The 144,179-nt window shown below is 45.3% G+C and overlaps 3 protein-coding genes and 1 long non-coding RNA gene across 6 annotated transcripts; 2 read left to right on the top strand and 2 right to left on the bottom strand.

Annotated features, from left to right (window-relative positions):
* Window positions 1-14,852: 14,852 nt before the first annotated feature.
* Setd4 (SET domain containing 4) lies at window positions 14,853-94,060 on the bottom strand. Its single transcript, XM_076549230.1, is given in 22 exon segments — window positions 14,853-15,574; window positions 21,043-21,114; window positions 22,079-22,197; window positions 25,428-25,586; window positions 27,226-27,308; window positions 27,310-27,365; window positions 27,752-27,874; window positions 28,836-28,914; window positions 32,441-32,639; window positions 33,118-33,256; window positions 35,217-35,371; window positions 35,966-36,103; window positions 37,037-37,229; window positions 38,812-38,938; window positions 56,207-56,287; window positions 57,435-57,516; window positions 58,872-59,046; window positions 59,833-60,262; window positions 70,598-70,686; window positions 77,000-77,037; window positions 80,193-80,288; window positions 93,989-94,060. Coding segments are annotated over 20 exon segments (2,655 nt in total). The 5' UTR covers window positions 77,021-77,037; window positions 80,193-80,288; window positions 93,989-94,060; the 3' UTR covers window positions 14,853-15,439.
* A 3,460-nt stretch (window positions 94,061-97,520) lies between these two features.
* Window positions 97,521-100,133, top strand: LOC102903804 (carbonyl reductase [NADPH] 1). Its single transcript, XM_006998201.4, has 3 exons — window positions 97,521-97,943; window positions 98,422-98,529; window positions 99,468-100,133. Exons 1-3 carry the CDS (start codon window positions 97,655-97,657, stop codon window positions 99,902-99,904), a joined length of 834 nt encoding a protein of 277 aa, XP_006998263.3. The 5' UTR covers window positions 97,521-97,654; the 3' UTR covers window positions 99,905-100,133.
* An 855-nt stretch (window positions 100,134-100,988) lies between these two features.
* On the bottom strand, window positions 100,989-109,419 carry LOC143268170 (uncharacterized). Its single transcript, XR_013043882.1, has 2 exons — window positions 103,525-109,419; window positions 100,989-103,046 (listed from the first exon to the last, which is right to left on the bottom strand). It is a non-coding gene; the product is annotated as an uncharacterized LOC143268170 (long non-coding RNA).
* Window positions 109,420-126,763: 17,344 nt separating this feature from the next.
* Window positions 126,764-131,145, top strand: LOC102908655 (carbonyl reductase [NADPH] 1-like). Of its 3 annotated transcripts, none has more exons than XM_076549231.1 (3): window positions 126,764-127,213; window positions 129,164-129,271; window positions 130,480-131,145. In XM_076549231.1, the coding sequence occupies exons 1-3, from the start codon at window positions 126,874-126,876 to the stop codon at window positions 130,914-130,916; spliced, it is 885 nt and encodes a 294-aa protein (XP_076405346.1). In that variant the 5' UTR covers window positions 126,764-126,873; the 3' UTR covers window positions 130,917-131,145. The 3 variants fall into 3 exon arrangements, with proteins under 3 accessions (XP_076405346.1, XP_076405347.1, XP_076405348.1); XM_076549232.1 differs by having other exon boundaries at window positions 129,197-129,271; XM_076549233.1 differs by lacking the exon at window positions 129,164-129,271 and having other exon boundaries at window positions 126,765-127,213.
* The last annotated feature ends 13,034 nt before the right edge of the window (window positions 131,146-144,179 follow it).

The raw sequence follows: 144,179 nt of genomic DNA on the forward strand, positions 1-144,179 counted from the left end.
ATAGCAGAGAATCTTGCGGAGATAAACAGATAGAAAATAAAGGATAGCCTCGAGAGGGCCTGGAACCTATTCCAACAGGCCCGGACTGTCTCTGGTCCAGGGTTTTTATAGAGATGCCAAGGGGTGGAGCAAAAGACCTCCTCCCCCAGCACAGCCAAGTGCAGGCCATCTCAGACACCTGCACTCAGGCCCGTGGTCCTAATCATCCTCTATTCGGACCTGCTGGGTAAAGCCACGAGGAACCCCAGAACGGGCTCCCACAGGTCCCCCCTTCTTAATATATAAAAAAATAACTATTAATGGCTTACAGCAATCTCCATAGCTGTTACACCTCCCAGTATGGGAGTAGAGGATGATATAAATGGCATTTCTCTTTTGAATTAGGTCCAAGGTAACTACAGCAGTCTTAGCTGCCTCAAGCCCTTTCTAAACCAAAAACTCTTAAGGTGACTACAAACTTAAAGAATCCCTTAGCTTCATCATTACCATTAACAGGTTAACATAAATATTACTATACATAGTCACAATTCTCTCAATCTTACAACTCAAAGCAAACTCTTAACAGAACCATTTGAATTAGCATATATGGTGCTATATATAGTTAACAATTTTCTCTGTCTTACAACTTTAACTCAGTCATTTGAATTTTCTTGTTAACAGAACATAGGAAAATTCACATCAAACTTAAACATTCCCTTAACTCCATAAAACCAGGGTGCATTAATATCAATAGGTTTCTGCGAACATAATTCAATCTCATAACTCCTCCTTTTCTTTATAATTTTTAAACAAAAACTCAAACCTAGTTAGAGGAACCCAAACTTATACAATTCCTACAAACCCATATTGAAAAGCAATATTTTCAATCTAACCATTAACACTTTGAAAACTTTTAGCAAAACATCCAAAAGCAGTTTCTTAAAAAAACTCTTTACACACTTTAAAAGTAGTCTCTTAGTATACCCCATTTGCATTTCTTACTAACAAAACATGACATTAATCCATTCAAACAACAATTTAAATTAAATAGACTAAGGAATATTAACTCTCCCTTTTCTTTATAATTTTAAGCAAAATCTCAAGCCTAGTTAGAAAACCCAAACTTTTCTGTTTAAACAGTTCCATTTGTAACACAAAACCAGTTCCATAAGTAATTCCATTCTTACATAAACAGTTCCACAAAACAATTCATGAATCACCAGTAAATAAAGCATATACTCATACACAAAATTGCATCTTGATTCTAAGTAGAAATACATTTCTTCGTTTAAACAGTTCCATTTTTAACCCAATTCCAGAAAACCGTTCCTAGGTCATTACTCAAAACTGTCCCATTGCAATGAAATCTCTATGGTTTGTTTCATTTAAGTCTTAAAATTCAAATGATAAATTCTGGTACTAGCCTTCCAAATATGAGAAATCCATAACCAAAATCTTTTTGTAATTTTATCTCATTTTAAGTTCAAAAAGTTCAAACAAGAAATAAATTCTGGTATCAGGCTTTCACTTCCAAATATGAAGAGACGTTTTTCAACCAAAACTTTTTGCAGTTAATTTTTGTTCAAACAAGCGTCTCTGCAACTCTTGTTCTCACAGACAGACCTTTTTAGTTATAGTAATATTTTAAACCGCACCGTTTTTGCTGTTAGCTCAGGTTTTTCTGTGCTGCATTGATATTCCACGGATCTCAGCTGCGGATGCCTTGTGCTGGTTCTGGCGTCCGCCATTCTTAGCTTCTTAGCGGCTTCTGGAGCTTTTGAAACCATTCAGACTGCCTGCTTTGCAGTCTACTAGGACACTATCTCCTGTGTCTCAGGTGTTTTCACCATATACATTAATAGACTCACACTTAACATTTACACTTTCACAAACTCACATATAACATTTTTTGCCTTGCAAAGCATTTAGACTCATATTCAACATTTACACGTTTTTACAAACTCACATACATTAACATCTACTTATTTATACTTTATAGAACTACTTTAGCAAATATATTTCCTATTAATTCTTTTATACTTATATTCATTCCATCTTATTTCTTATTTAAACTTACATTTACAACTAGCATCTTACAAGCTTATTACTACATGTCTTAAGACGACCTTAGATACTTCTTACAAGCTTATATTCTTAAAGGAACTCTATTGATCTATTTTACAAACTTATATAGGCTACCATTAGCATATATCTAACTTAGCAAACACCTAAAGATTTCTTAACACAGATCTAACAAGACAGAATTTTTACAAACTCACATATCTTATATTCGTCTTTCTACTTCTTACTCTTAATTATCACCATCTCTATCAGAAAGATTCTCTTAACTAGACAGGAAGTACGTACATCATTTCTAAAGTTTACAGTTTATAGTTAGTTTTGTTATAAAGCACTGGGATTTAGTGAGTGTTGTCATTATAGAGTTGTGATACTTGTTGCTAGGGGATTGTAACATTCTCAGGACGAAGCCACACTCCAAAATTGCCAGTTCTCTCTGCCGTTCCGGACCAGCAGAGATGCACTGTCAGCGGTAGACAGTTTTTAACTAGAGGCTGTCCCTTCACCCAAATTCATAATAGCTCCCCTAAGAACTTCAACTCAGACAAACGTTTCTATCACAACAGTACTTTTGGTTTGTTCTACTGAAAAACTTTACGCTGAGGGTGAAATTATCTTATTTAGCTGCTGCAAAGCTCTTCGCCAATACTGCACAGCTATTAGGTGATATAAGGTATTTTTCTAAAGAAGCTAGTAAAGCCAAAAGTGGCACAGCTCTGAACTCTTATTCCTCACTGTTTGCATTAAACCAGTGACAAAACCTCAGAAACACTAATCGAGCCACTTTCATTTCGCTTCCTTTATAGGAACATCATGGGAGCTGACTTTTCTTAGTTCCACGCTCCTTACCAGATGCTCCGGTAACCACCGAGCTTCATTCTCCTCTTGTGAAAAAACACAAACATGTCCTTGACCCCATATTAAAACAGGATCGGGACCCTTCCATAATCCCGAGCAGGGATCTTTCCATTTCACTTGAGCGAAAGTCGCTTGGGTGCCACTGTGCCAAAATCTATCTGCGGCAGACTGCTCGCGGACATCCATATTCAAAAAGTTCAGAACAAAAAGAGCATGATTTAATGTATTATGTGGTGATTGAGGGTAAATTTCTTCCTTTTTTATATTTATTTTTTGAAGTTGTATTTTAAGACTGCTATGAGCCCTTTCCACAATACCTTGTCCCTGAGGGTTATAAGGAACACCTGTTTTATGTACGCTTTCCCATTGGGTACTAAATTGTTGAAATGCCTTACTACTATATCCAGAACCATTATCAGTTTTAATAATTTTTGGTAAACCCATATACGAAAAACACTTCAAGCAGTGCATAATGACATGTTTTGTAGCTTCCCCAGGTTGTGCACTAGCCATTAAAAATCCTGAGTAAGTGTCAATGGTCACATGTACATATCTTAATTTGCCAAATTCTGCAATATGCGTAACATCCATTTGCCATAGATGATTGGGAAGAAGACCTCGAGGGTTTACCCCTAAGTGAGGGACAGAAAAATATTTTGGACATACCCCACATCGTTTAACTATTTGATGAGCCGCTTCTTTGGTAAGATTGTAACGCTTTGGCTGGTGAAACAGGAAGATGTAGCCATAAGAGAGGCTTGTTTTGCCAAAATACTGCTGTAGGTGTATGTCTAGTGGGCAAAATATGTGCATACCAAGGTAGGGCGTAATTAATGTAATGTACTTGCTGGTTTTGAATAGCCTTTTCAACTTGCAGAAGAACTTGTCTACCTTTTTCAGTTAACTTTCTGGGTGAATTAGGGTCATTTTCTCCTTTTAAAATATCACTTAAAGGTTTCAAATCACCAGTAAATACTTTTAAATAAGGGCTCAACCATTGAATCTCCCCCAATAATTTTTGAACGTCATTTAAAGTTTTTAGCTCATCCTTTCTTATTTCCAATTTTTGAGGCTTTATTACCTTAGGGTATAATACATGTTCTAGATACTGAAAAGGCGAGTGTCTTTGCACTTTTTCTGGAGCGATAATTAACCCAGCACAGGTAAGGCAGTGCTGAAGCCGTCCAAAAGTGTCAAGCAAAATTTCTTTGTCTTTATGTGCAAGCAAAATATCATCCATGTAATGAATAATATAAGCCTGTTGAACTTGCTCTCTAACTCTCTGGATAGCTTGAGCTACGAATTTCTGACACAGAGTTAGGCTATTGACCCATTCCTTGGGGCAAAACTTTCCAGTGGAATCTTTTCATGGGTTCTTTAAAGTTAACTGAGGGAACACTAAATGCAAATCTTTGACAGTCTTGAGGAGCTAAAGGAATGGTATAAAAACAATCCTTCAAATCCAAAATAATTTTATACGTATTTTCTGGTATAGCAGTAGGGATAGGCAATCCAGGCTGCAAAGCTCCCATAGGTTGTATGGTTTCATTAATCTTTCTCAAATCCTGTAATAATCTCCATTTCCCTGACTTCTTTTTGATGAGGAAAATAGGAGAATTCCAGGGAGAATTGGAAGGTTCAATGTGACCACTATCCAGCTGCTCCTGTACTAACTGCTGGACAGCCTGTATTTTTTCTTCAGTCAGGGGCCATTGATCTATCCACACAGGCTGATCAGATTTCCAGGTTATAGGATCTGCATGGAGTACAGGCTGCTCAATGACCCTTCCTAAAAATGCTCCATAACGTTATTAGTTTTTTCTTTAGGAGATCAAGATGACATTTCCATTAACTTTTGGTCAGGAACTTTTTGTTCATAGCTAGTTGTATCGGGACTATATAAGTATACTCCCATACGGCTCATAACATCTCGACCCCACAAATTTACCGGCAAGTGAGGGACAATGTATGGCCGAAAAGTCCCTTCATGACCCTCCTCATCTCTCCAGGAGAGCTCATCGCTGCTCTGCTCGGGACACCGAGTTTGACCAATCCCTTGCAGCTGTGTAATAGTCTCCATTTTGGGCCACATAGCAGGCCATTGACTAGCAGATGTAACAGATAAATCTGCGCCTGTATCTAAAAGACCCGAGAAATTTCTCCCAATTATGACTAATGTAAGTTCTGGACGTTGTGGTCCTATGGCTTGTAGCCAATAGGCATCTGACGAACCGAATCCAGCCTCTCCTCTCTTATCTCTTTTAATTGGATTTTTTGTTTGTATTTGAGGAAGTAAGATTAACTGTGCAAGTCTCTGACCGATCTTTATTACTGAAATTCTTGTAGGTGAATGAGTCATCACCTTTATTTCTCCCATATAGTCAGCATCAATCACTCCAGGGGCAACTAGAATTCCTTGCATGGTAGTACTACTTCTGCCCAACAATAACCCCACAGAGCCCTGTGGCAAAGGTCCATAAACACCTGTAGGGAGGGCTTGCATTCCCATTTCAGGGGTCAAAACTGTATAGATGGAAGAACTGAGGTCTAATCCAGCACTACCTGGTGTTGCTCTACAGAGGTCTTGAATATATTTCTTTGCCGGAGGATTGACTGAATTACCCCAAAGGTCTATTTTGTCGGGGCCTGGGGCGGGCCCCTCCGTCCGTTTCCCTGAAACGGACTCTTCTGGGTATTTGGCCTTGACGTGCATTCGCTAGCCTGGTGTTTCCCTCTCCTACATCTTGGACATAACCCAGGCTCTCGATTTGATCCGAAGCCCCTTCTCTTGCTAGGGCAACTTCTAATATAATGCCCCATCTGTCCACACCCAAAACAACTTCCAGGAGGTCCAATATCTTTCCCTTGTCTGGAGTTAGGGCGTCTTTGCTGGTATAGAACACCCCTAACCGTTTTTCCTTGTAATGCTGCAGCCATGACTATCCCTTGATTATATGATGGTCCTATATCAGAACAAAGTCGGATATAGTCAGAAATGTTTCCCTTTTTTCTAAAAGGGCGTATCGCGGCCTGACATGCTGCATTGGCGTTTTCGTATGCAAGTTGTTTTACAAGTAAAAGTCCAGCTTCGGAGTCACTAATTAATCTGCTAGCCATTTGCATTAATCTGGAAACAAAATCTTGAAATAACTCATCAGGCCCTTGCCTTATTTTGGACAAATCCTCAGTTTGTCTTCCTGATGATGGACGCATATCCCAAGCCCCTTTGGCAGCAGCCTGAACCTGAGCATACACCGCTATATCCAAGTTTAACTGTTGACCTGTCTCTCGATAAGGGCCTTCCCCAGCGAGCATATCAAAGGTGATAGGAATCTGTTGTGCCCGATTTATTTCAGCTGTGGCCTGACACTGTTCCACGAACTCACTTTTCCACAGCAGATAGTCACCTCCAGATAGACATGCTCAGGCCATTTGTTTCCAATCACCCGGGGGCAAAACTTCTAAAGCCAGGCTTTCTAGCAATGCTGTTGTAAAAGGAGCAGTTGGGCCATATTGACTACATGCTGTTTTGAACTCCTTAAGCTGTTTGAAAGGAATGGGAGCATGCACTCTTATAATATTACCCTGACGGTCCTGCTCTTCCAGGACCGGAAACATTTGAAAGCCTTGAATTTCTTCCCCTTTACTAGCAGCTTCCCGGAGGCTAGCTTGAAGAGGAGATGTAGCTTTGACAGAGAGGGTTCGCATTGCCTCAGAGGATCTCTGTGCTATGGCAATTACAGGTGGCTTTTCCATTCTAAAAGACGCCTCCCCAGGTGAGTCTAGTTCCACCCCTACAGAGGGAAGAGGAGAGACTTGGAGAGTTTCTATTTTTTGAGTAAGAGAAGTCACTAGGCTTTTCAAGTTTTTCAGTTCCTCCCTTGTCTTATTCCAAGATTTTTGTTCCTTAAACTTATCGTCATGGCCAAGAGAAACCGGACCCTGTTTAATCGGTGCTGTACAAGGGTTTTCAGGTTCTGCTGGCGGAGCAGAGGCTTTTGTCTCTACCTCCTCTGCCTTAGGGAAGGACCCCTCCTGCTTTTCAGGGTTAGGATCTAAATTATCCCGGATTAATGCCCACAGCCCAAGGGCTTCCACGGGAACATTTTCTGGCCCCTGTTTTTCATAGTATTTTTTGTATTTCAACCCCAACTCTCTCCCAGGAATCCTCATTCAGCTTCCCATACTCAGGAAACCAGGGACACAGTTCTTCTACAAACTGTAAGAACCTCTGCACTTGTTGTAGTTCCACCTTAACGCCTTTGTTTTTTAGTCTCTCTGCAAGTGACTCTTCAAAGGTCTGCTTACTATTTTCCTGCCCCATATTGATCAAGAGGTCTTTATTTTCTCTTAAAGCTACTCGCAGGTAATTCTCACACTAATATCCCCAGGTGATTCTAATTTTTGTCCTTCTGAGAAAGTCAAAGGCTTTAGTTTTTAAGTTTAAGAGAGCTTTTGAGAAACATTAAGGTTTTTTAGAGAGATTTTTCCCCAAAATTTTCCAAGAAGAGCTTTTAGTTTAAGAGAAAGATTTTTTCCCCCCAGGAGAAAGACCAACTTTTCCCAAAACTTCCCAACTTTAAACTTTGACTTCTTACAACCCCATTTTTGCCTCAGGGAGAAATTACTTTCTCCTGCCGCTTGGATTTGGCATTTCAGCTGTCCCCAGGTCAAAAGCTTCCATAGGAAACTTTTTCTTCCCCATAAGCTCAAAGAAGAGCTTTTTTACTACCCGAAAAGCCCAAAGAAAGATTTTTCTTCCCCAGTTTGCTTTCAAAGCCCCCAAAGTTAGAAAATTGAAGAGTTTTTCTGTCTAGTTGCCTTACTTATTTTTTCCTACACAATCTTACACTTCTAAGTTTTTCCTAAACTATATTACTACCCTATTCCTTACTTATTTTTCACAGATAGAATTTGAGAAAGGGATAGAAGATAGAAAATTTTGACAGAAGAGAATTTCGCTGCAGCATCGGACATCCTTCCAGTCTGCTTTCCTTTTCTCTCGAGGATAAAACCCCTGCCTCACCAAAAAATATATATATAAAATATTTTTTTTTCATAACACCGGCATGCCTTTCCACTGGCAGGGCTGACTCAGCACTTTCACCAAAAACTCTGTAATAAAACTATTATTTTCCTTTATCTTTAGTCCCTATTACTTTGTCTTTAGTCCCTGTTCATTTGTCTTTAGTCCCCCCTTTTTTTGTCCCTTTTTTTCTTTAGTCCCTTTTTTTCTTTAGTCCCTTTTTTTCTTTAGTCCCTTTTTTTCTTTAGTCCCTTTTTTTCTTTAGTCCCTGTTCAGGGCGCCATTCTGTGGGGCGTTTACCCACCACCCCCACAGCTTCCCAGAGTTTTCTTGAGTGCGAGCAGCAGGAAATATTAGATAGAAGGATTTATAGCGGAGAATCTTGCGGAGATAAACAGATAGAAAATAAAGGATAGCCTCGAGAGGGCCTGGAACCTATTCCAACAGGCCCGGACTGTCTCTGGTCCAGGGTTTTTGCAGAGACGCCAAGGGGTGGAGCAAAAGACCTCCTCCCCCAGCACAGCCAAGTGCAGGCCATCTCAGACACCTGCACTCAAGCCCGTGGTCCTGATCATCCTCTATTCGGACCTGCTGGGTAAAGCCACGAGGAACCCCAGAACGGGCTCCCACATACAACAAAGAAAGAGAACTACAGAATGATCTCCCTCATGAATATTGATGCAAAAAATACCCAATAAAATACTGGCAATCAGGCTCCAAGAATACATCAAAACAATTATCCACCATGATCAAGTGGGCTTCACCTCAAAGATGCAAGGGTGGCTCAACATACGAAAGTCCGTCAATGTAATACACCATATAAAAAAACTCAAAGGAAAAAAAACCACATATCATTTCACTAGATGCAGAAAAAGCATTTGACAAAATCCAACACCCCTTCATGATAAAAGTCTTGGAGCGATCAGGAATACAGGGAACATACCTAAACATAATAAAGGCAATTTACAGCAAGCCAACAGCAAACATCAAATTAAATGGAGAGAAACTCAAAGCAATACCACTAAAATCAGGAACGAGGCAAGGCTGTCCACTCTCCCCATACATATTCAATATAGTATTAAAGTTCTAGACAGAGCAATAAGACAACATAAGGAGATTAACGGGATACATTGAAAAGGAAGAAGTCAAGCTTGCCCTATTTGCAGATGACATGATAGTATACTTGAGTGACCCCAAAGATTCCACCAAGGAACTGATACAGTTTATAAACACCTCCAGCAACATAGCAGGATACAAGATCAACTCAAAAAAATAAGTAGCCCTCCTATATAAAATGGACAAATAGCTGAGAAGGAAATCCGAGATACACCACCCTTTACATTAGCCACAAATAACTCGGGTAACACTAACCAAGCAAGTGAAGGAAATATATGACAAGAACTTTAAGTCCGGACCAACATAGTAAACGTGGCAATTTTACCAAAAGCAATCTACAGATTCAATGCAATCCCCATCAAAATACCAACACAACTCTGCAAAAACCTGGAAAGAATAATACTCACGTTCATATGGAAAAACAAAAAACCCAGAATATGCAAAAGAGTCCTATAGCATGAATCTTAAGTTCTTGTTAATAAAATCTGAGAGAAACAGAAGAAGCCACAGCTATCTCTCCTCAGCAGTTCCTCACTGGAAGCTTCTGAGTCCTCATCCAGAATGAAATGAATCTCAGCTGAACTGTGACATTCAGATTCAGGTGAGCTGTGTTGCTCTAGTTTGTGGTCCTCAAGCCTTAAAACGCTCAGCTCAGCTCAGCTCAGCTCATTTTCTCCATGGAAAATTAGCCGGTGTGGAACCGTGTCCCCAGAGTGAACTGCTAGAGAGGTTAAGGACCGAGGAAGACGACTTAACCTACCAACATCTCCTGCCTGAATCTCCTGAGCCTTCTGCCTCTCACGCACTGTCAGAAGAGGAAATGTCCGATAAGTCCTCCCTGTCCTGAGACCAGAAGCCAGACAGCGAGACTGAGAAGTGCCCAGTGATGGCGAGCTCTTTTCCTCAAGACTGTATGGAACACATACAGGAAATTCAAACTCTGAGAAAGCGTTTGGAAGAATCTATTAAAACGAATGAGAAGCTCCGGAAACAGCTGGAACGGCAGGGGTCTGAGGCTGACCAAGGTTCCATAAATGTTGCTGCTTACGGCTCAGAGCTGCACAGCTCTCTGACGTCAGAGATACATTTCCTGAGGAAGCAGAACCAGGCCCTCAGTATGATGCTCGAGAAAGGGTTCAGAGATAAACAGAAAGAGAATGAAAATTTTCTTGAATCCCTGTCCAGGAAGGCGGCAAGTCTTGAGCACCTTCAGCTAGAGTACACCAGTGTAAAGGAAGAAAATGAAAGGTTGCAGAGAGACATCAGTGAGAAGGAGAGACACAACCGGCAGCTGACCCAGGAGGTCTGCAGCAGCCGCCAGGAGCTGAGCAGGGTACAGGAAGAAGTGAAGTTGAAGCAGCAGCTGCTCTCCCAGAATGAAAAGCTGCTGCAGTCCCTCTGAGTGGAGCTGAAGGTGTATGAGAAGCTGGACGAGGAGCATAGGAAGCTACAGCGAGAGGCCCAAGGTGAGGCATCTGCAGAAGGCTGGAAGGGGCCTGATTCTTTCAGCAACCTGCATGGCCTCCTGACAGACATGCAGGCTCTTCGTGACCAGCTAGAAAGGACCATCCAGAATATCATCACCCTGAGGAGCAAGCTGGAAGAGCAGCTGTCACAGGGATCGAAGAAGGTTCAGGAAGGGGCCCTCACTCTGGCTGTCAACGCCCTGTCTGTCACCGAGTGGTCCCCTCAGCTGGACAAACACGACGGCAACAAATGTCCTGAGGCCAGTGATTATTCATTTGATCTCTTTGAATCCCCTCAGGCAATGGCACCTGAATCAGCTTCTGAGGCTCCTCTGCTCTCTAGAACTGACGTTGACTTATTCTCCTGTGACAGCAGCACTTTTGTCACCAGCACCCCTTGCATGCCCTGCCTGGTTGCTGACCACCATGTGTGGGCCAACAAGAGTGGCCACCATATGCTGGGGCTGACTGAGGACTATGATGCCCTCCAGAAGCAGATCAGCCGGGGCCAGAGACTGCTTGCCGAGATGGACATTCAAACTCAAGAGGCTATGAGCCCCACAAGTCTGAGCCAGTTTCTCGCCATTATGAACACTCTCAAGCTGATCCTGGAAGAAGCCTCAAGATCGCTGAAGCTCTTCTGGAGGGTCTCAGTCCCCACAGATGGCCAGTGTTCTCTTCACTGTGAGCAGATGGGAGAAATGAAGGCAGAGATCACCAAACTACACCAAGAGTTGTTTGAAAAAGAAAAGAAGCTGCAGAACACAGCAAAACTTCTGCAGCAGGTAAAACACCAGGAGAAAGTCATCTGTGATCAGTTGGTCATCACCCACCAAGTCCTTCAGAAGGCCAGGCAAAACCTGGAGCGAAGACCTAGGGCTGCCCATCCAGGAACATCCAGTCCCAGCAGACCGGGCTCGTGAGGAGAGCTTTCAACTAATAAAGCTTGTGGTTCTGAGAAAAAAAAAGAGAAGCTCAGCTCAGCTCAGCTCCAAAAAAGAAACTGGCTGACACAGGGAAACAAAACAAAAGCATTCTGAGGGAGCAAAGGGAATGGGCCTCCCCAGGGGTGAGTGTGCGTATACCTGGGTGGGGGGGTGGGGGGTGGGGGTGGGGTCTGGGTCTTCTCCAGGTCATGTGACAGCCTGGGCGAAACCAATTGCATGGAGTGGTTGGCCCTGGTGGTCAGCAACCCATGGGACCCATCTTGTAACATGGAGTCTCAAGCTCAGTCACTCCCTCTCTCCCTTTGCCCATGCAAAAAGGGTTTGCTGCAGGCCATTCTCGAGCTCCCACTCCAGTGTCCCATTCCCAGTTCTTGTTCACAAGCAATCAGTTTCGTTACCACAGTGCCTTTTTCTGAGATGTTTAGATCCAAGAACAGGAGTGAAAGAAACAGTTTGTCCTCATTAAATGTATATGTGGATGCTATTAAAACATTAACAATATATGTCAAAACAGCCGTCTCAATCCTTCATGAACCCTACTCAAGCCATGCAGAAACCTCACCTTTACAGTTATTTGCTGTGACTTGCATTGTGCTCAGTGGGCATTGTTTTCAGTTAGAAAGCTGCTCGGCTGGGCTTGGGCTGGGCTTGGGCTGGGCTTGGGCTGGGCTTGGGCTGGGCTTGGGCTGGGCTTGGGCTGGGCTTGGGCTGGGCTTGGGCCCAGTCACTCTGAGGTTTAGTCCAAAGGGCTTTTTATACAAAAGACCTTGCCCTTTCAAGATCAAAGCACAATGTACAGCCAGTACGTTTGCTGCAGTAGACCCTTCAAAATGCCTGGTAACCACGCCTGTGGCCAAATCATCCTATTATGCAGCCCTGTTGGGTAAAGCAAGCTCAGATTCTCTGATCTTGAGTAAGGTCTCACTAGGGAGCCTCTGTGGGTCCCCACACTCCTCCTCCCTGACATCAATGTTCTTGTCTTCCTTCTTCTTCCTCCTCCTTCTTGTCTTCCTTCTTCTTCCTCCTCCTCCTTCTCTTCTTCCTCTTCTTATTCCTCCTCCTCCTCCTCTTGTAGATGAAGGGTGACCATGTATTCTTCAATTGTGGAAGTCTCCCTTGACACAGGATTAACTCTCCCAGGCTGCCATTGTGTAGATAATCTCGAGACACCTCTAGGCCTAGGTTCCTCTTCAGCTTTGACCTCCTGGGCCCTTTAGCATTTTTTAATGGGATCTACCCTCCATGCTGATTTGAAAGCATAATTTTCTTACTGAAAATAAGCAAAGAAAGAAAGAGCCTCTTCATCTGTTACAGAGATCAAGGGGCTAATGGGACTCTTGGATGTCTTTTTATTCTCTAGGCACTTTAGTAATGGGTTACTAACTGTCCAGGATGTTTTGGTAAAATAGACAACAGGTTCACCCTCTTGTCACAGAAGAAGAGGAAACAGGACATGATGTCAGTCAACAGGACTGATACAAGGAACTTTGGGTGTGGACAGCTGCCATTCTCTTCTCTTCATGTATTTAAGAACTTTTCATTGGATATCCGCTTCTGCAGGGTCTGTACTTGCCACTCGGGTACAGGCATAAGAAGATGTAAACTCTGCCTTCAAATCATTGCTGTCGGAGGGGATGCTGCTGTTAACAGTCTGGACACCACTGTGGGAGCACTGTGTGCACAGGAAGTAGAGGGGACCCTCCCTTTGACTTCTTGGAGGTAGCTAAGGAGTCACAACCATCTGGGTTTTCACCAGCTGGGGAGCCAGGGACTTCTTAGTTTTCATGCAAGTGGAGGATGAAATGGTCACAGTAGGTACAGGAGGTGACAGAGGTCTGTCACCATCTGTACCATCGTTTCAGATACTTGTCATGCACTACCTGATGTCACGCTCTGTGTGCGGGGCATAAGGCCCTGCTGGTGTCCAAGATCTCTGAGAACCACCGCTCCATCCAACTGCCCATTTCCATCATCCTCTAAAACAGACTTCTGGCTCTTCACTCATTCTTCCTAGGCCTTATATTTGTTAACAATGACTAAGTAACTAGCTGAGTATCCACTGTTGTGCTTTGACTAATTAACTAGCTGAGTACCCACTGTGCTTTGACTAAGTAACTAGTTGAGTACCTTTGACTAGGTAACTTGGAGTGCTTTGACTTGGTAACTTGAGCATCTACTGGGCTTTCCTAAGCACTTTTCACGTATTTCCCCTCCTCTCTATTAGTAAAGTCTTAAATCCCCAAGTTACCTAACCTTCCTTCCATGGAAGATGGCTAGGAAAAAAATACCTAAGGAAGGTCTGAGGCCACCCTGCGGGCCCCCACCCTAAAGCACCAGTTCAGTTTCCGCTCCTCTGTCCATTTGAATGGCGGTTAATACTGGAAAGAATTCGGCCCCAGTGCCGCTTGCCCCCAGGCGGGCTCAGATAAGAGATTGTTGTGGAGCCACTTGGGTCCCAAGATGGAAACACAGATAATCTTTGCTATTTAACATGGAGCTGGAGTCCTTGGGAGACAAATTAGAAAAAGAGGAGGGAGGCGGCAGGGGAGAAAGGAGGCCTGCTTAAATCTCTTTATTTCCAGGAAACAGTCATTTTAATGATTCAACCTTTAATTAAGGAAACAAACACAGCTGCCACTTGCAGCCCTCATCTGATTTCAAAGGCCCTAGCCCTCCAGCGGGGTTCTGAGGGGATGGCCCCCAGGACTAGTGGGTGTAGCACAGGTTCCGACCTGCTGCACAAATTGGGGAGCAGGGGCTGGGAAGTCCAGTGGGTACCAGCGCTGAGTTCTCTATAATGGAGAGAGACCCAGCGTGCACCAGATATGGGACATTCTGCTTGCAAATGTTCAGACACAGAGACAGACTCTTTCCAACAGCCTTGGAGCTCAGAGTGGACACGTCACTCTCCTCCCCCCCCCCCCCCCCCGCCCCCAGGGCGCACCTCCATAACTCCCAAGTTACAGGGTAAGGAGAGGTGAGAAGGTCCCAGAACTCTTGGGCAGTTCTGGGCCATTTCTGTAAATCTCCCAAATAAAAAGTTTGCCATGAGGAAAGGTTTGAGGTTAGAAGAAAAAAACAAAAAACAAACAAACAAACAAAAAAAAAAAAACAACCTACCTACACATAGTGACTTACACCTGTACTTCTAGAACTTGGGAGGCTGAGGCAGGAGGATTACTGCAAGTTGGAGGTTACATAATGGATTACAGGGTCAGACTGGGTTACTCACTATACCATTCCAATAAAAAGAAAAAAGAAATAGAAGTTATAGAGACATAGGAAGAAAGGAAAGTTGACGTAAAGGATGACACTGTTTCCATGAAGCTTTGTTAAAATCTGTATTTACTTATAAGAGAACCACAGTTTCTAAACTACTCCAAAATGGCTAGAATAAAAAATTCAACCCAAGTATAATAGCATTTGCTCTCTAAAATACATAATAAGATAGTACATATCTTCAGTCTTTTAAATGTTCATTTTTCATAAGTAACGATTCTGCCCCTACAATTTTACGTAAACGTATGTTGGGAAAGTTTCCACGATTGTTTGAGGTGTTAGGTAATACTCTGGTTAACGTTTGTGTACCATGGACGTATGTACATCACTTGTGGCAATACTGAGTGTTGTCCATGCTCTGTGTTCCTAAAAAACTAGCAGCATTAAGAAGTCCTCACTCTCAGGGGAGGGCCAGACGGCTTGGCAGGAAAAGGTGTCTGCGGCCAAGCCTACACCTGATTTTGGCGTCTGGGACCTACGTGGCAGAAGAGAACCAACCCCACAAATCTGTCCACTGACCTTCACAGTTGCTGTGTAGCTCCTTTGCACACGCATACACACACACTCATGGGAGGAAAACATGCAGTTTTATTCACGACAGATTTTACAGTGCTTTGTGTGGTTTTACATACCAGTACTTTTTCTGTAAAAGCAGGAGGAAGGTCAGGAGTTCAAGGACAGCTTGTCCTTTAAGACCCCTCTCTCTCTCTCTTTTTCCCTTCTTTCTGTTCCTCTTCCTCCTCCTCCTTTTTGGTTTCTTGAGACAGGGTTTTTCCTTGTGTAGACCAGGCTGGCTTCAAACTCACAAAGATCCATTGCCTCTGCTGAGATAAAAGGCATGTGCCACCACCCGGCTAAGACTCTGTCTTAAAAAAAAAATAAAAAATCCAGGCATGGTGGTGTGTGTGTGTGTGTGTGTGTGTGTGTGTGTGTGTGTGAGAGAGAGAGAGAGAGAGAGAGAGAGAGAGAGAGAGAGAGAGAGAGAGAGAGAGAGACTTCAGCACTTGGCAGGCGGAGGCAGATGGGCCATGGTGAGTTCAAGGCCAGTCTGGTCTACCGAGTAAGCAAATTCCAGACCAGGCAGGACTGGCGAGTTGAAGATGTTGCTTTCCGGCAGGTGTAACAGTGGTCCCTCTCCAGAGAGGGCCTGCTGGCTGCTCATAAGGAAAGCAGAGGTGACAATGACTGTCCCAGGCTTTATAATCTGCTGTTTTCTCAAACGACAAGATGGCATATTTGGGGGGGAGCATGTCCTAAACTGGCTAGAAGGGACAGAAAAGAAGACGGAGCCAAGGTTGCAGGAGTAGGGGGTGGAGCAATGGCTTGGGTGGGTGGAAGCACCCGGCAGGTCCCCTCAAATTTGTCCTCTTACCCCCACATGAGTTCATTCTCTCTGCCTCTCTGTCTCTCTCTGTCTCTCTCTCTCACACGCACACACACTCACGAGAGAAAGAGAGAGAGAGAGAGGCAGACTAAACTAAATAAATGAGAAGGCTTAGGCTTGATGGTGTGTTTTTAAAAATATTTTATTTATTTTTATTTTATGTGCACACTTGTCTGTGTGAGGGTGTCAGATCCCCTGGAACTGGAGTTACAGACAGTTGTAAACTGCCATGTGGGTGCTGGGAATTGAACCCAGGTCATCTGGGAGAGCAGCCAGTGCTCTTAACCACTGCACCATCTCACCAGCTCTTGGTGGTATATTCTTTTTTTTTTTTTTTCCCAAGACAGGGTTTCTCTGTGTAGCTTTGTGCCTTTCCTGGAGCTCACTTGGTAGCCCAGGCTGGCCTCGAACTCACAGAGATCCGCCTGGCTCTGCCTCCTGAGTGCTGGGATTTAAGGCGTGTGCTAATACTGTCCGGCCCAACTCTTAAAAAATAAAAGAAAGAATACTCACACCTTTAATCTCAGCACTCGGGAGGCAGAGCCAGGCGGATCTCTGTGAGTTCCAGGCCAGCCTGTTCTACAGAGTGAGTTCCAGGACAGATACCAAAACAACACAGAGAAATCCTGTCTTGGAAAACCAAAAAAATAAATAAAAATAAAATAAAACAAAGAGTACAAGAGGCTTATGGGCAGGTGGATGGGGTCTATTGTCCATGAAAGAAAAAAATAGCAAAGAGACAGAGTTGGTTAGGAAGAGCCTCGGAACACAGTGGCAGTCCCAGATAACAGCATGGCTGCTCTCGAGTCAAGATTTCCCCGAGAGGGGCTTCTCACTGGCAGACCAACCAAATCCTAGAACTCTACCACACTCTGGCCTTGCTGGAGTTCTCCAGGAGGACTTGGTCTTGGAACTGGGGTTGATTTTAAGGGTGCTGCAGGCTGGGGGCTGTGCCCTTTCAGCCGATTGGCACACTGTTTCTTTTTCTTTTTTTTTTTTAACTTATAATATTTTTTTAAATTTTATATATATATATATATATATATTTTACAATACCATTCAGTTCTACATATCAGCCATGGGTTCCCCTATTCTCCCCTCTCCCACCCCCTCCCCTTACCCCCAGCCTACCCTCCATTCCCACCTCCTCCAGGACAAGTCCTCCCCCGAGGACTGTGATCAACCTGGTAGACTCAGTCCAGGCAGGTTCAGTCCCTTCCTCCCAGACTGAGCCAAGCGTCCCTGCATAAGCTCCAGGTTTCAAACAGCCAACTCATGCAATGAGCACAGGACTTGGTCCCACTGCCTAGTTGCCTCCCAAACTGATCAAGCCAATCAACTGTCTCATCTATTCAGAGGCCCTGATCCAGCTGGGGGCCCCTCAACCTCTGGTTCATAGTTCATGTGTTTCCATTCATTTGGCTATTTTTTTTTCAATAATTGAGTAAAACTGAAATTTATTATAAGCCACAGTCGTCCTAGGGACCTCCATGCTATATATATAGCCTCTATGGTTCTATGGGTTGTGGTCTGATTGTTCTTTATTTTATATCTAGAATCCACCTATGAGTGAGTACATACCATGACTGTCTTTCTGGGTTTGGGTTACCTCACTCAGGATGATTTTTTCTAGTTCCATCCATTTGCCTGCAAATTTCATGCTTTCATTGTTTTTCTCTGCTGAGTAGTACTCCATCGTGTATATGTACCACATTTTTTTCATCCATTCTTCCATTGATGGGCATCTAGGTTGTTTCCAGGTTCTGGCTATTACAAATAGGGCACACTGTTTCTTGTAGGTTAACCAAGCACCATGCTTCCCTGGCTGTCCCACAGGAGGGCAGAAGCAGCCCGATTGGCAGTTCCCACCAGACATGGAGATGGCATCAGCCCTTTCTGTCAGAACCCTTAACCCCACTATTCCCAAGGTTCACATGATTCTGGATGCAGTATTTCAGGTATCTTTCTGATATCTGGAGGTGACTGAGGGGGCCCTGCCAGGCACCAGGCTAGTGATGGGAACACAGAGGAAAGAGAAGTTTCCGTATAGTCTGTGAGTCAGAAAGTGCATGCAGCCCAGGCCAGTCCTGCTATTATCTCCTCCTTAGAAACGTGCCTCTGAGACTGAGCCTGTGGCCTGTTTCGAAATACTTCCTTCAGTCACTAAGGCCAGCCTGGTCCGTTTTGTTCTAAACCCAGGACCTCCACCTGCCAGCTGCCTCGGGCTACAGCAGCAGCACAGACCACTTGTCTCCAACTTTCCTGTGCTGGAAATCCCTGAATCTTTGAGGCGACTATCCCCCTAACAAACAAAGGAGAGCCTGAGAGTCCCCTCACCACTCACCCTCCCCTCATCCTTCCTTTCTCTCCCCCAGATCCAGACTGGTGAGAAACAACATCCACAATGGAGTCGGAGGTCACATTTAGTTCAGCACCATTGGCTGCTTAATTGGCTGGTTCTATTGCTCCTCTCCTCATCTGCCAGGGCAGCGGCTAACAAGCTGCTTGCAGGGCAATTAAGCCTCAGTTTCTGAGCATGGCTGAGGCAAGCATCCGCTCCCCTCCTTCGTCTGGGAGCCTGTTGGACTGCAGGGAGTGGATTCTTCTCCAGAATCCCACGTGAATCTCTGGGGCTCAGTGAACACACCTTCTGAAGGAGGTGGCTCCAGAATCCAGGGAAGAGCCTGTTGCCTCTGGACCTAGAGAAGATAGCCTAGCCTGGGAATGTAGCTCTCATGTCTTCTGGGGTGCAGAGGCAGTGATGTTCAGTGGTTAGAGAGCACAGAGTCAGGTATGTTCCGCTTTGGAACATGACCCTGTCCCTTTACTAGTGTTGTGACCCGGGAAAGTTACAGTCACCAGTCTTTTCTGGGCTTCAGTTTCTTCCTATGTAAATGTGACTAGAACAGTGACTTTGCCTCCAAGAAAAGCACTGTTGTTTCTAAGCAAAGAGGCAACATCTCTTTCACCTGTGTTTATGAATGTGAATGCAGCAGTGAGTTCCCTTAAAGGAAACACACTGTGTTTTGAATAAAGAGGTGACTTCTCTTTGAATTGCATTTACCAATGTGACCAGAACAGGGAGTTTGCTATTAATAATAAGAGCAGCCAAAACTTACCCTACCAATCAGGATGACTTCATGGTACAGAGATACATAGCATTTTGCATGGGCCTGGGTGCCTGTATTAGGTCAACAGTGACGTTGGAGAAGCAAATAAAACCACACAACCCAGAACAGATATTTCCAATCCCAAGTTGTCAGAAGGACCTACAAATGCTGATGGCCCTTGCATCAGCCAGACACTTGAGAGTTTTCTGGATCAAGCTGCCGTCATGAGGGATCTTACCTGTGGATACAACTGTGGTCCGCTCCTTCCGCCACTCAGTTTACTCATTGACTATTTGTGGCCATCAGAAGGGAGGTGCATGCTGTGGCATGGATCTGGAATGTCCCTCAGAGGCCACAGTGGTAAGCTTGGGCCTCAGCATGAAGCTATGGAGAGGTGGTGGAGACCATAAGGGCCAGGCTTCTGTTAGAGACTTTTAGATCAGGGGGCGTGTGTCCTCAGAAAATGCTGGAATCCCAGTCCCTCTTCTCTTTCTCACCATGAGGTGAGTAGTTTTGTCCCACCGTGGATTTGCCACCGAAAACCACAGTGACAACCAATCATGCACTAAAACCTCAAAAACTAGGAGCCAAACAAGACAAGGTGACAAGGGCCAAGCCACATTGCTGGTAAAAGGAAGAAGCATCATGTCCCAACCAAGACTGGCAGGTAGGATGTGGGGCTAGGGCCTGGATCTAAAAACAGTTCCATCCACTTCATAACTGAACCTGGAGCCTCTGGCTAATTCAGAGAATGGTGTGAAGGGGCTGGCCCAGACAGCTACTCTTCACTGCTCCTGAGAGTAAGGTGTGCTCTTCTGCTCCAGCATGTGCTTGGGGGTAAATAAAACATCCAAGAAAATGGCTTCTTTGTCCCTAGATATTGGGGAAAATTTTGTTCTTAAAACCAACTAACTAGCTAACTAACTAACTAACAAGACTGGAGAGACGGCTCAATAAGTAAAAGAGTGTTTGATCTGAAAGCATACGGGCCCGAGTTCAAATCCCCAGCACCCATTTCCCCCCCCAGCCAGGCTTGACTGCAGTGCCCATAACCCCAACACTGTGGGGTGGGGGACAGGTGTGTCCTAAGAGCTTGCTGGCCAGCCAGTGTAGCCAAATGGAGAGCTTTCAGTTTGGTCAATAAGGTGGAGAGCTACAGAAGATGCCTGAAGACCTGCTCAGGCATCTGCATGCATGCTTCTAAGTCTGCATGTGTGCTTACACACACCCTCCACATATAATTTAACACACACACACACACACACACACACACACACACACACACACACACACTCAAATGCATGTACCACACATATGACTTACCATACACACAACATAAAAATGTAAAAGTTAACCTTGGGTTTTTTTTTTTTTGTCTGAATTCTATGAAGGAGTCCAATACCCCAGAAATCATGACCAATTTTATAGAGTTAGGGTGGGTCCAGGTGGGTGGTGAGGAGAGGTGGGGGGCAAATGCTGAAGAGTGACAGGGGCCAGTGACAGGAACAGTCCTGCTTGTGGCCCTCATCTCACCCCTTTCCTGGCTTTGTCTACTATTTAGCGATGACGGTGTCTACTTTCCCTTCGTGAGGAAACTGCAATTCTCCTTTCTGTAGATTTCAGAACGGTTGTCCTAGTTTTCTAAAAAGTTTACTTTAAGAAGTAACTTGGGCATGGTGGCTCATGCCTATAATCACTCCACACTGAGGAGGCTGAGGCAGGAGGATCATGAGTTTGAGGCCAACCCTGGGACCAGTCAAAGCAACTAACAACGGTTCTCTCCTCTGGAAACACGAACCTCGGCAGACATCACGGAGCTCTTCTGGGGATGGAAAACACGGACCCACATGATTGCGTCTGTCAGCATCACCTGGATTTTGAAGAGTAACACAGAGGATGATGAGGGTGATTCCTGAGCCTTGTTAGTTATTTGAGATAGATGGTAAGTGAAGAGCACAAAGGAATGAAGCCTCTGGAAACATCTGGTTGCCTAAGGAAACTTCCTGGACTCCTCAGCCTATGCTTTTCTGGGTTCAGCTGTCTGAGGATCTCGAAGGAAGACAGGGGAGGGATAGAGTTAGCACAGACTGTGGACATTCAAGATACCCCCAAGTCATAACTCCCTTTCACCTTCCTCCTTGAAATTTCCCAGGATTGGTTAAGAGCTAAGCTGGCTGATTCGGGCCTTCCTGCTTTCCTTCTCCCACCCCCTTTCTCCCCCTCCACGCCTCTCTCCCCTTCTTCTCTCCTCCTTCCATCCCTCCTTCCTGCTCCTTCTGGGCAAGAAGACTATTAACAGGCTACAAGAGGATGGCTATGGGGGGGGGGCAGTAGTGACAAGAAAAAGGAGGAGTGATGATCCACAGCCTAGACAATCGGCCTGTGATTCATCAAGGGCAAGGCCGTGGCTCTGCTTCTTTCCAGGAATTACAGACAAGAAACACGGGCAAGAGCTGGCGTCTCAAACCCCTGGAGGCTTAATGAAGAGTCCCGTGCGCAGGAGTGCTAAGGAGTGGGAGCTATCATACGTATTCAATTAAGAAAGTAGCCCCTTGTAGGCTGTTCACTCCAGGAAATGTTAAGGAGGATAGAGAATTTGCTCAGTTCAGCTCAAAAAGCATCATCAAAGCATCACCAGTTTTGCAAACCTTCATTTGTTGGCTCCCTGTATCCAGCCCATGTCCATAATCCATATCCATTCTCCCCTCTTCTTCCCAATATCCCCAATTTCCTGTGAGGAATCACTCTCCCTCCCATTTTCTGTCACATTCTAGGACCTAGAAGAATCTAGGTGATTCTGATTTCATCGCTAGGTGGGGACACACATGATTTACCTTAAACCAATCGACACTTGAATTTCTCCTGCCCTTCTCTGTTGGTTCTGGGTTGGGAGCATCGTCTACTCCAGTAGGCATCTTGGGGTCATTAGAAGAGGGCCTGATATGGGTGGAGCCTGATGAGATAAAAAATGGAGAGAAAAGGAAACATGGGTTGCATTGCTTAGGTCATGAGAACAATCCTCCCCCAGAAGACAGAAGGCGCCCCCTCAAACCCTAGTTAAGCAAAGCTGATACCTGCCCCATTTAAGTTTACGTGGGTCATGGGACATGCATAGAGGTCGGAAGACAACTTTCAGGAGTTCTCTCGTTCTACCATGTGGGTCCAGGGAATGGAACTCTGGCTTAGCAGCAATTACCTTCAGAAGCTGAGTCTTGGTTTTTATAAAATACCTTGATAAAATATCCCGAGCCCATTTGCATGGAATTTTCCATTATTTGTAACTAAAAGCACCTGGTCAGAAATGACTGGCAGCTGGGAATGTCACTCAGTTGGTGGAATAGTTGCCAACTGTGCCCACATCCTGAGTTCAAGCCCCAGGACAGGAGGGAGGGAGATAGGGGGGGGGAGACAGACAGAGAGAGAGAGAGAGAGAGAGAGAGAGAGAGAGAGAGAGAGAGAGAGAGAGAGAAGAGAGAGCTCATATCTGCCATACAAGGTCACAGTAAGGGCTAAATTGGAATACTTGAAGTGGGAAACACAAAATTGTTCCATAAAGTCGCTCTCCGTCACCCATCCCAGCCCTAGGCGCTGTCAGGGCTGGCCAGTGAAGTATAGTCTGTGGGAGTATCTGCCCAGAGGAGAAGGATGCTCTTCTTGTCTTCTAGGTTTGCCTCTGCCACAAAGGGAGGCTGGCAATTGAAGCATCTCTTGTCCTTGGACACTGTATGAGTTTTCCTAACAAATGACTGCACCTTGGTGTTGGTGAGTTCTTGGTCAACATGACCCAAGGTAGGATCATCTGGGAAGAGGAACCGCTATTGAGAAAATGCCTCCCTCTGGTTGATGTAGGTAGGTCTATGGGGGTATTATCTTGATTAATGATTGATGTGAGAGGGTCCAGCCCATTGGAGGCAGGTGGTCCTGGGTGACATAAGAAATCGTGGGGAGCAAGCCAGTAAGCAGCACTCCTCCATGGCTTCTGCATCAGTCCCTGCCTGTGGGTTCCTTCCCTGAGTTCCTGCCCTCATGTCCCTTCATGATGGAGTGTGAGCTATGAGCTGAAATAAACCCTTTCCTCCTCAAGTTGCTATTGATCAGTGTTTTTTATCAACAACAGAACACAGACCGCGAGGAGCAGCAATCTGTGCATTAATGAAGAGGGAGGTACACCCAGGCTTCTAGAGAACTATCTTTATTATAAATAGCGGTATAGGCTAAGGGTGGTCAGCACTTTACATGAAGGACTCTGAGTGTGCTCCTTACATGATTGTGATAAGGACCAGAAAGGTTAGGTGACTCTGGCCTCTCTGTGCCCACAGGGTGAGAATGGACTGAATTCTTGAACACGACACTGGCATCTAAAGCACAGAATGCCTACCTAGAACCAGCCCTAGAGGACAGCTCTGGGGTCAGCATTGCCTTTGTCCCCTGTCCAGAAATAAAATGGCTGAGAGCAGCAGAAGCATTTCTTAGTGACACTGTACAGCACTCACCTGTGACCCTGTACAGCACTCACCAGTGACCCTGTACAGCACTCACTCACCTGTGACCCTGTACAGCACTCACCTGTGACCCTGTACAGCACTCACCTGTGACCCTGTACAACACTCACTCACCTGTGACCCTGTACAGCACTCACCTGTGACCCTGTGACCCTGTACAGCACTCACCTGTGACCCTGTACAGTACTCACTCACCTGTGACCCTGTACAGCACTCACCAGTGACCCTGTACAGCACTCACTCACCTGTGACCCTGTACAGCACTCACTCACCTGTGACCCTGTACAGTACTCACTCACCTGTGACCCTGTACAGCACTCACCTGTGACCCTGTACAGCACTCACCTGTGACCCTGTACAGCACTCACTCACCTGTGACCCTGTACAGCACTCACCTGTGACCCTGTGACCCTGTACAGCACTCACCTGTGACCCTGTACAGCACTCACTCACCTGTGACCCTGTACAGCACTCACTCACCTGTGACCCTGTGCAGCACTCACTCACCTGTGACCCTGTGCAGCACTCACTCACCTGTGACCCTGTACAGCACTCACTCACCTGTGACCCTGTACAGCACTCACCAGTGACCCTGTACAGCACTCACTCACCTGTGACCCTGTACAGCACTCACCTGTGACCCTGTACAGCACTCACCTGTGACCCTGTGACCCTGTACAGCACTCACCTGTGACCCTGTACAGCACTCACTCACCTGTGACCCTGTACAGCACTCACTCACCTGTGACCCTGTGCAGCACTCACTCACCTGTGACCCTGTACAGCACTCACTCACCTGTGACCCTGTGCAGCACTCACTCACCTGTGACCCTGTACAGCACTCACCTGTGACCCTGTACAGCACTCACCTGTGACCCTGTGACCCTGTACAGCACTCACTCACCTGTGACCCTGTACAGCACTCACCTGTGACCCTGTACAGCACTCACTCACCTGTGACCCTGTACAGCACTCACTCACCTGTGACCCTGTACAGCACTCACTCACCTGTGACCCTGTACAGCACTCACTCACCTGTGACCCTGTACAGCACTCACTCACCTGTGACCCTGTGCAGCACTCACCTGTGACCCTGTACAGCACTCACTCAACTGTGACCCTGTACAGCACTCACTCACCTGTGACCCTGTACAGCACTCACCTGTGACCCTGTATAGCACTCACCTGTGACCCTGTACAGCACTCACTCACCTGTGACCCTGTACAGCACTCACCTGTGACCCTGTACAGCACTCACTCACCTGTGACCCTGTACAGCACTCACCTGTGACCCTGTGCAGACCTCACCTGTGACACTGTACAGCACTCACTCACCTGTGACCCTGTACAGCACTCACCTGTGACCCTGTACAGCACTCACCTGTGACCCTGTACAGCACTCACTCACCTGTGACCCTGTACAGCACTCACCTGTGACCCTATGCAGCACTCACCTGTGACCCTGTACAGCACTCACTCACCTGTGACCCTGTACAGCACTCACTCACCTGTGACCCTGTACAGCACTCACTCACCTGTGACCCTGTACAGCACTCACTCACCTGTGACCCTGTACAGCACTCACCTGTGACCCTGTACAGCACTCACCTGTGACCCTGTACAGCACTCACTCACCTGTGACCCTGTACAGCACTCACCTGTGACCCTATGCAGCACTCACCTGTGACCCTGTGCAGCATGTCTACAGCTGGCTCTTCCAGGACTTTGATTTGGTTTCTTATGATGGTCTCAAAGGTTTTGTAGTTCACAAACCCTGGCAGCTCTCGGCCTCGATATTGCTTTTCAAATTTCCAGACTTCTTTATATAATGAATCATAACCTAAAATAGGAGGTGACTATTAGATATTTTTTAAAAACCATCTTGCACATTTTCCTAAGCAAATCCATTCTGATCTTACTGAATTTACTGAGATAAAACAAGGCAAATAAATATCTGCAAATTGGAAAATATTTGGGGTTACAGAGAAGAATGAAATCTCAAGGCCACTTCCCTCAGTTGAGGCAAAAGGCAAGCTCAGACCAGAGACCACGGCAGAATCCAACAGGTGGAAACCAGGGGAAGACATGGCCTCAAAAAGACCTTGAGTGTGTGGGTTTTTGAATCCAGCTGGATTTGACCAAAGAGGAAGAGACAGAGCACATGACTCACAGGCCCTTTGGCCTCTAGATGGCATCAGGAGCTGAGTGGGAGGAGGGTGTCCCTCAGCAGGAAAGGACAGGGCTAGTGAGCACCTGGATGGCCCCAGTGTGACCTGACCTCCCTGTTCATGACACAAAACACTTAGTCCCTCTCCCCACTACTGGAAGTGGGCAGCAGACTCAGATGGCCCCAGCTTCCTTTGTGATGAACTAGCTGTTTTTATTTTTTTATTTTATCATTTTATATGGATGGGTGTTTGGCCTGCATGAATGTCTGTGCACAATGTGCATACTGTACCACCAGATGTCAGAGAAACCTCAGATCCCATGGATTACAGATGGTTATGAGTCACCTTATGGGTGCTGTGGATCAAAGCTAGGTCCTCTGAAAGAATAGCCAGTGTCCCTAACCACTGAGCCATCAATCCAGTTCATCAGAATATTTTTAATTAAAAGAAAACTTAGCTCATTAAAGAAGACTTTTAATATATTCAGAGTTTTGGGCCAAGCTCCACAGTTTAACCCTTGATTCAGTGAAGTTTCTGTCACCTCCAGGATCTGCTGCTCTCACCAGCAGTCAGTGCCTCCCTTTCTGCCCTCTCTCCAACCCTGCAGCCCCTGCTCTGCTCTGTCCACACCATGTATGTACTCTGGGTGTTTCTGAAATGGAATCACATACCACAGGCCACTGTGACTGTCCTGCTGGCTTTCACTCAGTATCCTGTCATCAAGGCTCACCAGCCTTGTACCTTGTATCTGCACTCCTTCTGTTCCTTTCTTGGGTTAAAATACTGCACTGAGAGATGCTAAGAGCTGAATTGCTTCCCTGATAATGCTTGTGCTGTGGTCCTAACCACCCAGAACCTCAGGAGGGGACTATTTACAGATGAGGTTTTTATAAGATTACTAAGTAGAAAGGAGTCTCTTAGGGTGGTCTCTAATCCACTGTATCTTGTGTCCTTACAGGGGCTGACAAGGACACATAAATATCCAGAGTAAAGGACTTGTGAAGACATGGGGAGGTGATGCCAGGTTCATTGTAAGAGGACTTGTATAGTAGTGGAAATAGACATCTTTCAACTCCCCCAGGAGTGGAAGTGGGCATCCTGTGTTTGTCTCTCATCCTTAGCACATGAGGAACAGGATAGATGGTGTCATCTTGGGAGCAGAGATGGAGACCTCACTAGTCACCTCATTTTCTGGTGCCTTGTCCTCAGACATCTTAGCACCATGAAGTGTAAGTGATGGTCTCCTATTGTCTATAACAATGGAGTGTATGATTGTTAAGGATGGCAACCCACATTGGACAAGATGCTTACCATTTTGGAAATTTTTTTCAATCTCCTTACTCCACAATAAGAACTCGTTTCGGATCCTGGTGAACAGGCGACATTCTCCCTTCCACATTTTCCTCCCCTTGTACTATGGCAGTGATGTCCTGGTTAAAAGTGTTGATTTTCTGTCAAGAAGGAAAACATCAGTATCAGCAGAGATCTTTCAAGTATGGGGTCAAGGTGGTAAAAAGGAAAGTGGATGAGACACCTTCTCATCCTGGGCTCAGCAGAACAGTATTAAGGGAGGGATTTTTGGAACAGGAAATACCTCCCTTCTTCCTTTGGGATTCTTAGGGAGAACTCTTCTGTCAGTGTGGGTGAAATGAAAATGCCCCCCACAATCTCCACCCTGCACTCAACCATAATCTCTGTCCTGACTCCTTTTTAACACTAATTGCACAGGATGCATCTCTATCAGCCTTGGAAGCATGAGATCTGAAGAGCACCAGAAAGAGATTCCTGTGTAGACAGTGATGCAGTCATCATGCCCAGAACTATGGACAATGCTCACTTCAATCAGGAAGAAAGTTTTCTCATTGTCATCCTCTGGTATGTCTGCACCATACTTCTGCAGCTCCTCACTTGCAGTCTGGTGACACTTCTTTATTTGATTTTCTAACAAAGGCAGAGATTTCTGAAATGGAAAGAGGTAAATGGGACATAGAAATATAGACTGGAAATGCAAATGAGGCCTCAAGCCTACTCTACAGAGTCACCATGACACGTGGGAAGCATTCTGAAGTCCTGATATTATTTCCCTGGTGCAGAGCAGCACTTGAGAAACATCCCTTTATACACGGTTGCCCATGCCTGCATCTAAAATGCAACCCTGTCCACTGATCATGGTTGCCTCCTTAAAGAGCCAGCCAGAGATATGTCCTTCTGTATCAGGGACATGAACTCTCTTCAGGGAAATGTCACAAAGCACCTTCTAATAGCTTCTGAAACAGGGGTTGTTATAACAATACAAGACTCCTAAACATTTGTTTTGTTCTCAACAGGTCAAATGCTGCCAGGTACTGTTGTTTCAAAGGAAGGTTCCTATAACTTTGCTGTCCCCAGTCATCTCAAGACACTGAACTCAGCAAGAATAGGCCTGATCTGTCAGCATCAAGATGGCCCATTGAGGGTCACACAAGATCATGGTGCCCTGCCGATGCCCTGATCTGCACCTATATCCTGGAGCTGCAGGAATACCTTGAACACAGGAGCAGTCCAGGGGAAGAACACTGCTGAGTCTTTGCACAGCCAGTCCTCAAGCAAGTCTACACACTAAATCCACATTGCTGAGTATAGTCAACACCCCAGATCACTAAGGTGATTTGAGACACCAGGTCAGAGAAAAGTGAACATGGCTTCTATCTGAAGAACCTGTTTGAACTCTAGCTTTTGAGATCAGCTCCAGAATGAGGAGCTCACAGCCATGCCTCAAAATCAAAGGTGACAGCAGCAAGAACCAGCAAAATCCTTCTGATGCTAGAGTTACAATTTCCCAAATACCACATGTCTGAGCAAAGAGATCTTGACCAGTTCATGTGCCCAGGATTGTCCCAGTCCAGGTTCAGCTTTATGAAGACACAGCCACCCAGGCTTACACAGATGTGTGAGATGAGCTCTGTGGTCAGTCTCTCTGCCAGAAGGGGCACTGTGGCCTTCCCATCCTCCAGAAGAACGCTGGGGGAACAAGAGAGAGGATCCCATTAGACTGAGCCAGAACACAAGTCTGCAGCCTGCTGTGGGGAGGCCAGGCCAGTATGGGTACTTTCAATGAATGGGTATCTTGAGATTGGTATTCATGCAGTACTTAGAGAAGGTTTTGTATAATGGTACAGGGGAACCAGCTAGAATAGTTCTACAGTGGGCTGCAGTGATCCTCCTCAGCATTTTAGTAATCAGAGTAAAATCTGGTCTTCACAAAACATATATCCATAAGCACAGATATGTTATCATAGCGCAATACCTCATTCTATGTGTGATACACATGAATACACATGCATGTGTGATATGAGTAAACATACTCCTACATGTATAATACATACAAATAAACATACCTGTCCATATAGGCTATACATATGAGTACATACATACACATATATAATACACAAGAAAAAAAAATACATATAGATCCAGGTCTTTATACAAAGGCACTGACATATATTTGCATATGTATGAAGAACAAGTGAAGTGAGGAGACACTTTCTGGTCCAAGAAATGATTTAAGCCATGGACTCTTAAAGGTGTAAAGTTATACTATTCATATACTGCCAAAATCTGTGTTCAGAAGTACACTGTTATGCCCTAGGATACAAGTCATTGGAGAGTTAGAATTCTTCCTGTCTGTGAGTGACAGCTTACTCTTATTGGGGCTTCAATTTCTACACTGGTCAGTTTATTTAAACAAACTGTGGTAGAATAGAAACAATGGAAATTTTATTTTGTTTTGAGCCAGAGTCTCTTTACATAGCCCTGACCATCCTGGAACTCACTATGTAGACGAGGCTGGCTTTCAGCTCATAGAGAACCACACAACTCTGCCTCCCAAGTGCTTTGATTAAAAGCATGCACACAAGGAAACTTTTAAAGCCAGAAGGGCCTGGAAAGATGCATTCCAAGTTCTGAAAGATCATAACTGTTGACCCAGACTATTATATCCAGCAAAGCTACCTATTACAATTGATATAGAAATAAAAACTTCCATGATAAAATCAGATCTAGAGAATTTGTGACTGCTAATTCAGCTTTACAGTGGACCCTGGAAGAAATACAGGGCTCTGAGGAGAAGGACAAACATAGCTAAGAAGTCACAGGGAATAAATAGGCAGCACTACAACAGTCTATCAGAAGAGGTCAAAGAATACCACAGAGTAAATGACAAAGCCAGGAGTGGTGGTGCAGGATCCCTGTGAGTTGGGGGCCAGCCTGGTCTACACAGTGGATTCTAGGACAGCCAGAACTACATGGTGAAACCTTGTCTCAAAATACAAAATCAAAAACAAGCAAAACAAAACAAAAAGCAATGACAGGAATTAGCATATATCTGTCAATAATAACTCTGAACATTAAGTCCCCAATAAAGATAGACTAGCAGATTGGATCCGAAAATAGAATCCATCTTTTTGCTGCCTCCAGGAAACACAGCATATTATCAATGATAGATGTGACCTCAGGGTAAGGGTGCAAAAGCAAATGAATCTAGGACACAAGCAGGTTAGATATTCTAATCTCTAATAAAGTAGACTTTAACATAAAACTGTCAAGAGAGATAAGGAGTGATACTGTATACTTACCAGGAGGATACTGCAATCTTACACATATAGACGCTAATCACAGAACCACCCATTTTAAAAAATGCTATTAAATGTGAATTCATAGATTGACTAACACTGATAAGGTGTGACTTCAATACCCAACTCACACCAATAGGTAGGCATTGTGGACCAGATCTGAGCAGAGAAACATGGCAGTTAAATGATGTCAGAAATCAAATGGATTTAGGCCTAGTGATGCATGCCTTTAATCCCACACAGAGGAAGGCAGATCTCTGTGATTTTGAAGAAAGCTTGTGATATACATAGTGAGTTCCAGGATAGCTAGAGATTAATAGAGAGACCTTTTTTCTTTTTTCTTTTTGGTTTTTTTCGAGACAGGGTTTCTCTGTGTAGCTTTGCGCCTTTCCTGGAGCTCACTTGGTAGCCCAGGCTGGCCTCGAACTCACAGAGATCCACCTGGCTCTGCCTCCCGAGTGCGGGATTAAAGGCGTGTGCCACCACGCCTGGCTGAGAGACCTTTTTTCAAACAAACAGACAGACAGAGTCAGGCAGGCAGACAAAAAGGAGAAGAAAAAAGAAATCAAGTGGACCTAACAGACATCTATAGAACATTCTACCCACACACTAAAGAATACACATATGCTTATTCTTCTCAGCAGACCACGGAGCTTTCTCAAAAATGTATCACCCATTAGAACACAAATCAAGTCTCAACAGACACAGGACAATTTAAATACCATCCTGCATTCTATCTGACTATCTAAGAAATTAAGCAATATATCAGTAGCAAAAAAACAAACAAACCAAAAAAAAACCAAAAAACCTATAGACAGTACACAGACTTAAGGACACTAAAGAGCACAGTACTGAATGGTGATTATCATTAAGAAGAAATATGGAAATTAAAACGTTTCAAGAATTTTATGGGTTTCTGTAGCACATGCCTTCAATCCCAGCATTTGGGATGAGAAGGCAGATGTACAGATGGAACTCTGACTTTAAGGCCAGTCTGGTCTACAAAGTTTGATAAAGCCTGGGCTACAGAGAGAAAACCTGGAGAGAGAGAGAGAGAGAGAGAGAGAGAGAGAGAGAGAGAGAGAGAGAGAGAGAGAGAGAGAGAGAGAGAGAGAGAGCTGGGGGAGAAATTGCAATAGAGCCATGTGGAGTGATTATAGACACTCAGAAGAACAGACTTTAAGGATCTGTATTCCATGAAACTGAAAAGCCTAAAAGACATGGATGAAATCTTAGATGCATACAGCATAACAAAATTAAATCAAGATGAAATAAACAGTTTAGACAGACCCATAACAAGGAAAGAGATCAAAACAGTGTACAGCAATACACAAAAAAAACTATAGCCAACAGCATACTAAATGGAAAGAAATCAAATAGTTCCCACTAAGAGTAGGACAACATTTTCAAAGAGAAAGCTCTTGTAGTAGGGAGTCCTAAAGGTCTTGGTGGGATGTAAGCCATCATCAGCAAGTGTGTTTGGAAGCTCAGATCTTATCACTTATGTCTATTGTTCTCTGACCTTTGTTTTGTGTCAAGCAAAGAGACAGGCATAGATTACAGAGCAGTTGTTTATATCATGGACTGCTAAAGTGACACCTAGCATGGCTGAGTGTTGTTTTTATGCCATAGCAAAGTCATTGTGAGCTTCTGGGTCTCCTGCTTTTCCTCTGCTCTGTTCTACTTGTGACTCTAGTTCCTGTGCTACTTGATTGTGGTACTTTGGGAAGTCCCCTCCTCTTTTTTTTTACTATTTATTGCTCTTTAAGGACTATGTAGTGCATTTGCTTTCCTTCAGGAAAGTTTTACAATCATTTCAAAGGTGCAATCATCCTCAGGCTGTTGCACACACACCACTCATGTCAGGTGTGTTCTTGACAAGCAATTCACTGCATGGCATAGTATGGCAGAGGTACCTGAAGTGAGGGTGCTCCTTGAAGAAGGCTTGCTCCTTCTCAAGGGCCTCAGTCAGGCTCAGCTTTTCCTGGATGTCCTGCTGACCCCTGCACTTGACTATCATGTAGCCCTTCTTCAGGTGGTACACCAGGTTCCGCACCACATCAATGACCTTGTCTTCAGTTCCTCTGTCCACAAGATCAGGCTTGGTCATGATCCCTGCAGGACAGACACTGAAATCAGAGGAAACACACCAAGAGAGCAGGAAGTGTAGCTCTCACTGGGCACCAGGATCCCATCCTTAGATGAAGCCCACAGAAACCATGCAGGGTGGAAGCCCTCCCACAGAGACATGTGTAGGTGGCTTTGTGAAAACAACAAAGTCCTTCGATCAGCCACAGGCTCCTTCCTAGCACCTCTCCATGGCCATTACCCAGAGAGACAACAACTCTTCATTCTTACACTCTGTGGACCTTCCCATGGCTCCTATGACAGTGAGTCTCAGAAAATATGATTTCCTCCCCATGCTTGCCCACCTCTGACTCCTCATGCCTTTCCTACCAGGGAGATGAGATGAAGGGGTCACTTCCTCCCAATTCAGTGGGATCCTGGGTGTGAACTGAGCTTGGTCCATCTGGATCCAGGGCTTGTGTCCCCACTAGCAAACCAACACCACTGTTACCTCCCACTCTCCTACCTATGGTCCTGTCCCCTTCAGGGTCCACCTCCTGAGCCATGCTCAGTGCCTCCGTGGTGGCGATGTCCACATTACTGGGGACCACCACCAGGTTAATGGTCTCCTGTTTTTGGATGTACGTCTTGATGAGTCTCTTGATCTGTAAGAAATGAGATGGTGACTTGCTGTGGGATGGTCTGTATGTCAAATTGCTCTGATTGGTCAATAAATAAAACACTGATTGGCCAGTGGCCAGGCAGGAAGTAGGTGGAACAAGGAGAGAGGAGAATTCTGGGAAGTGGAAGGCTGTGAGAGATACTTCCAGCTGCCGCCATGACAAGAAGCATGTGCAGACACCAGTAAGCCACCAGCCATGTGGCAAGGTATAGATTTATGGAAATGGATTAATTTAAGATATAAGAAGAGTTAGCAAGAAGCCTGCCACGGCCATACAGTTTGTAAGCAATATAAGTCTCTGTGTTTACTTGGTTGGGTCTGAGCAGCTGTGGGACTGGTGGGTGACAAAGATTTGTCCAGACTGTGGGCAAGGCAGGAAAACTCTAGCAACAAATGGTGCCCAATGAGAGGGCAAGAGTTTCCACATAAAACCTGAGAAAAGATTCTAAAACGGAGCTAAAAACAGCTTCCTAATTGTCTCTCTCAAATGAGCAGCAGCTGCTGGTTTGAGTTACTGGCAGGTTCCTGGCGTGTGTGCTTGACCTGCAGTATGGCAGGAATGAGGCCTCTGCACGTGGCACATTAAGCTGCATGGTGGATTTAGCCTTTGCTACTACAAAACAAAAAGAGGTTTCTGGGCTACACGCTGCTTTGATAAGAAGCATAGACCCACTATTTCTGAGAATTGATGGCTCCCAAAGCTGGAAGAAAACGTACCACCTACATGATGGGAAGCTGAAGTGGGCTGAGCCAGCAGCCACAGCGCCTTTTCAGTCTTAGAAGGCTGCAGTTTAAAGCAATAGGCTCAAGGTAATATAAAACATAAGCCATGTAAAGATGGCTACCACACAGAGAATCTGGATTATGTTCTCTTTGATATTCGTAACTGAAGAAAAACATTTGATTGCAAAAGCTGTTGAGTTATACCAAAATGTGTATTTTAAAGGTACCTTGACTTTAAAATTTGGCTATAAGGATATGTAGCTTTGGAAAAGAGGCTCTGCTTTTATTTCTACAGAAAGCCAGAGGCTATGGATTTGTTCCAGATTAAGATACATCAGGTTTGACCAGCCAAGACCACCTGAAAGGTCTCCGATGACACCATGGCCCAGATGATCCAACATCCAGAATCATTTCAAGGCAAATGGCTCAGACGATACAGTCTCATGGACTATTCCATGATCCTAAAATTTTCTTTGTGTCCCCATAAGATACAGCGCCCCCTTCCAGCAGGAAGTAGTAAGAGAAGCTACGCCCAAATTCCCAAATATACTAAGCTGGCTTTGGAGATGGGTAAAAGTTAAAACCTTCCTTTTAAAAAAAAAAAAAAAACAAAAAGAAAAGGAGAAGTGCTGTGGGATGGTCTGTATGTCAAATTGCTCTGATTGGTCAATAAATAAAACACTGATTGGCCAGTGGCCAGGCAGGAAGTAGGTGGAACAAGGAGAGAGGAGAATTCTGGGAAGTGGAAGGCTGAGGCAGAGAGACACTGCCAGCCACCGCCATGACAGGAAGCATGTGAAGACACTGGTAAGCCAGCAGCCACGTGGCAAGGTATAGATTTATGGAAATGGATTAATTTAATATATAAGAAGAGTTAGCAAGAAGCCTGCCACGGCCATACAGTTTGTAAACAATGTAAGTCTCTGTGTTTACTTGGTTGGGTCTGAGCAGCTGTGAGACTGGCGGGTTACAAAGAGTTGTGGGCAAGGCAGGAAAACTCTAGCAACAGTGATTCCTAGTTATGGAAACAGGATCCAGAGTGAGATGCTATGACCATCCACTTGCTTAAGGTCCTGGCTTCCATGGACTGTATCCCTCCGTAGTAAATCCTGGCCGTCCAGTCTCACTTCCACATCCTCAAGGTCCCTGTAAGACATGGCCCTGGTCATACTTCAGTGTCCTTTGCATCCCAGTACACAGAGTGGAGTCTGGAGTCTCACCTGGTGTCCGATGTCTACAGGCTGGTTGCCTACAGCCACCCTGGTGATTCCAGGCAGATCAATCAAGGTCAGGTCTGGGACATTCGGGGAGCTGACATCCAGGCTAATGAGCTTATCACTGATCTGCAGCCCTTTCCCAGCAACCCAGTTCTGACCTGGAGAGGAGGAAAAAGGAAGTATGGTCAAGCTTGTTGGGGTGCAATGGGGAGACTAGAAGGCAAATGGAAGGGATCTTATTCCAGGGAACTCTGGGAAAGTATGCCTTGGTTATGTAGTTACCCCAGGGGTTCCTGTATAGAAAGTTGGGTTGGTCCTCAATTGATCATATTTTGAGCTTATTGACATGCTGGTAGGTGGAACCATGCTAGAGGAAGTAGGTCACTCGGGAGCAGATCCATATGTCTTATTTCTGGTCCTTTCCTGTGGCACTCTGCTTCCTCTCTGTCACCACTTGCTCCTGTGACAATAATGTTCCTCCCAGGATAATAGGAAAAGGTGACCCTGGACAAAAATCCTCTGAATCCAGGAGAGAAAGTATGTCCTCCTATAAGGCATTCTGCCAGGTACTGTGCCACAGCCACCCAAAGGAATGCAAAGCCTCTTCTGTCCTGGTCTCCTGGGTGGCAGCAGGTTTGAAGGGGTTTCATTTTCGGTGCTGGAACAAGGTCCTGACAAAATAACTCAACACTTCTCTGACTCTAGGTGGTGTTGACAGGCAGTCAGAGGATAAGGGACAACAGGACACCAACCATTATTGATGGCATCTTCCACCTCTGAGGGATCAGAGAGCTCCATTTCGAAGTCATCATAGGTGACCTTGCCTCTCCACTCCTCTCCCTGCTCCAGCTTCTTCAATTTCAGCACCAGAGGGCATCTGGTAACAATACCTAGGAGATGAGGTCCATGTTAGCCCAGTGCTCTGGTGAGCACAGTGTCTTATAGGGCCTTAGACTAACACACTTACACACACTCATCTGCATGAGACTATGGGAATGGAAACATCTGGCCTCACTCTCATGCTGTCTCTCCAGTATGATCCCAGGTCTATATTCTTGGAATAGGAACTCAGGTCATGTTTATCCATTTGAGGTAAAAAGCCACCAACCACTTCAGGCTGCTTCCTTCTAGTGTGGCACCCTCAGCTCTGTGGGGACCCTGGTGGAACCTTTAATGTACCAGACATCTCCCACCAGGCCCCATGCATCCTGGTCACCATCCTCAGGCCACTTCCTCATGCCCCCTGATATGATCTCCTTCCAACTCCTGCCTTATCCAAGGGATTTCACTGGGTCCCTGGAACACTTGGGCTCTGACCTCTTCCTGAGCACTCATGACCATGCCAGCCATGGAGCTTAAGCAGCAGCACTAACCTGGACACCAGTCTCTTCTCCTAAGGGAATGGTCACCTCAAAGGAAAGAGGTGGTACCTGACTACTTAGTGACAGTTTCTGCAATCTGCAGGTTTCAAGTGGCTCTTGAAATGCACAGTGGGACAGTGCAATGGACTAAAGCTGCCCCACCCCAGCACTTGTGCTCAGCCCCAACACCTACAGTGACTGTTGGATACAGAGCCTGAAAGGAGGTAACCTAGGCTGAAGGAAGGCTTGAGAAGCTGCATAGGTGGAGCCCTAACCACTGAGACTGGTGCCCTTGTGAGAGGCAGAAGAACCTGCAGGCTGCTCAGGGGAAAGGCTGCCCACAGTCAAGGAGAAAGACCACCTTGACCTTCATTCTGCTGTGGGCCCAAACTGACAGAGATCTGTTTCTATCTTTGAGCCCCAGATCCACAGCCTAGCAAGGCAATAAGCATGAGCTCTCACCACTGCCTCTGGGGAGGGCCACTCCTGACAGTGCTTCCAGCACAGAGCTCTTCCCTGAGCTCTGGTCCCCAATGACTGCAATGGCAGGCAGGGCCAGGTCCTGCTCCACACCCAAGGCCCGCAGGGAGTCGATGAGGTCGATGCAGGGCCGCACCTTCTCCTCATACTGCCTGCAGAGGTTGTTCAGGGACTCCTAGATGAGGGCAAAGCAAGAGTGAGTTTATGCTCCATGGAAGTGCTCCTGCAAAGACTGATGATTCAAGGACAATGTGCATGGTTTTAGAATCTCCAAAAGTGAGAAATGGGTAAATTAGAGGAAATAAAAAATATTGATTTTTGTATTGATGATCAAAATGACAGGATCCAATGTTGTTGTGCATGGCCCATGAACCTAAGATTGCACATATTCCTGGATGCCACATACTCCTGATTATCAGAGCTGGACCTGCAAAGGTGACCTCAGGGTCACTGTTGCCAGAGAAGAAAAGTGACATGGGTTTTCAAGGAGGAAGTAAAGCCATTCAAATTTCCTTGTTCACCGTTTTTATAGGGCCATGGCAAAAACTGGACAAAGGCTGAAGTAATCTCTGTGGAGAGTGAACAGTAATTCTCTGGACTGTTATGGGCTGAGCCAATGGCAGGGCAAACACTCTATGCACGTCCTCTGGCCCAACCAGGGAGATGATCGTGCATTGTTTATGCGCTGCCTGCCTAGTCAGAAGTAGTTGAAGTCCCGTTCTATCCATTTCTGACTCCAGCTTTGATCCTCACAACCTCCTAGCTACTGGTTGCTCTAAAAATTATTACTAGCCTCTGAGACACACCCACATAACTTGCAGGTGTCTACAGTTGTGTTTATTATACTAATCTATTTATTCTCACATTGGCCAGCTTTTAGCTTTACTCTAGCAGAAAACTCTATCACTGCTATCAAGATGTCACTGCAGTCTTTCTTGGTCACCTCGTATTTGACTTCTCTGTGGGGTGCTCAGAGATGGGCTCCCAAGCACAAACTTCTTGTTAGAAGCCATGCTGATATAAAATTTACTCTGCCACAGTTGACTGCATTAGAAGCCAGAATACAAGAAAGTTAATCATGCTCTCTATATATTTGTCCTCAAGGGCTTCCTGTGAGTCAGCTTGCCTGTGTCACTAGGTAAAAGACTCTTGTCCTGAGATAGTGAATAAAATTGTAGCTGAGAGGGTATATACCTCACAGAATGGGACAGGGCATTAAAGAAATACAACATCTAACACAGTTCTATGTACCAGAAAGAGCTGCTCTGACTTCTCTCAACAGCGACGCTGAAGATCCCACTGTTGAGATGGAAAACCCACTGCTAAAGGGAGGATGACCCTCCAAGGTCAGACAGCTGACTGGGTCAGGCTGAGACCAGGCTGACAGGCTTCCTTCCAGAGAGCATATTTGTTTGCCAGCAAAACTGGATTACAGCTCTATGAAAAGAGACCCCAAGGATCTTCTCCCAGGAGATAGTGTCTCAGTGAGTCCTGACAGTGTAGCTGAAGACTAAGCCATGGTATGGGCAGCGGACAGCATAGCACTGACCAGGGCCTTGACAGACACTAATGATACCATCTCTCCCAGAACAAGATGGCATCCCATGAAGGACCAAGGAGGTTCACTGGTCTCACCTTGGCCCAAGAAAAGTGAACAGTAGACCCATATCAACATCCTGTCCCAGGAAGGTTCAGGAAGCCATCATCTGCAGGGGATGTGACATAAAGCAGCAGCCCTCAGATGGACATGGTCATACCTGGTTTTTCTCTCCTAGGTCAGTCTCTCCACTGGGCAATGGGTCACTGGGTGAGGCTAAGGAAGTAGAGCTTCCGATTTCTTCTGTACTGAGAACCATCTTTGATTTCTGCTTCCTGTTGGGTATTCTGTTGGAAATGGGGATTATAAATTAGAAACTAATTATCCAGACCTTGATTAAGATTCACATACATCAGAGACAACAGTATTACAGCCTCCATTCCTTCTCTACATGCCCCAGGAGACTATGATTCCCATCAACGTTACCCATTCATGTCACCTCATAGAGGCAGGTGTTTATTTCTGATGTGGGAGGAGGATCATGAAAGGGGAGTAATTCTAAATGCATTCATGGATGCCGTTAATCTAGAATGCTCTTCAGACACAGCTCTCCTTCCTCTGCTTTGGAAAGACCTCATATTAGAAGGGGTCCCAGGCTCCAGAATGAATACCCTTTACTCTCAGATTGACCCTCATCTATTGGTCCATTGCTGTCTTGCTAGTCTCACTGCACAATCAAGGGATATCATTGGTCTCCAGGCTAGTGTCCCATGAACAAAGACTTCTAGTGAGCAGTCAAAACAGGATACAGGGAGTCTGTTCCCTTTCTGGCATCTAAGCCCTATGTTCTGTCTGCAAATCACAAGCATGTACAATTCTCCTGAATCACCTTTGCGACTTGGTGGATTTCAGGAGCAGAGCAACCTCAAGGATCACACCCTCCTCTGTTCATTCAGTGCCCTGGGCACCCAGCTGCACTGTCAACCTGAGGTGAGTGCATCTGCCTATCTAGATCTTGGTCCAGTCAAGCACAAGCTGCTCCCAACACTAGATCAGTCCTAATTTGCAAAGGAACTACATGATACCCTGCTTCTTGTCTCCCTACATTCTAACTCTTTCACACTACAGATCCCTTTGTACAGAGACCATCAGGGCAGCTCCATCACATTACATATACAGACTCCTGCCTCACTTGAAGTTCAGAGTCAGGTCCACACAAGTAACCAGGTGTGGTGGGCTCTAAGCATTTTTTATCTGGACATACCTGTGCCCATTTGTGCTGCCCTTGGTATGGTTGGCTACACTTCCACTCTACAGTAACAGTGGGCATTTGCCAATGGCCCTCATGTGTTATATACCATTTATTATGGACAAGATCCAATGGCAGGGTTCCCCTGGGTTTCTGCCTGTTAGAAAAGCATGCTGAGCCCAGTTGGAAACAGGAGCAGCGTGGGAATCGGGTTCATCCCCTTTCACTATTAGAACCCCTAACCACCCGCTATCCTGGCTGTCCAGGAGTGGAAGCCTTCCCAGGCCTGTCTGGGTGCAAAGTGTCCACAGAGATCCCTTTCTCCTCCTAGGTTCCTGCCCTCCTTGTCCCCCTGCAATTGAGCCTTTGAAATGGAAGGTCTCTGGGACACCCTGCACTCTGAGCAGAGGTAGGTCTTCAGATCACCCAGGACATCTCCTCTCTGGGGACTGGGAAGACCCTGGGAATGTGCTTCTCTACACAGATCCTCTGCCAGCCCTTCCAGCAGGATCCCCAAATGAGTCTTCTGTCTGCATTTCAAAGCCTGTCCCTGGGTCACATGGTTTCCTCCCACCCTTATCAAGAGACTTTGATCTCCTTTCCCATGGGCTCCTGGCCCATGTAGCAGGGGATTTGAAACCTCTCATCTAGGCCTTAGCCCAAGACCTCTGGGATCCTAAGGACCACACCCTCTCCTGTTCCCTCCTGGCAGAGAGGTATTGGAAATGTGGGGCTGTTTCAGACTGTCCCCTGAAATCAGAAGCTGCGTGGGACCCACTGTGTCTATTCCAGTAGCCCTGCCTGGGCTGTCACTGATGCTCCTATTTTAACAGCACTGACAAATGTCCCACAGTGCCCACCAGGATCTATAAGGAACCCAGAGTCACCCCAGCCCTGCACAGAATCCTGTGCTGTACTCACCACTCCTATGCTCTGCTCAGTGATAGACTGTGCACTTGCCATGGCTCTGACTTGTTTAAACAGTGCTGGCTCCTCCCTTTCCAGGGGAGAATTGAAACTTAAGGAAATAGTCTCCCACTACCCCTCCTCCCACCCAGAAACTGAGCTCAGAAACGAAACTCACTTTCAGGGGCCTTTGGCCATGTCCTAAGTTCTAGAAATTGCTTATTTTGGACTCAACCCACCAGGACCTGCCATATGGACACCAGTTCAGATGGCTGCCTGCTTTCCCTCAGGACCAGCCCAGCTCTCCACTGCACCTTCTACTCCAACAGTATCACCTCCTGTGATCTGAATATAGACTACACTAGCTTTCACTTTTCACTAGGCCATTCCAGCTGTACCAGGGAGGGGGCAGAGATAAACCATCCCAGCAATCACTGAGGAACACTGCCAGCCTCTCTTATAACAGCAGGTTCTAGGGCTGGACACACTGCTCCTGCAGGACTGGTGAGGGTGACAGGTGCTGTCTTCATGGAGAAAGGGGGCAGACCATGATCCCTGCTGCATCTTTCCCTTGTATTCAAAGCAGAGCCCTGCTCTGCAGAGAACCTCCCCCAGCTCAGGGAAGTAAGTGCCTTTCCTCCTCAGAACCCAGGGACTTGATGCTGCAGCCCTTTCCCTGAGCTGCCTGTCCTGGGAACTGGCAGGACAGACACCAGGCTCCCTTTATGTTCCCTAAGGAGCAGAGCCCTGTCACAGACCTCTGTTTCCAGGCTGAGTGCAGGGTCTGTGACCAGCATCTACTCCATGCTGGTGGCTTTTATAGGTGGGATTAAGCATGGTTCATGGTGTACAATGTTTCTGTGGCTCTAGAATACATGGTGGTTGTTCTGGTGGGAGGTCCACCTCAACTCCCCTCCTCCATCTCTTTCCCTAAACCCTCCGGAGAAAGGCTCAAGACCACTCCCACAGGGTATGTAAGCTGCATCCCAGAAAACAGACAAGTGGTTCTTCTATTCTCTCATCCCAGTCTCCTCTCTGCAGGGCCGGGGAAATTACCCATTAAACTCTGCCTTTTCTAATTTGGTGTGATTTGGATTGCTCCATTGGTGGAGAGGCTTTCAGGGTGCAAAATGAGTTATCATCTGGAGGTCCCACTGAAGGGGGGGCTGACTCCCCCCCCCCCTCTCCTACACCTGCTTTCTGCCAGACTAAGATTGGCTCTTGGCTGGGTAAGTTTCCTTTCCAAGTCATTGGCTAGGAGGCCCAGGACCTCTTCGTTTTTCGGGGTGTCCTGCTAAAGACATGGCTGCACCAGGCCTCTGACCCTTTCCAGAGCATAGGGCTACCTTTGCTCCACCTGACCCATTTCTGTGCAGAGGACTGCCTTTGTCCCGTGGGACCCTTCTCCAGAAGACATTCTGTTGAGGGGAATTTCCCACACCCCCCATTTTTTGACCCAAGACTTACCACAGTGGACACACTGTACTAGGCTTTGGTTCCCCAGAATAGACTTGAGAAACGGCATTTGCCATCCAAAGCCTGATCCCCAAATGCCCCTGTGGCATCTTTTACAAAATCTGTTCAAATTGGGGCTGTCTGATACAATTGGACAGAACTGCCCTACGTCCACGGTTTTTGGCTTTTGCATTCCCACCCTCCCTACAGGGGCCATTGTCTCACAGCACCAGTCTTGTTGCTAGGGTCATGGCTCCTCGAGATTCCCACCTATCTGGGAACTGGGATCCTAAAAATTCCACTCTGACCATGCTGCGAAGGACACTGGCCCCTCCCCAACTTCCCCCCCACCCAGCTCTACCTGCCCAACCCCTTCCTCTAGGGCCATAAATCTAAGACCAAATTCCTCCTCCCTACCCTCCTTCCTGTCCTCCCCTTCCTCCACTGCTCCCCCCATCCCCAATGCCTCAACCTATATCCTGGTTCCCTTTTACACGCTGGCCTAATACCCCCAAATCTCCAGTTTCTTCTCATACTCAGTCTCCCCAGACTCTTGCCTTCCCACCCATTTCATTTCTCAATCAGTGTCAGATATTACAACAATTAAAAAAGGGTGAGGAGGGGTCCCCAAACTCCCCGACAAGAATTGGTGAAAGTGACTTTTAATATTTTTAATGCTCCAAAAGAGACAACTGAGTCATCCCGACAGACAAGGCTACAACAGAATATGCTCCAAGCCCAAGCCTTAGAGGTTGCCCTGAGGCTACCAGGGCTCCCACAAGGGGGACAAGGGAAGTCAGCCACAATGCTCCATTCCGCCTGAGCTCAGTCCAAGTCAACTCCACCAGAAATGCAGCCAGCAGTCGCCCAGGAGGCCATGCCCTATCTGGCGACAGCGACACTGAAGATCTAAATGCCCCATGGAGGCTCATCCCCTATGCCATGCCATGGAGGTCCAGCCTTACCAGCATTGGCAACTGAGACTCTTCTGGCCTAAGCCTGGCAGAGGACTGACACAGCCTAGACCTGCTGGCTCCCATTGCCCTCTCTGAGCCTAGGGTGACGCTGCAGGTAACGGGTGAGTCCATTAACTTTCTTCTGGACACCGGAGCTACTATTCTGTTTTGACATCTCACTCAGGTCCTACAGTTCCCTCACCAATTTCTGTCATGGGGCTGGATGGGATCCCTTCCTTCCCACTTAAGACCCTGACACCCCCTGCATTCTTGCAGGGTGATTCTTTTCACACTCTTTCTGGTCATACCTTTTTCCGGCATGGACAGGAATTACCTAGGAGCTTCTTTGAACTCTGCATTCCTGAACCAAAACCTGACTCGGGTGCCAGGGTCTGATGAGGACATGACCCCACAGACTCCAGCAGCCTTGGGGGGGGGGAGGCTCCCACACCAGCCCTGCTGCTCTTCCCTTACATGCATAGCCCCTGGACATATGTCCTCACTCTGAGCCTGTGTCCTCCTCTGTAAAATGCAGCTGACTGGGGACAGCAGATGGCCATGGGTGCGGTGAGGAGGCTGTGAGGGATAAAGATTGGCATACTGTGTAGTCTGCTGTCCTGATAGGTGAGAACACTGCAGTGCTGTGTGTGTGAGGAGGTTGGGGGTTACTGCAGTAAAGAGCATCCAGCATCCATGTGTGTGGTGCATGCCTGTGGTGCATGCACTCCAGAGGGTAACACAAATCTTAAAATGTCTTTATAATAAAAAAAAATCCAGAGCCAGATATTGGGGTGAAAGCTGAAGGATCAGAACAGCCAGCTACTAGCTTACCTCTACGAAATCCTCAGCCTCAAGAGGGCAAGTTCCTGTTTCCTTGTGCCTTATGCACCCTTCTGTGTCCTGCCATATTGCTTCCGGGGATTAAAGGTGTGTGCCACCACCGCCTGGCTCTGTTTCTCTCCTAGACTGGATCAATCTCATGTAGTCCAACATGGCCTTGAACTCACAGAGATCCAGACAGATCTCTGCCTCCCTAGTGATAGGATTAAAGGCGTGTGCCACCACTGCCTGACCTCTATGTTTAATTTAGTGGCTGGCTCTGTCCTCTGATCCCCAGGTAAGCTTTATTAGGGTGCACACTATATCACCACACCAGAGGTTGGGGCAGAGGATCACCAATTCAAGACCCACCTGAACTATATAGCCAGGCCTTGTCGCAAAAGAAAAGGGCAGCTAAGTGGTTGCAACAAGCTGCAAAAATATACAAAGTAGGATTTCAGCTGATGATGACAAAGCTAACACCTGGAAGAAGCCAAGGGCCTTCCAGAGGTCAAGCTGAGGCCCAAGGAGCCATGGTGGTATTTGGCTTTTGATTATCAGCCGTTTCCTGCTATGTGCTGTTGTAGCTTTTCCATCATTTATTGGGCACCTTATCCCCTCTACTAAAGGAATATTTAGATAACCTTGTGCACTGACAGCTATGCACAGCCAGAACCCCAGTTCAAGCCTCCCTGTAATTATCGTCATTGGCAGCATCCGGCCAGGTCCATCCCCAGATGGAGGAAGTACCTTATCAGAGATACCTCTGTACTCTCTAAGAACAGACTTAAGCATCCAGACTACCTGTTTGAGAAGGCCTTAATTGGCGGATGTGCCAATTAAGCTTAACTTCCTCCTTTCCCAAACCTTACCTCTAGTTCCAGATCTCCCTTTAACTATCACCAGAGGCATCTGGCTGTGCACAGGTTGCCTAGCGACTGAACACACTTTCCCCCACCCTGCAGAAAAACAGCAGATAGCTTGGACAGATAGGTGCCACAGGAAAAAAGAAGGCAGTTTTATTTTCTCCCATTGACCTAGCAACTTATAGATTCTTAACATTTACTACTAATCACCTTTAAGACTATAGTTGAGCACATAAGAGCCCTTTTCTTAGATATTACCTGAATTTAGCCTTTAGTTAATTCATTTCCCCATTGGTCACTTCCCTTTGGGGTTGCAAATGATTAACAGTTATTGCCTCTCTGTGATTCTTATCACCCCTCCATTTGACCCTGGAAGCCTGGCTTTGCACTGTGAAGGGAATACTGATTATAAGTGTATATATACCAGGACTTCCAGGGCTTGAGGGATGGAGAAGAGAAAAGAGAATGGAAGAACTAGATGGGTAAGAACTTGAGAGGAACAAACTGAGATGGGGAAGAACAAGATTGAAGGGCTAGAAGAGAGTACTAGAGGAATGAGATGGAAGATGAGGAAGAGCCAGATGGGGAAGAACAAGATGAGAGAGAAGGAGATGGGAGAGGAGATGATATGGGAAAGAACAAGATGGATGAGAACCTAGAAGGGGCAGAACTAAGATGAAGGAATTAAGATAGAACCTGGAGGGAACAGCAAATAAGTGTAGAGAGAAATCAAGCAAGAAAGGAGCTAAATATGAAAGCAGAATAGAAGCTTGTAACTGACACAGAATAATAAAGTATATGGACTAAGGAGTTTCATGTACATAGATCCATTTCTTTTCATCAAAGATTAATTATCAGCTGGTTGTAGATTCTTCCCAGACCCTGGGAGGGGACTATCGAGGGGCTGGAGCCCCACAGTCCCCGATAAGTGGTGCAAGTGCTTGCCAAGGTGTGATGACCTCAGTGTGGATCCCCCAGATCCACAAGAATGCCAGGTGGGTACACCAGCCTGCTTGATTCCAGTGTGCAAGCAGGGATGGGAACCTGGAGCAAGGTGGCCATCCAGACTAGCAGTGTTGGTGAGCTCTGGAGTTATCTGAGAGACCTTGCCTCGGCAAAGAAATGGGAGACTAACCAAGACGCCCAGCATCAACCACGAGTCTCTACATGCACACACCGTGTACCCTCTCACTCGGGCACACACAGAGGAAGCACAAACACACACACCACACACACACATACACATGCTCACGGGCCACCTCTTCCCTCCCATGGTTCACGTTCCCTTCAGCTCACACTTGACTTTCTGGCTCTGTACAAGCAAGTTCACTCCCCAGTGACCCAACCTGTAGCATTCCTGACAAAGGTCCCAGCCAAGAAATCAAACTGTGTTTGTTCTATTTTCCTTCTCGGGACAAAATGACCAAACATTCACCCGCCCTGTGGACAGGACTGCTGCTGACCACACACACACACACACACACACACACACACACACACACACACACACACACACACACCATCTGCTTCCCTGAGGTCAGAGGTCATTTTCAGATCCACAGCTTCTCAACAAGTCACCCATAGCTTCTACCCTGGGGCGAAAGCACTTAAAGCCCCAGCGTGAAAGGCTGACACCGCCAGCCTGCTTTTCTTTTCGCCTGAAGGGTGATGGAGGGAGGCGTCACAGCACTTAACTCCTTGGTCTCTAAACCTTGGGGCCAAGGCACCAGAGGAAGGCTTACCACCCACAAACTCAGGAACAAGATGGGAAAGGGGGGTGATGTAATAGAAACCTGGGGTGAGTGAGGCCGCCAGCTGAGAAAGCAGAAGTTGGGGTGTGGAGGACAGGGGCATGATGGGTACTCGAAATGCAGAAGGAGACAAACAGCACTGGCTGGGCCTTCCTGAGGTGGGGAGACAGGTCTGAGGCTATGACCGTTGGTTTTTTAAGAATGCATCAAGATGAGGTGGCCTAGAAACAATGGTCTTACCTGGAGGTCACAGACGCCCGCCAGGAGCCAGACCTTCTGCCCGGGTTTGTGGTTTCTGTCACCTGTACGGCACTTTTGCCAAGGGCTATCTGCAAACCAGTCCTACCCAACCGTCCTTCAGATAAACTCAGACGAAGTGTGACTATAAAATACCACCGATGTACATGGTGATATTTTATTTGTGCTGAAATGTGACTTTATTTGTATATTAATAAATAAAGTTGCCTGTGAGTCAGAGCTAAAAGCAAGCCATTTAGCAGAAGTCCGGCGGTGGTGACACACGCCCTTAATCCGATCATATGGCAGGCAGAGTGTGTGTGTGTGTGTGTGTGTGTGTGTGTGTGTGTGTGTGTGTGTGTGTGTGTTCAAGGACACAGCCAAGCGGTAACTGAACCTTTAATCTCAGTACGAACCATAGAGACCTGCAATGCAGGTCTGTATAGACAGACAATGATGAGGAAATCGTGTGGTTGGGTTTAGAGCCAATGACAAGGCAGAAGGCAATAAAAGATGGGACACAGAGAAGGCCTCTCTCTTAGGGGAAGGATGGCAGGGACTGGTAAGCTAAAGGCCATTCGCTAGTGCTCTGACCTCTTGGGCTTTTAACTCTGTATTTGGCTGTGTGTTTCTTATTTAATAAGACCGTTTAGAACTACATCGACAGATGTAACTGTGTCCAGGGAGCTGTGGGGATGCTGCGTTACTGTGTCATTTTTTTTTCTAATCACTGGCCAAGTAAAACAATAATAACCACGTGTTGTCCGTGGAAGTTCCGATGCTCAAGGGGATTTACGTTTCCAATGGCATAAAGGAATTCTATGGTCCATCACCTGTCCTTGTAAACAAAGTTTTGTTGAAATACAGCTATGTGACCTGCTTGCCCATGGCCTTGATTCTGTCTGCAATACACCATGACAAAGAGCCAGGAAACTTAAACTATTTAACATTGGGCTCTCTACAGAAATTTTGCCAAACTCTGGCCTAGTGCATCATGGGATACATCATGGCTGTTAAAAAAAGAACCACAGGCTAGGGAGTCAATCAAATGTTTGCTACAAAAGCGTGAGGCCCTGAGTTTGAGCCATGGAGGGGCTGGGGGGGGGGGCTGTCAGCACACGCTTGTGATCCCAGCATGCAGAGGTAGGTTGGGGATCCCTAGGACTGGCTGGCTGGCCAGCCTAGCTCACCTGGGGAACCTCTGACCCCAATAAGACTCTATTTAAAAGAAAAGGTAGATGACTCCTGAGAAATAAGACCCAAGGTTGCCCTCTAGCCTGCGACACACAAGTGCACCCCACACACACACAAGTATGAGTTGTTGTATGAGTACAACACGCCATTAACATACCACAAGCATAAGTATACTCATACAACATGCCAAGCACATACCATGAGCACAGACATTTTTAAAAAGAGAGAGAGAACTGGGTTGCTGAGAGGCTCAGTGGGTGAGGGCACCCGCCACCAAACCTGACGTCCTGAGTTCAGTCTCCAGTTCCCACCAGTTGTCCTCTGACCTCCATAAGCACACCACGGGGGATGAGGGGCACACACACACACACACACGTGCACACACACGTGGGCACACACACATATACTCACACACACAAACACACGTGGGCACACACACATACACGCACAGATGAACACAAATACACACACACACACACACACACACACACACAGGGGCACACACAAATGTGTTTTTAAAAAGCCAACACACACAAGCGTATGTGCACACTTGTATGAATGATGAGCAAGGGAAGTGTTCAAACACAGCTGCGAACGCTCGTTTGCACTCACTGCATCCTGCTGGGCTCCGCAGAGAGAAAAGCACTGGCGCTCGGAAGGGCTCCGGGCAGCAGCCATGGCTGCCTGCGACCCCGTTTGGCCGTCAGGTCACACTGACAAAATTTCTGGCCCCTTTTCTGCGCCCTGGGTCTTAGGGGAGAAAAGAAACTCAGAGAACAGACACAGGACAAAATGTCATAGTGTCCTTAGCTGTCCTGGACTGAACTGTCACTGGGACGGGGCGTCAGCCGTCACCTAGGGGACCGCCAAGTTCACTCCGTGGCATGAACACAGAACTGAACAACCTGGGGAGACAGAGAGCAAGCTGCAGAGACAAGACTGTTTCCTACATGGGGGGGGGGGGGGCTCGCTCAGTGGAGGCTGGCTCGGGTATTTTACAGGTCCCTGCGCACCCACTCACCCCACCCGCCCCCACCCCCGCCCCCGCCCCGCGCACTGGTCCTAACCCCTGGCCCTGTGCCTTCTGCCATTTCTCCTCCCAGAGCCTTCTGGGAACAAGGGACACCATGCCACAGGGAAAGTGTCAGGACAGGGCCAAAAGACTGACCTGTGTGACTCAGTCCTTCCCTGCCTGTGGCCTGCAAGAGGCCCTCAGCACGCTGTCCTCGGGAAGACAAGAAGGCCCCTAGCTCACGTCCCTCAGTGAGTCCACACGGGGAAGGCCCAACACTGTCAACCCTCACAACGCCACCAGAGCCACCTGGCCCCAACTGGTCCCTTAAGCCAAGAGTACCTGAGAGTCTTAGCGGTTCCCTCTTGACCATTAACGGCCAGTGAGTGAACTGCCGTGGAAGACGCCATGGCTGCCCAGCCTTACAGCTTCCCACTCTGCCCTCCACCACTCCACCCTGTTCCTTCCCACTGAATGACAAGTGTGACTCAGCTGTATGTCTGTCCTCAGCTACCCAGTGCCTAGAACCCTCCTCTGCTCCCTGCAGATAGCCTTCCCAGTGCGGGGAGCAGCCACCATTCCATCCCACGAAGATGCTCTTCGAAGTTCACTAATAATAAGAAAAGCAGGGGGGAAATATTAAATACATTACTGCTTAATAGAAACCATCCAAAGACTGCGATAATTTCATATAAAAGTCTATTTATTCCAACCTCAGTAAAAATGCAGAAAGTATACCCTCCACAGGAGGGAATCACATGTGCCCTGTGCTGTCACAAAAAGGAGGCTTGTAAACTGCTCACAATCTCAGCGGAAGCCTGGAGAATCCTCAGCTCTTCCATCCGCAATGCTTCCACCAAAGTGAGTTGATTTATCAGCAACACTTCCCTTTCCTTCATGTCAGAAACCTGCAAGTTATTAACTTTGTATTATAACAGAAATGCGTTATGAAATTCACCGATTTAACTGCTTTGAGACAGACGGTCAGTGGCCGCAATTCCCCCAGATCACTTTCTCCTCCCAAACAAAACTCCTCTAAGGATGAATGAGCAAGCCAGCTCCCCTCCCCCAGGCCCTGTGAATCTGCCTGGCCTGGGAACCCCTGTAAGTGGACAGTACACATCCTTTTGTGGTTTCATTTAGCATAAAATCTTCAAAATGCACTAAATTTTTTAACTTTAATACAGTCAAGTCTCTTATAAATGAACTGATTTCTCATTAAAACAAAAAACTTATTCAATTAAGACACACATAGGAAAAAACATTTGAAACACTGTCACTAAGAAATCAAGCACTGGTAAAAAACGAGGCAAAAACCGAGACTCATCCTAAGTGCCCGGCGATGACTGAGTAAAGAAAATGTCAATAACTTACACAATGGTAACATCTTAAACAGAAAGGTGGGAGGTGACGGGCTCGGGTTTAGACTGTGTGCCCCATCCCCAGGGTCACAAAAAAGAGGGGAGAACAGGAGACCCTATTTGTCTGGAGGACATCAGGTTGAATGTCACAAAACAGAGTTTGGCTAGAGAAGAGAAACAGACCCCAGAGTTCCCCGTACAGCCTGTGACCTCGGTTAGGAACTAGACACACAGCGCACATCAAGGAACAGACTGAGAGCCCCCGCGTGGAAAACGCCGTTCAACGGTCCGGCCAGGCAGTTCCACAAGGTGAGTGTGCCCCGAAGCATCGTCGTGCATCGCACACTGTCTGTAAACCTTCCAGACTGGCCCACGCCTGCACACGCAGACGCCAGAGGCTCACACTGAGTGCCAGCCTCTACTGCTGTCCGCCTGTAGTGAGTCTCAGTCTCTCACCTAATCTGGTGCTCACTGGACTAGCTGGCTGCCAGTGAGCCTTCAGGATTCTCCTGTTTCCACTAAATCAACCTACCCCAAACCCAGCACTGAGTACAGCCACACATGCTGCCACACCCAACTTTCACGTGTGTCACGTGTGTGTTGGGATCTGAACTCAGGTCCTCACACTAGCGCAGCAAGCATGTCACCCGCTGGGCCGTCCGCCTGGCACCTTACATATAACGTTAAACTCTGTTAACACAGATATACAGATTACAAAACATTTGCTCATCGGAGATTCTCAAGACTTTCCTAACAGCATGCATGACAAGCAGCCTCGGGACTGGAACCTTGTGTCCAAGCACATCATGGCACACACCTTACGCAGCACAGCATGAGTCTCTTCGATGAAGTCAGAGCATATTCTCTGTGCCATGTCCAAGCTTGTCTTCTCGTTTGTATCTGAGATGACTTCTCCAAGGAGTACTTTTTTCCAGGATGTACTAGAACCAGAATGTCCAGTAAGATCATTTCAGCAGGTCCCTCAATTACTGGAGACAGCATTCACCCTGAAGCATGACACACAAGCCATGTCCCTGTTCTTCCTGAGCACAATGAGGCTCATCCCCTAAACCTGTAATATTACTGCAGTTCCTGAATGGAAGCCACGGTGTGGTAGTTTGAATGTAACTGGCCCCCATAAGTTACAGAATGGCACTATTAGGGAGTGTGGCCTTATTGAAGTAGGTGTGGCCTTGTTGGGGAAAGTGTGTCACTGTGGGGACAGGCTTTGAGGTCTCCTTTGCTCAAGCTTCGCTCAGTGTAACAGACAGTCCACCTCCTGTTACTTTCTGATCAAGACTAGCCAGCACCATGTCTGCCTGCATGCCGCCATGCTCCCCATCATGATGATAATGGACTAAAGCAATTCTATAAGCAAGCCACCCCAATTAAATGTTTTCCTTATAAGAGTTGCCATAGCCGGGCAGTGGTGGTGCACGCCTTTCATCCCAGCACTCGGGAGGCAGAGGCAGGCAGATCTTTGTGAGTTCGAGGCCAGCCTGGTCTACAGAGCGAGATCCAGGACAGGCACCAAAACTACACAGAGAAACCCTGTCTCAAAAAAAAAAAAAAAAAAAGAGTTGCCATGGTCACAGTGTCTCTTCACAGAGAGGGAAACCCTAATTAAGATACACAAGAAACAGAGGAAGAAAGAGTAGCCAAAGGGGCCACTAGTTCTGTGCACATCCCCCGCTGTGACTGAATTACATTGTCATGGCAATCCTGTGTCTGGTGTAAAAGTAACTGGAGCCACAGCCACCAGCTCCAGGGGCACAGAGGCCGAGAAGAGACGGCAGGAAGGCCAGGCTGGGGACTGACCGGCCAAAGACACAGCAGCAGAGGCGCTGTCTGTCCCCTGGCTGTAAGTGACAGTTTCTCCTGAACGGTGCCAGCCAAGAACACATTTCACTGCCAAATGCCCTCCATACGGGCGTCTGCAGCAGGTCAGTCACTGACGCTGCCTTGGCTTGCAGGATTGAGGGCTGTGAGGGAAGATGAGGCCAATGTTCTGTGATCACAAGACCTTAGGTCTGTGGAGACAGCAACCAAGGGGCCAGAGGTCTCGAAGCCAGAAGAGGTCAAAGCCAAGTCTCTCTGCTTGGAAGAAGCAGTGGTCAGGGAAAGGACAGAGAGACAGACTGGAGGCGGGAAATCAGGGGCCTGTGGGAGTGACTTAGAAGGAGGTAAGACTGTGGCTGAACCCGCAAATCAGAGTGTACACTGCAGACAGACACTCCCAACCTCTGACAAGACGGCTCAGGTAACATGGATGTCAGATGACGACTTACTATACAAGAGAGCCAAGAATACCTGAGTGTTCTCTCTGTAATGATTATCTAGCTTAATCTTCATAATTCCCTACCAATATAACATACCAGCCCATTTAGAGTCAAAGAAAGAAAACTAGGAAAGGTGGAGACCCTACCTCACAAGGCAAAGCAGAGAGGAGAGATGGCCCGCAGACACGCAGCCAGAACCCCGACCATGCCTCATGTAAGGGACCCAAAGGGAGAAAATGAACCTGGGAATGACCTCTGCAAAAAGTTGCTGCTTTGGCCCTAAAAGGATACACACACACACACACACACACACACACACACACACACACACACACACACACACCTTGTTCCCACAGGGTCCACACAAGATCAAATGAAATGATGAGTGAATGAACAGAGGGTGCAGGACAAGGGCAAGTGAGAGGAGGAAAGACAAGACAAGACAGCCAGACAGGAGCAGTGGCCAGCCAAGCCCTTCCTGGGCTCACGCTGTGCGCTGGGCTGACTACACATCTGCCTAGGGAACAACACAAGGAGGAGAGACCCCCAGCGCAGAGCTCACCGTCTTAGGGTAAAGCACAGCATCCACTAAAAGTAACAGCACCACAGCAGACACCTGAACGAGGGGGTGGGGCACACAGCCGGCACTCGGAGTGTGAGATCTGACCCCACCCCACCCCCATGGTCTATCTTCTGGTTGTATAAATCTTCTGCCTTTTACAGAACCACAGCAGGTAGCATGCTGTGGACTAGGAGATGCCTTAGCAACTCAACGATGGGAATCAACACATACATAGGTTACAAACACGACAGAAGGAGAAAAAGAAAGAGTGCAGAGATCACTTTTTCCTGTAACGCTAAGTCGGTGGGCAGAAACTCATCGGGTACTAGCTGGCTTCTGTCAGTCTGACAAGCTAGAGTCATCTGGGAAGAGGGAACCCCACTGAGAAGACACCTCCATTGGCTTGGTGTGTAAGTAGTCTATGGAGCACTGTCTTGATGAATGACCGATGGAAGGACTCCAGCCCACCGTGGGTGGTGCTGTCCCTAGGCAGGCAGTCCTGGGAAGCATAAGAAAGGTAGCTGAATGTGAGCCTGAAGAGCAAGCCAGTGAGTCGCATGCCTGTTTCAATCCTGCCTCCAGGTGCCTGCCTTGAGATCCCGCACTGACTTCCCACCCAGGAGCTATAAGACAGAACAAACTCTTTCCTCCCGAACGGCATTTAATCGTGTGGTTTATCAAACTAGGACCGGCAAAGATGAGGAGCTGCATGGAGACTCCAGGAGCTGGAACTCACTGTAGCTGCTGTGAGTGACCAGGCAATAACCAGGCAATGCCCCATCACTCCCGAGGCTGACTGAATGCAGCTATGAATTACTATTTCATCTTTACATCTGTGTGTCCTCTTGACTGGAAACAGCACTGAGGGGGTCGAATGGCCTCTGTGGTTCATATATTTGAAAGCTTCGTCATCAGGATGACCTTGTTAGGGTGTGTGTGGCCTTGGTGGAAGAACTGTGTGATGGGGAGGGCTTTGAGGTTTCAAAAGCCCAAGCCAGCCCAGCGGCTCTGTCCTTCTGCTGCCTACAGATGCAGATGTAGAACTCCCAACCGCCTCTCCAGCATCACATCTGCCTGCATGTCATCATGCTCCTTGCCATGATGAAAACGGACTGAACCTCTGACTTATTTAGGGTTTCTATTTCTGTGAAGAGACACTATGACCACAGCAATTCTTATAAATGAGAACATTTAATTGGGGCTGGCTTACAGTTCAGAGGTTTAGTCCACTGTCATCACGGTGGGAAATGTGACATTCAGGCAGATGTGGTGCTGGGGAAGGAGCAGAGAGTCCTACATCTTGACCTGCAGGCAGCAGAGGGAGACAGTGAGCCACACTGGGCCTAGCTTGAGCATCTGAGACCTCAAAGCCGGCCCCATAGTGACACACTTCCTAACAGTGCCACTCCCTATGGACCAAGTGTTCAAACAAATGAGTCCATGGGGCCATTCTTATTCAAGACACCACACCCTCTAAAAATGTAAGCAAGCCCCAGGTAAATGCTTTCTTTGAGAAGAGTTTGCGTGGTCATGGTGTCTCTTCACAGCAACAGAACACTGACTAAGACGAACTCCATCTACAGTCTATAGGCCATGCATCAGTTTTGAAAACTTTTAACTTTTTACGTTACATTTGCCTACATACAGTGGTAAGTAATAAAATAGACAACTATGTATACATGCTTTCCTATTTTTCTTTATCTAGAATTAACTTTTTCTTATTTTGTCAATACTTCTTTTTTTTTTTTTTTTTTTTTTTGGTTTTTTCGAGACAGGGTTTCTCTGTGTAGCTTTGCGCCTTTCCTGGAGCTCACTTGGTAGCCCAGGCTGGCCTCGAACTCACAGAGATCCGCCTGGCTCTGCCTCCCGAGTGCTGGGATTAAAGGCGTGCGCCACCACCGCCCGGCTTGTCAATACTTCTATGTGCAATTATTTTTTAAAAAATTAATTCCCGCCGGGCGGTGGTGGCGCACGCCTTTAATCCCAGCACTCGGGAGGCAGAGCCAGGCGGATCTCTGTGAGTTCGAGGCCAGCCTGGGCTACCAAGTGAGTCCCAGGAAAGGCGCAAAGCTACACAGAGAAACCCTGTCTCGAAAAAACCAAAAAAAAAAAAAAAAAAAAAAAAAAAAAAAATTAATTCCCATGTAAGTGAATCTGCCCAGTGCAAACCTGTGCTGTCCATGATCAACTCCATTTCTGGTACTAAGACCAGGGAGAACCTTGACTTCTGAGTCCCCAAAAGAAAGAGTAAAATGCTAAGGACGACAGAGCTGTGCTGAGGCTCCTCCGACCCACTGCTGGACACTTGCCCAGCACACTGGGCAGCAGCAAGGTGGCTGCTGTCCTCACCAGTCCTGGGCCTGGAGGAGGCCCTGTGATGACCAGAGCACACCATGAGACTGACAGTCCCCAGCATGCATGTCTACGCTGGGGCTCCTCTCATGGAAAAGCCCTTCAGCAGGACTTCTAGATCAACCCCAGGGTAGAACTAGGTGGGGATAACATGGGGCCAGATAGGGCAGAGTCAGGAGCTTGCTTGCCACAGGAAAACCCACCTCCTCAGAGACGTGCCTCTGTGTGTCAGTGCTGGCAGCCCCCAGTCACCTGCTCAGACAGCAAGCACCAGGTGGGGGCGGGGAGACCTGAACAGAGAGTGCTAAGTTCTCAGAGCCGTGTACTCTCAAAGCAGCAGCTCCAGGGCACAGTCTCCTCTTTGTCCCTCAACATGCAAGCCTCCCAAACAAACCCCTTCGGTTTTTACCAAGAAGCAGGCACAGATTAAAATCAATGCAGGAGCCTGGCGGTGCTGGCACACACCTTTAATCCTGGCACTCGAGAGACAGAGCAGGCAGATCTCTGAGTTCAAGGCCAGCCTGGTCTACAGTGAGTTCCAGGACAGCCAGAGCTACATGGAGAAACCCTGTCTCAAAAAAAAAAAAAAAAAAAAAGCAGTGCAGGTGAAACTTACAATTTCTCAGCTTCCAGACACAACAACTTGAGAGCTGTGAGTAACCTCCAAGAAGGTCCATCCCATCCGAATGTCAAATTTCTACGAGAGAAAGGCAGGCAGCACTAGATCTGTCACTCAGACGAACACCAAAGGAGTTCAGCCATGGCTGCAAATGGGCACACTCGTTAGGTCACCCCACACAAGGTCAGACGGTGTGAGGCAGTGAGGTGTGGATACTGTGAAGGAGGCTGGGTACAGAACAGCCTGTGCTTCATTCCACACAAGTGGAGTTTGTGTTCTGATCATTCCGGGTCATGCTGGGTAGTTCTGTCAACCTGACCCAAGCCAGAGTCGGTGGAGAGGAGGGGGCTACGACTGAGAGAATTCCTCAGTGAGATCAGGCTGCAGGCAAGCCTACAGGACTCTTCATTAGTGATTGGTGGGGGAGGGCCCAGCCCATTGTGGGTGGTGCCATCCCTGGGCTGGTGGTCCTGGGTTCTATAAGAAAGCAGGCTGAGCAAGCCAGTCAGCAGCACCCCTCCATGGCCTCTGCACCAGCTCCTCCTCCAGGTTCCTTCCTGTTTCCAGAGTTCCTGCCCTGACTTCCTTCAGTGATGTGGAAGTGTAGACCAAATAAACCCTTCCCTCCCCAGCTTGCTTTTGGCCATGGTGTTTTATCACAGCAACAGTAACCCTAAGACAGGGGTGAAAAGCCATTTTCCAATCAGTTTTAGTAAGACATTGAACTTGGTTTAGGGGAGCACAGCAAGAGGCCTGGTAGGTAACTACGCCACATAGTTTACAGTGAGATGAACAGGGGAGGCCTTAGGTCATCCTGGAGAGCAAACACACACAGCTACCCCAGCCGGCAGCCTCACACTGTGGCTACACATGAAAACCCTGATTTATACCGAAGAGAAGATGTCTTGTCTCTCACTGCCCCCGATCTGTACTGATGCCAGCCATGGGTTCTGCTGGGGGTCAGCCTGGCTTGTGATAACCCAGGGCTATCCCACCTGAACCTGACCACATAACGACAGGCACAGGACCGTGCCAAGCGTGGCTCTCACATTCCCAAGCAGCTGTCTTCCGCTCCCTGAGTGTCCACAGCACGGAGCACAGCTGTACTACACAGGAAGACTTAATAGACCCCACCTGTCCGCGAACACAGAAGCACAAACCAGAACCCTCACGATTTTCAGGGGAACGTCCTGAAGGGATTGTTTCCGGGTAGAAGGACACTCACTCTGTAAAGCCATGATCCTTCAGAATGGACATCTTCTTGTGCACCTGCTTATCCGCAAGTGGGAGGTACTTCACCAGCATCTCTAAGTGAAAGAGACAATCGATGCCAGAGTAGGATACACTTCAGACAAAGTACATGCCCCTCTCCTCCAGCCCATGTTCCCTCCATTACCACCCTGTACAACCAAGAGTGCCTCCTAGTTCACACTAAGTGTTCTCCTCAGGGCAACGCGCAGAAATCTTGGTCCCCGGAAGGCTGTTCCGGTTTCCGGGGCTGAGGACAGACTAGGGAGAAGCAAGGTTCACATCCCCACTAGTTCATCCACAGTGTAACAGGCAAAGACCCTAGAGCCACGGCCAGGAACAGGCTGCCTGAGAATGCAGGGAGGAAGGACGGGAATACTGTCCACGAGCCAGATGCACAGCAGTCCACGCATCCGCGACTCTAGCCACAGAGGGAATTTGTGAAAACTGACAAATGTTTTCGAAGGAGAAGGAAAGCAAAGGATTTCTGTTTTGTTTCTGAGGTGATGCTAGGCTTCAGTTCTGCATTTTATAAAAATGGATTTGGGGTATAATTCTGACAAAAGCAAGCCCTCCCTTCCCTTCGGTGAAGGCCTTGCATATACCAGGCCGCTGTCCTGCCACTGAGCGGATCCTCAGGCCCTACTCCGTTTTTAAATGTACAAATAACTGAACGTAGTCGTCCAATGGGCTTACTTGGCAACCACGGTTAGACCCACCGGATGGTATCTGCAAGGACTCTGACTGAGTCAATCTCAAAGCTGCTCTAACTCACTTCACACGCCCCTGCTCTCATTTTTCTTTAAATTATTACATGTATTTATTTTAGGTGGTGTGTGTGTGTGTGTGTGTGTGTGTGTGTGTGTGTGTGTGTGTGTGTGTGGTGTGAAGGTCAGAGGACAATTTGCAGAAGTCAGTTCTCTCCTCCACCCTGTGGGTCCTGAGGATTGAACTCAAGTCATCGGGCTTTGTGGCAAGGCCCTTTACCCACTGACCCATCATCTCTGGCCCAGTTCTGGCTCTTCTCTCTTTGATCTAAGAAACATAATTGTTGTTCCGCCCACCGGGTTCATCCAAGCCTACACGTAAATACCTCGAATATACGCTGGGAAATCTCCGGCCACTTGCCCGTGGCTTAGAGCTGCTTCTGCTAAGTGCTTACTAAGTTCTGCTCAGTACAAAGACCCGCCCCCCCAGCGCGACTGTCACTCATTTCCCACTGGCTCCCCCCCCCTCACTCGACCCTCTCAGCTCATCCCGCCCTCAGTATCCGTCAGTTCTGCAGGTTTGACTGCAACCCAGAGATTCCGATCAGCGAAGGCCAGGCTAGCGCTGCCCGAGACAAGTGAGCGGTGCGTGTAGGGCCTCTCTCTCTCTACCACGGGACAGCACTGCCTGAGGGAGCGACACCAACCTCCTGGGACAGGAACACAGGCGTGAGGATTGCAGAAGGGGACGAAGCCGTACTCCAGGAGCAGCCGCTGGTTATCATGGGGGCCGTAGCAGATGAACACTTCCTGGTGCTTCCTGCAGCCGGAGGCCGTTCTAATCTCATAGCAGCCGGTTTTCTCGTTGAACGCTGCTTTTACCTACAGGGGAAAGGTAGAAGATTTCTCTTTTCAGAATAAATCTAAAAGGCTCACCAAGTTATCACATCAGTTGTTGGACGCCAAAGTCAGTCACAGGTGGCGAATGGTCCTCCTTCATCTCACCTTTACCTGTTGGTGAGGGAGGAGGTCCAACCACGGACTCTGAAAATGACCCAAAATATGACATCTGAGTCTGGTCAGGACTGGATCTGTCACAAACAGCACAAGGGAAGAAAATATGGTGGCGCTGAGACCCATTGGTACTAAGAAGCTGCAAAGGCTTCCCCAACTCCCAAGTTCATTTGTTTATAGTCCCTGAGCCTATAGAGGTCTTCTGTAGCTGGGCCCTCAGGCTCCCACAGCTGTGGCTGTGTTCTCCTAGGCTAGTCTATAAAATCGCTAAAGAACAGAATCCGCAAACACTCCAATGAAACCAAAGTGAGGCTGCTGGGGACTGAGAACCTGTGCCCAACATCCTGTGACCTTTCACCTAGCACTGCACTCACACACTGGAGACTGTGCTATGACCTTTCACCTAGCACTGCACTCACACTGGAGACTGTGCTATGACCTTTCACCTAGCACTGCACTCACACACTGGAGACTGTGCTATGACCTTTCGCCTAGCACTGCACTCACACACTGGAGACTGTGCTATGACCTTTCACCTAGCACGTTTGCCTGGAGCAGATTACACCTCCACTGTCTCATTCTTCATTCAGAATCCTTGTTTCCACATGTTGCAATTCCATACCAACAGGACACATGTCCATGCCAGCTTCTCACCTGGACGTGTGGGCTGTGATTCAGCAGATCCAGGTACGGAGCAAGGGCACACGTGTCTGCCTCTGCGGAAAGGCATTCCTTCCTCCTGGACCTCAGGTACACAGCTCTGGTGTTCACGGTGCACCAGGCCCACAGGAAGGCGCTGTAGCTGAAAACGTTCTCCACAGACTCTGCAAACAGAGGCTGCAGGGTGGAGAAGAAGGCTCTGGAGGAGGCAAACAAGTCCTGCACGTGGGCTCTCTGCTCCTCTGCCTTCGCCTTTAAAAGTCCGGGCAGAAGATCTACCACTTCCGGCTCCAAGCAGACCGGGCAGGTGTACGACTTGGGTAAAATGTCCAGGTAGGACTTCCAGAGGGACTGACCGCCTGCATGCTTCTCTGAGACGAGAAAAGTGCACAGGGCCAGCAGAGGAGATGGAGGAGGCTTCCACCTGGTACATGAAAAGACAAATTGAAGAAATTAAAGTGTAGACTCAGCCAAACCGTTTGGTTTGCCTCAGAGGGACTGTGCTCAAGCTGTCGACACTCCGCCCAAGACAGAGGCGTCTTTCCTACGGCTGAGCCTCTCCAGAGCACGCCCAGCATGGTCTATGTTCTCTCTCCCACCAAAGCCATTTCCATGGCTAGTAGGTAAAGTTTGCTTTGCAACAACAACAACAAAAAAAAAATCTTGTTTCCAGCCTGGTTCTCCCGTTGAAGCTCTTCTTTCTCCCTCCGCTCACCTTGTTTTCTGAGACAGGGTTTCTCTGTGTAGCAGCCCTGGCTGTCCTGGAACTCTGTAGACCAGGCTGGCCTCAAACTCAGAGATCTGCTAGGATTAAAGGCGTGTGCCACCACCACCCAGCTAAACGCTTTTTCTATAAGCTCCTGGATTTCATCTTGTAAAGTTGAACTACGAGAAGTCCAGAGGGGTAGAAAGATTCAGAGATGCAACATCCAACCCAGTGAACTATGGCTCACAGAACTATTTCAGTTTAAATTAGTTACAGTTAAGCAGCGCTTAAGAGTCATTCTCTAGTAAAAACAAGTCACATTCCAGTTACTCAATGGGCATTTGTGATTCACGTCTTGGATAATGCGAAACAAAGCATCTCCACCATTGCTGGAAGTTCTACCGGATCATGCCTACTGAGACAGGCACTGTGGCTGCTCATTATACACTGATGGAACCTTGCAGCTTTTGTTCTTAAACTTCTCGGTTCTACCACAAGTTACACAGTTGCATTCCGAATAGTTACTCACATATCAGCCCCTCCGGTATAAACAGACTTAGCAATGTTATCGTCATCTTTGAAATTCAAATTCCCATGGTACCACGCATTCTACTTGCAATTTCTGAATGATAAATTTATTTCAGAATATAAATATAAATATAAATATATTTCAGAAAATAAAGATTCAGAGCATCCTTGCCTCTACACAGGCCCATAAAGAATGTGTGTATGTGGAGGTTAAGGGAGTGCTTGGGTTATGAAAAAACACAATCTTTGATTGAACCCTCAAAATGTAGAAATCACTTCTGCCGAGACTCTCACTCACTGCCCTCAGGATGCTCCAGAACCAAGGCTCTCCATCGTGTGTGCAGAACAATGTAGATGTAACCAACCGTCTTATTAAATAAGAAACACAGAAACAATGTAAAAGAGAAAGCCGAGAAGTCAGAGCTCAGAGCTAAAATCTCACCCTTCCTCCTGCTGTCCCAGCTTCGCGAAAAGAGATCTACCTCCTGTCGGTTCGTATTTTTAAAGTATGTTGTTCTGCCTTCTCATTGGTTGTAAACCCAAACACATGACTGCCTCGTCACTGTCTGAATGTACAGCCCCCTAGGTCTTAAAGGCATATGTCTCCAATGCTGGCTGTATCCCTGAACGCACAGAGATCTTATGGGATTAAAGGCGTGTGCTGCCACCGCCACACTCTTGCTATGGCTCTAATAGCTCTGACCCTGAACACACAGATATCTATGGGATTAAAGGCGTGTGCCACCACCGCCACACTCTTGCTATGGCTCTAATAGCTCTGACCCCCAGACAACTTTATTTATTAACATACAATCAAATTAATATTTCAGTACAAATCAAAATAATATTTCAATACAATTAGATTACCACCACATTTCCCCTTTTCTATTTTAATAAAAAGAAAAAAAGCAAAAGGTTATGACTAACAAAAGAAAAACTATATACAAAAGTACAATAACTATATACAATATATACAAGTAATAAATACCTAAACAGGTATTTGATGAATCAGAGAAAATAATTCCATTATCTATCCTATTTTGATAATTCCAAGATGTATCTAATGTACTTTCTATCCTAATTAATTTTCAACTATAACTAACTAATCTTCAACCATAACTAACTAATCTTCAACTCCCTCAGAGACCCAAGAAGGGAATAATATTAGCTAACAAAAATAAAAACAGGAAGTGCATGCAAGCAACTTCTAAAAAATTTTGTGAGTTGACAGAAACAGCCAGCTGCCTGGGCAGTCACCTGAGGTTTCTCCGCAGTGTTGGGGCATCATCTTCAGCCTATAGGCTTAGTGTATCTGACAGACTCATTTGTGAAGTAGGATGTACACAAGGTCAACAGTTCAACCTCACATTGGGTGAGAGCAGTCCACGTACCAGAAACACCTGAATTCCACTAGTGTCCTGTCATGATTCAGGATTTTAAATTCTGGAAATTGTTGACAGTTTTTTAATTCAGCTGTCCATTCTTCTTGGCTGTGTATATATGGCTTCATCTCAGCATCCCCTTCTTCTCCACATCCCTCTATTAAATGCCAGTCTACTTTTGAGAGGCATGAGCTTTCAGCTGCTGTTCCATTGTACAACAGAATCCATCGGCCCTCTGCCTGTTAAGCTGCCTTCGAAGAAAAGGGCACTGTACCTTTTCCGGATGCGAAGGCCACTTCAGGGATGGGGCCATATTGTCCTGGCCTCAGAAGATGCCTTTTGATAAAGCCATAGCCACACTTGTTTTGGCAAGAATCAGTAGTCCCTTGTTTCGTGATCTGTCTGTCCATTTTGTCCTGTTGATTCGAGGATACTTTGTTGTCCAGTGGCTAACTTTTGCCAGAATGAAAGTTGACTCCATATGCAGTTTCTTCAATGCCCATATTTTCTCTAAAGTAGATTGGTACTGCCAGGAGCCGACATGTCTCAAAAAAGAAAAATTTTCTAAGTTATTAAAACATTTTAAATGCCATATTCTGTAGATCTCTGAAGGGTTTGAAGATGACCTGTCTAAAACATCTCTGCTCAATTTTTAAAACATATCTAATATGACTACAAGTTCTATGATAATGTCTAACTACTAGCTTTCATTTCTTTATATCCTAATAGTTGATAATAATAACATTCAAGGATCAGAAATTTGCATTACATTGTTAAATGGATGGAATAAATACAATTAGAAATATACATATAGCATTTTCTAACAATATCAGTTTCAAATTTGTGTACAATATAAAACAATTCAATCCAATGTAAAGTATTTAAAACTAGTAATTGTCTTTCTCTTTTCTTTCTTTTTTTTTTTTTTTCTTTCTTTTTTTTTTTTTTTTTTTTTTTAAACAAGAACCTTAAATCTAATCTCCTTTGCTTAGCCTTTTTCCTAACCCTTGACAATAACTTGTAACCAACCCCCCTAAATACTGAAAATTATCCCAGACCCAGAACCCATTAAAAAGACCAAAAAACCACCTGCCCCACACCACCTCTTTGGGAATGTGGGCGTCGTATTCTTAAAATTGCTTCCTGCTGGGTATGGGCGAAGTTTTCTTTATCCTGAAAGAAAAATTTTAGGTTAATTGTCAAATTCTAGGAGAGGTAACTATATCCTTCATTATCCAGTCTGTGTATAATGCCAAAGTTGAGGGTTTATCTGAAGTCCTTATTCAAGTAGTCTTTGAGACTGGATCATCTCAGCTAGTCATCTCAAATTTGCTCTGAGCATCTTGTAGTTCAAAGCTGATCTGTGGATGATGTTTGTCAGCTTAATGATATTATTATTGTCCACGTAGAATTGTTGTTGTTGTGGGGCCCCATCTTCTTTCTGGAGACTTCAGTTGATGTTAGGCCAGGCCGTGATTTCCTGCAGAAAACTGATAAGAGACTCGAACACAAAAACATATATATGCAGCTAGCCTTTTTTCTAGAATTAGTTAGTACTCTATGTGACCATTCATATCTTAATAAAGTTTAAAATGTATATATATATATTAATCTTGTAAATTTTGATATAAAATTTATACTTTGAGAAAAGTTTAAAGAATCAGAATAGAATCAAAGAGTTGAGGTTAGTAATAGAATAGTCCCTTAATTAATTTTGCTTTTGTCCTGTACCATAGCAGAAATGGCTCTTATTCTGGCATGATACAGGGAGTTTGCATTTTCCTTTTAACAACATGCTTGAGTTTAAAGAAGGAGAGAGCCATTCTCCAACTCCAAAGTCAGCTTTAAATTTTAATTGAACTGGGACTGTTAGAAGACCAATAGTGTTAAATCTTTAAAGAAAAGCAGAAACAAACATTTAGGAAGACATAAAATTTTTTCAGATAATATATACCCATACACCGTTTCACTCTGTTTCTTGGGATAGATGATTTGTCCCTTTTCTTCAGTTGTCTCATTTGTCCAGTGTTCTTCAGATTCCTTAACCTTCATTCTCCTAAAAGACAAAAACAAAAACCTTTCCCCAAGACTAATTTTGGGGATGTTCCTTTTTGGCAAGTTATTATCTGATGAAATGAAAAGGCATGTTTTATTGATACAAGTTAGTTTAAATTGGATGTTCATGCTGGTTGATGAACTATCACCTCCTCTAATTAAGAGGTCTCTCTTGTTCAAATCGAACCTTTATCAATTTTGATGGTACCCACAGCTTATCTTCTCCTGTAGAAACAAAAGCAAAACCACGTCCCCAATGTAATACATACCCTGGTTTCCATTCTGAGGTCAGCACATCCTTAAAGTATATAGGCTGATTTAATTCTGTAGTTTTTTCTATTATCCAATGTCTCTCTGCAGCTGTTGTTCCTTTCTCATTGGCATTCAGAAAATTCAAAGTTAGAAGAGCATTATGCAGTCTATTTCTGGGGGTTTTTGTTACCCATTTCTGTTTATTTAGCATATCCTTTAGAGTTCTGTTTGATCTTTCTATAACTGCTTGACCTGTAGGATTATGTGGTATGCCTGTAATATGCTTTATATTGTAATAAGCAAAAAACTGTTTCATTTTAACAGAGACATATGATGGAGCATTGTCAGTTTTGATTTGTGCAGGTATACCCATGATGGCCATAACTTCTAGCAAATGAGTGATTACAGAATCAGCTTTTTCAGAACTCAAAGCAGTTGCCCATTGAAATCCTGAATAAGTATCGATAGTGTGGTGTACATATTTCAATTTTCCAAATTCTGCAAAGTGAAACACGTCCATCTGCCAGATTTCATTTCTCTGAGTACCCTTTGGGTTACATCCTGCTGGTAATGGCGTCTGATTGTAGAAGGAACAAGTAGGACATTTCTTTATTATTTCTTTGGCTTGTTGCCAGGTTATGGAAAAATCCTTTTTTAAACCTTTACTATTAACGTGATGTTTTTTATGAAATTCTGAGGCCTCCAGCACATTTCCTATCAATAATTTATCAATTTCATCATTGCCTTGTGCTAGAGGGCCGGGCAGACCAGTATGGGATCGAATGTGAGTTATATATAAAGGATGATTCCTTTTCCTGATTGTATCTTGTAATTGAATAAATAGTGAAGTTAATTCTGAAGCATCAGGGATAAATTCTGCAGTCTCAATATGTAACACCACTCTTTCAGCATACTGAGAGTCAGTTACTATGTTGAGAGGTTCTGAAAAATCCATTAATACCAACAGAATAGCATACAATTCTGATTTTTGCACTGAATTATACGGACTTTGAACCACTTTACTTAAATTTTCTGATTTGTAACCTGCCTTTCCTTCTTTGTTGGCATCTGTATAAAATGTACGAACTCCAGATATGGGTTTTTGCCGTACAATTCGAGGCAAGATCCATTCAGCTCTCTTTATAAGATCAATTCTATTGCTTTTGGGATATTTGCTGTTAATTTCTCCCAAAAAATTACTGCAAGCTCTTTGCCAAGGTTCACTTTCTGTCCATAATTTTTCAATGTCCTCCTTAGTTAATGGTACGACAATTTCTGCTGGGTCTATGCCTGCTAATTGACGAAGTCTCATTTTTCCTTTGTAAATCAAGTCAGAGATTTTTTCCACATAAGTTTTTAATTTTTTATTTGGTTTATTTGGTAAAAATATCCATTCCAATATAATATCTTCCCTCTGCATTAATATTCCAGTAGGAGAACGCCTAGAAGGTAAGATAACCAAAATGCAATCCAGCTTTGGATCAATACGATTCACGTGTCCTTCATGCACTTTCTTTTCTACCAATGCTAATTCTTTCTCAGCTTCAGGTGATAATTCTCTTGGACTATTTAAGTCCTTGTCACCTTCTAAGGTTTTGAACAAATTAGTCAGTTCATCATTTTTTACCCCAACAATAGTTCGTAGATGAGAAATATCTCCAAATAATCTTTGAAAGTCATTAAGAGTCTGTAGTCTATCTCTCCGAATTTGCACCTTTTGGGGTCTAATTTTTTGTAGCTCTATTTTATATCCTAAATAATTAATAGAATCTCCTCTTTGTATCTTTTCAGGAGCAATTTGTAATCCCCAGCGAGGCAAAATTTTCTTTACTTCTTCAAACATTATTTCTAAAGTATCTGCATTTGAGTCAGCTAGTAAAATATCGTCCATATAATGATAAATTATAGATTTAGGAAATTTTTTACGTATCACTTCCAATGGCTGTTGTACAAAATATTGGCACAGAGTTGGGCTATTCAACATTCCCTGTGGGAGGACCCTCCATTGAAATCTTTTAACCGGTTGAGAATTATTATAAGTAGGCACTGTAAAAGCAAATCTTTCTCTGTCTTTTTCTTGTAAGGGTATTGAAAAGAAACAGTCTTTTAAATCAATAACTATGAGAGGCCATCCTTTTGGTAACAGAGTAGGCAAAGGCATCCCAGATTGTAGAGAACCCATTGGCTGAATTACTTTGTTAATTGCCCTAAGGTCTGTTACCATTCTCCATTTACCAGATTTCTTTTTAATAACAAATACAGGAGAATTCCAAGGGCTGGTTGATTCTTCAATATGCTGAGCATTTAACTGTTCTTCTACCAGCTCTTCTAAAGCCTGGAGTTTCTCTGTTGTTAAAGGCCATTGCTGGACCCATACAGGCTTGTCTGTTAACCATTTTAAAGGTAGAGCTGTTGGTGTCTTTGGAAGATCATCAGTTATTGTGCCCTGTTCTTGTATAATATGGATGGCTGGTGACCACTCATTAGAACAATATCTTCTAATATTTCTCTCAGTAACATGTGCTAGTTTATGATTTGTTTCTGAGATTGGAGGGATGTTAATCTGAGTATTCCATTGTTGCAACAAGTCTCGACCCCACAGGTTCATAGTTATGTTAGCCACATATGGTTTTAATTTTCCTCTCTGTCCTTCTGGACCTATACATTCCAGCCATCTTGCACTCTGTTTCACCTGAGATAATGTCCCAATTCCTAACAGTTGAACGTTTACCTCCTGAAGAGGCCAAGTTGGATGCCAAAATTCTGGTGCAATTATGGTAACGTCCGCACCTGTGTCTACCAGACCAGACAACAAAACACCATTTATTTTTATCGTTAATTTTGGTCTTTGTTCATTAATAGAAGTTTGCCAAAAAATTTTCTTTATGTTTTCTCCTGAATTTTCTATTCTCTCTGTTTCATCATTCTGACCAGCATGATTTATTCCAATAGGCATTTGGTTATTTAATCGCTCTCCAGAGCAGGCATTTCCTCTATGGCTGCCGGAAAGGTTTGAACTGGATTTGCACTGGGGGCCTGCCTGAGGCCCCTCTGGGAGTTTCCCGAAGACTGAGGCAAAGGATTACCCTGTCTGTCCTTTGTTGATCTACATTCGTTGGTCCAGTGTTTTCCCTTACCACACCTTCTGCATACTCCAGAAGGAAGGGGCATTCTGTTGCCATTGTTCCTTGAAGAAACATTGTTTCTGGAAATGACCTGTCTACAGTCCCTTTTCAAATGTCCTTGCTTTCCACATCCAAAACATCTAACACTCCTCAAACCTTTTGAAATTACTTCTCCTACCCATGTATCATCATGCTCATCACCTTCAACATTAATTGTTTCTCTAATCCAATCTTCCATAGGTGCAGATCTTGCCCTTAATGGCCTGATTATTCTTTTGCATGCTGCATTCGCATTCTCAAAGGCCAAAGATTCAATTATTGCCTTACCAGCTTCTGAATCCGAGACCGTTCTCTTTACTGCTGAAGCCAGTCTTTGTAAAAAATCTGTAAAAGACTCTTTTGGGCCTTGCTTCACCTTTGTAAATGACTCAGATTTTTTTCCTGGTTCCTCAACTTTGTCCCATGCATTCAAGGCTGCCGTTCGACATAAAATTAGGGTTTGGACATCATATAAACATTGTGCTTGTGCTGAAGCATATTGGCCTTCGCCCATAAGCTGATCCTGGCAAACTTGTACTCCTTTATCCCTCCATTGTTTTTCTATGTTTTTAGCCTCCTCCTTAAACCAAGTCAGAAATTGAAGTCTCTGGCTGGGTTCCAGAACACCTTGTGCGAGGTCCCGCCAGTCCTGTGGTACTATCCTATTATATGTTGACCAAGTGTTTAACATTTGCTTTACATATGGGGAATGCATGCCATAAGATACTATTGCCTCCTTAAACCTTTTTAAATCCAACATTTCAATTGGAGCCCAAGTATTTTGTGTAGCCATTTGATCAGGCATCTGCTGTACTGTTACAGGATAAATTAAGGGTGACTGTGTGAAAACAGGCTTTCTTTCTGCAACCTTATGATCCCGACTTGAAACAACTTCACTGTTAATTTCTTCTGTCTGAATTTTTACAGGTTTAACAAGTTCTTCTAACGCTGTTATCCTGGCACTTAAATTGACTATCTTTTTAAATATTAAAATGTGGATTATTATAGTGATGAGGTGCATAATTCCACCAATACTAATATTATATAGTTGTTCCATTGCCAGACTGCCTAAAATTTCGAACAAAAACCAATTTTCTTCCAATGTACACATAAAACCCATTTGTTTTTTAATGTGGAAAAAAATTCTCTTTTAGATAGTTTCCTTTAAAATATCTGATATATTATGACTTACCAAATCTGCGTAGAACAGTAGAAATCCGAGGGGATTTTCAAAGCAGCCACCTAGTGTCCCAGGTGTAAATCCAGAGAGAGAGAGAGAGAGAGAGAGAGAAAGAGAGAGAGAGAGAGAGAGAGAGAGAGGAAAGAGAGAACGCACAAGAAAGCGTAGCCGGCTAAAGCTTAAATGCAGCCACGTGTTCCCTCTTGTGCCGAGTCAAGGCTTGGGTCTGGCTTCCTTAAGCTCCGACCACGTGCGTTGGCTTTACGGGCAGGTCTGAGTTGTTTGTAGCACCGGCTTTAGGCAAGCTGCTCACAGACCTAGGCCCGGGCTAGAAGTTGCTACCCGGACTAGGACGCCAGCAGCTCGGACTAAGAAGCCGATCGCCGCCGGCCGCCGTGTGCCGCCGCTGCCGCCGCCGCCGCCTGCCGCCCTTGCGGGAAAGCAGACCTGCCGCCAAGCCAAGCAGTTTTTAATGGATTCTTGTCACGTTGGGCGCCAGATGTTGATGTAACCAACCGTCTTATTAAATAAGAAACACAGAAACAATGTAAAAGAGAAAGCCGAGAAGTCAGAGCTCAGAGCTAAAATCTCACCCTTCCTCCTGCTGTCCCAGCTTCGCGAAAAGAGATCTACCTCCTGTCGGTTCGTATTTTTAAAGTATGTTGTTCTGCCTTCTCATTGGTTGTAAACCCAAACACATGACTGCCTCGTCACTGTCTGAATGTACAGCCCCCTAGGTCTTAAAGGCATATGTCTCCAATGCTGGCTGTATCCCTGAACGCACAGAGATCTTATGGGATTAAAGGCGTGTGCTGCCACCGCCACACTCTTGCTATGGCTCTAATAGCTCTGACCCTGAACACACAGATATCTATGGGATTAAAGGCGTGTGCCACCACCGCCACACTCTTGCTATGGCTCTAATAGCTCTGACCCCCAGACAACTTTATTTATTAACATACAATCAAATTAATATTTCAGTACAAATCAAAATAATATTTCAATACAATTAGATTACCACCACAGAACAAGGCTCTCAGTCTACACTGCCTTCATCCCTAACTAAATGCAACTCCTCCCTAACACTAAATCCTGCACTGCCTGCTCTCCTTCATCCCTAACTAAATCCAACTCCTCCCTCATGCCAAATCCATTCACAGCTGAAGAAGTCAAGCAGGTACAATAGAGTGAACCAAGACAGGGAAGTAGCATCTGTAAGACTTTCACCATGTGCACCATCCCATCTCACGCTTACTTCCTAAGGAACAGGGTTCACACCCACATCCCAGGCAGCCTTCTGAAGACCTTAGAAATACAGTTCACAGTGAATTCAGAACAAACCTAGAAGAGGATAAACCTTTCAAACAGCACCCAGTGTTTCTTGGCCAGACAAGAGCTGGGTCCTCACGCCCTGTCAGCCATGGCACATCTGCCAATGGCAGACACTTTCAAGGCACAGCACTGGCAGCTGTGTGCAGGTATGGTCACTTACTTCTTAATGTAGGGCCCTAAGGAGCTTCGAATCACGGTGTCCGTGGTGAGCAGACAGCTCTCAGGCAATGAGATAATCATCTGTCCCTCCTTGCCAAAGAGAAAGCAGAGTTTAGGACACCTCAGCTTTGCAAACATTGGATCCCCTCATTACATATCAAGAGCCCCCCAGAGCAGACAACACAGGCCTGGCCTTCAAAGAGAGAAGCACAGAGGTATGAGAGCCGTTCATATGACAGACTTTAATAAAAAACAATCTGTGGGAGTAAAACTTTGCTTCACCAGGACAATCAATGATAATTGGCTTGCCTGTGATTAACAAGAGAGCAGTAGCTGAAATAAAATCTTGCTCAGGATCAACACATAGAAGCTGTGGCCAGCGGGGGCCGGAGGCTGCATGTGGGGCCGGCAGCAGAGCTTGGGAAACAGTGTGTAAGCCTTTCACAAGCACTGGCGTGAAGGGATCATGAAGGGATCACGAAGAGCTGAGGCTCGGCACTGTGAGATCCATGAGAGGCCACTGATGAAGGTGCAGCCTCTGTGGCGATGGAAACCCCAGGGCGGAAGAGGCCATGAAGGCAAGCTGAGGTGTGGCAATGTCAGAAGCCAGGAGAGGCCACTGGTGGATACGGCCTCAACTTGAGTGGGGACTCCAGAATACTGGAGATGCCAGGACCATGAGGTGAGCACCCAGGACAGCAGCAGAGTGGGGCTGGCCTCACCTACAAGACAAGCTGTTACGGACGGCAGAGCCCAGACGATCGTAAGTGAGCCCCAGAAGCCAGACAATGAGCTACAAGATCCGGGGATGTACTGCTGGGCTTCGATTGAGCATGGCTGTTTTTATGCTTTGGTTCTTCCCTTTGGGACTAAAAATGTATTTAACTTTCTTTTTCTAAGTCCCAAGAATTTTGTTTATTGTAACAAATATTTTCATGGCATTCAACAGAACTCAGAATTTCTTTGAAACAAATTCAAATCTATAAAACTAAATCAACTGGAATAAAGTATTTTTTAAAAGAAAGGAATCCCAACCACCACAAGGCACACTTTATAGAGTAACAAACAAAATATAAAAATGGAAGCCAACTGAAAACCACAACAGGTAACATGTAAGAACTTCGGGCTCTGTCTATGTGACTTCTCTGTTCATTACTACACACCTAAAACAAGTCTGATAAGATTAGAATAGTCTTGGAAGACTGACTTAGCATCAACTCCAAATTATATTCTACTTCAGTGATGTTTCTTATGAACGTTAAAAACTTTACCTCTGCAAAACACTGTGTCAAGTTATTTCCTTGGATGAATTTTTTAAAGAAAATTACTCAAGCCGGGCAAGCCGGACAAGCCAGATGGTGGCGCACGCCTTTAATCCCAGCACTGGGGTAGGGGGCAGAGGCAGGTGGATCTCTGTGAGTTCAAGGCCAGCCTGGTCTACAGAGCAAAATCCAGGAAAGGCACCAAAACTACACAGAAAAAACCTGTCTCGAAAAACAAAACAAACAAACAAACAAACAAAAAATCCCACTATACTTGGTCTTGATTCAGCCTCTTACTTAAATACTGCATCCAATTCTCCTGCAAATGGATGTATGTAGCTTTCCCTGATATGGTGATATGCTGTGGATATCGCTCTATATAAATAAAACACTGATGGCCAGTGACCAGACAGGAAGTATAGGCAGGACAAGGAGAGAGGAGAATTGGGGAAACAGAAAGAAGGAGGGAGAGACACTACAGCCACCGCCAGGACAAGCAGCATGTAAAGACGCCGGTAAGCCACCAGCCATGTGGCAAGGTATAGATTTATAAAAATGGGTTAATTTAAGATATAAGAACAGTTAGCAAGAAGCCTGCCATGGCCATACAGTTTATAAGTAATATAAGCATCTGAGCGATTATTTTATGCCTGGATTGTGGGACTGCGGGGCTTGGTGGAACCTGGAGAGAAGCCCTCCGGCAACAAATGGCGCCCAACGTGGGGCAAAGAACTGCCCTTGCCTTGATGGCTGACAGTACAAATGCAATGCTGTCCTTCCTGGACAAGTGGGACACAAGGAAAGTGACCACTGTACTCTGCCAAGACAGGGTAAGATGGTCTTTCAGAATTCCTGCTTCTGAAAATGGTCTGTCAGATACTCTAGGCCTGTAGCCAATTTGAATGCACCAACAATGCTGAGAAACATCAGGTGACTGTCCAGGCTGCCAGCTGTCTTGGTCTACTCTTGCAAGATTCCCGAAAGTTGCTTGTATCCATCTACCATTTCTCAGGTACCATTATGTTCCTTCTCAGGTCTTTGATGTGGTTAAAGACTAAATAGTTGTAATTTCCTCAGTTATGATAAAAGATAAGTTAGATATAAAACCTTAAACTCACAAATATAAGATAGATAGGACATCTTCTTTAATATTGTAACTGTAATTCTTGCTCGATAATTGTTTTGTTATATGTAATTTTACCATGTTAAAGTTAAAACCTTCCTTTAAAAAAAAAAAAAAAAAAAGGAAAAGGGGAAGTGCTGTGGATATCACTCTATATAAATAAAACACTGATGGCCAGTGACCAGACAGGAAGTATAGGCGAGACAAGGAGAGAGGAGAATTGGGGAAACAGAAAGAAGGAGGGAGAGACACTGCAGCCACTGCCAGGACAAGCAACATGTAAAGACGCCGGTAAGCCACCAGCCATGTGGCAAGGTATAGATTTATAAAAATGGGTTAATTTAAGATATAAGAACAGTTAGCAAGAAGCCTGCCATGGCCATACAGTTTATAAGTAATATAAGCATCTGAGTGATTATTTTATACGTGGATTGTGGGACTGCGGGGCTTGGTGGAACCTGGAGAGAAGCCCTCCAGCAACAGTGATATATTGTGAACCCTAATAAACTTATCTGGGGATCAGAGGACAAAGCTAGCCACTAGATAAGACAAAGAGGCCAGACAGTGGTGGCACACACCTTTAATCCTATCACTTAGGAGGCAGAGGTCCATCTGGATCTCTGTGAGTTCAAGGCCACACTGGAAACAGAGCCAGGCAGTGGTGGCACACGTCTTTAATCCCAGCACACACGCCTTTAATCCCAGGAAGTGACGGCAGGGTGGAGAAAGGTGTATAAGGTGTGAGGAAACAGGAACTCACTCTCTCTAGGCTGAGGATTTCACGGAGGTAAGAACTAGTGGCTGGCTGTTCTGCTTCTCTGATCTTTCAGCTTTCACCCTGATATTTGGCTCTAGATTTTCTATTAAAAGACCATCTAAGATTCAAACAACACCCTGAAGTCACACTCACACTTTACCATGGTATGATTTACGGTGGAAGTATTACCCAAAGGAAAAGAAGGAATTTAGCATGGTGGGCAAAGTCCAACTCACTAATTCAAATCACACACCATCACTGGCCTGTATTTTGGTAGTCCACCTCTTTTCAAGCATCATTTTCAAATTATATTCTACTTCAGTGATGTTTCTTGTGTACATTAGAAATGTTCACCTCTGTAAACACTTGTATCAGGTTATTTCTTTGGATGGATTTTTTTTTTTTCCTGAAGAGAGCTGCTCCAATGAAGAGTCACGCCTTGCGTAGCAAGCCCAGGCCCCAGAAGAAACCCAATTACTTTCTGTGAAAAGACAGAAATACCAAATAATCTGGAAGATTTATTTATCTATTTATTTACTTACTTATTTTTTTGACTAGGTCTTTCTATGTAGCTAGCTCTAGCTGGCCTGAAACTCACTATGTAGATCAGGCTGGCCCTGAATTCAGAGATTTGCCTGCCTCTGCCTCCATGAAGGTGTGAGCCACCATGCTGGCCCTGAAGCTTCCTGAATTTGCCGTTACAAACACGATCATTCCCCCTCACGGAAAAGTGGAGCTGAAGTAAGCAAGTTCTCAGCTCCTCAGAGCTCGTGGGATGGGGTGTTCCCCTTTGGCAGGCTGCGTTCTCCGCTGGTGTACTCTCTGAAGAATGTTCTTCTAGCGGTTCTTCACATCCTCATACAAAGCAACAGCTGCTGTGAGTGAGGAAAACACTTTTTCATTTCACAGCATCTGTACTTGGAATTCTTCAGGTGTGTTAGCATCTGCACAGTATTAGGGCTGAGGCATAAGGTCCGTGACCACTGGGGAGTTCTGAGGAACTTGCCACTCACAGTTACAAGCTGCCAGGCCCCTTCTCTTTGCCCAAGAGAGAGGGATCTGTGCCTGACCAAATGGGAGGATGACTGGAGAAGCCTTTGCTTCTGCTCGGCTGCTGTGTCCAAGGGCTGTAACAGGGAGCAGCTGGATGGGCTGGTGACAATGTACCCATAGCTTCTTTTACAATATTGCTTCACATCATTTAAATATCCTGGTACCTCTGCAGTGTCTGTGTCAAAACAGCACACCAGGGAGACGGGACACCTTTATCTGTCAGGTCTAATAGCCATTCGGAAAGCGGCCTGAGTTAGATCTCATTTAAACTGTCTACGGCATGAGGAAGGCAGCTCCATTTAATGAAATGCGCTGCATTACAGATCCCGCCATAAAGGCCTGCAGCTGACAAAGAGCTGGAGCGCTCCCTCCCACTTCAGTTAAAATCGAACCTCACTGGTGTGTCATTCCTTCTTGGGGGGCCACACTCCCTGTGACTCGGGAGGACAGCAGCCCCAAGAGGGGGTGCTGTCAAGGTCCCGCAGAAGGCAGAGCTACAAGGCAGAGGGGCTGGGAGGTGGAGCCACAGCAAGCCATGACTCACGCAGCTGAAGAGGTCTGGGAGGAGGGCAGCCTGGCTCGGTGCCAGCTGTGACGAGGTCCTGCTGTCCTTCTCTGCCGACTGTCCATGCATCCAGTCCTCTTACCACAGCGCGGTGCCCAGCCCACCCTGCCTCTGCGGCTGCCTCAGCTTGTGGGCCTGCTTCACATCAACTCCGGGTCCAGCCAAGACTCTACAGGGCAAGGGCCACCCGAGTCTAGAGGTGACATCTCTGTAGCTATCTTCACACCCAGAGTAGAGGCTGAACACCTGGGCCGGAGTCCCTGCACTCAGAGAGAAAGCAGCCCATGCAGGAGAGCCGCCAAGGCCCAGAGGCAGCTGGGGGAGGAGGAAGGCAGCAGCCCAGCAGCGGGATTTTAACTAGACCTTGAACTTTTAAAGCGTTGGATTTTCTCCAAGGCTGTGAGAGAGAGCCTGAATGTTACCCTACAGTTTATACTATGGTGTTAGCACGAGACCCTGGAGAGATACGAGGGGAATTAGGGTTTAACTAATTAGTGTTTAACTGCGCTGTATCTGCTGGACGAAGTCCCTGCCTAGGCTTGTATTGCTTTTGGATATCCAGAATTAAACCTTGCTTTTGCATTCTGGCATGCTCGTCTTTGGTGGCCTCTCTGGGGGTCCTCGATCTGGGCAAAACAATTTGTGCTTTAATAAATAAAGCTTGCCTGGAGATCAGAGGGAACAGCAAGCCAGTTTACGAAAACAAAGAAGTCAGGACTGGTAGCACACGCCCTTAATCCTATCACTTGGCAGATACAATCTCTGTGTGTTCAAGGCCACACTGGAAACAGAGCCAGGTGTGGTGGCACATGCCTTCAATTCCAACACTGGTTAACCATGGAGATCTGGGGTTCGGTACAGGCAGACAGGAAGTGACAGGGCTGGGCAGGAAGAGGAAGTGATGTAGCTGAATGGAGAGAGCAAATCAGAGGGCAGAACAGCAAGGCATATGTGCCTGGGTAACAGGAAGTCACGGCTTTTGGAAGCTGCCGAGTTGGTGAGGTGAGGTTGGCTGGTGGCTTTCCCCATTTCCCTGATCTCTCACTTTTACCTCCATGTTTTTTATTTAATAAGACCGCTTAGAAATTCATCTACAAAAAGACAGCCACTTTCCTGCCTTTGCAGCCCCTGGGGCTGGACCATCCTTGAAAGAAGGGTCAGGAGGCCGCACCCCTACCCTGTTCCCTCTGTCACTCAAACTCAGAGGCTTAGGAGTGACAAGGGAATGGAAGGACTCTCTGGAGAGATCATGTGTCCCCTCGGCTTGTTTAAATGACAACAAATATATTTCAATGCTGGGTCAGCAGGAGGACTTTGATGTCTGTATTCACATTTGGTAACAAGAGAAATGGCTACACAGGGGAAGCACATTTGATTCATTTGATGTGAGCAAAACACGCACACACACACACACACACACACACACACACACACACACACACGCCCGCATGCACGCACGCGCACACACGCACGCACGCACACACACACACACACACACACACGCCCACATGCACGCACGCGCACACACGCACGCACACACACACACACACACACACACACACACGCACGCACGCACACGCACACGCACACATGCCCACAGCAGGATCTATCTTGAGCCCCAAGGATAAAAGAGAAGTTCTCACCTGCAGTGACGTTTTGCTCATCAGCCCTCTTCCTGTTCCTGGAACCAAAACATGGAGGTAAGTCGTACCGCATCGTGGAGACCTGAGGGCCTCAAGGACTAAAAACAGGTTGCAACAATGCACGTGGGTCTCTTGGCCTTTCCCTCCCAGGGAGGATGGGTCAGGAAGCTGTTCTGGAATACGACCTGACCTCTCTGTGGGTTTACATTCCTTGAACAGCAAAGCTGAGTTCTGAGTCAAGATCCAAGGACCTTAACAAGGACAATACAGACACCTTTCTTGGGATGAGCTGGAGAAGAACTCCACATGCTACAACCCAGGAAAGGAACTCACTGACCAGTCCTTGACACACAAAAACACGAAGTTAAATATCCTGTCGTTGGCTGACAAAGCAGCTCACCCTCACAAACCAGCAGAGACCTTGACCGCACAGGGTCCTCTGAATGTTGTCAGGAACAAAATGGAAGCACGTAAGTCAAACCCTGACAAATGAAGCCAGAGAGTCAAAAAGGGAGACGCTTCACTCTTAATTGTCTCACAATAGGAACTAGCACAAAATACTCTGCTAAAACTGTAACTTGACATAAACAGTCACGTGAGGATGCCTGCCCAGCAGTCATCTGTCCGAGACACTAGACTCACCCTGACCTTGTGATTCTCTGGCTGTGGATAACTGTTTCAAAGCAATTATGTAACCCTTCCATTTTACCTTTAAACCCTTTGCCTCCCTAAATGCATCCATCGTTCGCTATGGCAAAACATTCAGTTCTATAACCTGCAAGTAACAATTAACCTCCGTTGATATTTAGATTGGCAGCTCAAATCAAGCATTTTATTCCAGGGTCACCATGTGTAATGGACCCACAGGAAGTACCCTCGTGCGGATCATCTCTCTCAGCTGGTGACCCACATGGGAAATCATTTACCTTGGGAGATATAAGAAGTTAATTTATTGGCCGGGCGGTGGTGGCGCACGCCTTTAATCCCAGCACTCAGGAGGCAGAGGCAGGCAGATCTCTGTGAGTTCGAGGCCAGCCTGGACTACCAAGTGAGTCCCAGGAAAGACGCAAAGCTACACAGAGAAACCCTGTCTTGAAAAACAAAAAACAAACAAACAAAAAAAAAAGTTAATTTATTCCAAATTAGGCTAACTAGTGGCCAGAGGGAAGTCCAATAGCATATGCTCTTAGCGCTGTAATCATATGCAGTGTGAAGACCTCAGGGTCCTAACTATCTCTGCTACACCAGACCCACTCCTCTGAACAGCACGCTGGTCCGCTCTGTAGCTGCCTTCCACCCCTGACTGCAGGACATTGACTCCAAACTAATGTCAATTTAGCCTCCACAGGAAGCTATCAAATTCCAGAGGAAAACGTTGACTTGCCTCAGTTCAGATGACCTGGAAGGCCGAAACGAGAGAGAAACAGATCCAAACTGCCTGAGAGACAGGATTTGCTGGGCCCCATCAAAGGCTCCTCTGCTGGAGCCACAACACGATACAAGACAAGTACCTCAAGTGGTTAGCTGGAACATGCCTCACCCTCAGAAAACTACTCACTTACGGGGCCTGAGACAATCCCATCAGCAGGCATCGTTTCCAAAATCCTACCAAAACCTCAAGAGACAGAGCTCAGCACTGCCCACTCAGTACTCACGCGCTGTGCCTTGTAAGGACTCAGCCTAGGCCTTTCCTTCAGGCTGAGGAATACCCAAACTTCTAACTTGACAGTGTCAGGTTTTTAATTCCAACGCTGACCACTGTGCTGGCTCACCAGGAAGCTCATCCCCGGGAGAGGCAGTCTCCTCCCAGCAGTCATCAGTTGTCCAGGGGTGGGACCACAAAATGTTCCCCCTTCCAAGTGATCACGTCCATTGATATTGGCATTGTCCTGGTCTTGTGTACACAGTCATTTCCGGGAGAGACTGTTTCACAGTGGACTTCCTGGTGTTCTGGCCCTTACACGATTTCTTCTTCAGAGACGTTCCTGGGCCACAGATGCAGATGCTGTGATGTAGATGTGTCATCTGCTGATCTCGGCATTGCGTCCAGGTGCCGTCCACTGTGATGGTCTGCTCTAAAGAGGCTTCTGCCATGAGGGGTGGGTGGTAGCTCTACACTTCTGGCTGAGGATTTGGAGATGGGGGTACCACAGATGAGAAGGACGTGCACTGTCTATCTTTCTGGGCCTGGGTTACCTCACTCAATATGATCTTTTCTAGGTCCATGCATTTACCCGAAAATTTCATGATTTCATTTTTCTGTACAGCTGAATAGAATTCCATTGTGTACATATACCACATTTTCATTACCCATTCATCAGTTAAAGGACTTTTAGGTTCTTTCCATTTCCTGGCAATTGTGAACAGAGCAGCAGTGGACATGGCTGAGTATCTGCTGAGTCTTTGGACACATGCCAGGTGTGGATTTAGCTCTGTCATGTATGGTAGATTCACGTTTTAGTTTTTTTGAGGATTCTCCATGCTGATATCCAGAGCAGATCAATTTGCCTTCCTACCTGCAGTGAGTGAGAGAATCTGTTTCTCCACAAGCTCACGGCCTTTGTTGCCAGGTGTTTTGATGTGAGCCATTCTGACTGGGGTGAGATGGAATCTCAAAGTTGTTCAAATGCTAAGGAAGACGCCCATGTTCTGAGGTTTGTTTACAGGCCCCTCAGGTCCTGTCAGTCACGTGGGCTCTTTACACGCGAGTCAAATGCTGCTCTTCCGGGAGTGCATGAGACTTTGTGTCTTTCAAGTGTTATCCTTACTCATGGCTACATCTGCTTTTCTTTTCTTTCTTTTTTAATCTATATTAAATCTGTATCAGGAACCTCCACCTCCTGAGTGCTGCTGGGATTAAAGGCATGTACCGCCACAGCTGGCCTCATGGCTTCATCTTACTTTTATTATTCTCCTTCAAATGTAATTTTTTTCCTCATCTGTCGTTCCTTTCCATAGGAAAGTAAGGTGAAACACAAACAAACGGCGAATCCCAATACACAGCACCAGACGTGTTTCCAGACATGACAGCCACTGCCGGAAGCACACACCCCCCCCCCCCCCCCCGGCCCCCAACCCCAACTGCACCAGATGTGTTTCCAGACATGACAGCCACTGCCGGAAGCACACACACACACACACACACCCCCGGGCCCCCAACCCCAACTGCACCTGCCCTCCACTTGACTCTCACCTGGAAAGCAGGCAGGTACTAAGCCTGTGTCTTCAAACTTTCTATCTTTCAGCCATTTTCTCAGCTCTATAAATTCTGGTCTGTAGCTCTCGTTCACTGTCAGGAGAGACAAGAACACACCACAGTTAACATCGCCGTGTCGGTGGGCCAGCATTTCAAAGGTACAAATCCGAAGAAGCAGACCAGACAGACAGGAAATGAGGGTGATATACGCTCAACTGAAAAGCCATTTGCCGTACGATTATTTCGATGCATGCACAAAAACATCTGGTAACATCTAACATCAATCTGTAAAAAATCATCAGCTAATAAGACAGAAGGAAATTTCCACACCCAGATAAACAACAACCACCAAAAAATAAAAAAATAAAAAAAACACAAGCGGAAATGGGGGGCGGTGGACAGGGCAGGGGCTATAGCCCAGGGGTAGAATGTCCGCCTCATATCCGTAGTCCTACATTCTATTCCCAGCGCTGCCATAAGATGCTACGTTAACAGCAAAATGTAACGAGTCTTTCTCTGTCCCCCCAGCCAGCTCCCAAATAATAACACGGAGACTTATTAATTATGAAAGGTTGGCCTATAGCTTAGGCTTGCTCCTAACTAGCTCTTATAACTTAAATTAACCCATTCTATTCATCTGTTTTACCATGTGGCTTTTTACCTTTCTTTCATTCTCTATGTCCAACTCCCTCCACGTCTTGTTGGCCTCTCCCTGTGCCTCCCTACCTCCTACTTCCTCTCTCTGCCCTGAAGTCCCGCCTACACCTCCTGCCTAGCTATTGGCTGTTCAGCTCTTTATTAAATCAATCACATATATCTTCACACAGTGTACAAATATCCCACAACAGTGAAAAGCTAAGTGACCTCCTCCAAGATCCAGAACAGGGAAAAAATAGACTTCTCCCACTTTTCCTCAAAAATACAAAAGCTATTTAGCCAGAGTAACCAGGGAAAATAAATAAAAGAATCAAATTGGGGGGGGGGAAATTTTTTCAGAACACATATGCATAATCATGGAATATCTAAGAGGAATGTCAAAACAACAAATGAGTTTAGCAAAGTTGGAAGATACAAATCAACACATAAAAAATTAATTATATTAAATATAGTAGTAATAACCAAAAAAGTCAAATTTCAAAAATGCTATTAAAATACAAATTTTGGTTTGGGGGGGGGGGTTGGTTTTTTGAAACAGGGTTTCTGCTATGAGCTGTAGGAATGTAGGAGGAATGCAGCTGACTATGACAAAGCTAATACCTGGAAGAAGCTAAGGCCTTCCAGAGGATTAAGCCAAATCTCAAGGAGTATTATTCAGGTGTTATTCAGCTTTTAGTATATCAGCTGTTTCCTGCTATGACTTTCTTGTGCACTCTCATACTTCCCCAATAACTTCTAACAGTGTATTCTATCTGATATACTTTCTCTTGCATCCAAAGCAAAAGGCAGACAGGACAAAGCATTTCAGACCAATCGCTGAGTCTCCTGAATTAAGGTAAACACCCTTACAGAGACACTGCCTAACTTAGGTGCATAGATTTGTTTCTTGTGCAAATGAAGCTCAGACCTTTCTTTCTCTCACAGCCCAAGCGGCATTCCAGAGCAACTGACTCAGAACAAAAGGGCTTTTTGCATACCAGGTGCAGTGTAGTTTTGAGACAGGTTTCCTAGCTCTGAGCAGAGTTACCTGCCCTGCCAGTACATGGTGTCATAGGAAAATAGAGGAAGTTTTTAAGTGACTTATAGAGTCTTTTTCCTGACCACCCACCTGTAAGATTGTAGTTGGAGCACATTTATGATAGACTCATAAAATTTTACCTAACCCCTTCTAGGAATGTAGTGTGAGCACATAACTTCCCTTCTTCTGATATATTAACCAATTTTAGCTTAGCTGACCCCCTCCTTTACCACTCCCCTTTTGGGTTGTAGAAGAAAGCCTGGTGGTCACTGCCTGAGGAAAACTCTTGTCTGCCTTTAGGACCCTGTAAGAACTCAAGCCTGGTGACCTTGCCTTAGCCAGAGCACTGCTATTGCATGGGTTTATAACTGTAAACCTCAGAGACTGGGGATTAGATTGGAGGAGAACTAGAAGGACAAGATGGGAGATGAGGAAGAGCCTGATGGGGAAGAACTAGGTGGGTAAGAATGAGATGAGAAAGACCAAAATGAGGCAGAACTTAGATGAAGGAATCAAGATAGCACTTAGAGGCAAGAGCAGAAAGATGTAGAGAGAATCAGGCAAGAAAGGAGTGAAAGACCCTAACCCTTCAGGCTTACACCCCCAAGCCCCAGGAAATGAGAAACTATAACTAGTTCCAAGGGCAAGCTGACTCAATCATTACTCAATCACCCCTGCAATAATGTAACAATATAAAAAGGTTTCTGTTAAGAAATGTGCTCAACTGTGACTGGGATAGTTGCAAGTGTTCCAGGAAGGACCACTGTGACCTTTGTGTAAACTCCACTCCCGCCCTGATACCCCCCTTGAGGTTTCAGGAAGAATGTGCATGCAGATGTGACTGTACCCACTCTGTGATCACCCTGTGATCAGGCCATGTATGGAAATTGTAATCTTATGGCTTTTGTGGGTTTTTCCTTTAAAAGCACCCATGTGATTGCAATAGGCGCGACTCTTGCTCTTTGGAGCTGAGTTAGCCCGACTGTACAGCTGCATTAATAAACACCTCTTGTTGTTGAATCAACTGGACTGGAGTCTGGATTCTTGGGGTGCCCACTCGAGAAGGTAGTACCCTAGTTTTGGAGGTCTATCATTTGGAGGTTCCACTGAGATTTTTGGGGTGCCCCTGGACCCCCACTCTGTCAGTTGGAGGTAAAAACGAGCTCGATCTATGTTTTATATTATTGTGTCCTTGTCCTTTGGTTGATTTGGCATTTGTATTCGGTGCCTGCAGAAGTGTGCAGGACTTGTGTTTGCAACTTGTGTGGGGAGCAGACGTGCTCAGATGTCCCCGGGTCCCCATTCTGGAGGTCTCCTCCAGAGTGATCTGAAGAAAGGAGATGAGTCTCTCCTTCCCTGGGGGAGCGAGGCTGTTCTCGGTCACTCCCATTTGAATTTGTGCTTTGTTTGTACTTTTGGTTTTGTAGCTGAATCAACCACCGCGCGGACTGTGTCTGTCCATTTTATGCTTTATCTGTCTTTGTCTGTCTCTACCTCTTAATTCCCTCTCCATGGGGCCCCAACCCCATTCCCCCTTTATCCACACACTCCCCCTCCCCTCCTTCTAGCAGCGGCCACCGGCCATGTCCCCCTGCCGGCACCCCACTGCCTCAGCACCATGCTCCTGTGGCCCGTACACACTGAGCTGAGCACAGGCCTGAGCTGCTGTTTGTCCTCGCCCGGGGCCTTGTTCTCCATGCCACCGCCACCACAGGCGCCACTGTGGCCCGCCACAAGGGGACCTGCTCCCGCTGGCGGGCGGGATTCAAGCTCCGGCTGGCGCCAAAGCCTTCCCCTTGACCTGCCCCGACTGGATTCTCCTGGCAGGTCTCAAAGGGACAGGTAGACACCCCACCAATTTGGCTAAGGTAAAAAAAAAAATTTCACACTGGGACATCACAGGTCTTTCCCCTCCGCTCGGTGGGCGGCCAAACCCAATGCTGGCATGGACTAACCAAATTCCCCCATTGTTTCCTTGCTCTCTCTCTCTCTCTCTCTCTCTCTCTGATCAGAGCACAGGCAGCGGCTCACAGCTGCTGCTTCAGGGACCCAGGGCACAGCTGAGAGGGCTAGGCGGCCCGTGAGCATCACGGGGCCTGGATGCAGCGGGTTCGGGGCCCCAGCTCGCTCAGAAAGCTGTGGAGTAGAGGCTTGGCTGCATGGGAACTAGGCATTGCCATATGCCAGGGTGGGCTGTGAGCACTGTGGGGCCCAGATATGGCCAGCAGGTTCTGGCTGGGCTCCCATGTGGACAAGGGGCAGAGCTGGCGGGAACCAGCTGGAGCCTAGAGGAGCTCAGAGTGTGGGGGCTGGTGGAGAACTAACTGCCCCTCCAGGGTCACAGCTGAGGAGCAGCCTACAGGTCTGTGGGCCCAGCCAGGGCATGGAGTCACTTTCAGTCTGCTGCTCTCATATACTTGAAAATCTGAGGTTAACAGCAATCTTTTGTCCCCATGGTGCATGCCTTCCTGTCCTCTTCATCTCCCATGCTGTTGGATGGGACTCCCAAGACCTGCCCTGGGGCTAAAACCTGATCAGGATCTGGCTCCAGGAATGGAATGTCACTCCCTATGTGAGACTAACCAACAGTTTCTTGTCTGTGGTACAATGCTGATGCAAATTTATATTTATTCTTGTTATGATGTAGAAGGCCAGTAAACTGTTTGTTATGGTTTCTTATACATGCAAATACTGAATTTAAAAGTTAATTCTGGTTGGTTTTCATCTTAAAAATGGCTAATGATTCTGCAAACTGCTTATATGTGTATATGGACAGGTATGTAACTTAAAAATATAAGCAAGCTTTAACTGTATGTATGTATGTATGTTACTTGGATCCAACTGTGTGTATGTATACAAGTAATTATATATCACCTAAGTACTTAAAATTTAAATAGATAACAACATAGGTTTTATAGATAAGATATTCCTAAAGATGGTATTTTTCCTCTCTCCTGGTCTTGGGACTACTGCTTTTCCCATTACTAAGGGTATAGACCAAAGGGTTCCAAATAAGTTCATAAATTGTAACTTCTGTTCCTAGTTTAAATCTGTCTCAACAGATTTCTACTTGGCTGGCAGACACCTCCAAGTTTCAGTTGCTGACTCCACTGCTCCAGACGACTGTGGGCTCTGGACGTGCTAAAGGCCAACGTGGACCAGCCCAGCTAACATGATTCTTCTCTGTCCCTATGGGGTCAGGCAGCTACATGCTACTGACAAATGCCCCCTGTCCAGTCTTTGACCAGCTTTTCAGCCTTGGGGGGGGGGGGCAACAACGGTGCCCCAATGCCAGCTCGAAGCAGTTCCAGAAGAGAATACGTCGTCCCATGTTCCCTGTTCAGAAAGGGCTGAAATGCTGGGTCAAAAGAAAACTCCTCCTAGCATAGAGACAAGATGGCTGACTATACATGGACTATGCAGGGCCATTACAGGCCATGAGTTACTACAATAGGCCACGAGTTACTAAATTCCAGAAAATGTAATATCATAATTTTAAGATTAAAATTTGCCAAAAGAAAATGGGGGAGTGAATGACCCTAACCCTTCAGGCTTACACCCCCAAGCCCCAGGAAATGAGAAACTAAAACTCTAGTTCCAAGGGCAAGCTGACTCAATCATTACTCAATCACCCCTGCAACAATGTGACAATATAAAAAGATTTCTGCTAAGAGATGTGCTCAACTGTGACTGGGATAGTTGCAAGTGTTCCAGGAAAGACCACTGTGATCTTTGTGTAAACTCCACTTCCACCCTGATACCCGCCTTGAGCTGTCAGGAAGAATGTGCATGCAGATGTGACTGTACCCACTCTGTGATCACCCTGTGATCAGGCCATGTATGGAAATTGTAATCTTATGGCTTTTGTGGATTTTTCCTTTAAAAGTACCCATGTGATTGCAATAGGCGCGACTCTTGCTCTTTGGAGCTGAGTTAGCCTGACTGTACAGTTGTACTGTTGCATCAACTGGACTGAAGTCTGGGTTCTTGTGGTGCCCACTTGAGAAGGTAGTACCCAAGATTTGGGAGTCTATCAGGAGCTAAGTATGAGAGCAGAAAAGCAGCTGTGTAGAGAGAGAACTGACTCAGAAGAATAAAGTGTAGAGATTAAAGAGTTTCGTGTGCATAGATTTATTAGTGAACCCCTTGGATTAATCCACCACTGGCAGCATCACTTCTGAAACTCTGGTGAAGGCTATCAAGGGGTAGGTGTTCAGATTCCTGGCCACTCCCCCAGCTGCATGACGATATATGCGCAGTTAAGTAGCCAAGTAAGGGGCCTTACATCCTACATAAATCTGCGTGCTGCGTGATCACACAATCTGCGCATGTGTGGTGTAGCTCCATAAACCCATATGCGCATGTGCAGGATAATCCATAAGAATCAGACACAGACCCCTCCCCTTCCTCTTCTTCCTTCTCCTCCCCAATCTCTCCCTCAATCTGTATGTGTCTCTTCCACAGGCCTGGCCAAGCTCTCTTCTGTCTCTCTTCCTGCATTCTAATGAAACTCTGCTCTGATCGTGGTTTTTGTCGTGCCTTGTGGCTTTTCTTGCACGGTAACAGCACTGCTTAACAAATAACACAGCTGCAGCACCGCCGCATTAAAGCCAGCAGCAGGACTCCAAGAGCTTCCCTTAGGTTTCTCTCACTCTGTGGACCAGGCCGGCCTCAAACTCAGAGATCCACCCGCCTCTGCCTCCCGAGTGCTGGGATTAAAGGTGTGCGCCACCACCGCCCAGCAAAATAAGAAATTCTTAATAGATCCAAATATATATGTAAGTACATATGTATACATATGACTTACACGTCAAAAGCTATGAAATACTGCTGAAAACATGTAAAAGGTACATAATAAACATTTCTTCCAGATTTTGTTTCTTTTAGTTATATGCTGAAGTTCTCGTGATATTTGGAAATGCACTCTGAAGTGAATAACCAGGGTAGGTCTCTGTGTGTTCAGGGATACAGCTAGCATGGAGACACACGCCTTTAATCTCAATACCAACCATAGAAGACCTGGAGGTCTGTATAGATGGGCAGTGACGAGGAGGTCATGTGGTTTGGTTTACAACCAATGAGAAGGCAGAACAGAAAGTCTATATAAAGACAGACACACAGGAAGTAGTTCTCTGGCTGAGGAAGACAGCAGCGGCAGTGAAGGGTAAGGTTTTTATCTCTTAGCTTTTGCTCTGACCTCTTGGGCTTTTAACTTTGCAGTTGAGTCCGTGTTTCTTATTTAACAAGACGGTTACATCTACAGAAGTGTGTCACTGTGGGGGCGGGCGTTGAGATTCCCTATGCTCAAAATACCGCCCAGTGTCACTTCCTGTTGCTTTCTGATCAAGATGTAGTCAGCACCAACATGTCTGCCTGTGTGCTGCCACTCTCTGCCATGATGATAACGGACTGAACCTCCGAACTGTAAGTCGCCACCTCAATTAAATGTTTTTCTTTATAAGAGTTGCCATGGTCATGGTGTCTCTTCAAAGCAACAGAAACCCAAACTAAGCCAGAAGTTGGTACTAGTTGCTGTGATAGGCCTGACCATGTTTTTGTTTGCAGAAATTTGGACTTTGGTACTTTGTGTTAGGAAAGCAATGGAATACTTTAAGCACTGCCTAATAGAGGACTTTGGTACCAAGAGGTATTTGAACTGTCGGGGATTTCAGAGGAGAAGAATTTTAGTATGTTGCCTAGAGATCATTGTTGTGATATCTTGGTGAAAAATGTGACTGCTTTTTGACCTTGTCTGAAAAGTCTGCCTGAGGCTAAAGTGAAGAGTTTTGGATTAATTCTGTTGGCAGAGGAGATCTCAAAACAATGTAGTACAGCCTCTGTTGTGTGGTTATTAGTGGTAACTCCAATGAAGATTTATAATGAAAAGGAGCAAGAAAATGTAAGCTTTTAGGAGAAAAGGAATGAAGTGCTGTGTTCAATGAGATAAACAAATTAAGAAATGGAATAAAGAAAGTGGTGACCTCAGAGCAAGATCCCACCCAGCTAAATTCCCAACTTGTGAAAAGGAACTAAAGAAAAATTTAGAACCAGGTGTAGTGGTGCATGCCTTTAATCCCAGAACTCTGAAGGTAGAGGCTGGAGGGTTTCGGAGTTTGAGGCCAGCCTGGGCTAGATCCAGTTTCAGGACAGCCAAGCTTAGGCAGTGAAAGAAAGCTGGTGAAGATGTAACTGAACAAGGGGACCATGTTCCAGCCCCAGCAAGCAACAGAACCTCCAGCTTCTGCCGCAGGGTGCTGGAGTTAAGGACAGAGGAAAGGGGCTATGGAATCTGCCTCTGACACTAAGGAAAGCCACTGAGTGTCAGGGGTGTCCGTGAATGGAGGCCTAGAGAGGCCACTACATGAAGCTGTAGAGTTGAAGCCTGGATTGCCTTGGAGACCAGATGATGCCAGAGTCATGGGACAGCTGCAAGGAAAGCTGCTAACAGAGAGTGGAACCAGCCCAAGAGAAAGAAGTGTGTTGCAGTCAACAAAGCTGACAGGAGCTGGAGATCTGAAGAGCACTTTGACATCAGACATGGAGATGCAGAGTTTGGAGTTTGCTCAGCTGGTTTTTGGTCTTGCTTTGGTCCAGTATTTCCTCACTATGCTCCCTTTCCTATGTTTTGGAACAGTAATGTATATCTTGTGCCATTATATGTTGGAAGTATGTGATCTACTGTTTGATTTTGATTTACAGGGGATTACAGCTAAGATATTGTATGAATCTCAGAAGAGACTTTTAACTTTGGACTTTAAAACATTGTTGATTCTGTGATAGACTAGGGGGACTTTTGAAGTTGGACTAAATGTATTTTGCATTATGATATTATTACAAGCTAATGGGGGCCAGGGAGTGGAATGTGGTAGTTTGAATGTAATTGGCGCCACATAATCTCATAGGGAGTGGCTCTATTAGGAAATGTGGCTTTGTTGGAGCGGATACGGCCTCGTTGGAGGAAGTGTGTCACTGTAGGGGTAGGCTTTAAGGTTTCCTATGATCAAGACACTACCCAGTGTCTGAGTTCACTTCCTGTTGCTTTCTGATCAAGATGTAGCCAACACTATATATGCCTGCATGCTGCCATGCTCCCTGCCATGATAATGATGGACTGAACCTCTCAACTATAAGCTGCCACCTCAATTAAATGTTTTCCTTAATTTTTTGCTTTTTGTTTGTTTGTTTGTTTGTTTGTTTGTTTTTCAAGACAAGGTTTCTCTGTGTAGTTTTGGTGCCTGTCCTAGATCTCGCTCTGTAGACCAACCAGGCTGGCCTCGAACTCACAGAGATCCACCTGGCTCTGCCTCCTGAGGCTGGGATTAAGGCGTGTACCACTGCCACCTGGCCAAATGTTTTCCATTATAAGAGTCGCAGTGATCATGGTGTCTATTCACAGCAATAGAAAACCTAAGACATATATATAGTGAAAAGAAAATTAGGAATTAAAATACCAACTTAATATAATAGAAACCACTAAAGGAGAAAGAGAAGAACAAAAACCAGACACTAGACACAGAGAAAACAAAATGGAAAATGGCAGATGAAAGAAATCCATCAAGAGGCAGCACCCACCGGGCTGGTTAAGGACAAGACTAAAGTAGATCACACCATCAATCGGAGATGCTTTATATTCAGAGAGAGAGAGAGACCAGAGCGAAAGGACAGACAAACGGAAGCAGAAACCCAGGGAAGAGCCAGAGAGAAAAACGTAGAAACAATGAGTAAAATACATTCATCCTCTCACACTGGTGTAAGGACGCCATTAAAACATGTTCTTTACGGACTATTCTCTTTGAACAATGTTCGGAAGAACACTGTGTGAACACACCTTGCAGGAGGCCCCGGGGAGTATCCAGCAGATGACAACTAGTATTTAACAGGTCAACCCACCAGACCCACCTGATGGGGAGCCCCACCTGGCAGAGCTGTGGAGTCACTGACTATAAATGACTGGTTGCTCCTGTCTGTAATTTCTCTCATGTGCCACTTCATTTCTTCCCTAATAACAGCTGTGGGTATTTTCCCCACTGCTTTGTGTTTATCTCAAGAAAATATTCCATCTTTGGGCACATGTACTGCTGTGGATGGTCAGGAAGATGATTTCTGCTTAATCTGTATAATTCTAATAATATTAAAATATTTTTCATAACTGATATAGGAAAGCATTAGAATTTTCAGTCATAAAGACAGCTAATTTTAGACTTCAGAACATATTCAAAGCAAACTGTTGCCCCTGGAGACAAATACACAAAGATGAATTCCCAGGTATTGTTTGTTGCTGAATCAAGGTCAGACATGAGGCAACTTTGGTAGGCATAACCCTTTACAGTAATTGACTTTTTACATGCCCCAGCCTCAGTTTGTGTTACAGGCTCAAGATTCAGCCAACTGTTTACTTTCTGTCTGGGAACCCTCACCAACTTAGAGCTACATGCGTGGCCAAGCGTTACTCACTGGCCGGTCAACGTGACCTTCCTAGCCTGAAAGAAACCGTGTGATTTCTTACGTGTATCAGTTTGGCTCTGTCTCTGATTGTTTATTCAAGAAATGCGTTGTGACCCTGAAAATGTAACTCCTGTGTGGGCAGAGTTTGGCTGTGAGGGGAGCGGCGTGAAAAAGCTGTGTAAAGGAGCTACTGCTATGTAGTGGAGCTGTGTAAAGACCTAGCAGTGAGTGTGTGTTAGTGCGAGGGGGGATGTAGAGGGAGATGAGGAGAGAGGATGAGCAGCCAGAGAGGAGAGAAGCAAGAGACATTTTCAGAAAGAGATTCTAAGATGTATGTCCGTGTAAAGAGCTGGGCAGAGGTGAAAGTGTGTGTGTGTGTGTGTGTGTGTGTGTGTGTGTGTATGTGTGTGTGTGTGTGTGTGTGTGTGTGTGTGTGTGTGCGCGCGCTGAGAGAGCAGGACATATGTGCAGAGAAGTACACATGAGTAGATGAATAGCTTTGTAGAAGAGAGAGCTTGAGTAGCTATATAGAAAGGAGATGTAGGGGAGAGATGTGTGTGTAGAGGAGAGTGAGTGAGAGAGTGAGTGAGTAAAGACTGAGTGAATGATCTAGTAGTGTGTGAAGGAATCTGCAGGTGGAGAGAAGAACTATGTATGAAGAGAAGTGTGGTGCTATGTGAAAAGATGTAACTGTGTACAGAAATCTACGGCTGTTCAGGGAGAGCTGTGGCTGTGAGGTGAGAGAGCTGTGTAAATGAGACCCAGCTGTGGCTGTGTGGAGACTGGATACTGTGAGGAGACAAGGAAAATGAAGCTGTACAGAAAAGAGAAGGAACCGTGCAAAAGAGGTGTGTGGTGTGGAGAATGAATGGAGAAGGTAACAGTGTGGACTGTAACTATGTGAAGGGAGAGAGATTTTCAGAAGAGATTTTTTTCTAGATGAAGTAAAGGAGAAAGTTACCTCAGAAAGCCTGTGTGTTTCCTTACTTTTCCCCTCAGATAGAAAAAGTCTAGCCTTTAGACAGATTAAAAACTTTTTCACTGCATTCCTGGAATTTTTTTTTTCATACCCTGGGTAGCTAAAGGCTGGCCCTCCAGCTACCAACAGACCCTCCTCCATTCAGGGTTTCTTCCCATGAGGAACACTGTGAACACACCCTACACAAACACACACACACACACACACACACACACACACACACACACACACACACACACGGCTTCTTCCCATGAGGAACACTGTGAACACACCCTACACAAACACACACACACACACACACACACACACACACACACACACACACACACACACGGCTTCTTCCCATGAGGAACACTGTGAACAGACCCTACACACACACACACACACACACACACACACACACACACACACACACACACGGCTTCTTCCCAGGCCTGTATGTACCTCCTCTTGTGTCAGAACTTCGCCTTTGCCTTCTGAGTCTCCCTGTCCTTCCTCTTCGCTTCTGCATATTAAAACCGGAGCCTCGGTGTCGTGTTCAACCTAAAATAAGGAGAGTCTCAGCCTTAGTCTCTAGTTGGATGCAAATTAAAAACCTTGGTATCTCTGAATATACAAATACATATTTTGGTGAATGTTTTCATTTTTTTAAAATCCTTTTGTACATCAAAACTTTTTACCAAGTGCTAAATCGGGATCCCTGCAGTAACAAATACCCATAATGGGGCCTCTAAAACAGTGATTTTCAACCTGTGGATCACGACCCCATAGAGGTCCCATATCATATATCCTGCACACCAGATATTTACAGTACAATTCATAACAGCAGCAAAATTATGACTATGACGTAGCAGTGAATAATTTTATGGCTAGGGAGTCACCACAACATGAGGAATAAGGGCAGCAGCATTAGGAAGGTTGAGAACCACTGCTCTAAAAAAAAGGAAACAAAACCATTTGGAAGCCCTACTGACTAAATTCTCACAGCTGACTTCCTAGACACAGCCTTTGGTGACTTTCACAGTTCAGTGCTAGTCAACACAACACCATTTAACAGTTCCTAAGAACAGGACAGGAGACATGGCTCAGTGCGTCAGTGCATACACAGCACACATGTAATGCACAGACGTATGTGAGGGCAAAACATCCATACACGTAAAAGAAAATAAATAAATACAAAAAAGAATACACAGTCGTTATGAGGCACCCATCGGCTCAGACGTCTTAGAAAAAATAAATAAACTGCCATCAGTGTAAACTGGATTTTTAGACACTGGGTTCTAGAGATAACTATAATTAAAGGGGTGTTTGCAGGAGATTAGAGAGAACATGAAAACCAAGACAGTCTCCGGGCCCCTGTGACACTTTAGGAACTATATGCTTAGTGACAGCTCTTGGAGGCCTCTTCTCACAAAGGACACTTTGCTGGTTGAGAGACAGCAGAGAGTGGAATGTAGACTACCTTTCCAATACCCTTTGCTTATTTTGCTTTGTAAATTAATTACCATCTTAAGGTAAATTATTATTAAATAAAACCTTTATCTTCCCTCTGGCAAAGAAAAAAAGAAAACCAAGACAGAACACAAGCCAGAGATGACCAGAGGACAAAAAAAAAAAATGACTACTGCTTTCTACATTAGTCTCTCAAAAAGTCAAAAGGGGACAATCCAGGGACCACAGACAACAGAGTGAGGACCAACTGTAGGAATTAACCGAAATAGATGCAACCACTTTTGGAAGATATACGCTAAGATGTAAAACTACACAAGAAGTAGTGAGTAAAAGTGGAGTTGAAGAAAATTCTAAATAAAGATCCCTGGGACACGGGGCCAGCTGGAGAGATGGTTCAGTGGTTTCAGAGTCCATGCTGCTCCTGCAGCAGAGCAGGGTGCAGTCCCTAGGGCCCACATGTGTAACTCCAGTCCCAGGGCATCCGATAGCCGGCGTCCTCTTCTGGCCTCCCTACGCACTGCATGCATGTGGTGCACAGACACATGTAGGTAAAACACCTACATACAGGAGGCAAAAGAGATCCCTTTGGGGCCCGCCTCCGACCTAAGGAACATTATCTGAAAGCATTCTAAAGAGAGCCTTTTCTGTTCCACATCCTACCCTGTACCATACCGGTGAACACTAACGTGACGTGACTTAAGTGATTTACACACACTTGGCATGTACTATACCAACGTAAATGATCTGAAAATCTACTTCTTAAAAAGGAAAGAAAAGGCCAGGGAGACATGGACCTCCAGCTAAGCCGCGCAGGCAGCGTTAAGTATCTACCTCGGCGGGAGCACTCGACACGCAGGCCGGGTCCCTGCGGGTGCCCAGATGCGGGTGCCCAGATGTGCGTGCCCAGATGCGGGTGCCCAGATGCGGGTGCCCAGATGCGGGTGCCCAGATGTGTGCAGCTCCACCGAAGCCCTGTCCCCCTGCTTCCAACCACCGCCCCGGTGCACGGTCGCCGCAGACCCCATCAATCACTGCCACACAAGCAAACAGACCGGGGCGGGCCTAAGACCCCCCGCATCCTGCAACTGCGCAGTGGTCGGCCCTGTCCTGACTTCCGGTCAGGGCCAGGTTGCAGGCAGGCACAGGAATCGGGGTCGGGATCGGCACAGAACAAGTCCAAATTCCCTCCTGGCTGCCGTTACCCAGGCAACGCCAAGCCAACCGGGAAGTCCTCCCTCTCACCTCGGGAACCACGCGAGGCGGGTGCGGAGCGGTAGACTGCTCCCCAAAGTGTGGCGGAAGCGGCTGCGTGCTGCGCCTGCGCCTCTGCTGTGCGCACGCGCAGTTCCCCAGCACACGCCCACGCGCACACCTGGAGCCGTGGTTGCCAACCCGCACCCGACAGAGCCAGTGGAGAGTCTTTCCTCACCTCGTCCTTCCTTCCTCAGGCCTCCCGCCCCCTCCACCAGGCTGGCTTAGCTGGTTCCCACCTTGCCCTCCCTGCTCGCCATCTGCCAGGACCCGGGCATACCATTTTCCCAGACAGCCTATTCCCTCATCCACCCCTATGTGTGCATTTGTCTTGTCCCAAGACTTACTGGCGTTGTTAGGGTCAAAAGTATAAGGAAAAGTAAGAATTAAACTTGTAGGGAGAAATAAAAGATGAGAATTTAGACATCCTCAAGCAGCGAGGAGCAAGCTTTATTCAATACCAGAGAAGGAGTGTTTCTAGTTCTGGCCTTGCGCGCCATGATCAGGGCACAGGACTCAACCAAAGACCAGAGATCACGAGAAGGCACATCACATGCTTTAGGCTGGGGTTTTGTAGCTAAGGATGTGGAAGGAGCTTGCTAAGGACAGAATGAGGATCTTAACCATTTTGACACTACAGGGTCTGTTTCTCTTTTTGCAACAGCTGGGAAACTAGAGTAGGTATAAGCTGCGTGTGTGTGTGTGTGTGTGTGTGTGTGTGTGTGTGTGTGTGTGTGTGTGCAATCTCCGAATAACTATTTGAGTTCAATTTCAGGGACTTGGCTTTGGTGGGGGGCAGGGTTTAGAGCCTTTTTATAAAGGATGGGGGGGGGCTTCTGTCTGGCTACTTCCTGTTGACAGGGGGCAGCGTTTAACAGGTTTTTCAGTCTGGGATGATTCTAAAAGAAGATGTGTGATGGACTAAGTGATGTCAGTGAAATGTTCCAAGAGAAATGTCTGTTTAAAATAAGGGGGGAAGAGGGGAATAGAGGAGGAGCAGGATGGCAGGGACGTGAGACAATGGTTGGGTTGTTAGTACCTGGTCCCTGAGCTGCTGAACCATCTTTGATTGTTCAGCATTGTTCCTGGAAGAGAATGTAGATCCCTCTATGGGAAGCAGCAAGGAGTTCCAACCCCCACCCCGGTGGCCAAAGAGTCAAGTTCATCTTGAATGGTGTTGGTCTGACCTGAAATGTCTTCAATAAATGGAGGCAGTTTCTAATGCAAGGCCCAAATAATAAACCTAGAATGATCGGAAGACCCTAGTGTGGTTCCCAGACGTGCCGAGCAGGAAAGAGGGCTGAGAGTGCCTTCAGTGATCCTAAACCATTCATGATGCTCTTCTGCACCTTTGTTTTTTAGAACAGCAGGATTCTTAGCACCTTCAAGGTTCCTTATATGCCAAGAACTATCACTGAGTGGCTCTTGTACTGAACTAATTCAATGTACATCCTTCTAACACTGGCTCACTCCAACAAAGAAGAAAGTATCCAGTGATATGGAAATTGCAGAGCAAATACTCCCCATGATAAAAACTTACCCTGAGCGAGAAAACAGTTGCCAAAGACCAAGCACCTGTGTAGCACTGCTGAGCACTGAGGAGCAGTGGAGGGGTGTTTCCTCAAGACACAGCAGCAAGAGGGGCCCTGACGCTGGTGGAATGTTTAATGTCTTGACTGTGACAGATACAAACCTAAAATTCCAACGACATTATATGGAATAAAGGGACTTAACTGCAAACACAAAAGAGAAGTCTGAATAGGAAGGATGATTGTCTTATTGTCGATGTGTATGTGATATTTTACTATAGTTTTGTAAATACGTATGATCCCTGTATTGTATCTTACACTTCCATAAGGTTCTCCAAGTATCACCAAAAAAATCTCAAGGGACAGGTGCTGGTGAGATGGCTCAGCAGTTAAGATCCCTGGTAACTCTGATGTCCAGCACCTACATGGTGGCTAACAACCTTGTGTAACTCCAGTCCATCGGATCTGATGCTTGGTGCCCTCTTCTGGCCTCCAATGGCCCCAGATATGACCATGGTGCACAGACATACACATAGGCAGAACACACACACACACACACACACACACACACACACACACACATAAAATATTTTCAGTTGGAGAAAAACATGGATTCTTCCTGATTTTTAAAGTTATTGTGCACACGCATAATTGTGTGTGTGCATGTGTGTATGTGCAAGTGTGTGCACAAATGTGTGCATGTGTGTGCATGCCTGCTCAAACACCACTGCAAATACACAGAGGAGTCAGAACAACTTCATGGAGTCAGATCCTTCCTTCCACCTTTCCATGGGTCCCAAGGATTGAGCTCAGGTTGCTGGGTTTTTCCAGGCACCTGCCCTCACCTGCTGAGTCACCTCATCCTTGCCAATCCTTTTTCTGATTATTAATGCTCAGGGAGCGACTGACTAGAAGCCTGCCGAGAAATGGCGATTTACAACAGAATCTTTTGTCATGGATATGTCTCATATCTATTTCCTGTATTTCACCGTTTTCCCAATACAACCTCCCTCACGCATACTGTGATCAGTGCGACTCAAATGTCTCACTTTAATTTAAATGGTCCCTTGTGGCTATTAGCAACCTACTGAACAGTCAGGAAATGAAACTTGACCTTGAGATCCCTATTTCCTTATTTCCAGGGTGTTAGCAAACAGGGAGGATTTGTTCCCCTCTACAAACCAACTGTAAACATTATGAGCATAGAGCATCCTGTCATCTTAACAAGGGGGATGCAACTATAAGGGGTGCATCGTGGTGCTATTTTGAGCACAGAACAGCAGCCTTCCCTGATGGCCCTCGCCTCTGTATACCTCAGTCCTTACATCCAGGTAAGGCAAAGCACATAGAGGTATGTAAAGAGATATCCATGCGGTTAGTAAGGAATGTTTCCTGCCCAAGGATTAACCAACAGCTTTGCTTCAGTATTCTAAGTGGGAAATTCAACACAAATTTCGATTCCTCATCATCCTCTACCAATTCATCCTACAACTCTAGTTCCTACGACTTAAGGGGCAGTGCGTTATTTTTTTTAAACACCATTGAGACTGTGTACAGAGGTCCAATTTGCAAGTTGTGGAATACAGTGCAAAATTCATACAAGCACGGAGCAAGATTCAGTCGCATGGGCAAGCCAAAGGTCTGACTGCCAGGTGGACAGCTGCAGCCGCAACTCTCTGGCCGTCTCCTGCAGTCTTTCCTGGCTGCCGGCTTCCAAAACGCCTTAAGAAAAAAGCCCCAGATGCCCAAGAGTTGACCCAGTCGTTTTGCTGGCTGGTTTTCAACTCCCCAACAGTACCCTGCGTGCTCTGAGCTAGCAAAGGACCCGGCACGTTCCTTTCATTGTAAACTTTTATAAAACTTAACCCGATGCGGCTGCGAAGGTGAGCCACCACCCTGTAAATATACAACCAATAAGACAAAACGTATAAATCTCCCAAGAACAATCACCAGTCTCCCGCCACGCCACGCCACGCCCTCCTGGGGGCGGGGCCTGAAGTGGGCCTGCGCAGTGGGCCCATCAAAGGCCTCTCCAGCCGGAGGACCCTAGAAATACCCGGTTCCGAGAGGCTGTTCTGCTACCTCCCAGTGCCATTTGTCCCAGGTTCGCTGCACCCGACCGCCAGCCATGTCGTCCTGCAGCCGCGTGGCGCTGGTGACCGGGGGTAACAAGGGCATCGGCTTCGCCATCACGCGTGACCTCTGTCGGAAGTTCTCGGGGGACGTGGTGCTCACGGCGCGGGACGAGGCGCGGGGCAAGGCGGCGGTGCAGCAGCTGCAGGCGGAGGGCCTGAGCCCGCGCTTCCACCAGCTGGACATCGATGACCCGCAGAGCATCCGCGCCCTGCGCGACTTTCTGCGCAAGGAGTACGGGGGACTGGACGTGCTGGTCAACAACGCGGGCATCGCCTTCAAGGGTAAGCCATGGGGTGCGGAGAGAGGGGAGGCGGCTTCCCCAGAGCCTGGTGCCAGGGTGGGCTCTGCCTCTCTGGGGAGCTCGGCTCGGGCAGGGGCGCCCTGGCGTGGGAGTCTAGAACAGATCCCCTGGGAGAAACAGGGCAGGGTGGGGGCTGCAGGCAGAGCGGGCTCCGTGGTCCTTGTGTTTACCTAACTAGGACTAGTCGCCATCGTTCCCAGTTGTCGAGTAATTGGGCTTGGGGATACTTGAGTGGAACTTTTCATCTGATTGTGAAATAAACAGGAAATTGAGAGGAGAGAAAGGAGAGATCCCGATACACAGCCCTCCCCCGGGGGTGCTGCGTCTTTCACAAACTATAGAGCATTGTCAGATTGACAGTGGGGTCCGACTAAACACTTGGAAGTGGATTTCTAACGCTCTGGGTCAGGTCTATACAGCGTCATCCAATCAGTTCCATTCTCTTTCTCCCCCGGAAGTTGCTGACCCAACCCCCTTCCCCGTTCAAGCAGAAGTGACCATGAAAACGAACTTTTTTGGTACCCGAGATGTCTGCACTGAGCTCCTGCCTCTCATAAAACCCCAAGGTGAGTCTGGTGGGAGGTCCCCAGGCCTGCTTCTCTCCTTCTGTGCCAGGACTGGCGCCCGCCTCTCTGCCACTGGAGGTGTGGCTCTGCTTTTGGTCTCAATTCTTCTGTGGCTGCAGATTCTCTCTTTGCATGTCCTCGTTAAATGTCCGCTCCGCTTCCACATCCTCTCACTTGAGGGGCTTTTAGGATTCCATTCCTCTCTCAAACATTTCACACACCAACTGGGCCCCTACCTACAGGTCACAATGCCCTCTCCCTACAAAACCTCAGACTATGCCCCCTGAGTGCCTCCCTCGGGTCACCTCCACAGCAGGTCTCAGCTGTCAAACTGCACTGCTGCCAGCCCACCCAGGAGGCCTCCTTTCTTGAGCATGCTCCTTTCCTGGGTTTCCACACCCTGTCTGCCCAGCTCCACCCCTCCCTAAGGTCCTTCAGGAGAGGGCCCAAGCCTTTGGCATGGTTCACAGGACTCTATAATCTGAGCCGTCTTTCCTCCAGGCTGTTAGCTCTCCATCGACCTGTTCCATGTTCTGCAAAACAAACTATCGCATTCCTTTTATCATGAACTGCTAATACCCCTGTCATTTGGAGCCACTGCTCACTCATACATACCAGCAATGGCAAGTGAATCACTTTAGGAATGCGAGGTTCTAGTTTAGAGTTCAGTAAGTATAGCTCACTCCAAACTAATGTCCTCTCTCTCTCCCTTGCGGTCCTCTGGATCTCTAGAACCTCAAAGGGCAGCTGTTTCCATGGTCACCGGGCTTCTCTACCCAACCAAACCCTGAAGGAAAGAATGCTGTTTCTAACGCTTCCTCAGTCCTGTTCTGTGCGTCCTTTTCTCAGATGGAAACTTTCTGATGTAAAATCTCACCCGATGTAAAATGCCGTTCTTGCATACGCCTCTCTACATAGCAATCTGTGGTGTGTTTTAGGCAGAGTGGTGAACGTGTCCAGCATGGTGAGCCTCAGGGCCCTGAAAAAGTGCAGCCCAGAGCTGCAGCAGAAGTTTCGCAGTGAGACCATCACAGAGGAGGAGCTGGTGGGGCTCATGAACAAGTTTGTGGAAGACACGAAGAAAGGAATACACAATAAAGAAGGCTGGCCGAACAGTGCATATGGGGTGACCAAGATCGGGGTGACCGTCCTGTCCAGGATCCACGCCCGGAAACTCAGCGAGCAGAGGAGAGGGGACAAGATTCTGCTCAATGCCTGTTGCCCCGGGTGGGTGAGAACAGACATGGCGGGACCAAAAGCCACCAAGAGCCCAGAAGAAGGAGCAGAGACCCCCGTGTACTTGGCCCTTTTGCCGCCAGATGCAGAGGGACCCCACGGGCAGTTTGTTCAGGAGAAAAAAGTTGAGCCGTGGTGAACTCAGCTCTCACCTCTTCCCACAGCGTCCCCTCCCTGCTTTGTGTCCTGTCTTGGTGAGGGCCAGGGTACATTTTTAACAGTGCTGACACAGTAACTTGACACTCGTTAACTAGTTCTCATTGTGTGGCCTTGTGTTCCATGGCGTTCTTTATGATCCCCTCTGTGATGCAGGGTGAGAAAAAGTAAATTCTGGGGAAGAAAAAAAATAAAAATAACTGGTTCTTTAGGCATACTGTTTTCTGTTCTTGTGGGTTTTTCCTTTGTGTGCATGAGTGTCTGGCCTCGGTATATGGAAGAGCACTGCACACATAAAGTGCCTGTGGGGACCAGAAGAGGGACGGCTCCCCTGGACCTGGAGGTCAAGGTGGTTGTGAGTCTCCACAGGAGCAGCAAGGGCCCCTCACTGCGGAGCGGTCACTCCTGGCCTCTGCAGCTTCTTCCCCTGCAAAATTGGCTTCGGCTCTGCAAGAGTTAAATTAAAGCCAAAGTCAGACCAAGGGGAGGCATGGTGAAGCCTCAGACAGTGAGCATCTCAAGAGCAGGGGCAGATCACAGGTGGCTCCATGGACCCTGGAGTCCTCTCTGGTCCTTACAGGTGTGTCCCTTGGGTGACAAGCAGGACACAATGAGAGGCCTGAGTCAAGGACAGTGTCTACGGTTCAAACCAAAACCCTCAGCTCTCAAAAGGAATAGACCATTGTTCTGGAGCCATTGAGTGACCCTGCCCTGGGAACACAGAGTTATGTTGATGTATCCAACCATCTTATTAAATAAGAAACACAGAACCAATGTAAAAGAGAAAGCCGAGAGATCAGAGCTCAGAGCTAAAATCTCACCCTTTCTCCTGCGGTGTCCCAGCTTCCCAAAAAGAGAGCTATTTCCTTGTGTGTCAGTCGGTCCAAAGTCATTCTGCCTACTCATTGGTTGTAAACCCAAACATGTGACTGCCTCGTCACTGTCTGTATGTACAGCCCTCTAGGTCTTAAAGGCGTATGTCTCCAATGCTGGCTGTATCCCTGAACACACAGAGATCTATGAGATTAAAGGCATGTGCCACCACCGCCATGCTCTTTCTATGGCTCTAATAGCTCTGACCCCCGGGCAACTTTATTTATTAACATACAATCAAAATCACATTTCAGTACAATTAGAATACTACCGTATTTCCACTTTTCCATTTTAATAAAAAGAAAAAAAAGCAAAAGGTTATAACTAACAAAAGAAAAACTATATACAAAAGTACAATAACTATATACAATATATACAAGTAATAAATACCTAAACAGGTATTTGACAAATCAGAGAAAATAATTCCATTATCTATCCTATTTTGGTAAATCCAAGATGTATCTAATGCACTTTCTATCCTAATTAATTTTCAACTATAACTAACTAATTTTCAACCATAACTAACTAATCTTCAACTCCCTCAGAGACCCAAGAAGGAAATAATATTAGCTAACAAAAATAAAAACAGGAAGTGCATGCAAGCAACTTCCAAAAAATTTGTGAGTTGACAGAAACAGCCAGCTGCCTGGGCAGTCACCTGAGGTTTCTCCGCAGTGTTGGGGCATCATCTTCAGCCTATAGGCTTAGTGTATCTGACAGACTCATTTGTGAAGTAGGATGTACACAAGGTCAACAGTTCAACCTCACATTGGGTGAGAGCAGTCCACGTACCAGAAACACCTGAATTCCACTAGTGTCCTGTCATGATTCAGGATTTTAAATTCTGGAAATTGTTGACAGTTTTTTTAATTCAGCTGTCCATTCTTCTTGGCTGTGTATATATGGCTTCATCTCAACATCCCCTTCTTCTCCACATCCCTCTATTAAATGCCAGTCTACTATCAAGAGGTGTGAGCTTTCAGCTGCTGTTCCATTGCACAACAGAAGCCATTGGCCCTCTGCCTGTTAAGCTGCCTTCGAGGAAAAGGGCACTGTACCTTTTCCGGATTGCGAAGGCCACTTCAGGGATGGGGCCGTATTGTCCTGGCCTCAGAAGATGCCTTTTGATAAAGCCATAACCACACTTGTTTTGGAAAGAATCAGTAGTCCCTTGTTTCCTGTTCTGTCTGTCCATTTTGTCCTGTTGATTCGAGGATACTTTGTTGTCCAGTGGCTAACTTTTGCCACAATGAAAGCTGACTCTGTATACAGTTTCTTCAATGCCCATATTTTCTCTGAAGTAGATTGGTACTGCCAGGAGCCGACATGTCTCAAAAAAGAAAAATTTTCTAAGTTATTAAAACATTTTAAATGCCATATTCTGTAGATCTCTGAAGGGTTTGAAGATGACCTGTCTAAAACATCTCTGCTCAATTTTTAAAACATATCTAATATGACTACAAGTTCTATTGTAATGTCTAACTACTAACTTTCATTTCTTTATATCCTAATAGTTGGTAATAACATTCAAGGATCAGAAAATTGCATTACATTGTTAAATGAATGGTATGAATACAATTAGAAATATACATATAGCATTTTCTAACAATATCAATTTCAAATTTGTTTACAATATAAAACAATCCAATCCAATGTAAAGTATTTAAAACTAGTAATTGTCTTTTTCTTTTCTTTCTTTCTTTCTTTCTTTCTTTTTTTTAATAAGAAACTTATATCTAATCTCCTTTGCTTAGCCTTTTTCCTAACCCTTGACAATAACTTGTAACCAACCCCCCTAAACACTGAAAATTATCCCAGACCCAAAAACCATTAAAAAGACCAAAAAACCACCCGCCCCACACCACCTCTTTGGGAATGTGGGCGTCGTATTCTTAAAATTGCTTCCTGCTGGGTATGGGCGAAGTATTCTTTATCCTGAAAGAAAAATTTTAGGTTAATTGTCAAATTCTAGGAGAGGTAACTATATCCTTCATTATTCAGTCTGTGTATAATGCCAAAGTTCAGGGTTTATCTCAAGTCCTTATTCAAGTAGTCTTTGACACTGGATCATGTCAGCTAGTCATCTCAAAATTGCTCTGAGCACCTTGTAGTTCAAAGCTGATCTGTGGATGATGTTTGTCAGCTTAATGATATTGTTGTTGTCCATGTGGAATTGTTGTTGTTGTGGGGGGCCATCTTCTTCCTGGAGACTTAAGTTGATGTTAGACCTGGCTGTGATTTCCTGCAGAAAACTGATAAGAGACGCGAACACAAAGACATATATATTCAGGTAATTGAAGCCCTTTTTTTTTCTAGAATTAGTTAGTACTCTATATGACCATTCATATCTTAACAAAGTTTAAAATGTATAAATATATATATATTAATCTTGTAAATTTTGATATAAAATTCATACTTTAAGAAGAGTTTAAAGAATCAGAATAGAATCAAAGAGTTGAGATTAGTAATAGAATAGTCCCTTCATTAATTTGGCTTTTGTCCTGTCCCATAGCAGAAGATGGCTCTTCTATTCTGGCATGATATAGGGAGTTTGCATTTTCCTTTTAACAACATGCTTGAGTTTAAAGAAGGAGAGAGCCATTCTCCAACTCCAAAGTCAGCTTTAAATTTTAATTGAACTGGGACTATTAGAAGACCAATAGTGTTAAATCTTTAGAGAAAAGCAGAAACAAACATTTAGGAAGACAAAATTTTTTAGATAATATATACCCATATGCCGTTTCACTCTGTTTCTTGGGATAGATGATTTATCCCTTTTCTTCAGTTGTCTCATTTGTCCAGTGTTCTTCAGATTCCTTAACCTTCATTTTCCTAAAAGACAAAAACAAAAACCTTTCCCCAAGACTAATTTTGAGGATGTTCCTTTTTGGCAAATTATTATCTGATTAAATGAAAAGGTATGTGTTACTGGTACAAGTTAGTTTAAATTGGATGTTCATGCTGGTTGATGAACTATCACCTCCTCTAATTAAGAGGTCTCTCTTGTTCAAATCAAACCTTTATCAATTTTGATGGTACCCACAGCTTATCTTCTCCTGTAGAAACAAAAGCAAAACCTCGTCCCCAATGTAATACATACCCTGGTTTCCATTCTGAGGTCAGCACATCCTTAAAGTACATAGGCTGATTTAATTCTGTAGTTTTTTCTATTATCCAGTGTCTCTCTGCAGCTGTTGTTCCTTTCTCATTGGCATTCAGAAAATTCAAAGTTAGAAGAGCATTATGCACTCTATTTCTGGGGGTTTTTGTTACCCCTTTCTGTTTATTTAGCATATCCTTTAGAGTTCTGTTTGATCTTTCTATAACTGCTTGGCCCGTAGGATTATGTGGTATGCCTGTAATATGCTTTATATTGTGATAAGCAAAAAAATGTTTCATTTTAACAGAGACATATGATGGAGCATTGTCAGTTTTGATTTGTGCAGGTATACCCATGATGGCCATAACTTCTAGCAAATGAGTGATTACAGAATCAGCTTTTTCAGAACTCAAAGCAGTTGCCCATTGAAGTCCTGAATAAGTATCGATGGTGTGGTGTACATATTTCAATTTTCCAAATTCTGCAAAGTGAAACACGTCCATCTGTCAGATTTCATTTCTCTGAGTACCCTTTGGGTTACATCCTGCTGGTAATGGCGTTTGATTGTAGAAGGAACAAGTAGGACATTTCTTTACTATTTCTTTGGCTTGTTGCCAGGTTATGGAAAAATCCTTTTTTAAGCCTTTACTATTGACATGATGTTTTTATGAAATTCTGAGGCCTCCAGCACATTTCCTATTAATAATTTATCAATCTCATCATTGCCTTGTGCTAGAGGGCCTGGCAGACCAGTATGGGATCGAATGTGAGTTATATATAAAGGATGATTCCTTTTCCTGATTGTATCTTGTAATTGAATAAATAGTGAAGTTAATTCTGAAGCATCAAGGATAAATTCTGCAGTCTCAATATGTAACACCACTCTTTCAGCATACTGAGAGTCAGTTACTATGTTGAGAGGTTCTGAAAAATCCATTAATACCAACAGAATAGCATACAATTCTGATTTTTGAACTGAATTATATGGACTTTGAACCACTTTACTTAAATTTTCTGATTTGTAACCTGCCTTTCCTTGTTTGTTGGCATCTGTATAAAATGTATGAACTCCAGATACGGGTTTTTGCTGTACAATTCGAGGCAAGATCCAATCAGCTCTCTTGATAAGATCAATTCTATCGCTTTTGGGATATTTGCTGTTAATTTCTCCCAAAAAATTACTGCAAGCTCTTTGCCAAGGTTCACTTTCTGTCCATAATTTTTCAATGTCCTCCTTAGTTAATGGTACGACAATTTCTGCTGTGTCTATTCCTGCTAATTGACGAAGTCTCAATTTTCCTTTGCAAATCAAGTCAGATTTTTTCCATATAAGTTTTTAATTTTTTTTCTTTGGTTTATTTGGTAAAAATATCCATTCCAATATAATATCTTCCCTCTGCATTAATATTCCAGTAGGAGAACACCTAGAAGGTAAAATAACCAAAATGCAATCCAGCTTTGGATCAATACGATCCACATGCTCTTCATGTACTTTCTTTTCTACCAAGGCCAAGCTTCATGTGATAATTCTCTTGAACTATTTAAGTCCTTGTCACCTTCTAAGGTTTTGAACAAATTAGTAAGTTCATCATTTTTTACCCCAACAATAGTTTGTAGATGAGAAATATCTCCAAATAATCTTTGAAAGTCATTAAGAGTCTGTAGTCTATCTCTCCTAATTTGCACCTTTTGGGGTCTAATTTTTTGTAGCTCTATTTTGTATCCTAAATAATTAATAGAATCTCCTCTTTGTATTTTTTCAGGAGCAATTTGTAATCCCCAGCAAAGCAAAATTTTCTTTACTTCTTCAAACATTCTTTCTAAAGTATCTGCATTTGAGTCAGCTAGTAAAATATCGTCCATATAATGATAAATTATAGATTTAGGAAATTTTTTACATATCACTTCCAATGGCTGTTGTACAAAATATTGGCACAGAGTTGGGCTATTCAACATTCCCTGTGGGAGGACCCTCCATTGAAATCTTTTAACCGGTTGAGAATTATTATAAGTAGACACTGTAAAAGCAAATCTTTCTCTGTCTTTTTCTTGTAAGGGTATTGAAAAGAAACAGTCTTTTAAATCAATAACTATGAGAGGCCATCCTTTTGGTAATAGAGTAGGCAAAGGCATCCCAGATTGTAGAGAGCCCATTGGCTGAATTACTTTGTTAATTGCTCTAAGGTCTGTTACCATTCTCCATTTACCAGATTTCTTTTTAATAACAAATACAGGAGAATTCCAAGGGCTGGTTGATTCTTCAATATGCTGAGCATTTAACTGTTCTTCTACCAGCTCTTCTAAAGCCTGGAGTTTCTCTGTTGTTAAAGGCCATTGCTGGACCCATACAGGCTTGTCTGTTAACCATTTTAAAGGTAGAGCTGTTGGTGTCTTTGGAAGATCATCAGTTATTGTGCCCTGTTCTTGTATAATATGGATGGCTGGTGACCACTCATTAGAACAATATCTTCTAATATTTCTCTCAGTAACATGTGCTAGTTTATGATTTGTTTCTGAGATTGGAGGGATGTTAATCTGAATATTCCATTGTTGCAACAAGTCTCGACCCCACAGGTTCATAGTTATGTTAGCCACATATGGTTTTAATTTTCCTCTCTGTCCTTCTGGACCTATATATTCGAGCCATCTTGCACTCTGTTTCACCTGAGATAATGTCCCAATTCCTAACAGTTGAACGTTTACCTTCTGAAGAGGCCAAGTTGGATGCCAAAATTCTGGTGCAATTATGGTAACGTCCGCACCTGTGTCTACCAGACCAGACAACAAAACACCATTTATTTTTATCGTTAATTTTGGTCTTTGTTCATTAATAGAAGTTTGCCAAAAATTTTTCTTTATGTTTTTTCCTGAATTTTCTATTCTCTCTGTTTCATCATCCTGACCAGCATGATTTATTCCAATAGGCATTTGGTTATTTAATTGCTCAGAGCAGGGATTTCCTCTATGACTGCAGGAAAAGTTTGAACTGGATTTGCAACGGGGGCCTGCGTGAGGCCCCTCTGGGAGTTTCCCAAAGACTGAGGCAAAGGATTACCCTTTCTGTCCTTTGTTGATCTACATTCGTTGGTCCAGTGTTTTCCCTTACCACACCTTCTGCATACTCCAGAAGGAAGGGGCATTCTGTTGCCATTTTTCCTTGAAGAAACATTGTTTCTAGGAATGACTTGTCTACAGTCCCTTTTCAAATGTCCTTGCTTTCCACATCCAAAACATCTAACATTCTCAAACCTTTTGAAATTGCTTCTCCTACCCACATATCATCATGCTCATCAGCTTCAACATTAATTGTTTCTCTAATCCAATCTTCCAAAGGTGCAGATCTTGCCCTTAATGGCCTGATTATTCTTTTGCATGCTGTATTCGCATTCTCAAAGGCCAAAGATTCAATTATTGCCTTACCAGCTTCTGAATCTGAGACCATTCTCTTTACTGCTGAAGCCAGTCTTTGTAAAAAATCTGTAAAAGACTCTTTTGGGCCTTGCATCACCTTTGTGAATGACTCAGATTTTTTTCCTGGTTCCTCAACTCTGTCCCATGCATTCAAGGCTGCTGTTCGATATAAAATTAGGGTTTGGACATCATATAAATATTGTGTTTGTACTGAAGCATATTGGCCTTCTCCAATAAGCTGATCCTGGCAAACTTGTATTCCTTTATCCCTCCATTGTTTTTGTATGTTTTTAGCCTCATCCTTAAACCAGGTCAGAAATTGAAGTCTCTGGCTGGGTTCCAGAACACCTTGTGCAAGGTCCCGCCAGTCCTGTGGTACTATCCTATTATATGTTGACCAAGAGTTTAACATTTGCTTTACATATGGGGAATGCATGCCATAAGATACTATTGCCTCCTTAAACCTTTTTAAATCCAACATTTCAATTGGAGCCCAAATATTTTGTGTAGCCATTTGATCAGGCATCTGCTGTACAGTTACAGGATAAATTAAGGGTGACTGTGTGAAAACAGGCTTTCTTTCTGTAACCTTATGATCCAGACTTGAAACAACTTCACTGTTAATTTCTTCTGTCTGAATTTTTACAGGTTTAACAAGTTCTACTAAAGCTGTTATCCTGGCACTTAAATTGACTATCTTTTTAAATATTAAAATGAGGATTAGCATAGTGATAAACTGCATAATTCCACCAATACTAATCTTCTCATATAGTTGTTCCATTGTCAGACTGCCTAAAATTTCAAAAAAAAAACAATTTTCTTCCAATGTACACATAAAACCCATTTTTTTTTAATGTGGAAAAAAATTCTCTTTTAGATAGTTTCCTTTAAAATATCTGATATGTTATGACTTACCAAATCTGTGTAGAACAGTAGAAATCTGAGAGGATTTTCAAACAGCCACCTAGTATCCGAGGTGTAAATCGAGAGAGAGAGAGAGAGAGAGAGAGAGAACACAAGAAAGCGTAGCCGGCTAAAGCTTAAATCCAGCCACGTGTTCCCTCTTGTGTCACCTATTTATCTGTTGAAAGATTTACAGCCACAGGGAAAGGCTAGGATGTAGCTCAGCCATAAAGTGCATGCCAACATGCCTGAGGCTCTGGGTTGAATTCCCTGGAACAAAGAGGAACATGAAAAAAGTCATGGCTTTACTTACTTGGTACAAGAGCTGAAACAGGATGACTATGTCTTGCTGTACCTTGATCCCATTAACTCTCAGGTGAGGATATTGATAATCAAATACAAGTTGTCCTTTAGGTGCAGAAACCATGCCAGGTATATGGACATGCATAGTATATACATCCACCCACACTACACATCCCAGAAATTAAGGGAAGCACACGTTCATTGTCCATTGTCCCAGGGAGCATCATCAGGAACCTCCCATGACCCTCTTTCCCTCAGGAACACTACATACTACTCAAGGCCTCTATCCTAATCTCACCATGGACCCGTGATTCCCCGGCTGACAGAAGGAGTAGTCACCCCTGGAGACAAGCGAGGTCTCTTAGGGTTCACTTTACAAGAATCACCTTCCAACAGGGCTGTTCACGTCCTCTTACTCATTTTGTTTTTGTAAACAGAAGATCAAAGTCAAAAATCATGGCTATAGTGTTCCAAGTGCTAGAGTGAACATGTATACTCGAATCCAGAGGTGTTTTTCCTCAGTATTGTAACAACAGCTAGCATTGGAAGGGCTTTAAAGAGTGTGCCCCAAGTGGAAATCCTTGATTAACCATGGCATCTGGGAGCACAATTATTCACTATTTCTAAAAAATTGTTTCCTAGGCTGAAGGATAAGGTACACAACACTAAAATGGAAGTTTCAGAAAAGGCTAAATTATGACTCTCATAGATAGGAGATTAAGCTTCTATTAAAAACATATGAGTGTTCGTGTGCTAAGAGGGGTCCAGGTGGAGGGCTCCAGCAGGCCTGCGCTGGGCAAGCATGGCTCTGGCAGGCCTGGCCCTTCCCCATTCCCTCCGCCTTGCTAAACTGTTAGATAATATTCCTGAAGCTAGTCACCAAGGTCTATTCCTTTATTTGCCTACTTCTTACCTCTGGGGCTGACCACCAAGATCCAGCTATTGAAGTATTGAAGTCTGGCAATCAAAGGCCCCTTTTGGCTGCCCTAATTAACATGCCCAATCCAAACAAATCAACTCATTTTAACACAGGTTTCTCCTTTTTCCTTTATAAACTGTCATGTGCCTGTGGGCCATGTCTGTCTGCTCTCTCTCCGGATGCCGCCCTTTGCCCCTCAAGGGTAAATGTCCCTTCCCCCGCTTTCCTGTTCCCTTCTCCTTCTTGCTCTTGTGCCAATTATGTCCTTCCTCCAGGTATACGTGGTAGTGGGTCCAAAAGTAACGGTTAAAGTGTTCAGGTTCACGTGGAATAAAAGCGCACTGAACTAAGTACAAATGGAGACAAAAGCCAGCGTGGCCATGGTGTAGGAGTCACTCAAACCCTTCATAAGTAGGAACAGCATTTACACATCTATCAGTCCTTACAGTTCAGAGCAGTTGCAAACAGAATGAACGGGGCCAGAGCAAAATGGTAGAAATCTTCCTGGAAAACCGTCATCTCTCTTAAATGAGCTTAATAAGTAACCACCCTGCCAAGCACAGAGAGAGGGGAAGGAATCACATGGGTTGACAATCAGTCTCCAGAGCTAACTACCTCATGAAGTCACTTCCTTCAGTTCCCTAAACTAATCACTATGACTGATGACCTCAACTTTCTTCTGAACTCTGTGGGCATACTCATGATAGGCATGCATACATGCAGGCATGCACACAGTACATATACACACATGCAGGCATCCACATAGTACCTACACACATGCATGCATGCACACAGTACATATACACACATGCAGGCATGCACATGGTACATATACACACATGCAGGCATGCACATGGTACATACACTCGCATGCAGGCATGCACACAGTACATATACACACATACAGGCATATACATGGTACACATGCATACATGCAGGCATGCACACAGTACACACACACACATGCAGGCCAAACACCCAGGCTGGAGAGATGCTCAGTGGCAAAGAGCACTGACTGCTCTTCTAGCAGCCCCAGGTGTGATTTCCAGCACCCACATGGCAGCTCACAACCATCTCTAACTCCAGTTCTAAGGTCTCCAACAACTTCTTCTGACATTGCAGACATTCACAAATGTGGTGAACAGACATACATGCAGGAAACATACTCATACAAAGAGAAAAAGTGTCCATACAAACAACCAAAAAATGAACAAGTCAAAGGTTTTAAAATTATATATATATATATATATATATATATATATATATATATATATATATATATAATAGATGGTGTCAAGAAGAGTTACCCAGTACATCTACAACCAGACACAGACAGCTATCTCTTCCTCCTGCTACAAAAAAGCAGAGGCCCCGCTGCCCAGGCCAGACCAGGCCCAACTCCTCCACCTACCCAGTCTTCTTGCAGCATGCATTCTATTTTCATCATTAATTTATTTTTATGGAAAAACATGCTCCCAGACTGCTCTAGAAGAATTTGAGTCTCATTCAGGGAGTTCTCTGACTCCCAATTAAATTAGAAACCTACAGTGGCATCACCTGAAAAATAACCCAAGTCTTTAGGAATAAGTTATTATGCTCCTTGGCGCACTTGTCCAAAAGGAAAAGAAAAAAAAAAGGTATCAAAGGGGAAGTGAAGGGGCCGGGGGATGGCTCCGCAGTGGAGCATGTGTGTCGCTCCTGCAGGGGACCTGAGTTCAGTTCCCAGCCTCTGTGTCAAGTGGGTCACAGTCGCCTGTCACTCCAGCCTCAGGGCATCCGGACTCTGTGTGTGTGTGTGTGTGTGTGTGTGTGTGTGTGTGTGTGTGTGTGTGTGTGTGTCTATGTGTGTGTGTCTGTGTGTGTCTGTGTGTGTCTGTGTGTGAGTGTGTGTGTGTGTGTGTGTGTGCCTGTGTGTGTGTGTGTCTGTGTGTGTGTGTCTGTGTGTGTGTGTGTGTGTGTGTGTGTGTGTGTGTGTGTGTGTGTAAAACAATAACAATTATAGGAGGGGAGAAGGTAACTTGAGAGAATGAGGGGGCACAGGAGGGTGGGAGTGGGAGGGAGAGGTGGAAATGATGCAAACCTGGTATTTACATATGAAATCCTCAACAAGAATAACATTTAAAAATGACGCTTCAAACACTCTCTAATTTAAAAACCAGGAATATTTGCTGTGACATAAAGGGAGCCGCATGCAACTTGTGACTCCCATGACTTTACAGGACAGCAGAGGCACAAGCGATGAGCAAACTGCACTTGGAAAAGCCTGAGTCACGGTGAGATGGAAGTTCTTAGAAAACCCAGGCACTGGCAAACACACTTGGCTTCCACCGCTGAGAGTGGGTGGAGAAGTCAGATCGCACACGAACTCCTGGACACCGTCCTTGTGAGTTCCCTCCCAGGGGAGATTTGATTGGTGGACACACAATGCAAGAGAGAACCCCACTTATAACTTATTAACTGACCTCAGGCAAACATTAATCTTGGCACCACAGTCCAGCAAATGCCCTAACAACACTTTCTAAGCACACTCTCCCACAGGGACATGCTGAGAATCACGCCAAGAACTGTGTCCTGTCCACAGATTGTAAGTGTAATTTTTTTATACACTATTGGAGTGTACAGATCGCAGTGCTGAGGTTATTCCCACCCTCTCGGTGTTATTGATTGACACCACCCAGCAGAACCCTGAGCTCCCCGAGGGTTAAAGATCCGTGGAGTCTTCAACAGCCTGCCCACACTCCACAGCCAAGTGTGGCCAGCAGAGTTCTGCGGCACAGGAAGGATGTAGTCTGTCATGGTAGAAATCAATGCAGGCACTCAGGGTAGGAGTTTAGAGAGAAACTGGGCCAGAGACCATAAAGATCCCAACAATAACAATAGCCAAAGAAAATTATGGAAAATTATGTTCCTGATGAACATAGATGCAGATTTTCTCACTAAAATATTTGCAAACCAAACTTGAACATTTCAGAAAAGATCATTCACCAAAGCCGAGCTGGTGTTGATCCCATTGAGGCAGGATAAAGACCATTACCCAAATTAAGGCCAACTAGGCAAGTTTTGTTTACTTCTATTTATCTATTTATTACTGAACTTTCTAATCCAGTAATTAAAATAGTTTTTTTTCTATCCACAGGACTGACAATCCACTGCAGGATTTGGGAGAGTGTTATAGGTTGACTTTTCAGACCTCCTTTTATAGGGAAAAGGTGTGAACTGGGCATTTTCAAAGGAATATGGCCACCTAAGGACTTGGCAAGGAAATTTACTGAACTAGACAGCAGTAACATTATTTAACTGGACATTTCCTGGCAGAGCACCTTATCTCATCAGGGTAGAGATCAGGGTATGTTCAAAACATAAATCAGACTCCCTGGGGTGAGGAAATTCCAGAAATAGGTTAAAGTGTGGCCAAGGAGCTTTGCAGTGAACAGAAACAAACTTACTTGACCTTGTAACAAAATGGCTCCCGACCTTCAGATGGGGTCAGGTTGGTCCATCATTCCTGCCTTGACTTCTGTGTCCCTTTCAAGTCCTTGCTAGGGAACAGACATTCGCATCTGTTGTATGGACTGATAATGCCTGAGGCAGACCGTAAATATCTCAGCTCCTTCCATCTGGTGGAAAACAAAATTTGAAATGCATCAGAAGATACGTGGCCATATTGTACGTAGCATCAGGAGGAATCTTGGGGGTCTGCAGAAGCTGAAACCAGAGTGGCCAGCCAGGGGAGCCAGTGAAATGGGGATTGGTCCCAACTATCTCCTCCCTCATAGTCTGTTTGGTTTTAAGATTGTTTCCAACTATACCTAGGGTTTCTCTAATTACACCTGATTGGTTAGCATGGAAATGGCAAATTTCTCCGAGGGCTACACATAGCCCTTCTTGATTTATGAAGAGCAAATTGAGACCTCTCTTGTTTCATAATACTATCTCTGCGACAGAGTCTACTAGTCATTCTAATCTGGAGGCTGAGTTTTTCAAAAACCCAATCCTGTTTAATGTGGGCCTTAGGGTTTTCAACTCTTGATCCTGCAGGATTAGTGCCAATATTCCTAGTGCCTCCGGGCCAGTTACTCCTGTACCCACTAAAACTGGAAATAAAATGAGAGCTGCCCACTATGGTCAGACGTGAGTAGCCTGTGTCCCCATCCTAAATATAAATTTGAGGGGTAACATGGGTGAGAATACAAAAAATGGATGTGTTCCATGTAAAATGTGGGAGACTGATAAACAATAGCAATACCTTCTGTACAGACCCACCAGGCATCTGAAGGGGCGGGAGTGTTGTTTGTTCTCAGGGCCAGTGACAGTTAGGTTTTGTACAATGGTCATACAACTTTCCAAATAAAGAGATGCCAAGTGATCTGATGCGTTGGATATAACACACAGTCCCTGTCCCTGTATCTCACCTAGGGTTGGCTGGGGCTGGGACCAGGAACAAATATCAGCAATGACTTATGGTCATGCTGCAGAGAGAGGTTGTAAGCCATGCCCACAGCATAAGGGAGTTTGGGCCCAGAAAAAGCCAACTATTGGTGAAATTATTAAGGCCACTCCACATAGTTAAAAGGAGATTTATTTAATGGCATAACTTACAAATGAAGGAATAGGTAGGTTGAGGGTTTTGGAAAAGATGCAGCAGTAGTTCGGCGATGTTCTCTGGAGAAATCTCCTCCGTCCACCTCTAGCGTCCGGGCTCCCAGCAGCAAGAGAGCATGGCACGTCCCAATCATGGGTCTTCAGGCCCTCCCTTGGCCCTGCCTTGTGGGTGTGATAGCTAACAAAACCTCAATGGGGGTTGGAATGTCCAGACCAAAGCTGGAATGGCTACCCACTACATCTCCCCCTTTTTGTCTAAATAAGAAGGTTCTAACTTAATACAAGACTATATACAAAGGAATGGATATTAAATATTGTCCAGGAGTAATGAGGGATAATGACTAGATAAGATGGAACTACAATCAATACGAACAATATCAAGCAAAAAACACATACTAAAATCCAGAGAAGTCTAGAGCGTAGGTAATGGTATGTTACAAAGATCATTCCAAAGGATGTCCTATCCTAAAGAACCTGAATCTGATACTTAATATGTTCTATCTAAGATAATATATATATATATATATATATATATATATATATATATATATATATATATATATAAAGTTGTAATATAACTGCTCATCTTCAATCCCATATAAGAGCTGAGAAGGAACATAATAGTACCTGAGAAATGGTAGATGGATGCAAGCAACTTTCGGGAATCTTGCAAGAGTAGACCGAGACAGCTGGCAGCCTGGACAGTCACCTAATGTTTCTCAGCATTGTTGGTGCATTTAAATTGGCTACAGGCCTAAGTATTTGACAGACCATTTTTCAGAAGCAGGAATTCTGAAAGATCATTTACCCTGTCTTGGCAGAATACAGTGGTCGCTTTCCTTGTGTCCTGCTTGTCCAGAAAGGACAGCATTGCATTTGTACTGTCAGCCATCAAGGCAAGGGCAGTTCTTTGCCCAGTAGGCCATTTTGTGCCAAAAAGACAAACTTCCAAATGGAAATGCCTAGAAGCCCAACATTCTCTCGGGATCAAATTGGTGCAGCCAGGAGCAATTGTGTCTCATGTCAACAGAATTCTAAGTTATATAAATTCCATATTCTCTAGGTCTATGAAGTGTTTGAAGATTACCTGTCCATCTGACCTATGTATCTGTAAATCTGGATAACCTAACTAACATAACTATAGAGATGACAAGCATAGGTGACTATAAATCTATAAGTCTTATCTACCGAAATAACCTAAGGACTAAGGTTTCATGTAAACAAGGTAAACAGTCTATAAGCAAATGTATGGTAAGAAACGATGACTTCAAAATTGTGACAATACACAAGATATTTATAACAGAGGTAGGAATATATAGTGTGATAGGCAGTATGACAATAATCTTAAATATGTATCAATATACCGAATATCCTAAACAGAAGCAGAACATACATAAAGTATGACAGATATAAATTTACATTTGTATCAATATACAAATATTTCAAATAAGAGTAGAAATATATGTACATTATAACAAATATAGTTCTGTATTTGTATCAATATACAAATTATCTTAAACAGGAATATAAAAATAGTTTACATTTGCATCAACATGTAAGAATCCATAACAGTGCAAATTATCTAAGGCTGCTATTTTACTAAATTTGTTTACGAGTATATACAATAATCTACCATACTATTTATACCTATCCATTCCACTTCTCCTTTTTCCTTTTTAAGGAGAATACTGAGTCTAATATTTTCTTCCACCCCCAACCCTATAACCATCATCCATAACCCTGAGAGTTATGAAACCTAAGGGAGAAGGGGCGTCCTTTTCTTAAAATTGCTTACTGCTGTTTAGGGGGTGATGTTAATTCTGTTGGGTACTGTGAGAAACTCAGATAGCTAAATCTCAGTTAGACTAACTGTAGGTTCTGCAGCAAGTCTTAGAGTAATGGGTAAGATTGTCTGAAATTCTGGCAAAAAGTGTAGTATGATGATGATTACCATGGCATCATTCTGGATTGGGTAGAGTTGTTGTTGTTGGGGCCCCATCTTCCTTCTGGAGACTTCTGAGATTGCTATTGGAAAAACTTATTTGTTATCAAAAATGGAAGGTTTGGATTTAAAGAGGACATAGCATGTAAGAAAGGATTCTGAGAAATCAAGAGTAAGCATGGAGAGAATTAGAATTTAGAAGACAATGGTTCCTTTTTATTGGTTTCCTTCTGTCCCACACCAGAGGGCTCTTCTGATACGGGACTGAAGAATCTCTCAAACTTTTCTTTTAGCAATATGCTTGGGTTTAGAGAAGGAGTGAGCCAATTCCATCTCCAAAGCCAGCTTGGCTTATAATTGAATTGGAACCACAACTTTACTAGATTGATAGAGAGATAGATGTTAGACAGTGAGATTTTACCATGTGTAGATAGGTACCAATAGATTCTTTCTTTCTGCTGTAACATCCGGATATCAAAGGCCTTATGAGTTTTGGAAGATGGGTATTTCCATTATCCTGGAAAGACAAAAACAGAACCCTACCCCAACCTTTGATTGTTAAATTTTTCTTAAAACTTGTAGAGATGTCACATTGGTGGATGATCTTTTACTTATCTTCATCAGGGGGTTTTTCCTGTTCGAATCGAATTTTTATTAATTTTGTTGGTATCCATAGTTTTTCTTCTCCTGCAGAAACAAAGGCAAAACCCCTTCCCTTACGTAGAACATATCCAGGTTTCCATTCTGAGGTCAGCACATCCTTGAAATAAACCAGTTGGTTTAGCTCAAGAGTTTTGTCTGTCGTCCAATGTCCGCAGCTGTTATTCCTTTCTCATCAGCACTGAGAAAATTCAAGGTTAATAAAGCACTATGCAGTCTATTTCTAGGAGCCATTGTTACCTGTTGCGGTTTATTTAGCATATCCTTTATGGTTCAATTGCATCTTTCTATGACTGCTTGGCCTGTGGGATTGTGTGGTATACCTGTACCGTGCTTTATATTGTAATAAGCAAATAATTATCTCATTGTATTGGAGACATATGCTGGGGCATTGTCTGTCCTAATTTGTACAGGTATTCCCATGATGGCCATAACTTCTATTAGGTGTGTGATCACAGAATCAGCCTTTTCAGAACTCATAGGAGTTGCCCATTGAAATCCTGAATAGGTGTCAATGGTATGATGTACATATTTTAATCTTCCAAATTCTGCAAAATGAAACACATCCATCTGCCAAGTTTCATTTCTTTGTATACCTTTTGGATTGCTCCCTGCAGGTAATGGAGTTTGCTTATGGAACAAGTAGGACATTTTTTCATAATATCCTTAGCCTGTTGCCAAGTGATGGAGAAATCATTCTTGAAACCTTTGCTATTTACATGGTATTTCTTATGAAATTCTGAGGCTTCTAGCACATTGCCTATTAGTAACTGATCAATCTTATAGTTACCTTGTGCTAGAGGTTCTGGCTGACCCTATGGGATCTGATATGTGGTATATATATATATATATATATATATATATATATATATATATATATGATGTTCCCTTTTTCTGATGATTTCCTGCAATTGTATGAATAATGATGTTAATTCTGTATTATCAGGAATAAATTCAGCAGTTTCAATATGTAAAACAACTCTCTCTGCATATTGAGAGTCAGTGTTATACTGAGAGTTCTGTGAAGTCCATCAGTACCATAACAATGCCATACAGTTCTGCCTTTTGTACAGAGCTGTATGGACTTTGTACTGCTTTACTTAAGACTCCTGATTTATATCCTGCTTTCCCTGATTTATTTGCATCAGTATAGAATGTGAGGACTCCAGAAATTGGCTTTTGTCGTACAATGTGAGGAAGGACCCATTTAGTCTTCTTTATGAATTCCATTCTCTTGCTTTTGGGATATTCCTAAAAGGAGTATTACTTCTAGGAGTACCCCACGTACAGTTTTTACTTATGTGACCTGGCCTACCACATTTAAAACATTTGCTAACACAGGGCCTTCTCTCACCTCTGGGATTTGTCTCTCCTATCCAAGCCTCATTACTGTAGTTAAGAGACTCAACACCATTAGTATATTGAATCCATTCTTCCAAAAGAGCTGATCTGATCTTTAATGGTGTAAGTATTCTTCTGCATTCTGCATTAACATTTTTGAATGCCAAGGACTCAGTTAATACTTTTCTTAATTCTTTATCTGATACAGCTTTCGTTATAGCTGTGTTCAGCCTTTGTAAAAAATCAGTAAAGGGTCCGTGCAGTCCCTGAAATACCTTTGTGTATACCTCAGTTGGTTTTCCAGGTTCTGGAATTTTTTTCCCAAGCATTTAGAGCTGCTGTACGGCATAGGGATATTGTATGCTAATCAAAAGTGGCTTGTACATTCCTGTTATTGAAACATCCGTACATCCCTCACCAAGTATTTGATCTTGGGAGATCACAAAACCTCTGAGGTTACCTTGATGTTCTAAATTTTTTGCCTCTTCTCTCAACCAGCTTTTCCACTGTAAATGCTGGCTATATTCTAGAACAGCTGAAATTAACTGATGCCAGTCATCTGGGATGATTCTATGTGAGGTAGACCATGAATTTAACATCTGTCTTACATATGTGGAGTGTATCCCATACGTAACTACTGCTTCCTTTATATTGTTAAAGTCCCTTGTTGAAATTGGTTGTAATGTATATGTATTATATGACTTGGGGTGTGGGTCATCTGCTGGCTTCTCATGGATGATAACAGGATAAGCCATTGTATGAAAGCCATTTGGAGATGTCACAACCTCTATGGTCTTGACCTTCTGCTTATTAGTTCCATTGTCATGTTTACTGAGAGTTTCTTCTAGGGATTGCAAACGAGCACCTAGGGTCTGTTCTAGGGAGTGAACCTCCTCTCTTGCAAGAGACTCCAGATTTCTCATGGAATCATAGAAGTTTTTATGTTCCTCAGAAACACATGATTCCATGGACCTTATCTTATCAATTAATGATAATCTTTCTTCCTTATATAGTGTCTGAGTAGCCGTAACTTCACTCTGGAGAGTTAGTGTTCTATCCATTAGATATTCATATTTATTATCAATAAAATCAATTTTGGTTACAAGCCTGTTTTGTAAATCCTGATAAGCAGAATCCAGAAAGAGAATCTTTTTCTGTAAGCCTTCATTGCTATCTTTGAAAGCAGATTCCAGAAGGAGACTCAGTCGGTAGAGCATGAGACTCTTAATCTCAGGGTCGTGGGTTCGTGCCCCACGTTGGGCTCCAACTATTGTTGAAATTATTAAGGCCACTCCACGTAGTTAAAAGGAGATTGATTTAATAGCATAACTCACAAATGAAGGAATAGGTAGGTTGAGGGTTCTGGTAAAGACGCAGCAGAAGTTCGGCGATGTTCTCTGGAGAAATATCTTCTGGTCACCTCTAGAGTCCGGGCTCCTAGCAGAAAGAGAGCACAGCACGTCCCAATCTCCGGTCTTCAGGCCCTCCCTTGGGCCCGCCTTGTGGGTGTGATAGTTACCAAAACCTCAAGGGGGGTTGGAACTTCCAGACCAAACCTGGAATGACTACCCACTACACCAACGGTCGTGTTAGCCGCAGAATGATTAAGGTAGAAAAGGGCTGCTGAGAGCACAGTCAAGAGGGGAACCTCTGTTGAGAGAGTGGGTGTAGGTATTGGAGGCCTTTGAGTTTTGAATGGGGGCAAGGTGTATGGAAGTGCATGTGGAGGAGGTGGGTGAGATGAGGGTGGTTTGGTAGAAGCTGAAATAGGCCTGACAATAGTCGGCAAGTCCTCAGCCTATGTGCATGTTGTGGTAGGTTGTAGGCGTGCTGTGACAGGACCTGGTTGTGATGGGGAAATCTGGGGCACCGGAGAAGATTTTTATTGGGGCCTATAGGTTTTGGTATTTATGGTCACACACATTTTCTTTGAATTGTAATAAGGGTACTGGGATCATGTCCAGAGGGTATAAACTAAGTCCCGAGGTTCACCTGGCATTCTGTGGGGAATCATATAGGTTCCACATTCTGAGCATAAAGGTTATAGGATTGATTGCATGACCAACCCTTGCTCACAGGTGGGACTGATCTCAGCAGGGTTTCAGGTTATAGTAATAAGATCGAATTTGGATTTCTCTCAGGGGCCTGTAGTTACACAGCTCAAGAAGCACAATAGTATTCATGTTCACTATTTTCAGCACAGGAGAAAGCCCCATGAGCTGGACAGGCATTAATCTGGGTGCCTTTGTAAGCTTCTTTCTTGATTAAGATGGCTACAACCCCATATCTGCATGTTCTTTTCTTGGGCATGAACCATGAACTTGATTGATCCCAAACCTGTTACCAGCCAAGCATCAACAGTACAACCCAAGTTGAATAAGGTCAGTGCTCAGCCTGTGTTCATCCTGAGTCCTGACTGAAGCTGAAATGTTTTCTGTTGTTGTTAATCTAAGTTCTCGGTTGCAGGTGGGAAGTCTGTGGGGATATGATGGTAGCTAGAGCTAGTTAAGGGCATGAATATAATCCAATAGGTTAAAACAGTCATGACGGCAGATACAGCAATAAAAGAAAACAAGAACAGATTACTATCAAATCATTAAACCTTAGAGACCATACTCTCAAGAGGGCCACACTAGGTCACTGTCCATTTCTGGTGCCCCATTTCTCCTTCTATGGGGTCTTTGTGTGTCTTCTTGGGGTTTGAGTGATAAATCCAGGAGCACTGGGAATCCAGAGAATCATGGTGTAAGGTCCTTTCCATCTGGGCTCCAGCTGGTCAGTTTTGTTGTTGTTTTGTTTGGTTTTGTTTAATATTTATTTCTTTCTTTATTTCTTTATTTCTTTCTTTCTTTATTTATTTATTTATTTATTTATTTATTTATTTATTTATTTATTTATTTATTTCATACAGTGTTCTGCCTGCATGTATGCCTGCACCAGAAGAGGGCACCAGAAATATTATAGACGGTTGTGAGCCACCATGTGGTTGATGAACATTGAACTCAGGACCTCTGGGAGAGCAGCCAGTGCACTTAACCTCTAAGCCATCTCTCCAGACCTACCCCCTGGTCAGTTTTGAAGTAGCAGATTAACACAGCATCACCAGGCTGGAATGAGTGGTCAGGTAGATGGTACCCAACAAGCTGAGCAGACTGGACCTGAGGCAAGATCTTCTCCAAAGTGAACTGTGTTCCTTCTAAGGATTCAGGGATTGGAGTGAGACCATCTGACAACACCCCCTCCCCCAGGTACCCAAGGGATGACAGGAGGTGGTTGCCCAAAGACTCTCTCCTATGGGGTGGACTTTTCTCAGTGTGGAGAACAAGGGGGTCTCAGGAGGACATAAGGCAAGAGATCAACCTAGTTACCACCAGTCTCCAGTGTATTCAGTTAATATCTTTTATAGTTCTATTCATCCTTCTGTCCATCCTGAACTTTGAGGATGTTACGGTGTAATTTCCAGTTCATGTGAAGAGTCTTTGAAAGTAATTGAGATAATTTGGCCATAAAGGTCCGGCCATTGACCCTAGAGACAAAGGGAAGCCTAACCTGGTAATGATTCCCATTATGAGTCCTTTAGCTACTACTTGGGCCGTTTTGTTCAGGAAGCAAAAGCCTGTACTCATCCTGAGACAGTCTCAGCAAAGCCCAGCAGATATTTCTATCCATGTAGTCCTGGTTTGCCTTCAGTGAAGTCAGATTCCCAAAACTCACCAGGCACAGTACCTTGGCTTCACTGTCCTGGAGGCAACAGGTCCTTTCTAATATTTACCTGGGTGCAAGCCAAGCAGCAATCCGAAATATTATGGAGGATTTCTCAGTGTATAGGTAGCCAGACCTGAGGGGAGGTAAGTCCTGATCTTTTTAGGTGACAAATGCATGGAGTGATGTAGGGAAATTAGCCAGTTCCTGTCCAGTGGCTTTGGCATGTAAATCCTTCCATCCGGTAGGACCCACTGACCATGGTTGTTTTCCCCAGGCTACCAGGCTAGAATATGACAATCTCCAATGAGTTACATTGGGGAACATCCAAATCAAGGTGGTGTAGGGACTTGGGGGTGGCCAACAATTCTAGGAGAGTCTGGGTTCCCCTACAGCCTCATCCCTGGCAACCTGATCTGCATAGCTATTGCCTTGGGTCTGTGGGCTGGGTCTTCTTGGTGCCCTGGCCAATGTGTAATAGCCAGTTAGGCAGGTAACCAGATGTTCTCAAAAAGTTGTGTAGTGATCTCCTGTTTATTTTTGATGATTTTTCCTTCTGATGGTAAAAGACCCTTGTTCATGTATTTGCCCATGGACATGAGCTGTAGCAAAAGCACATCAGCTACCTGTATAAATATTTTCTCTCCTTCAGCCCATTTTGGTGACTGAGTGCTCTTATTTCTGCCCTCTGAGCAGACTTGTCCTGGGTAGGGCTTGTACCCCGTGACTTCTTGTTGACCTGTAACGACCTCCCCCCACCTCCTCCACCCCCGCACACCGGATTCCTTCTTTGACAAAACAGCTGCCATGGGTGTACAACATCTCTGCTACTAAGAGGAACAGCTGTCAGGTCTGATGAGTCCTGAGATGACATCCAACATCTCAAGACAGTCATGGACAGGAACCTTGGGGTCATCGTCCAGAAGGAGGGTGGCAGAGATGATGGCCAAAGGATCATTATGTCAGTCTGTCTTTGTCTACAAGGAGAGCTTGGCATTGAGTCAAATAAGTATGTCACATCCATCTGTTAGTTTCATCCCTGAGCAAGGACTCTGCTGCATGTAGGATCTTCTACTTTGTCCCAATGTAAGTTTGTCTGATTCTTTCCCAAGAACTGTAGTAGCTGCTATGACCCACAGGCAAGGAGACCATCCAAAGGCCCCTGGATCCAGTCTCTGATTGTAATATTGGCTACTGGTCTTTTCCAAGGACCCAGGGTTTGGGTCAGGACTCCCTTAGCAAGGTCTTTTTTCTCATGGACGTAAAGAGGGAGGGGCTTGGTGATGTCAGGGAGAGTTCATGCAGGGCTGCACCAGTCTCCTTTACAGTCTTTTTTTTTTTTTCCATTTTAACTTATTTACAATTTACACAGTGTTCTATCTGCATGTATGTCTGTGTGCCAGAAGACGGCGCCAAATCTCATTTCAGATGGCTTTGAGCCACCATGTGGTTGCTGGGAATTGAACTCAGGACCTCTGGAAGAGCTGCCAGTGCCTGAGCCATCTCTCCAGCCCCCCTCCTTTAAGTTCTTAAAAGCCTGATCATGTTCCTCAGTCTATTCCAAGGGGACATTGTCTCCCACAGTGGCTGAATACACAGGTCCAGCAATCTCAGCAAAGTCTCCAGAGGCAGCAATATCTGACCCTCCCCCAAGAATTCTCTGATTTGCTTCTTTGTGGTTGGGTTAGGGATTCTCATTATAGTCTCTATGCAGGCCTTGGACAATAGTCTTTTCCCTTATTTCAGTTCATACCCCAAATAGGTGACCTGTGAAGTGCAAAGCTGAGCTTTCTTTTTGGGGACCCAGGAGCCTAATCGAGCCAGAGTCCTTGGGGGTCTTTGAGTAGCCTCTAAACAGCCTCTTTATCCTTGGCAGCCAATAAGCCATCCATATATTGGAGCAGGGTAGACTTTGGGTACTCACTGCCAAAACAGACTAAGTCCTGGTTAAGGTCCTCATCAAAGATGCAAAGATGGTGGAGGAAATCTTGACTCCCTGAGGCAATCGAGTCCAAGTCAGTTGTCCCTGTGTTCCCAGTCCAGGATTGGCCCATTCAAATGCAAGGATGGGGTGACTTCATTTTGACAGAGGAATGGCTGGGAAATGCACCTTTTAAACCCATCAGAGAATTGAAATTCTATGCTTGTGGTCACATGCTGGGCAGAGTACAGGGATCAGGGACAACTGGGTGAATAATTTCTATCCGCTTGTTCAGTCCTTAAGTCCTGTGCAGGCTGCAGTCTTGGGTTCCTGGCTTTTGTACCAGTGATAAAGGAATGTTCCAGGCCAAATGGCATGAATTGAGGATGCCCGCCTCGGGGAGGCATCTAATGAAGGCACTAACCCATTCCCTGGCTTCTGAACTAACAGGGTAATGTTTAACCCAGATGGGCAAAACCCTCCAAGTCAGTTGTACTATTACCTAGGGCACATGCTTTGCCAGACCAGGAGAATTATCTTCAGCCCAGACAGTAAGAACATCTTTTATCAATCTTTCCTTTAGTTCTTCCTCTGGGTCTTGGGTTGGGCCTTGGAGGAAGAGATATCCCTTAGCTTAAGGGACAGGTGAGAGACATGACCACCCTCTCTGGCTTCCACAGGAACCAGGTGGCACATGGTGTACATACTGACATGCAGATAAAGCACTCACTCACACACAAACAGACACAGACACACACACACAAATAAATAAATAAATAAATAAATAAATAAATAAATAAATAAATAAATAAATGTTAAAGAAAAACAAGCAGCAGCAGCAGGAGCCCACAGCCATGCTGGAGGGGATGAACTCGTCCAGTTACTACAGACAGCAGCACAGAATGTGGTAGTTTGAATGAGACCAGACCCCAGAAGTTCATGGGAGTGGCACTATTAAGAGGCGTGGCCTTATTGGAGGAAGTGTGTCACTGGGGTTGGGCTTTGAGCTTTCAGAAGCTCCAGCCAAGCCCAGGGACTCTCTCTGCCTGCTCCCTGAGGATCCATATGTAAAATCTCAGCTCCTCCCCAGCACCACGTCTGCCTGCATGCTGCCATGCTTCTCGCCATGATGACAATGGACTAAACCTCTGAACTGTAGGCCAGCCAATAGTTGGTAGCTTCTCCAGCTTTGATCTGGAAGTGCTACCCCCATTGATGCTTCCCATAACTGTCACTTCTAGGAGATGGGACCAAGACAGGAGCCCTAAAGACCTGAGATCCGGATGTGCCGACTCTCTCGGTTCCTGGACCCTGGATACTGGAGGTAGACTGAGCAGAGTTCTCTAGAGAACACTGCTGGACTGCACTTCATCTCTCCCGAGCCCTGTAACTTATCCCTTCACTTGTAAGTTACCCCACAAAGTAAACCTCCCTTTTAACTACATGGAGTTGCCTTAATACTTCTGCCAATACCAGCCCCAAGTGAATGTTTCCTTCAGAAGAGTTGTCCTGGTTGTGGTGTCTATTCACAGCAATAGAACCCTAACTATAACAAAGGGGATTCTCAAAAAAAAAAAAAAAAAAAAAAAAAAAAGTCACTCCATCCTCCAACTCTGCTCCTGCAGTCCTGGGTGTTTACCCGGAGCACTGAAAGTTATTGTAGAGACACTTGCTCACCTTTGCTTACCAAGGCACAGACACAGTGCTGAGTTATGGAAGCAACCTAGGTATCCAATAATGGAGGAATGCACGCACGCACAGCACACACACACACAATGAAATTTCCAACTACTAAGAAAAGCAGAATTTTGTCATTTACAGGAATATGGATGCAAATGAAGGTCATCCTCTTAAGCACCAAATTAAGCCTCAGAAAGACAACATCACATGCCTCTTCCCGTTTATGGATCCCAGATTTAATAGAGATGTAGATGAGCACACAGGACATGAAGGAGGAGTGAAGGTGACTGGGAAGAGAGGGACGACTGGGTGGGACTGGACAGAGGCGGGGAATGTCGGGGGAATGTGCTCCACGTGCAATAGATATCAATATAATTTTTATTAAAATTTAAACAAAACTGTACATCTTGATTCCTCTAAAGTTCTCTACGGGGCTGCCCTGTGCCCTGGAAGCTGCCATTCTGACCTGCAGGGACAATGATGGCTTTCTAGTTCCCAATGTGTCAGCCTGTGGTGACTTAAAAATGTTTCCTGAAGCTGGGCGTGGTGGCGCACGCCTTTAATCCCAGCACTTGGGAGGCAGAGGCAGGCGGATCTTTGTGAGTTCGAGGCCAGCCTGGGCTACCAAGTGAGCTCCAGGAAAGGCGCAAAGCTACACAGAGAAACCCTGTCTCGAAAAAAAACCAAAAAAAAAAAAAAAAAAAAATGTTTCCTGCCATTATGGAAAACCTAGCCAAGAATTAGCTGCAGTGTTGTTTTGTTTTGTTTTGTTTTGTTTTGTTTTGTTTTGTTTTGTTTTGTTTTGTTTTGTTTTGTTTTGTTTTGTTTCATATAAGCAGCGGACCATCAGGTCCCCACTCATTCCTTAGATCTCGTTCTACAGTAGCTGTAAGGCTTATTTCATTTGCAGAGAAATGTTATAAACTCCATGAAGAACAAATGGTCAGGGCAGATCTCATTTCTCGAAGTAAGAAGGAGCCTCAGAAAGTTAAGGCTAGAGAAGCAGAATACCAACTGAAGAGTTCCTGGCTGCCAGGTGAGTAGCTTCCAAGAACCTCAGAGCTGTTGGCAAAGTCCTACATTTTCCATTCTAGGTGAGTCCAACCATGACCTTCTAAAAGCCCTTCAAGACAAAGTGCTAGGCTTGGACCTAGGTGTCCTCTGGGTCTCTATAAGCTGGCCTCACTTTCTCCCTTGTCTTAACTGCCTATCAACACATTCCACATTCTGACTGTTATAAACTATCCAGGTTCTCTTGTGGTAAGCTATTATAAAAACTGAATCTATGTACCTTGCAACACGTGAACCATCCCTGGTTTAACACTCCCCAATAGAGGCGATTGGCCATTTCCAGGACTAAGATGTCTCTCTGCCAAATGGACACTTCATCCATCATTAACTCAGACTTGTTTGTCTTGTTTGCGTTGATCCTCTACTGAGTTGTGCCAAGAGCAGTGCCCAAAACTGCTCCAGTGCCGGGGCCAAAGGTCCCCAGGCACACGACGCTACAGTCTCTCAAGTCCAAGAACATCTTAGTAGCCGGGAGTCGGCTGAGGTAGTTCTTCTGGAAGGTGTCTCTCACTGTCCACTCAACTATGTCGTCTCGCAATCAGGTAGCTCTGGTGACCGGGGGTAACAGGGGCATCGGCTTCGCCATCACGCGTGACCTGTGTCGGAAGTTCTCGGGGGACGTGGTGCTCACGGCGCGGGACGAGGCACGGGGCCAGGCGGCGGTTCAGCAGCTGCAGGCGGAGGGCCTGAGCCCGCGCTTCCACCAGCTGGACATCGATGACCCGCAGAGCATCCGCGCCCTGCGCGACTTTCTGCTTGAGGAGTACGGGGGACTGGACGTGCTGGTCAACAACGCAGGCATTAGCACCTGGCCCAAGAATAAGCCACCAAGAAGAGATGACTTCTTCAAGGACACCCAGCAAGGTCTGTCTGCTCTTGGCCTGGCAGTGCAGAGGGATGGGGTGGGGGCAACTTTAGCTTGTGGAGGTCTCAAGAGGTTCCTCGAGAGGAGCAAGAACAAATAAATATTCCAGTGTTATAGGGTGCCTGAGGAGAAAAATCCCTGAGAGGCCTGAGTAAGTTGAATGAAGTCTTTGTTCAGTTCTGGCAGGACAGTCTCCAGCAAATTAGTGGGAAGTAAACCCAATGGCCGGGTGGTTTGCATTTTTAAGGGCAAACAATGCAATCTGACTTTTATATGGAGTTCTGGACACATGCAACAGTCAAGTTGCTCACAAAGGAAGAGAAAACAGTTCAACAGTCAGGCAGTTAAACTTTAGCTCAGGGTGACACTGGATAGGAATTTAGGGCTGCTCCAGGGACCAATTTTAACCAAGATAATTTTACCCAAGATGGCGTACTTGTATGGTTCTGGTATAGTAGGCTAATATATAGAAGGTTCCACTCAGAGGACCTTACAGCCAGCTATCTGGCTTGACTCGGGGGTCCTTTGCAGGTTTATGTCAAGGGGGTGTCTGTCACTGGATCTTAACACCAGCTGGGTTTAGTTCTAACTGATTTGGACATAAGCAAGAAATGAGGAGGGGTCTTTTGTACCAAGATCCCTTGTAGGATGCCTTCACCTCAGCACCAGGAGTGATGCCATGTGATAAAATACAGGATTACCAAACAGGAACCTCACAGAGGCACAAGGATTACTTATTGGTAGGGGTCTTCGACTGTTCTATTAGGAAGAGACATAACGACCAAGGCTACTTATAAAATAAAGTATTTAATTGAGGACTCACTGACATTTTAGAGAGCTGGTGTTTGATCACCAGGTAGGGAAGCAGACAGGCATGGTGCTGGGGCAGTGGCTGAGAGCTTGATATCCTGATCTGCAGGCAGCAGGCAGAGAGAAGGACACTAGACCTGTTGTGTGTTGTGGAATAATCTTTTTGTACACTGTGACGATGTGTCACTCTGGTTGGTCTAATAAAAAGCTAGGCCAATAGCTAGGCAGGATTTTCAGAACATAGAGAACAGTGGGGCAAAGAAGGCAGAGATACCAAGAGATGCAGAGCAAGCAGAATTGGCATACAGAATTGAAGTAATAAAGCCACAGGGCAGAAAGTCAATTAATAGAAATGGGTTAATTTAAGTTATGAGAACTAGGTAGAAACAAGCCTAAGGTATCGGCCAAGCTTTCATGTAAATCCAACTACAGATCTGGTCTTTTGAAACCTCAACGCCCACTTCCAGTGACACCTCTTCCACCAAGGCCACATACCATGATCCTTCCCAAACAATTCCACTCCCTGAGACTAAGCATTTGAATAGATGAGCATGTGGGGACCATTCTCATTCAAACCACTACAGTAGGATGTAGATGTAACCAACCATCTTATTAAATAAAAAACACAGAACAAATGCAAAGAAGAAAGCCAAGAGGTCAGAGCTCAGAGCTAAAACCTTACCCTTCCTCTCAGTGGTCCTACCTCTATGAAAGAGGCCTACTTCCTGTGTGTCTGTCTTCATAAAGACTTTCTGTTCTGCCTTCCCATTGGTTGTAAACCCAACCACATGAACACCTCGTCACTGCCTGTTTGTACAGACCTCCAGGTCTTCTATGGTTGGTATTGAGATTAAAGGTGTGTGTCTCCAATGCTGGCTGTATCCTTGGACACACAGAGATCTACCTAGCTCTGCCTACCAAGTGCTGGGATTAAAGGTGTGCACCACCACCGTCCAGCTTTCCTATGGCTTGCCAATAGCTCTGACCCCTGGGCAACTTTATTTATTAACATACAAATAACATTTTAGTACAAATAAAATATCACCATAGTAGGACTTACCTAAGTAGACTTCAGGTCCACCATTGTATCAAGTTCTCACTGATGACTGCTCTCTATTGCTGTTCTTTCTCCCCTAAAGGCACTGATCTGATCCACTTTTACATTCAAGCAGAAGCAGCAATGAAAACAAACTTTTTTGGTACCCGGGCTGTCTGCATGGAGCTACTCCCCCTAATAAAACCCCAAGGTGAGTCTGATAGGTGATCTGCTCTGAGATCAAGTCTCAGTTCAAAAGTCCATTTGTCCCATGCCCCTCTGTGTTCCCAAGGCCCACTGATGGAGCTTTATCAACACCTACCCACCAGACACACCACCCAGAAAATTCTCCTACCTGCCTTGAGCACTCCCAGAATTCTCTTCTCCTGACATCCATCCATCCCTTGCCTTTCTGCCTCCCCATCACATACTCCCTCAATCTAGCCCTAATTCTCCATAAATCATCTCGGTAACCAACCAGTTTGGGAGAATCACCATGCTTATCCCTCACAGGATCCTCACCTCAGAGATGGAACCGAGTGTTGCACCTAGGAGTCTCCTGCATCCTGGTCTGTCAGCTCAGCTCTACAAAAGGCCCTCTGCTGACAATCCACACAGTTACAAACTCACCCGGGCCTTATCCGTTCCTTGTGTGTGGTCTGACTTGCTATTCCCCACCCAAAATCCTTCAGTGGGAAGCCCAGGCCTTAGCATGGTTTATATTGATTACTATGATCTGACTCCACTTTCCTCCGGGCTCCTCTTAGCTCCCCAATGACCGGCACATGACAAACTAGCATATGTCTTTCATTATAAAATCTCCTAATGCCACAAATAATTTGGCCAGTGAGCCAGCCTCTCTTAGGTGGCTTTCTTTTGGGCTTCCCATCCACTGCAGATAGCCCCCTCCTCTTTTCACAGGGGCAGGTTAGTTGTGGTGATGAGAGAGGAAATAAAATAGACACAAGTAAACAGTGGGAACTCTGTTGTTCCACATTAGCCCTTCACAGTGGACCTGGAAAGTCCCACCTCATCACCAACAAAAGAGGTAATGGGGGCATCAAAGATATCTGCTATGGACTGTGGATGACACACTTGTCTCTGTGATAGACACCAATAAAGACAAGCAACCACTTTAAAAACATACATATGCAATTTAAACTCCCATCCCCTGTCCCAGTTACCCTCCTAGAAGATTCCAGTGCTTCTTAAGGCTGTGCTCTGTAGACCTCAGAGGGCAGCTCTTTTCCATACCACTTGCCTGCTCCATCTGCCCCAAGCTTGCCTTGGGCTACCATGGCAACTATCATCTTTGTGTGCTCTTTTATAAATGCACACTGTGGGAATTCTCTCCAGTGGAAATTTCCTATGTTCAACCCCTTGCTCCTTGGAACTCATCACTCCTGTTGTGTGTCTTAGGCAGAGTGGTGAACGTGTCGAGCCAAATAATGCGTGATGCCCTGAAAAAGTGCAGCCCAGAGCTGCAGAAGAAGTTTCGCAGTGAGACCATCACAGAGGAGGAGCTGGTGGGGCTCATGAACAAGTTTGTGGAAGATCTGAAAAAAGGAGTGCATGAGAAAGAAGGCTGGCCGGACAGTGCATATGCGGTGACCAAGATCGGGGTGACCGTCCTGTCCAGGATCCACGCCCGGAAACTCAGCGAGCAGAGGAGAGGGGACAAGATCCTGCTCAATGCCTGTTGCCCTGGGGGGGTGAGAACAGACATGGGGGGACCAAAAGCCACCAAGAGCCCAGAAGAAGGAGCAGAGACCCCCGTGTACTTGGCCCTTTTGCCGCCAGATGCAGAGGGACCCCACGGGCAGTTTGTTCAGGAGAAAAGAGTTGAGCCGTGGTGAACTCAGTTCTCACCTCTTCCCACAGCGTCCCCTCCCTGCTTTGTGTCCTGTCTTGGTGAAGGCCAGGGTACATTTTTCACAATGCTGACACAGTAACTTGACACTCATTAACTAGTTCTCATTGTGTGGCCTTGTGTTCCATGGCGTTCTTTATGATCCCCTCTGTGATGCAGGGTGAGAAAAAGTAAATTCTGGGGAAGAAAAAAAATAAAAATAACTGGTTCTTTAGGCATACTGTTTTCTGTTAATTCTTGTGGGGTTTTCCTTTGTGTGCATGAGTGTCTGGCCTCGGTATATGGAAGAGCACTACACACATAAAGTGCCTGTGGGGACCAGAAGAGGGACGGCTCCCCTGGAGCTGGAGGTCAAGGTGGTTGTGAGGTCTCCACAGGAGCAGCAAGGGCCCCTCACTGCGGAGCGGTCACTCCTGGCCTCTGCAGCTTCTTCCCCAGCAAAACTGGCTTCGGCTCTGCAAGAGTTAAATTAAAGCCAAAGTCAGACCAAGGGGAGGCACAGTGCAGCCCCAGACAGTGTGCATCTCAAGAGCCAGGGCAGATCACAGGGGGCTTTATGGACCCTGCAGTCCTCTCTGGTCCTTACAGGTGTGTCCTTGGGTGACAAGCAGGACACACTGAGAAGCCTGAGTCAAGGACAGTGTCTACGGTTCAAACCAAAACCCTCAGCTCTCAAAAGGAATAGATCATTTGTTCTGGAGCCATTGAGGGACCCTGCCCTGAGAACAGAGTTAGCTTACCCCAAACGTAAAAGCAGTTTCATAAAGGTCTTATATCTTTCTTTGTTCTATAAAGAAAGTCATAAATCAAGGCAACTTTAAAATACATTGCTAGGTAGACCAGGGAAATGGGTACAATGAGATGGGGGAGCTATTTTATAAGCCCAGGATGATGTCTGAAGACATTCTCAGCTCTTGGATTAGTGGAAGCTAGTGTTCTGCTGAATTAAAAGCTTCTGAGAGTCATCATCATCATCATCATCATCATCATCATCATCATCATCATGAGGTGTTAGATCATAGTGGAGCAAGTCCATTTCAGAAGCTAAAACCAGCCCAAGATAAAGTAATCAGCCTCTGAACCAGAAAATTGTGGTGTCTCCACTGAAACTCCCATCAGTCCATCAGTCTCTGCAGACAGAGTCTCCTCCCTGGAGTTCTGTTCATGGCAGACACAGCTTACTTCAGGAACTTTGGTTCACAACAAACAGTCACACAATGAGTATTCACAAATGGGCCCTTAAAGAAAACACACACACAGTGTGTGGAGGGGTGATGGGTTGAGGGGGTAACTTCCTTTGTGTGATGTATGTGCATTTTCTTTTCTTAATTGTGGGGTGGGGGTTCGAGACAGGGTCTCTCTGTGCAGCTTTGGGCCTTTCCTGGAACTCGCTATGTAGCCCAGGCTGGCCTCAAACTCACTGAGATCCGCCTGCCTCTGCCTCCCTAGTGCTGGGACTAAAGGCGTGTGCCACCACACGGGTGCCCGGCGTATGTGCATTTTCATGGGCACATGTATGACAGCCTCAGGGGTTATTCTTCAGGGGCTGTCACTGTCTTTGTTGATTCGAGATTTTTCATTTTGTTTTGAAGATGAAGCGCTTGCTAGACTAGCTGGCCAGAGAGCTCCAGAGATCTGAAATCTCTTTCTCCTCAGTGTGTGTATGCCGTGGATCCGGGGGCTCTGACTCCAGGCCTCAAGCTCGTAAGCAAGCACTTTACTGACTGAACCCACTTACTCCTTGGTCTGAATGACATGTTCTAGACTATTGTTTTCCTTTCCTCTTTTTATCTGTTGAAAGATTTACAGCCTCAGGGAAAGGCTAGGATGTAGCTCAGCCATAAAGTGCATGCCAACATGTCTGAGGCCCTGGGTTGGATTCCCTGGAACAAAGAGGAACATGAAGAAAGTCAGGGCTTTGCCTACTTAGTACGTGAGCTGAAACAGGATGACTATGTCTTGCTGTGCCTTGATCCCATTAACTCTCAGGTGAGGATGATAATAATCGAACACAAGTTGTCGTTTAGGTGAGGAAACCATGCCAGGTGGATGGACATGCATAGTATATACATCCACCCACACTGCGCATCCCAGAAATTAAGGGAAGCACACGTTGATTGTCCATTGTCCCAGGGAGCTCCAGGGAGCATCATCAGGAACCGCCCATGACCCTCTTTCCCTCAGGAACACTACATACTGCTCAAGGCCTCTATCCTAATCTCACCATGGACCCGTGATTCCAGAAGGAGTAGTCACCCCTGGAGACAAGCGAGGTCTCTTAGGGTTCACTTTAAAGAATCACCTTCCAACAGGGCTGTTCACGTACTCTTACTCATTTTGTTTTTGTAAACAGAAGATCAGGATCAAAAATCATGGCTATAGTGTTCCAAGTGCTAGAGTGAACCTGTATACTCGAATCCAGAGGTGTTTTTCCTCAATACTATAACAACAGCTAGCATTGGAAGGGCTTTAAAGAGTGTACCCCAAGTGGAAATCCTTGATTAACCATGGCATCTGGGAGCACAATTATTCACTATTTCTAAAAAATTGTTTCCTAGGCTGAAGCATAAGGTACACAACACTAAAATGGAAGTTTCAGAAAAGGCTAAATTATGACTCTCATAGATAGGAGATTAAGCTTCTATTAAAAACATATGAGTGTTCATGTGCTAAGAGGGATCCAGGTGGAGGGCTCCAGCTACAGGCCTGCGCTGGGCAAGCATGGCTCTGGCAGGCCTGGCCCTTCCCCCATTCCCTCCGCCTTGCTAAACTGTTAGATAATTTTCCTGAAGCCAGTCACCAAGGTCTATTCCTTTATTTGCCTACTTCTTACCTCTGGGGCTGACCACCAAGATCCAGCTATCAAAGTATTGAAGTCTGGCAATCAAAGGCCCCTTTTAGCTACCCTAATTAACATGGCCAATCCAAACAAATCAACTCATTTTAACACAGGTTTCTCCTTTTTTCCATTATAAACTGTCACGTGTCTGTGAGCCACGTCTGTCTGCTCCCTCTCCAGAGGCCGTCCTTTGCCCCTCAAGGGTAAATGTCCCTTCCCCCTCTCCTGTTCCCTTCTACTTCTTGCTCTTGTGCCAATTATGTCCTTCCTCCAGGTATACGTGGTAGTGGGTCCAAAAGTAACGGTTAAAGTGTTCAGGTTCACGTGGAATAAAAGCGCACTGAACTAAGTACAAATGGAGACAAAAGCCAGTGTGGCCATGGTGTAGGAGTCACTCAAACCCTTCATAAGTAGGAACAGCATTTACACATCTGTCAGTCCTTCCAGTTGAGAGCAGTTGCAAACAGAATGAACGGGGCCAGAGCCCAATGGTAGAAATCTTCCTGGAAAACCGTCATCTCTCTTAAATGAGCTTAATAAGTAACCACCCTGCCAAGCACAGAGAGAGAGGAAGGAATCACATGGGTTGACAATCACAGTCTCCAGAGCTAACTACCTCATGAAGTCACTTCCTTCAGTTCCCTAAACTAATCACTATAACTGATGACCTCAACTTTCTTCTGAACTCTGTGGGCATACACAAGGTAGGCATGCATACATGCAGGCATGCACACAGTATACATACACACATGCAGGCATGCACAGTGTATATATACACACATGCAGGCATGCACACGGTACATATACACACATGCAGGCATTCACATAGTACATATACACACATGCAGGCATGCACACAGTATATATACACACATGCAGGCATGCACACGGTACATATACACACATGCAGGCATTCACATAGTACATATACACACATGCAGGCATGCACATAGTACATATACACACATACAGGCATGCACACGGTACATATACACACATGCAAGCATACACGGTACATATACACACATGCAGGCATGTACACGGTACATATACACACATGCAGGCATGCACATGGTACATATACACACATACAGGCATGCACATGGTACTCATGCATACATGCAGGCATGCACACAGTACAAACAAATACATACAGGCATGCACATAGTATGCATGAATACATGCAGGCACACACACAGTACACACACACACACACACACACACACACACACACACACACACACACGCAGGCCAAACACCCAGGCTGGAGAGATGTCTCAGTGTCAGAGAGCAATGACTGCTCTTCTAGCAGCCCCCGGTGTGATTTCCAGCACCCACATGGCAGCACACAACCATCTGTAACTCCAGTTCTAAGGTCTCCAACAACTTCTGACATTGCAGACATTCACAATGCAGGAAACATACTCATACAAAGAGAAAAAGTGTTCATACAAACAACCAAAAAATGAACAAGTCAAAGGTTTTAAAATTATATATATATAATAGATGGTGTCAAGAATTGTTACCCAGTACATTTACAACCAGACACAGACAGCTATCTCTTCCTCCTGCCTACACAAAAGCAGAGGCCCCGTTGCCCAGGCCAGACCAGGCCCGACTCCTCCACCTACCCAGTCTTCTTGCAGCATGCGTTCTATTTTCATCACTAATTGTTTATGGAAAAACATGCTCCTAGACTGCTCTAGAAGAATTTGAGTCTCATTCAGGGTGTTCTCTGACTCCCAATTAAATTAGAAACCTACAGTGGCATCACCTGAAAAATAACCCAAGTCTTTAGGAATAAGTTGTTATGCTCCTTGGCGCCCTTGTCCAAAAGGAAAAGAAAAAAAAGGTATCAAAGGGAAAGTGAAGGGGCCGGGAGATGGCTCCGCAGTGGAGCATGGATGCCGCTCCTGCAGGGGACCTGAGTTCAGTTCCCAGCCTCTGTGTCAAGTGGGTCACAGTCGCCTGTCACTCCAGCCTCAGGGCATCCGGACTCTGTGTGTGTGTGTGTGTGTGTGTGTGTGTGTGTGTGTGTGTGTGTGTCTGTCTGTGTGTGTGTGTGTGTGTCTGTGTGTGTGTGTCTGTGTGTGTGTGTCTGTGTGTGTATGTCTGTGTGCGTGTGTGTGTGTGTGTGCGTGTGTGTGTGTGTGTGTGTGTGTGTGTGTCTGTGTCTGTGTGTGTGTGTGTCTGTGTCTATGTGTGTGTGTCTGTGTCTGTGTGTGTGTCTGTGTGTGTGCGCGTGTCTGTGTGTGTGTGCCTGTGTGTGTGTGTGTCTGTGTGTGTGTGTCTGTGTGTGTGCGTGTGTGTGTGTGTGTGTGTGTGTGTCTGTGTGTGTGTATGTGTGTGTGTAAAACAATAACAATTATAGAAGGGGAGAAGGTAACTTGAGAGAATGAGGGGGCGCAGGAGGGTAGGAGTGGGAGGGAGAGGTGGAAATGATGCAAACCTGGTATTTACATATGAAATCCTCAACAAGAATAACATTTAAAAGTGACACTTCAAATAATCTCTAATTTAAAAACCAGGAATATTTGCTGTGACATAAAGGGAGCCGCGTGCAACTTGTGACTCTCATGACTTTACAGGACAGCAGAGGCACAAGCCGATGAGCAAACTACACTCGGAAAAGCCTGAGTCACGGTGAGATGGAAGTTCTTAGAAAACCCAGGCCCTGCCAAACACACTTGGCTTCCACCGCCGAGAGTGGGTGGAGAAGTCCGATCGCACAGGAACTCCTGGACACCTCCTTGGGAGTTCCATCCCCGGGGAGATTTGATTGGTGGACACACAATGCATGAGAGAACCCCACATATAACTTATTAACTGACCTCAGGCAAACATTAATGTTGGCACCACAGTCCGGCAAATGCCCTAACAACACTTTCTAAGCACACTCTCCCACAGGGACATGCTGGGAATCACGCCAAGAACTGTGTCCTGTCCACAGATTGTAAGTGTAATTTTTTATACACTATTGGAGTGTACAGATCGCAGTGTTGAGGTTATTCCCACCCTCTCGGTGTTATTGATTGACAGCACCCAGCAGAACCCTGAGCTCCCCGAGAGTTAAAGATCCATGGAGTCTTCAACAGCCTGCCCACACTACACAGCCAAGCGTGGCCAGCAGAGTTCTCCAGCACAGGAAGAAAGAAAACTCCCACGGGGAAGTCAGCCGACATTTCCCCAACAGGAATCCGACAACAGTGCACCTGACCCCTGCCTCCACTGTGCAGAAATGTTCAACACCTTTGCTTTTCACTCTTAAGAGTCCCTTTGTTCTATTTACTTTTACTTTATTTGGTTCTTAGTTTTTTAACTTTAATATATTTTTTACATTTTTAGTTATTTTTCCTATTTTAAATTTGTGAATTTTTTTCACTGTTGGGATTTTTTTTTCCATTTTGTTCTTTAAAAAAATTTTAAATTACATTACTTTATTTTGTCTGCCTGTAAGTGCATGTGCACATGGGCCACATGTGGAGGTCAGAGGTCAACTTAACAAGAGTTAATTTTCTTCTTGGATCCCAGGGATCGAACTCAGTTCATCAGGCTTGGCCGCAAGCACTGCTACCTACTGAGCCATCTAGTCAGCCCTCTTTTCTATCTTACTTCCTGTGTTTCCTTCTTCTCCGACGACTCTACATTTACAACTATTGTGACTTCCTCTTATTGGTTAAAACACACACACACACACACACACACACACACACACACACACACACACACTCTTGTGTTCGTATCTCTTGTTCTCCATGTACCATTGATCTAATTTTGTTCTTTTGTGTTTGAGCTGTTTTATTATTGGAAACCCTGTAGCAGGAATCTTAAATGGTCTTATTCAAAGAACAAACCTGGGGCTGGGTATTGGGGTGAACGCTGGAAGATCAGAGAAGCAGAACAAGCCACAGCTGCCTCACCTGGCCAGTTCCTCAGCTGGTCCTGTTCCCTCAGACTGGATGCCTCTCTGTTCTCATCTGAACGAATATCAGCTGAACTGCTACTCAAAAGCCTAAAAGCTTAACCAGCCAAATGCTTCTAGTTCCTGGTCCTCATGCCTTATATACCTTTCTGCTTTCTACCACCACTCCCTGGGATTAAAGGCTCACTTTCTGGGATTAAAGGCATGAGTCACCATGCTTGGCTGCATCCTTGAACTCAGAGATCCAGGTGGATTTCTGCCTCTGGAATGCTAGGATTAAAGCCGTGTGCTACCACTGCCTATCCTCTATGTTTAATGTTGTGGCTGTTCTGTCTCTGACCCCAGGTAAGTTTATTAGCGTGCACAATATTTCGGGGAACACAATACCACCACAAAACCCTTCCCCTGTTTTCTTCTCTCTTTATACCATCTGAGCTCTAGCTCTTTTCTCCACAGCACTCTGCTCTCTCCTCCTTTTGCTTTCTTTCATCTGGCCCGCGTCCCTCTCCCCTTCCCTGTCTCTTTAGTCTATCTCATTTATTGTCTTTCATTTAAAATAAATAACTTTAAGGTTCTATTTTGGCCATGGGTATGTGTGTGCACCTCGTGTGTGAGTACCAGACGAGAGCCTTGGATTCTCTGCATCTGGAGTTTGAGCTGCTCGTGAGCCTTCTCACACGATCGCTGGAAACTGAACCCAGGTCTTCAGGAAGAGAAGAAAGCGCTCAACTGCTGAGCCACCTCTGTGCCCCACTGGTTTTTACCTTACAGCATATTCCGCATCAACTCTTCCAGTCCCGGTTTGGTGGCCACCGGTGATGTGTCCGTCGGCTACAATGGGTTTCAAGTGCTGTTCTGCATCTAGTGAGGTGCCCTGATGTCACCATAGCAACTGATTCCTCCTTAGTGAACAACATGGGACTGAGCTTTCGAGAGAGGCATCCCAGGGACATCTCTGCTGCTGTCATAAAATGCCCTGACAAAAAAATTAGCTTTGGGAAGGAAAGGGCTTACCCGACCTACAATTCCAGGCACAGACCATCATGGAGGGGAAGTCAAGGCAGGAGCTGAGATAGCGGGTCCCATCACATCCACAGTCCAGGGCAGGAGGAAATGAATGCACCACGCTGCCTGCCTGCCCGCACCTGGCTTTCTCCTGTCCTGTCTAATTCAGGACCCCCTGCCCAGGTAACAGTGCCGCCTACAATGGGCCAGGTCTTCCTGCACCAAGTAGCAGTGAAGACACTCTGCCACAGACACGCCCACACGACAACCTGATGAGGACAATCTCTCACTGAGACTCTCTTCCCAGGTGGTTCCATACTGTGTCCAGTTGTCAGATAAAGCTAGCTGTAACTGTGGGATAATGTTCTTGTACACTGGTTTAATAAAATGCTGATTGGCCAGCAGCCAGGCAGGAAGTTTAGGCAGGGTAAACACACTAGGAGAATTCTGGGAAGAGGAAGGGCAGAGTCAGGAGTCACCAGGCAGACAAAGAGCAAGCAAGATGTCAAGGCAGAACTGAGAAAAGGTACCAAGCCACGTGGCTAAACATAGATAAGAATTATGGGTTAATTTAAGTGTAAGTGCTAGTCAGTAATAAGCCTGAGCTAATGGCCGAGCAGCTAATGGCCAAGCAGTAATAATTAATATAAGCCTCTGTGTGTTTACTTGGGGGCAGGCAGCTATGGGATGCTGGTGAGAGAGATTTATCCTGACCGCAGGGCCTGGTAGGACTGGAGAAACATCCGACTATAAGCTGTCACAAGAGCACATAACAATAAGATTGCCAAATAAACCAGAAGAGATAACCAAACAGAGAGATCCACAAACTGCAACATGGAAACACAAGAAGCATGAACTAACAAGGCACAGGACACCTAACCCCTCAGTTAATGAGCTAAAAGAGACTAAAACAGGTGACATTTCAGGTGACAATTTGACAATGTTGCTGGTAAAATGATGCTTGACCTGAAAAAGGATCCCTACAGGCAAATGTGTTCGCCCAGGAATGGAGAGAAAAGTCAGCAAAACAAAGAAAAAACTCAGCAAAATGGGTAAGAAAAGCAGTAGTGCAGACAGAAAAGTCCAATGTGGAAGAAAATTTCAGCAATAAAACTGAAATTCTGAAAGAAAGAAAACAAATAGAAATATTGGAAATGAAATCTCTATAAGTCAAATTATTGAATATGAAAAAATGCCAAGCATCTCCAGTGGACATCACCGAGTAGAAGAGAGAATGTAGAGGTGGAAAACAAAGTTAGAAAAGTATTGTAGTCAAGCATCAGAAAGAAATGATAACAAAAAGCAAGCATGATCTCATGTCTAAGAAATCTGGAATGCAAGCAAAAAAAACAAACCTAAAAACCCATGGGACAGGAGAAGCTGAGATAACCACTAAGAGCGTTGAGAATCTGTTCAATAAAATGATAAGATTTCCCAGATTTGTAGAGATTTCCAAACACAAAAGACATTAAGAACCTCAAGCAGATGTGATCAAAAAGACTCTCTCCGTGCCATATTCTACAAACACAGACTGCAGCATTTCATGACCATCAGTCAGTGCTGTGGAAGGACCATATTCTACAAACACAAACTGCAGGAGTTCATGACTGTCAGTCGGTGCTGTGGAAGAACCATATTCTACAAACACAGACTACAGCAGTTCATGACCATCAGTCAGTGCTGTGGAAGGACCATATTCTACAAACACAGACTCCAGCAGTTCATGACTGTCAGTCGGTGCTGTGGAAGGAGAAGGAAGGAGTAAAGTGGCCTCCATCATGAGAGCACGGGAAAGAACAAACTTCAGGAGAGAAACGAAGGAAAAAAGGAAAAGGTAAAGCACTCCATCATGTCCAGCTCAGGAAACTCCTAAAACTAAGGCAGAGAAAATAAACGGCAAACAATCATCCAACCAACCAACAAAAACATAGGAATCAGTAAACATCGCTCAGTAATGGCCTTTAACGTGAATTGCTTGAACTCCTCCAGAAAGAGATGCAGAGTGGTTGATAGGTCTAACAATAAGGCCTAACTACTCGTTGATTCAGAGAAACACCTGTCACTGGTAAAGACACAGACCAAGAGTCAAAGGAAGGGAAACAAACTATCAAGTGAATGGAGGCTGAGCTGTCTCTGTGACAAACTAGACTTTAATTAGGCAGAAGAGATAAAGAAGGCCATCACATATTAAGCACGGAAGCTATTCATCAAGATGATAAAATGATTATAAATGCATGTGCATAAAATATTGGGTCTCCAAACTTAATGAAACAAAACCTTGTGGGCATACAGCATCTGATGGGTCCTCACACAATCACAGTAGGTAAGTTTGATGTCCCCCCTCATCTCTGCTTAGGCCATCTAAACAAAAAAGTCAACCAAGAAACCACAGAGTTAAAGTACACCACAGAGCAAGTGAACCTAACAGATGTGTGAGAGTAGGCCATCCAGAGACAAGAATCCTTCTCCTAGCTGAGGAGCTGCTGACAGATGATGGTTGCCAAAGGAGGAAGAGTCAGTATTCTTTAGGGGTGTGCTGAGCCTGTTAGTGGACGACATCATATGTGTGCCCATCACAGTGTGCTATTAAATAGAGAATAGGAGGAACAGAAGGACAAGGAGGGAAGGAGGGAGAGAGAGAGAGACAGAGAGACATAGACAGAGAGACAGAGAGAGAAAAAAGCAAGGTCATGAAGTTGTCAGGGGGATTAGGAAGGCTGGGATCTAGCATAAGTTAGTGAGACATATGGAGGTTGCATGTGTATGAAATTCTCAATGAAAAAAGTTGTAAATTTTTTTTTAAAGAATATGGCAACCAACAGAAACATACCTTTTTCAGTACCCACGGAACTTCTCAAAAACGAACATCATATGAGGCCATAAAGTAAGCGCTAACAAATAAAAATAATATCAACAATTGCTTGTGTCCAGTTGGGTCAGAGTGACATCTCAGGGGCCATGAGCATTGGCAGCTCCTGCAGAGGACCCAGTTCAGTTCCCAGCACCCGCACAGTGCCTCACGGCCAACTGCAACTCTCTGGTTTTTTAGAGAGAGGAGAAAGCTAGAGAGGGAGATCAGGTTTGGGGAGGGAGAGAAAGAGAGATGGCAAAGGATGAGGAAGGAAGGAGGGAGAGAAAAGACAGATGGACTGTGGCATAACCCCACCCCTATGTAGCTCTATGTAGCTCTGGCTGTCCTGGAACTCACTGTGTAGACCAGGCTGGCCTGAAACTCACCATGTAGACCAGGCTGATCTAGAACTCTCAGAGATCCGACTTCTTCTGCCTCCCCGGTGCTGGCATTAAAGGCCTGAGCTACCAAGCCATGCTGCCAACTCTAATTCTAGTTCCAGGGGATCCAACTCCCTCTTCTGACTTCCTCAGGCACCAAGCAGACACAAGGTACACATACATAAATGCAGACAAAATACTCATATACATAAAATGAAAATAAATACGCATAGAACATTTTTTAAAGAAAAACTACCGAATCCGCCCAAAAATATAGCAACTGAACAACATTTTCTCATGACCAGTGAGTCATAGAAGAAATCAGGGAGGGAAATTTTCAACTCACAGAATCAAATGAAAATGAAAGCAAAACTTATCAATATCTTTGGGATACAGCAAAGGCAGTTCTAAGAGGAAAATTTATACGTGTTTACATTGAAATTAGACAACTCTCAGATTAATAACTTAATGGTGTGTCACAAGAGCCTACAAAGACAAGAACAATCCAAGCCCAAAAGTAGCAATAGTGATAAATAACAATTGATTTGGGCAGAAATCAATTAATGGAGACTAAAAGAGCAGTAGATGGGGTGGAGGCCCACAAAGATTTCCTAAATGAGATCTGAGCTTGTTTTACACAGCAGAGCTGCATTAGAGGATGGCTTGACAATATGCATGTTTTCTAAGTGACTGGAAGGGTCTACTCTTGGCTGAGCTAGGGGGAGGCCATTTGCTCTACCCCTTGGCATTCCTATAAAAGGCCCTTTAGAAGAGACAGAAGGGGCCGATGAATAAGGATCCAGGCCAGCCTGGTCTACAGAACAAGTTATAGTACAGCCAGGGATACACAGAGAAACTGTTGTCTCAAAAAAAATTACAGATAAAAGAGGGGACGTTATTATAGATTCCAGTGAAATACAAAGACTTACTATGGAATGCTTTAACAACTTGTACTCCAAAACACTAGAAAATCCGGAAGAAACAGATACATTCCAATACCCATGACCTGACAACCATAAATCAAAACAATTTAAACAGCTTAAATCATCAACAAGCTTAAGGTAGTAATTTTTCCGCATCCTCATCTGAAATCGCACACACAATCCTGTCTGCAGTCCCTGCAACCCTGCGGTTAGATGGGAACCAGACAGAAGAACCCAGGAGACCCTGGGACCAGCTAAAACTGGCGAACACCGCAGAAAATACGGTGCAGGGCTGAAGAGACGGCTCAGTAATTAAGAGCACCACCGGCTACTTTTCTAGACTGGGTTCAATCCCCAGCACCCACAGAGTGGCTCACAACTATCAGTAAGCCCTCTCCTGGCCTCTGTGGACATTGCACACACATGGTACAGGTGGTACACATAGGTACATACAAGCAAAACGGCCATACATATAAGATAAAGTAAATCTTTAAAAGAAACAAAAAACAAGGTTGCTGGCACCTGTGTGTGTGTGTGTGTGTGTGTGTGTGTGTGTGTGTATACACACTCATACATCATACATACGCCCAAGTCATATGCACACTTTTTAAAGGAATTTTTGTTTTTCATCTTAAATTATAAAACAACTAAAATATAATTTGTTTTCAAATTTATTTGACAACCGACATTTACATACAGATTAACACTAAAGTTAATGAGATTCTGAAACTGAGGCCAATTTCAAACCTAATATATATATTCTTTTTCACACAGGGTCTCACTATAAAGCTGAGGTCAGCCTTAAAGTCACTTTATGGTCCAAGCTGCCCTTAAACTTGAGATGCCCCTGAAGAGAACCCTGGTGTTCCGGGTACCTCGCCTGGCTCAAACTTAGTTTTTCAGAAGGTTCTGGAAGGCTCTATTTTGCCTTTTAGTTTTGCTTGAGGAGATTCTGCAGGCTGGAGCTGTGTCACCATAACCAAGTCCACTTAAACTTACATATCATGACCTCCAGTAACACGCGGCAAATCTTAGGCCACTTCCTTGTGGAGTAGAAACCACTTCTCTATATAGTCTCTGCCAGGAGTCTTATTTAATGATGTCTGGGTTTTGCTTTTTGTTTTGTTTTTAATAAAACTCTTAGTTCAAGACCCTTAGATCAAATGCCCATGGGTTGTCTTTTTTTTATATTCTTCCTCCAGCATCTATAAAACCAATGGCTTGGCTCCTGGATGCACTGATAAATACACCAATACACATGAGGCCACTGGAGACCGACGGCATCCCTATGCCCACTATGGCCCTACACACTCCTGGCATCTTTCATCA

This window comes from Peromyscus maniculatus, chromosome 12 (genome assembly GCF_049852395.1).
Source record: "Peromyscus maniculatus bairdii isolate BWxNUB_F1_BW_parent chromosome 12, HU_Pman_BW_mat_3.1, whole genome shotgun sequence".
Taxonomy (NCBI): domain Eukaryota; kingdom Metazoa; phylum Chordata; class Mammalia; order Rodentia; family Cricetidae; genus Peromyscus; species Peromyscus maniculatus.

Excerpts from the sequence above, each read along its gene's own strand:
- LOC102903804 (XM_006998201.4), top strand. The coding sequence starts at position 97,655 with ATGTCGTCCTGCAGCCGCGTGGCGCTGGTGACCGGGGGTAACAAGGGC. Across the intron at positions 97,944-98,421 it reads CGCGGGCATCGCCTTCAAGG|TTGCTGACCCAACCCCCTTC; the intron begins GTAAGCCATGGG and ends CTCCCCCGGAAG. Across the intron at positions 98,530-99,467 it reads GCCTCTCATAAAACCCCAAG|GCAGAGTGGTGAACGTGTCC; the intron begins GTGAGTCTGGTG and ends GGTGTGTTTTAG.
- LOC102908655 (XM_076549231.1), top strand. The coding sequence starts at position 126,874 with ATGTCGTCTCGCAATCAGGTAGCTCTGGTGACCGGGGGTAACAGGGGC. Across the intron at positions 127,214-129,163 it reads CTTCAAGGACACCCAGCAAG|GCACTGATCTGATCCACTTT; the intron begins GTCTGTCTGCTC and ends TCTCCCCTAAAG. Across the intron at positions 129,272-130,479 it reads CCCCCTAATAAAACCCCAAG|GCAGAGTGGTGAACGTGTCG; the intron begins GTGAGTCTGATA and ends TGTGTGTCTTAG.